This window comes from Ictalurus furcatus, chromosome 1, assembly GCF_023375685.1.
Source record: "Ictalurus furcatus strain D&B chromosome 1, Billie_1.0, whole genome shotgun sequence".
Classification (NCBI taxonomy): domain Eukaryota; kingdom Metazoa; phylum Chordata; class Actinopteri; order Siluriformes; family Ictaluridae; genus Ictalurus; species Ictalurus furcatus.
The window spans coordinates 11,761,120-11,868,840 of NC_071255.1; the positions used below are offsets into that span (position 1 = coordinate 11,761,120).

At 39.7% G+C, this 107,721-nt stretch overlaps 2 protein-coding genes across 9 annotated transcripts; both read left to right on the plus strand.

Annotated features, from left to right (window-relative positions):
• Positions 1–726: 726 nt before the first annotated feature.
• Positions 727–56,444, plus strand: LOC128608173 (natural killer cells antigen CD94). 5 transcript variants are annotated; one of them, XR_008386014.1, is made up of 16 exons: positions 728–904; positions 1,052–1,207; positions 1,418–1,633; positions 2,175–2,318; positions 3,758–3,895; positions 6,348–6,446; positions 10,272–10,352; positions 10,521–10,672; positions 10,800–10,897; positions 27,671–27,823; positions 39,524–39,652; positions 43,330–43,428; positions 48,643–48,723; positions 48,892–49,043; positions 49,175–49,272; positions 56,280–56,444. XR_008386014.1 is itself a non-coding variant. In XM_053625691.1 (11 exons), the coding sequence occupies exons 2-11, from the start codon at positions 1,105–1,107 to the stop codon at positions 36,185–36,187; spliced, it is 1,191 nt and encodes a 396-aa protein (XP_053481666.1). In that variant the 5' UTR covers positions 727–904; positions 1,052–1,104; the 3' UTR covers positions 36,188–36,298. The 5 variants fall into 5 exon arrangements, 4 of the variants coding, with proteins under 4 accessions (XP_053481666.1, XP_053481679.1, XP_053481689.1 ...); XM_053625691.1 differs by lacking the exons at positions 39,524–39,652; positions 43,330–43,428; positions 48,643–48,723; ... (1 more) ...; positions 49,175–49,272; positions 56,280–56,444 and adding an exon at positions 36,181–36,298 and having other exon boundaries at positions 727–904; XM_053625704.1 differs by lacking the exons at positions 39,524–39,652; positions 43,330–43,428; positions 48,643–48,723; ... (1 more) ...; positions 49,175–49,272; positions 56,280–56,444 and adding an exon at positions 36,181–36,298 and having other exon boundaries at positions 729–904; positions 1,421–1,633.
• Positions 56,445–61,800: 5,356 nt separating this feature from the next.
• LOC128608191 (killer cell lectin-like receptor subfamily B member 1B allele B) lies at positions 61,801–100,455 on the plus strand. 4 transcript variants are annotated; one of them, XM_053625754.1, is made up of 10 exons: positions 61,801–62,095; positions 76,154–76,279; positions 79,132–79,254; positions 80,156–80,281; positions 81,376–81,504; positions 86,193–86,291; positions 95,642–95,722; positions 95,891–96,042; positions 96,178–96,278; positions 99,601–100,455. In XM_053625754.1, the coding sequence occupies exons 1-10, from the start codon at positions 61,993–61,995 to the stop codon at positions 99,734–99,736; spliced, it is 1,176 nt and encodes a 391-aa protein (XP_053481729.1). In that variant the 5' UTR covers positions 61,801–61,992; the 3' UTR covers positions 99,737–100,455. The 4 variants fall into 4 exon arrangements, with proteins under 4 accessions (XP_053481729.1, XP_053481720.1, XP_053481739.1 ...); XM_053625745.1 differs by having other exon boundaries at positions 61,817–62,095; positions 76,151–76,279; positions 79,135–79,254; positions 99,601–100,139; XM_053625764.1 differs by having other exon boundaries at positions 61,819–62,095; positions 76,151–76,279; positions 79,132–79,214; positions 80,251–80,281; positions 99,601–100,137.
• The last annotated feature ends 7,266 nt before the right edge of the window (positions 100,456–107,721 follow it).

The following is a 107,721-nucleotide window of genomic DNA, read 5'->3' on the forward strand; positions in this document are numbered from 1 at the left end:
TATATTTTGAATTTTTAACAGTCAAATGCCGGTATTTACCAAATAACAGAAACTTCAAAGAATTGGCCTGCCATTCCAATAGTTTCAGAGGGGACTGCATGTCATGTTAAACTTTTGATAACTTTCTAAAAATTCTTTAAGAAATTATCCCAGAGGTGAAGATGCCTATACATTGATAATGCAAATCTAGCGCATGGAACAAAAGTACTGCTGCACTCTTTGTTCCTTACTACAGTGTGTGTGTGTGCATTTGTGTATGTGTGAATGTGTGCATGCGTGCGTGCGTGTGCGTGCGTGTGCGTGCGTGTGCGTGTGTACGTGTGTGTGCACGCATGAACATGTATTTGGTCTGGAGGAAGTCAGCAAGAACTGGAGAAGCTTTGTTCAGGTATTAGATGTTCTGTAAGGCAGTCTACTCAGAGGCTAACATATAAACACAGATGCTTATACATAGTCTGCTAATTAATCCCTGGAAGTGCATGTTTGTTGAAGGGTTGGAGGGAGGGTAAGGAGAAGAGAGATGAAGGAGTGTTGGTAGTTTGAGGGATAATGTGGCAGCTTGAAAGATTGAAAGATACTTAAAAGAGCCTATATACGCTGGTTATATTTCTGCCTCTTTAAGCTTTGAAAGCTTCTTGTTGTGGAGATTGTTTCTAATTGGACACTTGACAGTTCCTAGAATAAAAGTAAATTGTGCAATTGTGAACCTTTGGTTTCTTGAAGAAGGCGTGACTATAGCAGACAATAGTGGTGAAAGAAAGCGAGAAGTGGTCGTGTGGTGTTAATGATGTGTTAGGTTAAATGTGACGAGGAAGTATTAAGAAAGCAAGACACAGTATAAGTGTGAACTGGGGCAAATGCTTTGTGTATTTCTCTGAGCAGTGATCCTCCTGTTTTGACTGAAGTAAGCACACCCTTTGTTATAATCCCTATTACTGGCTAACATTGTAAATGTACATGGATCTAGTCTGAGCATGACAAGACTATTATAGTAGTTATATACACAAAAAGTACCTTTTGTCTAAGTCTCTTTTTTTCTGCCTTCTGACAGTAAGGGGTTTGGTCAAGAAAACAAAACAAGATCAGCACAGAACGTGAGAGACCATGGACGGAGAGAAAATGACTGAAGTGGAGATGAAAGAGCTCATTCCAGCAGAAGAACCAGACAATAAGGATGCAGAGAAAGGCAGCATGGAAGGAACAAAAGGTGAAAAACAAAAAGAACAAAACAAAAAGAAACCCTAAAACAAAATTTTTGCATTGATAGCATTGTGTACTCAACAAATGGTCATTTGGTAACTGATAAACTACTGATACATTTCAAAATAGCTTTCAGTTTGTATGTTCTTCTGCTTGTACTTTTCCGTACCCGACTTTTTGTCCAGATTTCTCATATTTACACCACTTGTTTTCCTAGTAGTTGAGAAAAAGGCAGAAGAAGAAGAAAAAAAAGTAGAAGAAAAAAAAGAAGAAAAAAAAGAAGAAAAAAAAAAAGAAGAAGAAAAAAAAGAAGAAGAAAAAAAAGGAAAAGAAATAAAAGAAGAAGAAACTAATGTGTACTGCAAACTGAAGAATCCAACAGAGGATATTTATAATGTTTCAAAGTCTACTTCCACTCCCAAAGGCAATGAAGGTAAAACCTTTACTTATTTAATCAAAAGCAAAAATACAAAAGTCAAATAAAGAGAACAGAGACTTCATGGATCAATAGTGTGACACAGATGTCTCTACACTTTGACACTCATAACACTTAAAGAATATAGATTAAATTATATATATATATATATATATATATATATATATATATATATATATATATATATATATATATATATATATATATAGCATGATAGTAAAATGGGCATGTTGGTATATAACTAGCACTAAAGTACAAAGCGTGATCAACTGCAGACTAAAGCAAGATGGAAGGAACAAAAGGTTTAAAAAAATTAAGGAAACCTAAAGAAGTAAAAAAAAGTTTGCATTGACAGCATTGTGTATTTTACAAATATTAATTTGGTAACTGATAAGCTGCTTAGAACAAAATCTCAGCAAATTTATACATAGCTCCCAGTTTGTATGTTTTCCTGCTTGTGCCTTTTTTTTGTGCCTGAGTTTTTCATCAAATTTTCTTATATTTAAACCACTTGGTTATCCACTTTTTCTTCCCCTAGAAGCTGAGAAAAAGGCAGACAAAAAAGAAAAAGAAATAAAAGAAGAAGAAGAAGAAGAAACTAATTTGTACTGCAAACTGAAGAATCCAACAGAGGATATTTATAATGCTTCAACGTCTACTTCCACTCAAAAACGCAGTGAAGGTAATCCCTTTACTTTTTTAAGGAAAAGCCTGAAAAGAACTAAGAAACTGGCACAGTTTAAATTTTGTCATATGAATTTAAGTTGTGTGATAAGGTCTAATGAACATATGAAGCTGGCTATATGTAGGTTGAATTGAAGAAAAATTAAAGAGCCTTGCAAATATCAAGTTGTCTCCGACATATAAATTGCAAAAAAAAAAAAAAAAGAAAAGTAAAAAGGTACGTCATGGGTCAGCAGTGCGACTGAGATGTCTCTGCCATTTGAGATGTATAGTGCTTCAAATACAGTATGCTATAATAAAATGGACAGGCTGGTATATAACTATTGCTAAACCAAAAAGTGTGCTCGTAGCATACACACAGAACTTGAGAAAAGCACTCTCCTCTTGTGCCTACACACTTTCATTTTTGCATTCAACATTTTTTCCCTATGTGTATGTTCCAAAAACACTAAACATCTTTGTAGGCATAAAATCTTGCTTTAAATTCATGTTAAATTCACACTGAAATCAAGATGAGTGGTGAATGTGTGACAAACTCTGCATTCAAGTGTTTGGTATACGGGAATGGAAGTGATCAAAAAGTAGGTTTAACTTAAAGTGTAATACACAGAGCATCATTTCCCAGGCATTGTGTTGAGGTTTCATATCTATTATATCTATATATTTAATCACTTTTAAATTATATCAACAACTAAAAAATGAGAGTATTTAAAATTGTAACTGGAGTAACAAGATTTTGAAAAAAAGTAGTTTTTTTTAATTACCATTTTGAAACTTTTGCATGACAGAAAATCAATATTTTTGAATTCCAATCGTGCTTTCTGAGCCTTACTGCTGATGAGTTGTTTGCGTCTTGTGGTATGGCCTCTATATTTCTGCTCTCAAAGTCTTCTTCAAACAGTGGATTGTAATACCTTCACCCCTGCCCTGTGGAGATTGTTGGTGATGTCAACTATTGTTTTTGGGCTTGCTTCACAACAAGAAAGAGAATCAGTTACAAGTTCCAATATTTTTGGTCACTTGAAAAAATTGGTAGGTTAAAAAAAAACATGCCATCTAAGTTGTTTAACACATCTAGATGTAAATATGAAGAAATAAAATGTGAAATTCAGATCTACTGTTGCATATTCATCTTTTGATCTCAAACCCAAATGTTTTCAGTGTGTTGAGAAAACAATAGAATTGGCCTTGCTGTTCCAATACTTTTGGAGGGGACTGTATAAGATTAGATTGTTCCTACTAACTGAAGTCTCTACATTTTGAACGAGAGTTTTAATAAATTTGAATCGTTTTTAAACTTTTGGTTGCAAGAAATAAGACAAAAATACAAATGGAATAAAATTAAGAAATAGAGAAATGTAAATAAATTAATCAGTTATTCTGAATCATTTTCTCATATTGAATCCACTTGGTCATTATGTCTTCTTCCCATAAAAGCTGAGAAAGAGGAAGTAAAAAAAAAAGAAGAAGAGGAAGACGAAGGAGAAGAAACTAGTGTGTACTGCAAACTGAAGGATCCATCAGAAAATATTTATATGACTACGATGTCCAGTTCCACTCCAAAACACAATAAAGGTAATGTAGGTCAAATACAAATGTACTTATTTCATTAAAATGTTGTAATTATCCAATGATGTGGCACAACTACACATTATAGTTCTTTGACATGGACTAATGCATGTAAGAAGGTGGTTATATGTAGGGTGAATGGGAGACGTGAAAAAAAATATGATCCATGCAAACATCGAACTTTCTCAAAAAGAGAACTAACATATAACATGAACCATGAGACAGACACTTCATGGGTCAATTGCAAAACTGAAAGTTGTCAATTCTTTTTTTAGGCTAAATGTGATGACACGGCAAAGCTTATTTCTCCTAAAACAAGTCTCATGTTTCAGGGAAAGATCTGAGGTTGAATGTGCAGTAATATTAGTCAGATGAAAGTGTTGCTCAATTATATATATATATATATATATATATATATATATATATATATATATATATATATATATATATATATATATTTATTTCCAATGAAGCTATTCACATGAAATTTTCACCAGACTTTGGTATTAACTCAGGAAATCCACACATATAAAGAAATTCAAACATTAAAGTCCACAAATGATGATATGTGTAATAAAGTGAAATGACACAGGAAAAAAAGTATTTCTAAGAAAAAGCAGTTCTCCAAGGCAAGGTAAGGCAAGGAACCAGTTGAAAATCCATTAGACCTAATGTAATTATACCTCCTATCTGTGCAAATTAATATCAGCTGGGTTAGTAAATTGATGGTGTATATAAAGGCTTTTCGTTACCAAGGTGTCACACAAGAAACATCTCATGATGAGTAAAAGCAAAGAGCTCTACCAAGACCTTCACAACCTTATTGTTGCGAAACATATTGATGGAATCGGATACAGACGTATTTCAAAACATCTGAATCTTCCAATAAGCACCATTATCCTCAAGTGGAAGCAACATCACTCCGTCATCAGCCGGCGACGCACAGGAGCTTCTCGCAAGATTTCTGACCAGGGAGTCAGAAGAATAGTCAGAAGAATAGCCCAAGAGCCAAGGACCACTCGGAAAGAGCTCCAGAAATACTTGGAGGCAGCAGGTGCCATCGTCACAGAGAAAACAATAGGCAATGCACTCCACTGCTCACGCTCACCCCACAAGACTCCATTACTAAAGAAAAGGCATGTCGAAGCTTGTTTAAAGTTTGCTACAACTCATTTGGACAAGCCTATGAAATACTGGGAGAGTTAGTCTGGTCAGACGAGAGCAAAATGGAACTTTTTGGCTGTCATACTGCACACCATGTTTGGAGAAGAAATGGCACTACACATCACCCTAAAAACACAATGCCAACTGTGAAGTTTGGAGGTAGAAGCATCATGGTGTGGGGCTGTTTTTCATCACAGTACTGGCAGACTTTCTTATAATTGAAAGAACGATGAATGGAGCCCTTTACCGGGAGATTCTTTAGAAGAATCTGCTGATATCCACCAGGATGATGAAGATGAGACGTGGGTGGACCTTCCAGCAGGACAACGATCCAAATCATACAGCAAAGGAAACTCTCAATTGGTTTTAGAGGAAAAAATCAAGGTGTTAGAATGGCCCAGTCAATCACCTGACTCAAATTCAATTCAACAAGATTTAAAGACAATATGTTTAGAAGAACGGGCCAAAATCACACCTGAATACTGCGGCCCCTTAATTTCTTCATACAGTAAGCATCTTGAAGCTGTCATTGCAAACAAAGACTTCTCCACTAAGTATTAAATAAATTACAATTAGCGTGTTCAATACTTTTTTCCTGTGTCATTCCTCTTTATTACAAATAACTTCATTTATAGACTTTAATGTTTGGATTTCTTTATATGTGTGGATTTCTTGAGTTAATACCAAAGTCTGGTGAAAATTTCATGTGAATAACCTCATTGAAAATGTATTTTTACTGAAAAATATGTTGATGTGTCCAATAGTTATTTCCCCCACAATCAAGCATTTGTCCATATTGTGTTATATCAAAAGATTCCTTTCTTTGGTTTGGTTTTTAAAAAATTGTAACCCTGATAGAACCCCCACCCCCGGTCCGCATGACAGCTTTCACATGACCAATTTTTCACGCAAACTGTGCTCTGTTACTGACTAAAGTGCCAGTGTGAAAACACCCAAGACAACTCACACTCACATTCACACCAGGCTGTGAGGCTTCCATGGAGATAAACACAGAACCATCCACATTCACTGACCTGCGTGCATAATATATTATATATATAGAGAACAATCAACAATCATGGTGTGAAGTTTACACATTAAACCCGACTGAGCTCCATTAAATCCCATCATGTACATCAAATTCTGTAATTTCGGACCCTATGCGGATGTGAAAGTGTCTGGGAAAGTGAAGGATGAGTCGAACACAGGTGAAGGATGAAAACTAATTACACACAGAGTTGTTTCTACACGCCATGGGTTGAACTAACTAACCGTTTATTTCTTCTGTGTTTAGATGTTTACCAGAAAGTTCGTCTGTACAAGAGGATTTCCGCTGTTTTCATCATCCTGACTTTGGTCTTACTGGCTGTGGTTCTTGCTCTGGCTATGAAGTGTGAGTAAAGCATTAGCGGTTAGCAGGTTACTGACTCGCTAACACTAAACTAGTGCTGCTGTAAACATCGACAACACCACATCGACAACACCACATCGACTTCCTGTCTTGACTCAGATACAGAAAGTATAACGGATGTTATAGCTTTCTAGAATAACTTTATTAACACTGGTGGGACAGCATCGACATTTTGGTGTATAAATATTTCTTATTTTGCACTACAGCTATGACACCTGTGTGTCTGTCGAGTTATAAACGCTTATGACTAACAAGTGGGATAATGCAAACCCCACCCCCCCCCAAAAAAAACCCTGTACAAAACAACAACAACAACAACAACAACCCATTTAATACATCATTCCATTAATGCAGAGGTTCTCAACCTTTTGCAGCCAAAGCCCCCCAAGCCTTCCCTATCATGTGGCATTTGTTTTTGATTGATAGATAGATAGATAGATAGATAGATAGATTTTTTTTTGCTTTTGTGTGTTTTTATTTTTATTTTTTAACTTTTTTTAATTACTTTTCATAACTTGTTATTTTTTAAAATAACTTTTATAAAACTATATAACGGACAGGTATGGAACATGAATGATATAAAATGTTTCTGAACACTAGAACTACTTTGAACAAGAGAACTAGGCTGTAATCATGTGTACTATTTAACATGTTGCATTCCATTCGTCTTGCGTCCTAAAAACATTCGCATAAGAATGATATAAACTGGGACGAAGAGTGCGTCTCGTTATCCATGACATAATCTCTGGCTCTCAGCCCCTCACTGAACAGAGCAGACACAGATCGAGGTGAGAGTGCAGCAGGAAAGCAAGACCTCGCGCTTGCAGGACAGTACTGGTGATATTTGGAAAGTTAATAAGGTTTGTCCAAAAAGTCGCTAGATTTGTCGCTAGGCGTTTGAAAAGTCGCTAAGTTGGCAACCCTGATCTGCACTGACAGCTCGATAAAAGGCAGACTAAGCTCCGCCTCTCCCCAGCGAAAAGAAAATACAGAGGAGAGAGACCCCAGAGTTTTTCCATTTATGCTCATTCTATTTGAAAAGAAAAGCAATAAAATACACCGAGTACCCAAATGATGTCCTGTCTATGTTTTTCTTGAGAAAAATTCGCAGCCCCCCTCCCGCCCCCTGGTGGAGAACCGCTGCATTAAAGGTAATGCTAAATATGCAGCAAAACTGAAGTTGAGCAAGAATCAGATGTCTACATGCATCAATTAACGAATAAATAAATAAAACAAAACAAGCAAAAAAAAATCTGATGCTTGTTGTCGAAACGTTCAACAATATTCTGCCAACACTTGGAATCCAGTTGCACTGCTACTGTTTTTCTTTAATTGCAATGTCTTCAGACTTTTCACCTTGCCCATCAGACACCAAGATTTGCACAGAAGTCATCTATGTGAATGCAGGAAGTGAATCATTAGTGATAAGAAGATTTGGGTATAACGCATTACAAAGTAATTCTAATGACTAATTAGTAATTGTATTCTAATAACATTTTCTGATAACGCAGTAATGTAACGCATTACATTTTAACTTTATGTAATTTGATTACAGTTACTGATGTCAATAAAATTATGTTACTTGCATTACAAATTTACTGTTAAGAAAACAATATTAAGTAAAATTCATTTTTAAAATAAATCATCTTTTGTACGGCTACCAGGGGCGTAACCTGACCTGGGCATTGCGGGCTGTAACCCTGAAGATTTTTTCTTTAGCCCCGATTAATTCTCCACTTGGAGCAGTTTGTCACTACGTAACTGAATGTCAGTAAATGAAGACGGTGGTGTTGTAATTTTATATCTCCAGTAAACACAGGCGAGACCAATCAGACAGCATTTACAGGAAAATACGTGGAAATACTCGTGTCTTATTGGCTGACAGTCTCTCAATTCTGACAAATGCTAGCTCAGAGTCAGTGTAAAGAAAAATGAATATATGCTGCTGTTTTTTTTTTTTTTTTAAACCAGTAAAGGGGTTGAAACAGAAACAGTAACATCCTCTAATGCTGAGCAGGAAAACAATATATTTAAATGTCTATATGAGTTCCAGTTTACGTGAACATGATATGAGCAGAGGATAAGGAAAGATAATGTGCTTTGCATCGCACTGTAGCAGCTAAACCCATACCGTGATAGCTTATCTGTGCCTCCCCTTGCCTAGCAACACCAAACTAGCCTAGTTAGAAATGTTTTATATTTTATCGGTCTGGTAGTTCTACAAACAGTGACAACACCCGAGGCAAGTTTTATGATAAATCCAACTTTTTGTAATGTATTTTTGTAGGTTTGATAGATTTTGAAAGTAACATGAAAGTAATTACTAAACTTATGACTTTTTACATACAGTAATCACTAATGTAATCAAATTGAGATTTTAAAGTAGTAGTTAATAATCTGTAGTGGATTTCTTTTTTTGAGTAACTTACTCAAAACTAGTGATATGCTGAACCCCATGTTCAACATGTGGTATGTTTTAAGCATTTCTGTCAACTAGCTGGACATAGTTTGGTGCGCTATAGTTTCCAAGAATGTTTTCAGAAACATTCTTGAATGCCTTCCATGCAATTCTCTCTGGCCCCACTAGACGTTCTTCAAACTGGCTGTCATTGATGACCTATTTGATTTCTATAACCAGCCCCCACCTAAACATCTGTCTCAAATATTGAAATTCTCTGCTTTTCTTGTTCATGGCTTTCATTAAATCATCTGCCCATGTTTTATAGGAAGAGAATGCAAAAATATCTTTGTTGGTTTCACATGTGCTTTATGCGCCACACTTATCAGTCCTATAATCATATATTTACTGTGTGGCCAGTCCTTTTTAATGTAATGTGATTCTTTAGCATGGCTGTCCTATTTGCAAATGAAATGTAATTGCTGGTGTATCCAAGCTGCATTTCTAGCATATGTCAGGGGCAGTGGTGGCTTGGCAGGTAAATCTCTGGGTTACTGATCAGAAGGTCGGAGGTTCAAGCCCCAGCACTGCCAAGCTGCACTGTTGGGCCCTTGAGCAAGGCCCTTAACTCTCTCTGCTCCAGGGGCGCTGTATCATGGCTGACCCCACCTTCCTGACGTGTGGGGTATGTGAAAAAAATAATTTCACTGTGCATATGTATATTTGACCAATAAAGACTCATTATTATGTGATCAAAAAAAAAAAAAAAAAAAGATAGGAAAATGTCAGGGTGATTTTCTGGCTCAGCAGCCCAAAGCTTTTCAGGTAGCAAAAGATTTGTTGACCAGTATTATTTGCCATTTTGCACCTCCTAATTCTGTTTTTTGTTCATTTTTGGTCTTGTCACTAGATGGCGCACAAATGAAACACCATTGTACAGCATTGAATATGATGGAGAAAATTTCTTCTGATTTTAAAAAGAAACCCAATAAGATTCCATTGGATAACGAATTCTTTTTTACTCTAGGGATGTTCTAAATTTAAACTAAAATAAAGCGCATTAAGATTTTTGTATTTGCAGTGCAAGATTTTCATTGGCCTGTCAGGTACAAAATAACTTCACTGTGAATATATCAGGGATGCATTTTGTATATTGGCTGTTGACTTCTCCACTGTTTGATGAACTGTGGTGTGGCAAAAACTAGCCATATATAAACTGTTTTTCTGTATTGACATCAAATATCTTGATAAACATAACATTTGTTAGGATTTTCTGTAATATCACTTGTTTCTGTAGCACGTAGACAGAAGCTGCCTTGGATATGTAGGTATAAATCATTAATTTTCTGTCTAAAATAGAAAATTGATATATTGTTGTACAATCTGTTCTCTTGATGCGAAAACCTCAGTAAATGAAGCTCAGTCCAGTCAGAAGTGTGCAGATCTCTCTGCTGAAGTGCAGACAATGCCCAATTACCCCCTAAACCAAGGTAAAACACAATCACTTCCTAACATTCACAATTACCCTAAATGCTCTTCACTTTTAGTCATTTCTTTATAATGATGCTCCCTTATCCTATTTTATTATTGGTGTGAATTCTTTATGTTTATTTTTGTAACTTGTGAGCTGCATATTTAAACCTGCTGTTTCTCTGTAGGGTATCGGTGCACTGTATGTGAGAAGGGCTGGTTGAAGTTTGAGAACTCCTGCTACTTCATAGCTAGGACTCGTCTAACCTGGCAGCAGAGCAGGGAGGACTGTCAGACACGAGGCGGAGACCTGGCTGTCATTGACAATGAAGGATTGCAGGTTAAGCAATCAATCAATCAATCAATCAATCAGGCAAACTGAAACAGACGTCACTATTAAAGCACTCTGCTGTGATAGGATAAAGGTGAATATCTTACTGCTACTAATTCTGTCTTTATTACTATAGAAACGGCTAACTGAGATAAGGAGCGTGTTATACTGGATTGGGCTCCGTTATTCAGAAAAGCAGTGGATGTGGATTAACAATACTGCACCAACCAAGAGGTGAGTCATCAGTGCTTAGTTTCTCATCACAGGATTGTTGTTTTCTGGATAGTTTTGGTGGGTGGAGTGTTTCTTAAATCAGCATTACATTATTCATTTACATTCATTACAAGCAAAGCTGCTTGCCCGTGCAACATCCACTACAGTCAGTGTGACTACTGTGCTGAGAATGATCCACCACCCAGAATAACACATGGTCATTGTTGGTCGTATAGTAGTCCCATTACACTGATGTAGGGAGTAGTTAGTAGGGGGTTCACAAAATGTGCATAGCAACAGATGGGCAGCACTGAGTATTGTATTTGTCTTTTCACTGATCTACTTATATCACAGTGATGCAATAACTCAATAATGATACAAAAATATCAACATAATAAATTACATTCAACAAACAGAACTATAATCTCGTACACAAACATTTCATAAACCTTTTTTTCAGAAACTTTCCTTTATTATATTAAAAAAATGCATGTCAAAATGCTTTCCATTTTAGATGGTTGGAAGTGTAAGGTCTAACACAGCCTCAGCCATCTTTTGTCTCTTCCTCTAACCTCTGAATGCAGTTCCCAATTTCTTTCTCTTTCTGTCTGTTTTTGGCATGATATACACTATATGACCAAAAGTTTGTGGACACCTGACCATGACCCCATATGTAGTTCTTCCCCAAACTTGCCACAAAATTGGAAAAACACAATTGTATAGAATGTATTTGTATGCTGTAGCATTACAGTTTCCCTTCATTGGAATTAAGAGGCCCAAACATGTACACCTATACATAAAGTGAGCTATATGAAGATATGGTTTGCCAAGGTTGGTGTGGACTTCAACCCCACTGAACACTTTTGAGATAAACTGGAATGCAAACTGCACCCCAAGCTTCCTCACTTGACATCAGTGCCTGACCTCACTAATGCTCTTGTGGCTGAATGAACACAAATCTCCGCTGCAAAATCTAGTGGAAAGCCTTCCCAGAAGAGCAGAGGTTATTATAACAGCAAAGGTGGACTAACTCTGGAATAGGATGATGTAACATGAGTGTGATGATCAGGTGTAACGTGGCTGTAGGAATGTGTGCTCATTCAGCAATAAAAGCATTAATGAAGTCAGGCACTAATGTCAAGTGAGGAGGCCTGGGGCACAGACCATGTTTCAGTGTTTCATCCCAAATTTCAATCCACAATTCATCCCAAAAGTGTTCAGTGAGTTTGAGGTCAGGGCCCTGAGCAAGCCACTTGAGTTCTTCCACACCAGCCTTGGCAATGTCTTCATGGATCTTGCTTTGTGCACAGGGGCATTGTCATGCTGGAACAGGTTTGGAGACCTTTAATTCCAGTATAGGGAAATCTTGGTGCTACACCAAACAGACATCCTGATTGTGTGTTTCCTATTTTGTGGCAACAGTTTGGGGAAGGCTCAAGTTTGGGTGTGATGTTCAGATGTTCACATGCGTTTGGCCATATATTGTCTATCACCCATGTGGAAAAGTCATTGCATCCTAAACTTAATATCTGGTTGTCCCACCTTTAGCAGTAGCAACTGCATCCAAACACTTCTGATAACTGGAGATCAGTCTTTCACATCACTGTGGAGGAATTTTGGCCCATTCTTCATTGTAGAATTGCTTTAATTCAGCCACATTTGAGGTGTTTCGAACATGTAGTGCGTGTTTAAGGTCCTCCCACAGCATCTCAATGGGACTCAAGTCAGGACATTGACTCGGCCACTCCTGTCGTGGTTTCCCCTCACGTTAGCGCTGTAGCACGCGTGCTTCCGGGTTTCAGTGACATTAACTTTGCTTACTTTTGACATGTGCATTTGTTATGATTTCTGTCCTGTCTCTGCCCCTGTATTGTCATTAGTTGTTCATCAGTAGTCTCACCTGTTTTGTGCTTCACCCTTGATTTCATTTGGTATTTAAACCTCTCGTGGTTCTTTGTTTGATGCGAAATATTTGGTGTCATCACCATGCCAAGCCTTTTGTATTTTGTTTCTGTGCCATATTTTTGATATGCCGATCACCTGACTATTTGCCTGTTTGATCACACCTATGTCTCACGGTTTGGATTTGTCTGCCTCTCTTCAATAAAGCTCTTATCTGCACTTGTAGCCGCCTCCACCTCCAAAACCTTAATTTTCTTTCATTTGAGCCAGTAAGGGATGGACTTGCTGTTGTGTATCCCCACACCATCACACTCCCACAACCTTGTTTGACTGTTAGTATGATGTTCTTATTGTGGAATGCTGTGCTAGCTTTAGGCCATGTAATGGGACCCATGTCTTGCAAAAGTTCCACATTTGACTCATCAGTTCACACATCATTATCCAAAAAGTCTTGGGGGTCAAGATGTTTTTTGGCACATGTGAGATGAGGCTTTATGTTCCTCTTACTTAGCAATGGATTTTACGATGCAACTCTCCCATGTATACCATTTCTCGCCCAGTCTTTTTGTAATGGTGGAAGTGTGAATGCAGATGCTATCTGAGGCGAGTGAGGCCTGCAGGTCCTTAAATATTTGTCTTGGTTTTTGTTGCTTCCTGGATGAGTCATTATTGCACTCTTGGGGGAATTTTGTAAGAATTTTTAGTACTTGCTAGTACTACTGGAAAGATTCAGCACTGTTCCAAATTTTTTTCATTCCATGATAATGGCTCTCACTGTGGTTTGCTGGAGTAACAGAGCCTTAGAAATGGCTTTGTAACCCTTTCCAGATTGACATATCACAAAAAACATTCATTTTGGAATCTCTTTTGTTCAATGCATTATGTGCTGTGTAAAGAAAAAGCCCTGGTCAGATATTTAGTGCAGTGTTAATGTGTTTGAGATATTGTTCTTTTTCAACATACTTTTAAAATGGTCTTTTCTTCTAGCAAGATACAAACATCAAGCTTTAGGGTCATTGAGCACTTCATTAGGAAAACTATAAATAATAGGTAGGGCCTCTCTTTGCTCTCAAAACCATGTTGACATGATTACATCATGCAATTTCTGCAGATTTTTCAGGTGCACTTTCAGGCTGCAAATCTCCTGTTCTACCACATCCCAAAGGTGTTCATTTGGATTCAGGCCACTGAAGAACATTGAGCTCATTGTCACATTGTGACATGGTGCATTATCATGCTGGAAGTAGCCGGTGCCCACTGCAGCCTCAGCTTTCTGTTCTTGGCTGACAAAAGTGGAACCCAACATGCTCTTCTGCTGTTGTGGCCTATCTGCCTCAAGGTTCAACATGTTTGTGCAATTTGAGAGATTTTTCTGCTCACCACAATTGTACAGAGTGCTTATCTGAGTTACTGTACCCTTTCTGTCAGTTCAAACCAGTCTGTCCATTTTCCGTTGATCTCTCTCATCAACAAGGCGTTTCTGTCCACAGAACTGCTGCTCACTGGATGTTTTTTCTTTATTGCACCATTCTGAGTAAACTCTAGAGACGGTTGTGCATGAAAATCCCAGGAGATGAGCAGTTATAGAAACCAGCCCATCTAGCACCAGCAATCAGTGAGATTACATTTCCCCCCCTATTCTGATGGTTGATGTGAACATTACCTGAAGCTGCTGACCCGTGTCTGCATGATTTTTTGCATTGCACTGCTCCCACATGATTGGCTGATTAGATAATTGCATCAATAAGTAGGTGTACAGGTGTTCCTAATAAAGTGTTCAGTGAGTGTAGTTAACCCGCTGCCTGTGACATGCAGTTTTGTCTTTGCCACTTAAAGGCAACTAGTTTAGTAAATACACCATTAATAAATCAATAGACTTGCCAATATGTTTTTTCATAGAATTGTACAAAATAAAGACCTGTATGTATGTATGTATGTATGTATATAAATCATGAATTAAGTATAAATATAGAAAGGGGAAGAAAATTCACTTCTGACATCTCTCATCAGCAAGGCGATTCTGCTGTCTCTGCTGCTCACTGGATTTTGTGTAAACTATAGTGACTGTTGTGTGTGAAAGTCCCAGAAGATCAGCAGTTTCTGACTTTTTGGACAGTTTAACTGAAGCTCTTTTCTTTTGTGCATTATGCATTGTGCTGCTGCCACATGATTGGGTCATTGGATAATTTTATAAAGAGGCAGGGTACAGGTATTCCTATTAAAGTGGCCAGTCAGTGTATGTGTAACTAAACAATTTTTTTTTTTTTTTTTTTTTATTGGCAGCTACTGGGCCCCTGGCCAGCCACAACCAAACTCTCAAGACTCCTGTGCACTGCTAAAGGCAGAGAGGTCACAAATGAACAACTGGATTTCAAACCGCTGTGGGGTGTTGTCACAGTACATCTGCCAGAGAGATTAAAAGTGGAGAATGATCAACCATAACCATCACATACATCTGTTACATTTGCCTTTAATATCATCATTTTACTCTTTTACTTAATTTTTACAAATGCAGTTCATAAATGGTAAGAAATACAGAATCAGTACATGAAACAATCCTGTTCTGTGATGCACAATCAAGTAGGCATGCTATGTATTTTACAAGACTGAGAAAATGAGAATACAAGTGTAGTCATTGAAAGTGACTCTGTGCTTATATTACTCTTAAGTTGTAATGCTTTTAAATGCACTGATACTTTGCACTATTTTTTAAAAATAACTTTGCAGAATGTATTTTAAAATATATATTATAAATATATACCGATATGTAGCTGATTTTAAAATAAGTAGCGAGATGATGGTTTTTTTTCAGTGATTCAATTTAAAAAAGAATAAAATTTCTAATTTTTCACCACAAAACATTCACTCAATAACATAATGACATGAAGTTGTACAGAATCAATATACTTCCAACATGTTTCATCTCTCAAACAGGTTTCATCTCTTGAGCATGTGAATGCTTGATGTTCTTTGTGTCTAAAATGAGAAGGCTGTGGTGTGTAATCTGCCAGCAAAGCACTTAAATATCTTGCATGCTTTTCATATCTGCTGGGTCTTGGGCCTTGGTCGTTTCTCTCACTTCCCTCTTTCTTGTCTGTGTCATCATATTTTGTGAACACAACATACTGTCTGATCTTTTGCATAATCTGGTCATTGCAGTTCTCCACTCTGAAATAAAAACAGTGTTAAATGAGGGTTTAAACTATGATTTATATGGTAATATCATGAAGGTGATCAATATGGTCATGATTATAATATTACTGGCCATCATACTTGTGTTCCTTACAGGAGATACCGGTGGTCTCCCAGGCCGTAGTGCAAACCACACATACCCAGCCTTGGTTATAAACACCACAGCAGCTGATGTTCCTGAATCAAAGAGGTGGCTAACACATACACAGAACCCACAGTAAACTAAACGATCATTCAAAATGACACAGTAAACTACATTCAGTGCCACAAATCGTTGTCTAAATTTACATTCGGTTTAGTTTAGCCATTTCTAGTTTTTTTTTACGTTTATACTTACCTGTTCATCTCCTGTGTCACCGTGTGTCACTCATCATGGCCCTAAGGAGGCAGAGGAGGAGGAGATGGGACACCACACTGAAGAAGACCACATGCACAATAGTGTGGTCCACAGACTAATCAGTCATTCCCACAGTCAGCTCAAACATGGTGAAGAGCATAATGGGCTACATTGCTGGTGTGGATAGATGGTCATGTATACAGTCCACTGATTTAGAGTTCAGATGGGGAAATTGCAGGTTAAGATGATGTTTTGCCTCTGCCACTAGGTGGTGGACAGGGTCAAATGTCTGAAATAGTTTGAAGTATATTTTATGGGTATTTGAGGCATAACAATTAGCAACAAGATCGACTAGACTTGGCAGTGAAGACATATTTTTGAAAATGTCATACAATTTCTGGATTCATTTACAGTGCTGTTTATTACAGAGTTTAGTTTATGTGTGGAAAATCCTAAGAGGGCAGTTTCACTCAACCACATGAACTTGAACTGATATAAATAGTTCATATGATCCAGTATCAACCATGTGAGAATTTTCAGGTTATAAACCTGGGGCTCTGTTCTGTTTGCTGTTCATATAAAACAGTGGTGGAGGAGCTCACAAGTGCTAAATAGTTATATCATACACTTTCTGTCAAACTGTCAATCAAAGTAGTGTGTTTGATAATTTATGACCCTCTGTGCATCCCTGACTGGCAGGTCTGTAGGGGTGGTGAGGGGGGTAACCCTATGGCGTGTATCAGTTGGTCGATCTGGCTCCTTTGTGTCTGGGGGTGTTGTGGAGAGGTGTGTGTGGGGGAAATAGCCCCCCTCCCAACAAAAGGTGTTTATGTTAATGAGTTTGGTTTTTGGTGGGGTGAAATACGTCTGAAAAGAAATAATGTTTTTAATATGGGGATGTGTTTGTGCTACTGTGTGGCCTTATTTCGTTTGTGTAAACACACTGTTAGAAAAGCATGATGTTTGAATGTGTACATATATGAGTAGAATATTTGTTTTGTGAAATAAATGAAAACAATTGTTGATTATGTTTTTAGGGATCCCGGTTTACATTTGAATAAAAAGTTTAGGAGTTAAAGCGTCTATTTTAAAAAAAAGAATCTGTTTAAAATAATCGTTTGTATTACATACATTCTAAACACAAACCTTTAGGATGTAAAAATGATTAAAAGAGCTGTTTAAAAAGAATCCGTATTACTAGGCTTCCAAAAAAACACATAAAACCTTTAGGAGGTAAAAATGGTTAAAAGAGCTGTTTAAAAAGAATAGCGCATATTACATGACTTCTAAACAAAGATCCTTACGAGGTAAAAATGTTAAAGTGCTGGTTAAAAGATGTTTAAACTAGGAGATAAGTTTTTTTCGAGAGATGTCTTCCAGTCGCTGTGTTAAGCAGTAATGAAGTTAAACTGAGACACCTCACTCTCGCTAAACCCCGCCCACACATACGTGTTTTCAGACACTTCTCTCTCTCTCTCTCTCTCTCTCTCTCTCTCTCTCTCTCTAAACACACCCATACACGTGTTTTCATCGTAGCCAGTACGTTCTGTCAAAATGTCAATCACAGCGGTAGAACTAGAGGGCTAATTTATGGCCTCGTCCTTGTCAGGCCTGCGTTTCTCTAGGAGTGCTTAATTTATGGCCCTTTGTTTCTTCCTGACCAAAGAGTTTTTTTTATGAGCGGGGGGGTCGTGTGTGATCCTACAGATTGTTTATGATAATGAGTGTCTGTCGGGTTGTTAATGGGTTTTTAAATAGCTTGTTAAGACATTATGGTTAAACACAGAAGACAGTCTGCAACTAACTGCTACAATGGCTACACCGAGAACTCCTAATATCTCTAGAAAACGGTTCTGCATCACGTCTATAGGAGGTGCTGATGAAAAGATTGAGGAGTTAACTTTTGCTCCAAGAAAAAAACAACAATGTATTAGTTTGTCAAAAATTCTTCGTGTGGGTGATGAGGTTGTAAAGGAGCTGTCGTTTAACCCCGAGCAGGGCGTTACCAACTCCGGAGATCCTCTCTTAAGACCGCCCTCATGCTGTGATGATTAAAAACGGGGTGGCCTGTGTCACAGTCAAACACATATTACGAAGATGTCTCAAGATTCTACATACGCCTGCTACAGCAACACCCCGGAGACAGCGCCAGCTCTGCCTGACGACAACGCGACAACGCTAGAGGCCACTTCGCAAACATAGGACAACAAGTGGTTGGATAATTTCTGCAAGGAATTAGGATATCATAATCTAAGTTTCGTCACAACTCCGTACGGAATCAGCGGTTCTTTAACTGGCGCCTCTGCGTACATAGGTGTTGGTGACACAGACGGCTGTATTCGATCTGACGCGTTCAAGATTATAAAAGCGACAGTCGTGGTCCTTCTGGAGCATGTTATCAATAAAAAACTGAAAGATCTCTGTTTGGGGTGCGAAGTGGATCATCCGAGTCAGTTTAGACACTCTTGTCTCTTCGAACCTGACGCGTATTTCTTTGACAAATACTTTGAGGAACTATCGTGATCTGCTCAAGCCTGGGCTTAAACATTTCATCGCTCAAGCCTTGAGTCGGTTTGATTTGAAGGTTAACCCTCAGAGAATTCAAGGATCGGTGGATGCCGTTCTACACGAGCTGTGGGACGAAGTGTACATCGTGCAAAGGCTTAACGAGGTCAGAGAGAAACTTGTGGATGTCAGCAGCGAGCAGATCGTCTACGACGCCGTGGACAGCTGGAAGGGGGTCATACCAACCGTTTGAGATGGGGAATGTGTGCAGCGCTACAGGATTAGCAAAGAGTCTGCTTAAACGCCGTATTAGGTGTGAGATGTCCAGTCTGTTGTACAAATGCCTTACGGACTGTGTTGGTGTATCCGTAGCTGTAAACGGATGCGATGTTGACCCGAGACGTCTAACAAATCTCGTGAATCAGATGTGTCTTGTGCGAGGTACGGTGTGTGATTGGACTGCTTTGGTACATATGTGTATTAACGCATGCAAACCGATTTTGGTTTCTATCACAAAACTACTAGATCTTGTGACTGAATGTTGCAGACATATTAGAATTGCAGTCATTTTATGTATGTGTACATATGTGTATGATGTGTGTGAAATTCTGCTGTAGAGAAATGACCAGACAGATGTCTGTGAAATAATCGACGCATTTATAGCGTATGTGGTTGACAAAAACACTGTGATGTGTATAAAATTCCTACACTCCCTCAATGATGATGTATGATAATGTTTATGATCTTTTACTGAAATAAATACCAAGACGTTTAAGACCATCTGTGTTATTCTTTTGTGATTGTTAAAGTGTGGACATGTCAGGAGACATGACAGCAGACCTGAAAAAAGTCTATTACACACCTTCAAATGTGGGGTCTTTTGGTGGTAAAAAACGTTTAAAAGACGGTGTTTTAAAAGAAACAGGGGTTCGTTTAACAGATAAACAAGTTTCGGATTGGCTTGCCGGCGAGGATGCTTACACGCTACACAGAACTGCACCGCTAAAATACAAAAGAAATCGTGTTTTTGTTTATGGTATTGATATGCAGTTTCAGGCAGATCTGGTCGATATGTCTGCATACGCCAAGGAAAACGACAACGTTCATTTTCTGTTGACGTGCATAGACATGTTTAATAAATATGCGTGGACTCGGGTTTTAAAAAATAAATCCGGCGTCGAGGTGTCTAAAGCTTTCCAATCTATACTGGATGAGGGCAGGGTGCCCCGTAAACTACAGACAGATAATGGGAAAGAATTTTTTAATAAACATTTTCAAAGCATGACAAAAAAGTACAACATACAACATTTTGCAACAGCCACCGATTTAAAAGCGTGCATCGTCGAGCGGTTTAACAGGACCTTAAAAGGGCGGATGTGGAGATATTTAACTGCTACAAACTCCAAACACTATATCGATATTCTACAAGACATCACGGACGGATACAATGCCAGCTATCACAGGAGCATTAAGATGAGACCTATTGATGTGTCCAAAGAAAATGAATCTGCCATGTATAAAAACCTATATGGATCTAAAGACGGCCCCCGTCGTAACCCCTAAATTTACATATAATGTTGGCGACATTGTTAGAATTTCTAAAGTAAGAGGTCCGTTCACAAAAGGTTATAAAGAAAACTACACGCACGAGTTTTTCACTATAACAGAATGCATATCACGCGAACGTCCCGTCTATAGGTTGTGTGATTATGACGGCGATCTCATCGATGGTGTTTTTTATGAAGAGGAATTACAAAAAATATTTGTGAACAAAAACAAAACATTTAAAGTGGAAAAAATTTTAGACAAGAAGAAACAAGGTCGAAAAACAATGGTTTTGGTTAGATGGCTCGGATGGCCCTCAAAATTCGCATCGTGGATAAGAAAGAATTGGTCGATGTACAGAATCCCATAAAAACAGACGAAACCTCGTAGATGGCACACATTCATGTAAAAAACCAATCATGACTGCGGGTGGTTTTTATGTAACGCTTCCCTGTAATGCCTCAAGGACTGTTTATCCGGAAAATAGTATATCGTGTTATACAACTCGATTATCGAAAACTATCAATCTAAAAGGAGAATGGCAAGTCGGGTTAATCGAATTTGAATATCCGCTGTCGTGGTACACATTTAACGAGGAAGATGCTACGTTCATTTTCAACTATGGTGAAACAACGAAGACTGAGAATCGGGTCACCGAATATAATATTGAAGGCAGTATATCAAACGCATCTTACAGGTTAAAGACTGGATATTATGACGACGTCGTTTTTTTTGATCAGGGAGACCAACGCGACTCTGACACAACGTGCGAGTCTCGGCTATGACCATGTTAAAAATAAAATTTTTCTCAAAGGCCCTCCGAAGACATTGCTGACATTTTATGGAAAGGTGGCCAATATTTTAGGATTAAAACCGGGAGTTGCTATTGAAACTACGGACCATGTTCTTGAAAGATCTGGCATGACTTATGCGCTTTTTCAGGCTGACATTAATGCCGGGTTTTACAGTATGTATATTTATACCGATGTCATAGAATACCAGACCGTGGGGGATTTCTACGTGCCGCTACTGAGATGTGTACATATAGAGGGGGAGAACCACAAGAATGTTAGTGTTAGATACGACACCCCACACTACGTATCGGTTAATAAATCGTCCGTCAGTGAGATAACCATACAGGTGAAAGACGATCAAAATCGAGACGTGCGCTTCAGTTACGGGAAGGTGTGTGCCAAGCTGCATTTTAGGCCTATGAAACAATTTGTTTAAAAAAATAATAATAATACTGTCATATTTCAACAATCACCACACAAACCCTCTGCGTTATGTCCAATATTACCAGAATCAAGCGGGGAATGGGCTCCCCGGTTATGCAGGGGGCGGAGTTATGTATGGAGCCGGGTTAGGGGGTGTGTTTAGAGGTCTCTTTAGAATGGCCATTCCTTTGCTAAAACGCGGTTTTAGCATAGCCACACCACATCTTAAATCAGCAGCAAAAAACATACTAAGCAATGTTGTTAGCAGTACATTATCGCATACGTTTAATAATAACAACAATAATAACACTCAAGATTCAGACTAATGGTGATGGCTCGCAGAAGAGCATCTAGATGGCTCGGAGGAGTGGCCAAACGATGAAGAAAAGAAAACATAACACCAAGAAATCGTCAGTTGTAAAACGCAAGCACAAGAAGACACCAACCAGCTCTACAGCAAAAAGACCAAAGACCTGTGTTACAACAATATTTTAGACCATGTCTTTACTACACAATATGTCAGAAGAATGCTTAAAAACCGAGCTGGACCTATTCACAGTACCATTAACACAAACCGTTACTGAAAAAAATACATATATAGAAGTACCACCGTTGTCAGCAATATCAGAAACATCGCCTCTGGAGTTTTTTATAGCGGGGACTGGAGAGGATTATGTGGACCTAAACAACACCCTGTTTTTTTGCGTGTCAAAATCACTAATGCAGACGGCACAGACATAGCAGACGGAGCCCCAGTGGGACTTATTAACTATGCCGGATCTACGATATTTTCACAAGTGGACGTGTCGCTTGGAGACCGTCTCATATCACAAAGTTCCAACACATATCCTTATCGATGCATAATAGAGGGTCTCACCAATTATGGTAAAGACGCTCTTGAAACGCTGTTCTCAGCGGGGCTCTTTTACAAAGACACTGCCGGTCACATGGACGTAACGGACCCCGCTAGTGGTAATAGAGGTTTGACCAAACAAGCTGCATTTATCAACGCCAGCAACGTTGTTGAACTACTGGCCCCCATTCACAGTGACATATTCTTTCAAGAAAAACTAATGCTTAACGGCGTGGACATTAAAATTCGCATGACGAGGGCAAAAGATGAATTCTGTTTGATGAGGAGCGACGCTGTGGCCTATAAACTAAACATCGTGTCAGCTTCACTGTTTGTGAAAAAAGTGTCGGTATCACCAGGTGTGAGATTGGGGCACGCGCAAGCATTGCTCTCGACGCCAGCCAAATACCCCATCGACAGGGTATGTGTGAAAAACTTCTCAATCCCTGTAGGCTCACGTGTTTGTAATCAAGAAAACTTGTTCTTAGGAACTCTACCAAAATCCGTTGTCCTGGCTATGGTTGATAATGATGCGTTTACTGGCTCGTATAATAAAAATCCGTTCGCCTTTAAAAACTATGACCTAGAATTTTTGGCAGTTTATCTGGACGGCCAACAGCACCCCGCTAAACCTCTGCAGCCTGAATATGGAAATGGCTCTGCGGTACGCGAATTTTACCAGTTAGCGCTGGCTTCTGGAAAGCATCTTAAAAATCAACCTCTAGCTATTGATAGGGAGGATTTTCTGCATGGGTATACCCTTTATGCGTTTAATCTCACGCCGGACGAAGACTGCAGTCAACACGTGTCGCTTATCAAGTCTGGGAACATTAGGCTAGGAGCACTTTTTAGACAACCTCTACCCCGAACGATCAACTTAATTGTTTATGCCATATTTGACAGCATCATCGAAGTGTCAAATCGCAGACAGATCCTGGTTGATTACTATTAATAGGCAAAATGGACACCATCCAGCTTACGGCTATAATGGATAAGATCTCTTGTAATACCCATTTTCTTGGCGTACTACCGTGTGACCACCTACCAAAAGCCCCCTTAAGAAAATTACCATCCATGGTGATAATCAACACGCATCCTTCAGGACTCCCGGGTGAACACTGGCTAGCCATCTACATAAACGAGGTCGGCGTGGGTTGTTTTTTTGACAGCTTTGGTAATAAACCAGATGACAATCGTTTTCCACAGAATATCAAAAACTTTCTAAACCGCAATTCTAGAGTGATTCAACATTCAGCAGTACAAGTCCAAGATTTTTCATCAGAGACCTGCGGGCAGCATTGTGTGTTTTTTCTCTATCACATGGTGAAGGGACATGGTTATGACCGTGTGTTGAAGATGTATACCGGCGATTTTATTAAAAATGACAAGATGGTGTCAGCATTTATGAAAAAACTAAAACTAAAAAAGGTCTTTGTAATGAAAATGTTTTCAGATGTATTCGTTGTGTTCAGACAGGTGAAATGTTTATGTCTAACACTACATTTTTCAATAAAAACAAAGAAAAGAGATTTCTTCTTTTTTTGACTCTTTATTATTATTATTATTATTATTATTATTATTATTATTATTATTATTATTGTTATACATACACCACATACAGCAATACAGATAATAACAAGGTCATAAACAATAGAAAACTCGTGGATTAAAAATGTAGCCACTGACTCGGGTCAAGAGTGGGTGATTTGAATACAGGGCCATCTGAATAATTTGATTGTGCTGATGGTGTGCTCGGAAGTATTTTCTGTTTTTTACGCTTCTTAGACGAGTTGGTTATAGGCGAAGTCGATTTGGTTTTGAAAGAGTTAATTGCGTGTCTGACGTAATGGTTTGGCACCGTTGAGTATGGTATGTTTAAAGTAGCAAAAGCCTCCAGAAATTCGAGCCAACCGACAGGTCTTCGGGCATCAGAAATCTTTTGCGGAGCCGTGATGCCTTTAACTAAATCGAGCATATGTGAGCCAGGAATAGTTCTACCGTTAAACACAAACTCTCCTGAATCGTCCCAAGATGTGACATCTTTCATTTTAGACATTTTATCTAAAATGTAGCGAGCGTTTTTTACACTCCTCTGCGGAATATTCTTCAAAGTATCAGCCGCTACGTTATCTAAACTGTCCTGGTTGTTTACGCCGGGCGGCGCAGATGGCTTTTCTTTTTCAGGATGCTCAGTCTGCATAGGTGTCAATGTTAATGTGCTGTTTTCACGGTCCCCTTGTTTAGCGACTGTTAAAAAGCGCTGTAAAACGTTTGTGTACAGCTTCGCTTTTTCATAACTGTCCAAGTCAGAGCGATGTAAGATATTTCTTATAGCTATGTCAAAATCATTCTCCACGATTTGCTGAATAGATTCGCGTGCTGTCCCGGTCTTTAGTTTGTCCAACTGGTGCTGCGGGACTAAAAACATTTTCTCTGCGTACTCCATTTCCTCTGTTATCTAGATGCAATCAGGCTGGAGATGAAAGGAATAGCCAAGCTTAAGAGCGGTAGAAGAAAGCCCCCCTGTTGATTTATTGCACGTCTCTTTCTTTTAACACCAACAGTCTTATCCGCTACAAATTTGATTACGCTTTTCCTTTTTCTGAGCTTCTGGTATTGTTGAGATGTGAGAGGTATATTACCGTAGAGAACATTAAGAGCTACTTCACACAATGTCGCAATGAGCTCGTCTGTGGCAGTTTGTAAAATAATCCGTCTTTGTTTGGGTGATGCTTTTAATAATATTTTTAAAAGCGGCAGGGTTCTACAAAGTCTGGCAGACATTTCGCTATCTTCTTTTCTGGAGATATACCACAGGGTGTGGCGCAAGTAAATCTGTTCTGAGCCGATAGTGTTCAGGTGTTTTTGTTTTATAATCAATCAGCAGATACCCGAAAGGCTTGCTGGTTGCGTCTTGATAACATTCCATAAAAAAAATTGTGTTGCCGGGATACATTTGTCTTCCTAGAACACTGACTTGATTAGCATCTCGGGGATTTTTAAACAACATTAGATAATTTGTGTTTAAGCTGATGGTCCTACTGACTTTCCCTTGGCAAAATAAATTCTGTACAATATAAATAGCGCTAAGATTTCTATGATGTACATATTGGGTAAAGACCTTCTCCACTTCGTTGCTCCCGCTGGCCTCTTTCCTTCAGATCATCGAGGATTAACAAATTAACCGTGTTGGCCGGAAACAGAGCATCATCATTCAGAGTCTGTGGTAATCCTTCAACAAATTTTATTTTGTACATTTTCAACAATTCATCATACAACGGTTGCCAACAATCATAAATATACACAATATTTTCAATTTTTTTTTAGAAATTAAATGTACAGCATTTTGCAACAACATTTTTACTCAGGACAGAGGGAGCCTACATATGTTGGTTATGTTTCTGCCTCTTTAAGCTTTGAAAGCTTCTTGTTATGGAGTTTGTGTCTAATTCGAAACTTGACATATATGGGATTGGACGAGTGGATACCAGCCAACTGGAGGCACCAGTTGATTAAGATAACGACTAGACCTTTAAAAATATTTGTGATATTTTCTCTATATATTATTTACTGGAAGAGATGTAAACATATTTTATATATATAATCGAGAGAGAGAGAGAGAGAGAGAGAGAGAAACACACACACACAGACTATAAAAATTAATATACTTTTTACAACTTTGAGGATTTTGTCACATATTTCACGTAATGAAGGCTAGGACGGATGCAAGTGCAGATGAGAGCTTTTAATAAAGAGAGACAGGTAGACAAATCCAAATCATAAGACAGTAACATGGTCAAAAACAGGCAGTGGGTCAGGCGATCAGCAAACAGGCATAAACAAGGCAAGGCAAGAATCGAGAACAAGAAATCAGAAATAAGATCAAAGAACATGAATCAAAACGAGGAACAGGGTACAAACGCTTGGTATGGTGATAATGCTTAACACTTGGCCAAGTGCAAAGAGACACGAAGGGTTTAAATGACAAACATAATTTGGGTGAAACACAAGACAGTTGAAAACAATGGTGACACATATGGGGAAACAACCAATGACAATACAGGACATAAACCATAACAAAAGCATGTGTCGAAAGTAAACAAAGTCAATGTCACTGAAGACCTAAAAGCGTGTGTTTGTAATGAGCTCGTGTTCGTAACGAGCTCGCGTTCTTAACGAAGGTCAACGAGGCATCCATGAGGCTCAGGCACATGGATGCCATCCACGAGCTCGCGCTTCGGGTTTCCGAGCACGCTGCATGCTACAGAACTAGCTCGAGGGGAAATTGAGACAGATTTAAGGATTTACGTCAAGTGTAAGGCTTATTTACCATTATTTCTGGGGCAGTGGTGGCTTGGCGGTTAAGGTTCTGGGTTACTGATTGGAAGGACGGGAGTTCAAGCCCCAGCACTGCCAAGCTGCCACTGTTGGGTCCTTGAGCAAGGCCCTTAACCCTCTCTGCTCCAGGGGCGCTGTATCATGGCTGACCCTGCGCTCTGACCCCAGCTTCCTGGCATGCTGGGGTATGCGAAGAAAAGAATTTCACTGTGCTCTAATGTATATGTGACCAATAAAGACTCATTAAATATATGACCCTGTTGACAAATTGATATTTAGGGCACCCTAGGACACCACATTGTGTTACAGTAATCCTTGCCAGACTAAACAGTGCAATTCGGACACTTGGGTTTTTAGAAGAAGTAGTGACAATAGCTGACAAAAGTCATGAAATAAAGAGAGAGGTGGCTGTGTTGTGTTAATGGCATGTTAGTAAGTGTGAAGACAGCAAGACATGGGATGAGCGTGAACTAATATAATATAATAAACTACCAGTCAAATGTTTGGAGACACTTGGAGAATTAAATGTTTCTCATGATCTTAAAAACCTTTTGATCTGAAGGTGTATGATTGAATGTTTGAAATCGGTGTTGTAGACAAAGATATAATTATGCCAACATATTCAATTCTTTCATTAGAAAACTATCATTTTATTTACAAAAAAATATTTTTAAAGGGATGACTTGGAGCAAAATATTCTGAAAAGCTGTCAAGTGTCCAGCGTAAGTGGGAGGTCCTTTAATACTGTTTAAAAAGCATCTCAGGGGGATTCCTCAAAAAATCGGTGAAAACATGCCAAGAATACATTTCAGGAAATTCTAGGTGCCTAGTGCCAATTCTGCCCCTGATTATATAAGTTATATAAGTCTCTGTTATGTAAGTCTTTTTTTTCTGCCTTCGGACAGTAAGGGGTTTGGTCAAGAAAACAAAACAAGATCAGCACAGAACGTGAGAGACCATGGACGGAGAGAAAATGACGGTAGAGATGAAAGAGCTCATTCCAGCAGAAGTACCAGACAATATGGATACAGAGAAAGGCAACATGGAAGGAACAAAAGGTAAAAAAAAAAATTAAGAAAACCTAAAAAAGAGTTTGCACTGATAGCATTGTGTCTTCTCCAAATGGGTATTTGGAAACTGATAAGCTACTTACACTTAAACCTTAGCAAATTTCCATATAAGTTCTTCTGCTTGTACCTTTGCCGTGCCTGACTTTTTGTCCAGGGGCATCACGCATTCAGCCCTGGCATTGCGCATTCAGGTCTATAGCCCTGAAGGTTTTTTTCTTTAACCCCACTGTTGTACCAAAATCTGATGCACAGACAAATCATACTCCCCTTTGATTTTTCACAGAACTAGCACCAAAAACATATACTGTACATGGAAGATGTCTAAATCTAAATTAATAAGTAGAAACTGAATTCGTTTGGATAAAAGGTGCAAAGAAACATGGCAGATCCATTCAACTTGAAACTGCCGAGGCTTTGAAAGCATTAGGGATAAAGATTCAAGTTGCCAAAGCAAAACTATTAGTTTCACATTGAAATGAATGTCCTGCTGCCTGACCTTCAGAGCCAAGACGTTTGTGCTGTTGATATTTCTTATTAGTTCATGCAGTGTTTTGTAGTAACGTGTTGTATTACTCTTCCCATTGCACTTATATATACATGTATTTTAAAAATACTAATATTTAATCACGTATAATCATAATGTTAAAAAACTATTTTTTCCTGAAAGTAGGCTTTATATAGAGTTTATCACACAATATATATTCCCCTACATTGTCTAATATACAAGGCAATTAAATGTTTGCAATGTAACCAGTGTTTGAAGTGGGAAAAAATGCCAGTTCTCCCCTTATTTACATGTTGGCGTGTGTGTCGGCCGGTAATGGCTAATCATTAAGTATTACTTTCTGAATTTCTTCAGTGAATAAAAGATACTAGGAGATATCGCTGAAGTTCACGACCACTTGCCAAACTATTAATTTTAAAATATAGAACAATAACAGATAATAATTTAAGAATGTAATAATATATGTATGTTACTGTAATAATGTAATAATATAATAATGCAATATCTGTATGATACTTGTATGATACTATATACCTATTAGTTTTGTTATTAATATGTTCTGTATGTGTGTGTGTGTTTATCATAATTTTGTTGCATGTAAATACCTTATTCAGAAAATCCAATTAAAGGAGATATATGCACATGCTCAGTTCGAATTGTGGGTGTTAACAGATGCTTAGCTGTAAGTTACCTATTTAATATTGGCAACTCAGGTATACTTACAACAAGCAAGAATACAGGAATATTTTGATGCCTGTACACATATAAACATCATATTCGGAATGTGGCTGCAACCAGAATGTAGCCTTTAAACGGAATTTGATGTGCATGTAAATGTACTCATTGTCTGACTCACGTGTTCACTTTGTGCTCTTTTGGAGCCAGGTCAACATTATTGGCATTAATGTTAATTAGCATTATTGTTAGGTTACTTAGATTAGCATTAACGTTATATTACATAACGATAGATGAACATTAACATTATTTATCTTGAATTTTAAAAAGAAACCTAAAAAAATTAATTGAGACTTGTGAGAGAACGGGAACAGGTGAGCATCACATAGTGCCCCCTGGGTAATGTAGTTTATGTAGGGTAATTATGAATTGCCCAGAACCTGTTATGGAGATAGGCAGAAAAGAGGACCGGCAGCTTTTGAGAAGTGCCGGTATGCAAGAAAAAGTCACGGTACGCCAAAGAGTAAAATGTATAAGTGCTAGTACTGTGTACCGGTGAGTACTGGCTCACTTTGAGCACTGAGTGTAACTGTAGGCCGGTAGATGGCATACTCTCACATTTTTTAAAGTTGTATGAAAGTTATATGTCAATGTTTCATTATATCTCAAAAAATAGAAGTAGGGCACATGGTGGCTTAGAGGTTAGCAAGTTCACCTCAGACCTCCAGGGTTGGGGGCTCGATTCCCGCTGCAGCCCTGTGTGGGCAGAGTTTGCATGTTCTCCACGTGCTGTGGGGGGTTTCCTCCCCCAGTCCAAAGACACGCATGGTAGGCTGATTGGTGTGTCCAAAGTGTCCATAGTGTGTGAATGTGTATGTGATTCTGCCCTGTGATGGATTGTCACCCTGTCCAGGGTGTACCCCACCTTTTGCCCTATGCTCCCTGGGATAGGCTCCAGGTTCCCCATGACCCTGTAGGATAAGCGGTATAGAAAATGGATGGATGGATGGAAAGTAAACCAAATTATTAGTCATATTAGTATATATGATTTAAATAATTAAATTGTTTCTAAACAATTTTCCAACATACAAAGGTCCAAAAAGCATTGTCATGTTTTTCATTAGATTTTTTTTCAGTGGTCTATTAGATGAGGAAGGCGAGGAGGGTGAAGACGATGTGATCCTCCTGATAAATTTCTATTGGCCAGTCAGTGCATTAAGGAAGGGGTCCCCCTCCCCAGTTCAGGCAGTGTTTGACCTTATTGAAATGTACTGGATGGCAGCGGCAAAACTATTGCTTGGCGGTCGCAGCAGGTGGGCCAGGGAATGGAGAGAAATCTTCCCCGGTCACAGCTCATTCCCACATTCCCTGTGTGCAATTCAGATATGAAACTTTTTTTGGGATAAACCTTTTTCACAAGCTTTTCTAAGCTGGACATCCACAATATGGAGGACTTAGGGATGTCAAATCCCCCTCCAGTTGAGCTGTCAGTGGCTCATCATCTGCACCCTAACCACAAGGCATCGTTTTCTTCCACCTCAGCTTCGTTGCCAGGACGTACTGAATGCTTAACAGCCTTGGTTTTACAGAAAATCTACTGATCTTCAGGCTTGGCAGTGAGGGCTCTTAATGCCATGTCTTTCCTCACTGCTTATCAAGCGGAGCTCATAGAGGAAATGGGGAGGCAAATGGATGCCGGGACACCAAACCTGGCTCTCTGGGAAGAAAGCTGTGTTATTGCAGATCTCAGCTTGAGAACATCTAGGGGTGTGTTCCAGAACTGTGGTCACAGCATTGGATTAGACTGGCAGTGATGGGCAAGTGGGCTCTGTGGCTGGGGCAGTCGGAGCTGTCAGACAGAGAGAAGGTGGATTTCCTTTTTGGGGCCTCAGTCACTGCCATGAGGTAGCAAAGTGATCTAAGGAGACAGGAGGGCGAGGCTTTCCCTCGTAAATTCACTGCTAGAGCTCATCACACCCCAGCATTGCAACCCCCCTGGAGTGGGCAATCAGGCTTTAGGATGTCACCTCTGGATGGATGCTACAGAGTATGGAATTAAATTTGTGTCAAAAATATTGAACGTAACTTTTCAAGAAACAAAAAAAATATGCACACTCAGTGACAAAAAAATTAACATGGTCTACAAATAAACAGCATTCTTTTTCATCAGTTTTCTAAGTTTTTTGCTAATCATGGTTCATGAATGCGCTGCCAGAATTTTTGTTTAAGCTTTAAAAGCTTTTGTTTATGCTCCACAAGTTTGCTTGGCTACCTGAGGACTGTAAGAAAACCTTGAGAGATCTTCCATTTGTTCCCGAGCATTAGGACCAACATTTGGTCCTAATGTTCTGGAACTGTTGGAAAAGAGGATAAAGCTGTCTGAGGTCACTTGTCAACTGATGCAGGTGCAGTGCTACCCTACCTTTAGGAAGCCAGCAGTTCAGACCTCATCTATCTATGACATCACTATGCCGCATCGGAGCAACGTTTCTACTGGCAAGCTACGCCTCAGTCACAGGCCCCTCAAAGACCTCATGTTACTGAAGATGTTAGAGCCTTTCAGCCACCTCATCGACCATTGCCAGAAGGACCCCGTCAGCGCCCCCCCACGACCACTAAAAGTCGCACACATAAAGCCTGAGACACTCAGGCCAGCAGTTTATCATTTTTCTATAGGACAGTTGGAATACTGGAGGACCAACACAGCAGACCCCTGGGTTTTGATGACTCCGATCAGGGGATACACTCCACAGATTCGATGCCGGCCTCCCAAATTTCCAAGAATTGTTCCTACGATTGTTAGAGAAGCAGTTCAGACTATGGCACTCTCTTGGGAAATTTGTTCACTGTAAGAGAAGGGAGCCATAGAAAAAGTTCATCCCCTTGTTCACAGAGACGGGTTCTATTCAACATATTTTCTTGTTCCAAAGAAGGATGGTGGTTTCCACCCAATTCTTGATTTGAGGCATCTGAATTTGTTCCTGAAGTCCCTTCCTTTTTGAATGCTGTGCACAGCTGATGTTCTCCAGTCTGTAGAAGCAGATGATTGGTTTGCAAGTGTCGACTTGAAAGATGCATACTTTCACGTCTGAATTGCCGTTCACCAGAAAGTTTCTGCGTTTCAGTTTCCTGAATCAAGCCTACCAATTCAAGGTTCTACCTTTCTGTTTTCCCCTTGCTCCTCGTGTCTTCACAAGTTGTGTGAGCGTGGCTCTATCTCCTCTTTGGATGAAAGGTATGCGTATTCTGCCTTATTTGGATGACTGGCTTCTTTGTACCCCCATGAATTGGCAGTCTGCGCAAGACTCCAGACTGCTTTTGAGATATGTGCAGAAGTTGGGTTTTTTTTTTTGTGAATGGGAAAAAGAGCTGTCTGATTTCAAAACAGACCACCACATTCATAGGAATGACCCTGAATTCCTACCTGATGTCTGCCACCCTGTCTCAGGAGCAGTGTTGGGTAAGTTACTCAAAAAAAGTAATCCACTACAGATTACTAATTACTACTATAAAATTGTAATCTGATTACTTTAATGATTACTGCATGTAAAAAGTAACCAGATTACTAATTACTTTATTTTCATGTTACTTTCAAAACCTATCAAACCTACAAAAATACACTACAAAGTGAAAGTCAACTTTTTCTGATCATGTCATACATGATCAGAAAAAGTTGGATTTATCATAACACTTACCTTGGGTGTTGTCACTGTTTGTAGAACTACCAAACCAATAAAAAATAAAACTTTTCTAACTGGGCTAGTTTGGTGTTGCTAGCCAAGGGGAGGCACAGCTAAGCTATCATTGTATAAGTTGCAAAGTACATTATCTTTCCTTATGCTCGGCTCATATCATGTTCACATAAACTGGAAGTCATATAGACATTTACACACCTTGTTTTCCTGCTCAGCGTCAGAGGATGTTACTGTTTCAGTTTCCCCTTTAATGGTTAAAAAAAAATCGGTGTTTATCCATTTTCCCTCACACTGACTAATATGGATGTTCACAGTAGCTGCAATGGTGATTCCTCTGGGTTTACTCCTCCTCAGACCACTCTAGATCGCACCAGACATTACCATCGACTGATTGGAATTTCTCACCGTTGCATATGTGAGTTGAGATGGTGGAGACAGGTAGATTTTCTGAGGGCAGGAGTGCCTCTGGGTGTTGTTCCCTCTCATCAGGAGTTGGTTATAACAGATGCTTCCCTCACAGGGTGGGGGGCAACATGGAATCAGAGGGGTATTTGCGGGCGCTGGACACCGACCCAGGCCACAGAACATATCAACCTGCTGGAACTATGTGCAGTTTTCTTAGATCTCTCTATTTCCTGTCGGTCCAGACAGGCTGCCATGTTCTCGTTCGGTCCAACAATACCTCCACAGTGTTCCATCTGAACCATCAGGGTGGCACAAAGTCCTGCAGGTCTCTACAGCTTGCTCACAAGATCCTGACATGGTGTCAGCCATGACTTGCTTCATTGAGGGCAGGTCATATTCCAAGAGTGTGCAACCAGACTGCGGATGCTCTTTCCAGGGACAAAGTACATCCAGGCAAATGGAGGCTTCATCCAGATGTAGTGCAGGAGATCTGGCTACGATTTGGAAGAGTGGAGATGCACTGTCTCATGAATGGCACCACGATGGCCAGCCAGACCATGATTTCCTTTATTCCTTTGAGACTGAGACTACTGACAGGCAATCCATGGTAACTTCCCCTCAAGAAGGACCTCCTCTCCCAGCTGGCACCCGGATCCAACTTGTCTACAGCTTTAGGTCTGGCCATTGGGTTAAATCCTTCTCTGTAGCATTGTGACCCTGCGGTTATTCACACCATCTCTAATGCTAGGGCTTTTCCACATGACAGATTTATGCTTCCCATTGGAAGATTTTTTCTGCATGGTGTGAGGAGCGAGGGCTTGATCCTGCAACATATGACATACCGAGCATTTTAAGCTTTCTTCAACATTTACTGGAGGTGGGCAAGGTGGCTTCCATGTTGAAAGTGTATGTTGCCGTGATTTCTGCATGTTCCAGTTCATGGATCTTCTCTGGGATCTCACAGTCTTGTCTGCAGTTTTCTGAAGGGTGCACACCGTCTGAACCTGTCATATCACAGCAAACCAGTGACTACATTTCCCATCCTGCACTGCGGCCTACAAATATGGCCACCATGGACTGCAATTCCCAGAACACTCATTCATTCTAATCACGCACACCTGCATCCAATCTTACACACAACTACACCACAGTTTAAAAGGACTTTTGAGGCATTCACTTTTTGCGAAGAATTGAGTGTTATCACTATACCAAGTGTTTGTACCCTGTTCCTCATTTTGATTCTGTCACAGCTCAGTCAGATCAGAACTCAAATTCCCAAGATGCAACACTCACTTCTCATGCACGCATGCGCTCACCATCCCCGGAGTTCTGATCAGACACACCTGGCACCAATCTACACACACTCTCACCGCTAGTACTTAGGGATGTCATTCACCCAGAATCTATGCGAAGTATACGTTCAGTCAACTCGTTTCTCTGCGTTACCAAGCCGTTCTAGTTAGTTTGTCTTCTTGTGATCCTCGACCCTTGTTTCCGGTTTTGACTACACTCTCTGCCTGACCCCGTTTGTGTTGTTCATCTGATCGCTTGACCTTTGCCTATCTTACGACTACGTTTCTTGTACTTCCCGATACGACACTCTACACCTGCTGCCCGCTCCTGCTTCCGTGTCGATTCGAGGTTCGTGACAGATTCATGTTCTTTGATCTTGTTTCTCATTCTCAATTCTTGCCTTGCCTCATTTATGCCTATTTGCAGATCGCTTGACCCATTGCCTGTTTTTGACCACACTATTGTCTCATGATTTGGATTTGTCTGCCTGCCTCTCTTTATTAAAAGCTCTTATCTGCACTTGCATCCGTCCTAACCTCCATTACGTCCAATACGTGACAGAACCCTGCTCAGAATCCTCACTTTCCTGTGTGGGATTTGCCACTCATGCTTGCATTCCTTTGCTCATCCCAGTTTGAGCCCTTGCGAAACATTGTAAAACAGTCCTTGAAGACTGCTTTTTTGTTGGTTACTGCTTCTGCAAAACGAGTCAATGAGTTGCACCTGCTGTTTGTTAGTGAGTTGTTCTTGCATTGGTTGCCAGATGACTCCAGGGTGGTCCTATGTCCCAATCCTTCTTTTCCTCCCATAGTCCTTCTTCCTCAGTTCATAAACCAGCACATTGAATTGGCCTCTTTTCATACTTCTTCATACAGGGCCTGACCCAAGTGCCCAACTTTTGTGTCCTGTTCATGCCTTGAAGTGTTATGTAAGCTTTACTGCTCAATTTAGACAGAAAGGTGCTCCAGTGTCGAAGCAGAGGTTGTCGCACTGGATAATGGAGACAATTGCGTTGGCTTACAAGGCAGCAGGGAGATCATTGCCCTGGAGACTAACTTGCCATTCCACTAGGGATATCTCATCTTCTCAGGTTGTTTTTAGACTAGTTTCCTTGGCGGATATCTGAACTGCCGCTACCTGGGCTTCTCCATGCATATTTGCTCGGTTTTATAAGGTCAACATTGTTCCTCATCATGCCGTTAGTTCTTCGTTTCTTCAGGAGCGGCATTAAATTTTCATCAGGTGGGTGGCATTCCTCGTGACTATGTTGGCATATGTCATCTAATAGTGTTACACTGCCTCTGGAGGTCAGTAGAAAGGAAACAGAATTCTAATTACACATGTAACTGTGGTTCTGTGAATTCCGGATGAACTCCAGTTCTTAGTTATTCCTTAGTTATTACTTCTGTTATTAGAGAACCGGGGTTACGTAAGTAACCTAAGGATATGTCATGTTTTTTGCACCCTTTATCCGAATGAATTTCTGCTTATTAATTTAAGTTTAGACATAGCTTTAATGTATGTTCTTTGTGCACCTGTGTGAAAAATTGATTGATGACCGGCTATAATAAAGAGAGGAGCGTTCAAACTTGCTGCACCGCGTATCAACTGTGTGACATGCATGCACACGAAGTGGAGTATGATTTGTCTGGGCGTTAGATTTCGGTACAACACACTGGATGATTTAACAGTTCAGCTAACACCCCTGTCTTTGTCAAACTTTCTCATTTAAAAAAACATTTGTTCATCCCCTTTTTTTGTTGTTTCCCTAGAAGCTGATAAAAAGGCAGAAGAAAAATAAAAAAAGAAGAAGAAACTAATGTATACTGCAAACTGAACAATCCAACAGAAGATATTTATAATGCTTCAATGTCTACTTCCACTGCCAAATGCAAGGAAGCGACTACCTTTACTTTTTTAAGCAAAAGCAAAAAATACAAGTCAATAAAGAGAACAGAGACTTCATCAGTCAATAGTGTGACACAGATGTCTCTGCATTTTTACACTCATAGCACTTAAAAAATATAGCTAAAAATATATAAATATAAATATGTTACATAAAAATATAGGATGATATAGTAAAATGGGCATGTTGTTATATAATCAGGAATATGGAATGGAAGTGATCAAAAAGTAGATTTAACTTACAGTGCATCCGGAAAATATTCACTGTGCTTCACTTTTTCCATATTTTTTTATGTTACAGCCTTATTCCAAAATATATTAAATTCATTATTTTCCTCAAAATTCTACAAACAACACCCCATAATGACAACATGAAAGAAGTTTGTTTGAAATCTTTGCAAATTTATTAAAAATAAAAAGCAAAAAAAGCACATTTACATAAGTATTCATAACCTTTGCTCAAAACTTTGTTGAAGCACCTTTGGCACCAATTACACAAGTCTTTTTGAGAATGATGCTACAAGCTTGGCACGCATATTTTTGGGCAGTTTCTCCCATTCTTCTTTGCAGGAACTCTCAAGCTCCATCAGGTTGGATGGGGAGTGTCGGTGCACAGCCATTTTCAGATCTCTCCAGAGATGTTCAATCGGGTTCAAGTCTGGGCTCTGGCTGGGCCACTCAAGGACATTCACAGAGTTGTCCTGTAGCCACTCCTTTGTTATCTTGGCTGTGTGCTTAGGGTCGTTGTCCTGTTGGAAGATGAACCTTCGCCCCAGTCTGAGGTCCAGAGCACTCTGGAGCAGGTTTTCATTAAGGATGTCTCTGTACATTGCTGCATTCATCTTTTCCTCGATCCTGACTAGTCTCCCAGTTCCTGCTGCTGAAAAACATCCCCACACCATGATGCTGCCACCACCATGCTTCGCTGTAGGGATGGTATTGGCCAGGTGATGAGTGGTGCCTGGTTCCCTCTAGCCATGACGCTTGCCATTCAGGCCAAAGAGTTCAATCTTTGTTCAATCTTTGGTCTGAGAGTCCTTCAGGTGCCTTTTGGCAAACTCCAGGCGGGCTGTCATGTGCGTTTTACTGAGGAATGGCTTCCATCTGGCCACTCTACCATTCAGGCCTGATTGATGGAGTTCTGCAGAGATGGTTGTTCTTCTGGAAGGTTCTCCTCTCTCCACAGAGACATGCTGGAGCTCTGTCAGAGTGACCATTGGGTTTTTGGTCACCTCCCTGACTAAGGCCCTTCTCCACCGATCTCTCAGTTTGGCCATGCGGCCAGCTCTAGGAAGAGTCCTGCTGGTTCCAGACTTCTTCCATTTATGGATGATGGAGGCCACTGTTCTCATTGGGACCTTCAATGCTGCAGAAATGTTTTTGTACCCTTCCCCAGATCTGTGCCTTGATACAATCCTGTCTCGGAGGTCTCCAGACAATTCCTTGGACATGGCTTGGTTTGTGCTCTGACATGCATTGTTAACTGTGAGAGCTTATATAGACAGGTGTGTGCCTTTCCAAATCATGTCCAATCAACTGAATTTACCACAGGTGGACTCCAATCAAGTTGTAGAAACATCTCAAGGATGATCAGTGGAAACAGGATGCACCTGAGCTCAATTTTGAGTGTCATGGCAAAGGCTGTGAATATTTATGTAAATGTGCTTTTTTTGTTTTTTATTTTTAATAAATTTGCAAAGATTTCAAACAAACTTCTTTCATGTTGTCATTATGGGGTATTGTTTGTAGAATTTTGAGGAACATAATGAATTTAATCCATTTTGGAATAAGGCTGTAACATAACAAAATGTGGGAAAAGTGAAGCGCTGTGAATACTTTCCGGATGCACTGTAAAGTGTAATGCACAGAGCATTATTTTCCAAGCATTGTGTTGAGGTTTAGCTATATATTTTATCACATTTATATTCTAACAACTATTGCAGAAATATTTAAGAGTAGTTGAAATTGTTACTGTAGTAACAAGAGTTTGAAAAAAAAGTTTTTTTTTTTTTTTTAATTACAGTTTTGGATGTTTTGAATGACAGACTGTAGGAGTTGCACATGTAAAACAAAATGTTTCATATAACATTAGCTTGTTCCTATACACTGAAGTGTATAGATGTTAAACGAGAGTTAACCTTTTTTGGTTGCAATAAATGACCAAAATTAAAATGTAATAAATAATAAGTCATAGATAAATGTCCCTTATATGCTATGAATATGTTTTTTAAACTTCACTGATTTTATTAAATTTAATATAAAAAGAAATTTATTAACCATTGAATGATTAAATTTATTAACCAATGGTCTCTAACCATTGGATTTAACAATGTCAAACTATTAATATAAATAGTACATTTCTTTTTTTTTTTTGTCTAATTTATTTATTCATTTTCATATGGTTCATTTACATGTGATTCATTTACATGTGATTCATTTTCATGAGATTCATATTCATGAAATTCATATTCAAGTGATACATTTTCATGTGATTCATTTACGTATGATTCCTTTACATGTGATTCATTTTCATGTGATTCATATTCAAGTGATACATTTTCATGTGATTCATTTACATGTGATTCATTTACTAATTTGCTTCTCTTTAAATCCAGTTTTAGACTGTGATATTACAAAGGTCTTTCCAGATTATTACTTGCTACACTGTATGAGAAAACCCCAGTAAAATTGCCTGAATTCTATAATATAATTTGTTCACCATGTTAGGTTTAAATCCTCTAAAAACAGATTTGCAATTAAATAACATTACATCCTTCAAAGCATTGGCATATTCTGCTTACTCTCACAATCCTCCAAACACCCACACCCAAAGTCTCCATAAACAAATGAGACAGCAGTGTATCCTACAAAAACCAAATGTTGTCCACAATGTGAAAACAACTCGGAGAGCAAACTGGACTAACCAACAAAATTACCAAGACTGATAAACAGTCTGCACACAATAATAAATATAATGTCCTTACCTTTTGAAGACTTGTAACAAATACAACAGTGTAGCACGTAAAGCCAAGGAGTTAACACTAATAAAATTAAATAAACAGAAACTCTAACCCAGTCAGAGCATCAATAAATAAATAGTACATTTCATCATTTTAAAGAAGCAAAATGTATGAAAATAATTTGATAAATTAGTCGAATTATTTTCTCATATTGAATCAACTTTGTCATTATTTCTTCTTCCCATGAAAGCTAAAAAAGTGAAAGAAAAAGAAAAAGACGAAGAAGGAGAAGAAACTAGTGTGTACTGCAAACTGAAGGATCCACCAGAAAATGTTTATATGGCTGCGATGTCCAGTTCCACTCCAAAACACAATGACGGTAATATAGATCAAATACAAATGTACTTGTTTCAGCAAAAGGTTAAATGAAGTAAGAATGTGGCACAACTACACATTACAGTTATGTGATAAGGTCTAATGCATGTAAAAAGGTGGTAACACAGTGCCCTCAACTAATATTGGCACCCTTGGTAAATATGAGCAAAGAAGGCTGTGAAAATTTGTCTTTATTGTTTAACATTTTGAACTTTTGTTTAAAAAAAAAATCACAAAATACTCTGCTCTCATGGATATCAAACATGTAAAATATATGGCACCCTTTTCGTCAATACTATGTGCTACCTCCCTTTGCCATGATAACAGATTCTGAGTATTCTCCTATAATGCCTTATGAGGTTGGAGAATACATGGCAAGGGATCTGAGACCATTCCTTCATACAGAATCTCTCCAGATCTTTCAAATCTATGCTGATGGACTCTCCTCTTCAGTTCACTGCACAAGTTTTCTATAGATTTCAAGTCAGGGGACTGGGATGGCCATGGCAGGACCTTGATTTTGTGGTCAGTAATAAATTTTTTTGTTGATTTTGATGTATGTTTTGGATCACTGTCCTGCTGGATATGTCCAACCATATCCCATTTGAAGCTTTCTGCCAGAGGCAGTCAGGTTTTCATTTAATATCTGTTGATATTTGATAGAGTCCATGATGCCATCATGTATCCTTACATCATTGTGCTGTATCCTTACAAAATGTCCAGCTCCTCTGACAGAAAAACAGCCCCAAAACATTAAAGAGCCACCACCATTTTTAACTGTGGGCATGAGGTACTTTTCCATATGGCAACCTCTCTGTGTGCACCAAAACCACGCCTGGTGTTTATTGCCAAAAGGCTCTATTTTCGTTTCATCTTACCATAGAACCCTATCCCATTTGAAGTTCCAGTAGTGTCTGGCAAACTGAAGATGCTTGAGTTTGTTTTTGGATGAGAGTAGAGCCTTTTTTTTCTTGAAACCCTTCCAAACAACTTGTGGTGATGTGGGTGACTTTTGATTGTAGTTTTGAAGACTTTCTGACCCCAGGAAATGTTTTGTTCACTCAAACCATCGTCTTCACTGTGTGTTGAGGCGATATAGACATACGTCCTCTTCCAGGTTGATTCATAACATTTCCAGTTGACTGGAACTTCTTAATTATTGTCCTGATGCTGGAAATGGGTATTTTCAATGCTTTTGCTATTTTCGTATAGCCACTATCCATTTTGTGAAGCTCAGCAACCTTTTTCCGCACATCACAGGTATATTCCTTGGTCTTACCCATTGTTATGAATGTCTAAGGGAATTTGGCCTATGTGTTACCTCATATTTATACCCCTGTGAAACAGGAAGTCAAGCTTGAACAATTTCCTGTTCCTAGTCATCCAGGTGTACCAAAAATTTAAAATATCAGTGGGAATATACTTCAAATATATTTTTCTCATAGGAATTCATGGGGTGCCAATAATTGTGGCATACATATATTTAACAAAGCAATTTTTTAATAAACCTGTGTTTTATTTGCAGAGTATTTTTGTGAATTTTTTTTAACAAAAGATCATAAGGTTAAACAATAAAGACAAATTTTCACAGCCTTCTTTGCTCATATTTACCAAGGGTGCCACAATTAGTGGAGGGCACTGTATGTTGGGTGAATGGGAGACATAAAAAAAAATTATGATCCTTGCAAATGTCCAGTTGTCTTGGATATCTAATTTAAATGATCTAAATCTAATTCATCTAAATCTACATTATCTATAAATCTACTTTAAATGTATCTAGTTTGTGGGCCTCCTCATTGAGACACACTTTTTCAGTTCAGTCCACATTTTGTTACAACTTTGGTAGTATGCTTAGGATCATGGTCCTGCTAGAAGACCCAGTTGTGACCAAGTTTCTGGCTGATGTCTTGAGGTGTTTTTTCAGTATTTCTAGATAATCCTCATCTCTTATGATGCCATCTATTCTCTGAAGTGCACCAGTCGCTTTCCAGTAAAACACTACCACAACATGATGCAGCCACTCCCATGTTTCACAGTTGGGATGGTGTTGATTAAAAGCCTCACCCATTTTCCTCCATACATTGTGCTCATCATTATGGCCAAACAGTTCAATATTTGTTTCATCTGACCAGAAAATATTCTTCCAAAAGGTTGGTTATCACTTGGAGTATGGACTTCTTCCTTGTATGCCTTTCAGGCCATGGTGATGTAGAACTTTCTTAATGATGGATGTACATATTTGATACCTGATGCCTCCTTCACCAGTTCCTTTGTTGTTGCCTTGGGGTTCAGGCGATCCTTTTGGGCCAAAGTTTATTTATGCCTGGGAGTTCCTTTTGCCTCTTTCCTGCACAATGCAGTGTCTTTGGGTTACATGAATTTTGCATTTGTATACAGTTGTTTGTACAGATGCTTGAGGTACCTTCAGTAGCTTGGAAATGGCTCCTAAGGAGGAACTTGACTTGTGGAGTTCCACTTTTTTTTCTGAGGTCTTGGCTGAGTTGCTTAGATTATTTTCAGTTAAATCCCAGTTAACTCGTAATTATGGCAACTGGCCAATCAGAAACTGCTACAGTCATTACATCAATTTCTTATATTATGTTGTTTCAAATATACAGTCAACATCATGTTATTCCTAGCAAGCGGTTCCAGTGCAAGGGCTTAGCAATATACATTTTGACTTTCACTTATCAGGCTAGAAAATAATACATTTTTTTTTGTCTTTAATTTATTTATTCATTTTCATATGGTTCATTTACTTGTGATTCATTTACATGTGATTCATTTACGTATGATTCATTTACAGGTGATTCATTTTCATGTGATTCATATTCATGAGATTCATATTCAAGTGATACATTTTCATGTGATTCATTTACGTATGATTCATTTACATGTGATTCATTTTCATGAGATTCATTTTCATGAGATTCATATTCAAGTGATACATTTTAATGTGATTCATTTATGTATGATTCATTTACATGTGATTCATTTACTAATTTGCTTCTCTTTAAATCCAGTTTTAGACTGTGATATTACAAAGGTCTTTCCAGATTATTACTTGCCATACTGTATGAGATAACCCCAGTAAAATTGCCTGAATTCTATAATATAATTTGTTCACCATGTTAGGTTTAAATCCTCTAAAAACAGATTCGCAATTAAATAACATTACATCCTTCAAAGCATTGGCATGTTCTGCTTACTCCCACAATCCTCCAAACTCCCACACCCAAAGTCTCCATAAACAAATGAGACAGTTTTTGTATCCTACAAAAACCGAACATTGTCCACAATGTGAAAACAACTCGGAGAGTAAGCTGAACTAACCAACAAAATTACCAAGACTGATAAACAGTCTGCACACAATAATAAATAATACATTCTAATACATTTTGACAACTTCATTAAATCAATCAAAGAAGCCCAATTTCACAGAAAAAATGAACTCTGGCAATAATCTTAAGATACAGGCTCATTCTTATAAAACTAGAGAATATGCTAAAATTGTGCACCATTCTAAATGGACTGTTACTTTTTGACAATCATAAAGCAAAGTGTGAAGATCAGAGGGAGTGTGAAGTAACTACTGATATTAATTCCACACAAACACATACTGGCTTAAGTTGTTTCTACATGCCATGGGTTGAGCTAACTGTTTATTTCTTCTATGCTTAGATGTTTGCAGGAAAGTTCATCTGTACAAGAGGATTTGTGCTGGTTTCATCATTCTCTCTTTGCTCTTACTGGCTGTGATTCTTGCTCTGGCTGTGAAATGTAAGTAAAGCGTTTGCAGAGGCCTGTTGCATGAAACAAGTTCAAACTCAGAGTTGCAGAGTAAGTTTTCAGTTGACAAAACCAAACAAATCCAACCTGAGATAATAGGTTTCATGGCTCTGGTTATCAACTTTGTCAATCAACCACGTCAAAGCCAAACATTTACAGTGCATGCAGTGCTGTTTTGTGTATATCTCATACTAAATAGTTTTAGATCTTCCAACAAAATACAACATAAAACAATGGCAACCTGAGTAAACACACAATACAGCTTTTATTTTTATTTTATTATATGTTTTTTTTATAATTAAGCAAAAAAAAAAAAGTTATCCAACACCTGTCTCCAATGTGAAAAACTAATTGCCCCATTAAACTTAAAATCTGGTTGTGCCACCTTTAGCAGCAATAACTGCAACCAAACGCTTCTGATAACTGGAGATCAGTCTTCCACTTACTTCTAGGACTAGAATTTACTCCTATGCTTTGGATCATTGTCTTGCTGCATAATGCAGTTGCGCTTGAGTTTCAACTTACAGACTGAAGACCGGACATTCTCCTTTAGGATTTTTTGGTAGAGAGGAGAATTCATGTTTCCCTCAATTATTGCGAGTTGCCCAGGAACTGAAGCAGCAAAGCATCCCCACACCATCACACTGCCACCACCATGCTTGACCGTAGGTATGATGTTCTGTTTTGATGAATTCGTGTTTCTCTCAATTATTGCATGTTGCCCACACCATCACACTTCCACCACCATGCTTGGATGATGTTCATTTTGTGGAATTCTGTGTTTGGTATATACCAGATGTAATGGGACCCCTGTCGTCCAAACATTTTCACTTTCGACTCATCAGTCCACAGAACATTCTCCCAAAGGGGGTGCATGGTGGCTTAGTGGTTAGCACGTTTGCCTCACACCTCCAGGGTTGGGGGTTTGATTCCCACCGTGGCCCTGTGTGTGCGCGTAGTTTGCATGTTCTCCCAGTGATGTGGGGGTTTCCTCCCCCAGTCCAAAGACATGCATGGTAGGCTGATTGGCACCCTATAGTGTATGAATGAGTGTGTATGTGATTGTGCGCTGATGGATTGGCACCCTGTCCAGGGTGTACCCTGACTTGTGCAGGATACTCCCTGGGATAGGCTCCAGGTTCCCCGTGACCCCCCCCCATGATGAAGTAGTATAGAAGATGGATGGATTCTCCCAAAGGTTTGAGGATCATCAACATGTGTTTTGGCAAGATTCAGACATGCCTTAATGTTCCACTGCTAATGTTAGCAGTGGTTTTCACCTCGCCACTCTTCCATGGATGCCATTTTTGCTCAATGTCTTTCTCATAGTGGAGTCATGAACAGTTACCTTTATTGATGCAAGAGAGGCCTGTAGTTCCTTTGATGTTGTCCTTGGCTCTTTTGTGACTTCCTGGATGAGTAGTTGCTGTGCTCTTGGAGGAATTTTGGAAGGTCGGCCACTTCTGGGAAGGTTCACTACTGTGTCGAGTTTTTCCATTTGGAGATAATGGCTCTCACTGTGGTTCTGTGGAGTCCCAGAGACTTTGATATAGCTTTGTAACCCTTCCCAGACGGATGTATTTCAATCACCTTCTTCCTCATAATCTCTGAAATTTCTTTCAACTTTGGCATAGTGTGTTACTGGGTAAGACCTTTTAACCAACTTCATGCTCTTGAAAAAGTTCTATTTAAGTGTTGATTTGATTGAACAGGGTTTGCAGTGAACAGGCCTGGTTGTATCTAGTCCAGCTGAGCCCCATTGTGAATGTAGTTTCATAGATTTGGGGAATTAGTAACTATGGGGGCAAATACATTTTCACACAGGCCCAGTTGGTATTGGATACATTTTTTGCTTCAATAAATATCATTAAAAACAGTATTTTGTGTTTACTCAGGTTGCCTTGGTTTTTCTTAGATTTGTTTTCATTTCTGAAACAATTGAGTATGATGCACACAAAAACAGAATAAATCAGGATGGTGCAAATACTTTTTCACAGCACTGTACTTTTTGGTTGAAGAGCAAGAAATTATTATGCGGAAATATGATGAATATAAACCTATACTACCCACAAAAAGCAACAGCACTGCAGCCTCCAAAGCTAGGGAGAATTGCTGGCTGACCATTGCTGATTGTGTGAATGCTAAAAATGAGTAAAATTAGCCTCAGTCAGAGTGGAAACATTGTGTGGAAACAGTCACTGTTGACAGGATATGGTATAACAATGGAGAAGGAAGTTCTAGTGCTAAAGTAAAGCAGTTAGATCTACTTCTAAATGGGCCAGCAGACATCAAAAATATTGATCCAGACTTGAGAAATTGAGCAGACCGGTGGCTGTGTGAAAGAAAGAGTGAGAAAGAAAAGAACAAACAAATAAGAAACACAGTATAAACTATAACGTAGTATAGTTTATAGAAGTACAAGCACCTGACTCACAACAGCAAACTAACATGAAAAAACATAGTTAAACGTATTGTAATAAGCAGAATATGTTTTTAAATTATATACTCTATTAATGAGAGAAAGACTTAATAATGAGAGAAAAACTCACCCATAGTAGAGTAATTAAAAATATCCAGAGAGACAGCGCATTTAGATCCACACAGCTCGGTGTCCTACAGAGAAATGCCAAACTTGGCCAAGGGCCAAGGGCCAAGGGAATTGTTTTTTATGCTGGATGGAATAATGAGATGGGAAATAATGGGAATTCAAGCAACTGAAAACTGAATGTAATGGATATTTAAAAAAGCTAGTACAGAATATAAGGGAAATTCAGAAAAAAACATAAAGAGAATGTAACAGAAATCTCCAGAAAGGAAAAAGGGAAAAAATTAGAAAGGATGCCTCGGCAGACTATATAAAGAGGGAAGAGTGCTGAATTAGATCAGATCATTCTGGGACGTCTCAATGAATTGATCTCATCTTGGCTTCTGTTATTGGGCAATAACCATCATTTTTGCTTCTTTCATCCACAGTGTTCTTGAGTATTATTCTGTCAAGACTTTTTGTTGAATTGAACAATTTTTGAGAAAGTGACCGTGCACCCAGTGTTGCTGAAATGCAACACCAACTCAAAGACTTAACAATGCTTGACAGACAAAAACTTTGCTGTGAAATAATTCACAAATCATACAGGTAAAGGTGATAGTTGTTTCAGTCTTCTATGTGTTTCACTTTTTGAGTTATACATGTAATAAAATAGTTATAATTATTTATTTATTTAAATAAATATATAAAAAATGCAGATCCCCTGAAATCACAAATCATGAAAAATAACATGCCATAACGTTTAGATGTCTACTGTACAGTACAGTACCGAATTTCAACTGCAAACTATCTTTACTGTGGCCCGATTTTTAAAGTGCAGCTCAAAAAGGTGGCATAGATAAATTATACCATCTGACAAAAATCGTTATCTTAAATACAGATGGTCATCGGGAAAAGCCAGGGGATTGTGTCTGCCCCTAAATATTCTTTCCCTTCGATGTGCCCTTTTTATCCTTTGCACTCCATGCTCCACAGGATTCACCACAAATGGTGAAGCCATCACTACAAACACTAAATCATTCGTCACCAACCCTGTTCCTAGATATCTTCCTGCATGTTTCATCTCCATTCACAATCATTAAAGGAAATGGAAAATATGAATCAGACATTATATACCCCCCCAAAACCCCAAACTAAACAAAACAAAAAGGAGACACAGCATATCCATCAACAAATGTTGGGGATTTGTTTATTATTATAAAACAACCCAGTGTAAAGTACAAGCATTAACCATCCCAACTTGTTGAATTACACTGGATATTTTTTTCTTTCTTTCTTCTTTAAAGTGTGGCTACCACAGAAATTTTTGCAGATCATGAACAGAAATTTTTACTGATCATCTGCAAACACAAATATAATTTCAGATTGTATCTCATAGACTTTATTGAAATAATGTGTTAGCACTTGATGGTGCTAACACAATGAACTAGTCCCACTGACAAACAATGGTTTGTTGCCGATTCTTCTTGTCAACACTTGTCAACACCAACACTTTTGGATTCCCGTTGCACTGCTACTGTTTTTCCTTAATCGCAATGTCTTGAGACCTTTCACCATGTCAGTTACTGACTACACCAAGAATTACACAGAAGAAGTCTATATGTGAATGCAAAAAATTAATCATTAGTGATATGTTGAACCCCATGGTTTTGTAGACTTGAAACATTTTGTCAACCAGCTGCTTGTTCCTGGCTTTTATTAAAAAAAAAAAAAAATCAGCCCAAGTTTTATAGGGAGAGGATGGAAATGTATTTTGTTAGGTTGACAAGTGCTTTATGTGCCACATGTATCAGTCCTGGAACCCTGTACTTACAGCATGGCCAGTCTTTTTTAATGTAACGTGACCCTTTAGCATGGCTGTGCTATTTGCAAATAAAACATAGTAGTTGGTGTATCCAAGCTGCATTTCTAGCATGTATCATGTGATCTACAAGCCCAGTCAGCATGGAAAGTATTTTTGTAACTTGCATTGTGCACAACATTGAAATTAAAGATTGAAACCACTAAAAAAGATATGTGACAGGAAAATGATTTTTGAGCTCAGTAGCTCAAAAATCACAAGATACACCCAAGGCTTTTCACATAGCAAAAGTTGTCCAGTGTTATTTGCCATTTTGCACCACCTTTGATGCTGATTTTTGTAAATTTTTTGGTCTTGTCCCTAGATAGCACACAAATGAAACACACTCGGTACATTGTACCAATTTCTCCTGATACTAAGAAGAAACATAAAATTGCATTGGATAACAAACGCTTTTTACTCTAGGGATGTTCTAATTTTAAACTAAATTAAAGAACGTTAAGTTGATAATTTTACATTTTGTATTTGCAGTCCAAGATTTTCATTGGCCTGTCAGGTACAAAATAACTTCACTGTGAATATAATAGGGATGCATTTTGTATATTGGCTGTTGACTTCTCCATTGTTTGATGAACTGTGGTGTGGCAAAAACTAGCCACATATAAACTGTTCTTCTGTATTGACATCAAATATCTCGACAAACATAACATTTGTTAGGATTTTCTGTAATATTACTTGTTTCTGTAGCACGTAGACAGAAGCTGCCGTGGATATGTAAGTATAAATCATTAATTTTCTGTCTAAAATAGAAAATTGATAAATTGTTGTACAATCTGTTCTCTTGATGCGAAAACCTCAGTAAATGAAGCTCAGTCCAGTCAGAAGTGTGCAGATCTCTCTGCTGAAGTGCAGACAACGCCCAATTACCCCCTAAACCAAGGTAAAACACAATCACTTCCTAACATTCACAATTACCCTAAATGCTCTTCACTTTTAGTCATTTCTTTATAATGATGCTCCCTTATCCTATTTTATTATTGGTGTGAATTCTTTATGTTTATTTTTGTAACTTGTAAGCTGCATATTTAAACCTGCTGTTTCTCTGTAGGGTATCGGTGCAGTGTGTGCGAGAAGGGCTGGTTGAAGTTTGAGAACTCCTGCTACTTCATAGCTAGGACTCGTCTAACCTGGCAGCAGAGCAGGGAGGACTGTCAGACACGAGGCGGAGACCTGGCTGTCATTGACAATGAAGGATTGCAGGTTAAGCAATCAATCAATCAATCAATCAATCAACCAGGCAAACTGAAACAGACATCACTATTAAAGCACTCTGCTGTGATAGGATAAAGATGAATATCTTACTGTTACTAATTCTGTCTTTATTACTATAGAAACGTCTAACTGCGATAAGGAGCGTGCTATACTGGATTGGGCTCCGTTATTCAGAAAAGCAGTGGATGTGGATTAACAATACTGCACCAACCCAGAGGTGAGTCATCAGTGCTTAGTTTCTCATCACAGGATTGTTGTTTTCTGGATAGTTTTGGTGGGTGGAGTGTTTCTTAAATCAGCATTACATTATTCATTTACATTCATTACAAGCAAAGCTGCTTGCCTGTGCAACATCCACTACAGTCAGTGTGACTGCTGTGCCGAGAATGATCCACCACCCAAAATAACGCATGCTCATTGTTGGTCGTATAGTAGTCCCATTACACTGATGTAGGTGGGGGGTTCACAAAATGTACATAGCAACAGATGGGCAGCACTGAGTATTGTATTTGTCTTTTCACTGATCTACTTATATCACAGTGATGCAATAACTCAATAATGATACAAAAATATCAACATAATAAATTACATTCAACAAACAGAACTATAATCTCGTACACAAACATTTCATAAACTTTCTTTTTTCAGAAACTTTCCTTTATTATATTTAAAAAAAAATACATGTTAAAATGCTTTCTATTTTAGATGGTTGGAAGTGTAAGGTCTAACACAGCCTCAGCCATCTTTTGTCTCTTCCTCTAACCTCTGAATGCAGGTCCCAATTTCTTTCTCTTTCTTTCTGTCTGTTTTTGGCATGATATACACTATATGATCAAAAGTTTGTGGACACCTGACCATGACCCCCATATGTAGTTCTTCCCCAAACTTGCCACAAAATTGGAAAAACACAATTGTATAGATTTAAATTTAAATTTAAATTTTATTTTATTTGTATAGCGCTTTTTACAATAGACATTGTCTCAAAGCAGCTTTACAGAAATATCAACATGGTATACAGATATTAAAGGTGCGAATTTATCCCAACTGAGCAAGCCACTGAGTGGCGACGGTGGCAAGGAAAAACTCCCTAAGATGTTTTAAGAGGAAGAAACCTTGAGAGGAACCCGACTCAGAAGGGAACCCATCCTCATCTGGGTAACAACAGATAGTGTGAAAAAGTTCATTATGGATTTATATGAAGTCTGTATGGCCTTAGGAGCAGCCGTAGTCCCAGCAGTCTGGAATTAGAGAAGATTTGAGCTCCATCCAGAGGCAGAAAGGATCTGGATCTCTAGTATCTCCATAAATTCATGTGGGGCTCGGCGAAAGGAGAGAGGGAGAAAAAAGATTATTATGACTGCGAAGTAGTAGAACAGAATCTAGTCAGGGTAGGCTTGAGTAAACAAATACGTTTTAAGCCTAGACTTAAACACTGAGACTGTGTCTGAGTCCCGAACACTAATAGGAAGACTGTTCCATAACTGTGGGGCTCTATAAGAGAAAGCTCTTCCCCCTGCTGTAGCCTTCACTATTCGAGGTACCGTCAAATAGCCTGCATCTTTTGATCTAAGTAGGCGTGGCGGATCATATAAAACCAAAAGGTCGCTTAGATATTGTGGCGCGAGACCATTTAGTGCTTTATAGGTTAATAAAAGTATTTTATAGTTAATGCGAGATTTTACTGGGAGCCAATGCAGTATTGATAATATCGGTGTGATATGGTCGTACCTTCTAGTTCTAGTTAGGACTCTAGCAGCTGCATTCTGGACTAACTGGAGCTTATTTATATTCCTACTGGAACATCCAGACAGTAAGGCATTACAGTAATCTAATCTAGAGGTGACGAATGCATGAACTAGTATTTCCGCATCATGTAGTGACAATATGTTTCTTATTTTAGAAATATTTCTGAGATGAAAGAAGGCTATCCTAGTAATATTATCTACATGAGCATCAAATGATAGGCTGGAGTCAATAATCACTCCAAGGTCTTTAACTGCTGCACATGATGAAACAGAAAGACCATCCAGAGAAACCATGTGATCAGAAAGATTACTTCTAGCTACACGTGGGCCTAATAAAAGTATTTCTGTTTTATCAGAATTAAGTAGAAGGAAGTTAGTTAACATCCAATGTCTAATGTCCTTTACACAATCCTCAGCTTTACTAAGCTTCTGTCTGTCCTCTGGCTTCGCTGAAACATACAACTGTGTATCATCAGCATAACAGTGGAAGCTAATTCCATGTTTACGAATAATTTGACCTAGGGGTAGCATATATAAAGTAAAGAGCAGTGGGCCTAAAACAGAACCCTGTGGAACTCCAAAAGTAACCTCAGTACGCATGGAGAATTCACCATTTACATCTACGAACTGATAACGATCGGTCAGATAAGACCTGAGCCAGGAGAGGACTGTTCCCTTAATACCAACAACATTTTCTAATCTATCAAGGAGAATAGTGTGATCTATAGTATCAAAAGCTGCACTAAGGTCGAGTAACACAAGCAGAGAGACACAACCCTGATCGTAGGTCAGTAGAAGGTCATTTACTACTTTAACTAATGCTGTCTCTGTGCTATGATGAGGTCTAAACCCTGACTGATACATTTCATGAATGTTATTCCTATCTAAGTATGAGCATAACTGCTTTGCTACAACCTTTTCTAAAATCTTAGAGATGAAGGGGAGATTTGATATTGGTCTATAGCTGGACAATTGAGACGGGTCAAGATCAGGTTTTTTAATCAAGGGTTTAATAACTGCTAATTTAAGTGATTTAGGTACATAGCCAGTGCTTAGGGAAGAATTGATTATATTTAGAAGTGGTTCAATTACTCCTGGACAAATCTGTTTAAACAAACATGTAGGTACGGGATATAGTATGCAAGTTGATGAATTGGCTGAAGAGATTAATGTAGCTAGTTCGGTCTCTCTAAGCGAAGCAAAATACTCTAAACATTGATCTGATAGCATGTATTTGTATATAGAATGTATTTGTATGCTGTAGCATTACAGTTTCCCTTCATCGGAACTAAAAGGCCCAAACCTGTTCCTGCATGACAACACACAAAATGTACACCTATACATAAAGTGAGCTATATGAAGATATGGTTTGCTAAGGTTGGTGTGGACTTCAACCCCACTGAACACTTTTGAGATAAACTGGAATGCAAACTGCACCCCAAGCTTCCTCACTTGACATCAGTGCCTGACCTCACTAATGCTCTTGTGGCTGAATGAACACAAATCTCCGCTGCAAAATCTAGTGGAAAGCCTTCCCAGAAGAGCAGAGATTATTATAACAGCAAAGGTGGACTAACACTGGAACAGGATGTTCAAACACACATGAGTGTGATGATCAGGTGTAACGTGGCTGTGGGAATGTGTGCTCATTCAGCAATAAAAGCATTAATGAAGTCAGGCACTAATGTCAGGTGAGGAGACCTGGGGCACAGTCCATGTTTCAATGTTTCATCCCAAATTTCAATTCACAATTCATCCCAAAAGTGTTCAGTGAGTTTGAGGTCAGGGCTCTGAGCAAGCCACTTGAGTTCTTCCACACCAGCCTTGGCAAGCAATGTCTTCATGGATCTTGCTTTGTGCACAGGGGCATTGTCATGCTGGAACAGGTTTGGAGACCTTTAATTCCAGTATAGGAAAATCTTGGTGCTACACCAAACAAAGACATCCTGATTGTGTGTTTCCTATTTTGTGGCAACAGTTTGGGGAAGGCTCAAGTTTGGGTGTGATGTTCAGATGTTCACATGCGTTTGGCCATATATTGTCTATCACCCATGTGAAAAAGTCATTGCCTCCTAAACTTAATATCTGGTTGTGCCACCTTTAGCAGTAGCAACTGCATCCAAACACTTCTGATAACTGGAGATCAGTCTTTCACATCACTGTGGAGGAATTTTGGCCCATTCTTCATTGTAGAATTGCTTTAATTCAGCCACATTTGAGGTGTTTCGAACATGTAGTGCGTGTTTAAGGTCCTCCCACAGCATCTCAATGGGACTCAAGTCAGGACATTGACTCTGCCACTCCTGTCATGATTTCCCCTCACGTTAGTGCTGTAGCACGCGTGCTTCCGGGTTTCAGTGACATTGACTTTGCTTACTTTTGACATGTGCATTTGTTATGATTTCTGTCCTGTCTCCACCCCTGTATTGCCATTGGTTGTTCCCTTATGTGTCATCATTAGTCTCACCTGTTTTGTGCTTCACCCTTGATTTCGTTCGGTATTTAAACCCCTTGTGGTTTTTTGTTCGCTGCGAAGTATTAGGTATCACCATGCCAAGCCTTTTGTTCTTTGTTTCTGTGCCGTAGTTTTGATCCTGTTCTCGTCCTTGTTTTTTGATTCTATTTTGCCTTGTTCATACCTGTTTGCCGATCGCCTGACTATTTGCTTGTTTGATCATGCCTATGTCTCACATTTTGGATTTGCCTGCCTCTCTTCAATAAAGCTCTTATCTGCACTTGTAGCCACCTCCACCTCCAAAACCTTAATTTTCTTTCATTTGAGCCAGTAAGGGATGGACTTGCTTGTTTGACTGTTAGTATGATGTTAGCTACATACATAGCTTTAGGCCATGTAATGGGCCCATGTCTTGCAACAGTTCCACATTTGACTCATCAGTTCACACAACATTATCCAAAAAGTCTTGGGGGTCAAGATGTTTTTTGGCACATGTGAGATGAGGCTTTATGTTCCTCTTACTTAGCAGAGGATTTTACCATGCAACTCTCCCATGTATACCATTTCTTGCCCAGTCTTTTTCTAATGGTGGAAGTGTGAATGCAGATGCTATCTGAGGCGAGTGAGGCCTGCAGGTCCTTAAATATTTGTTTGGGTTTTTGTTGCTTCTTGGATGAGTCGTTATTGCACTCTTGGAGGAATTTTGTAAGAATTTTTAGTACTTGCTAGTACTACTGGAAAGATTCAGCACTGTTCCAAATTTTTTTCATTCCATGATAATGGCTCTCACTGTGGTTTGCTGGAGTAACAGAGCATTAAAAATGGCTTTGTAACCCTTTCCAGATTGACATATCACAAAAACATTCATTTTGGAATCTCTTTTCTTCAATGCGTTATGTGCTGTGTAAAGAAAAAGCCCTGGTCAGTTAATTAGTGCAGTGTTAATGTGTTGGAGATATTGTTCTTTTTCAACATACTTTTAAATGGTCATTTCTTCTAGCAAGATACAAACATCTAGCTGTAGGGTCATTGAGCACTTCATTAGGAACACCATAAATAATAGATAGAGCCTCTCTTTACTCTCAAAACCATGTTGTCCGATTACATCATGCAATTTCTGCAGATTTTTCAGGTGCACTTTCATGCTGCGAATCTCCTGCTCTACCACATCCTAAAGGTGTTCGATTGGATTCAGGCCACTGAAGAACATTGAGCTCATTGTCACATTGTGACATGGTGCATTATCATGCTGGAAGTAGCCGGTGCCCACTGCAGCCTCAGCTTTCTGTTCTTGGTTGACAAAAGTGGAACCCGACATGCTCTTCTGCTGTTGTGGCCTATCCGCCTCAAGGTTCAACGTGTTTGTGCAATTTGAGAGGTTTTTCTGCTCATCACAATTGTACAGTGTGCTTATCTGAGTTACTGTACCCTTTCTGTCAGTTCAAACTAGTCTGTCCATTCTCCGTTGATCTCTCTCATCAACAAGGCATTTCCGTCCACAGAACTGCTGCTCACTGGATGTTTTTTCTTTATTGCACCATTCTGAGTAAACTCTAGAGACTGTTGTGCATGAAAATCCCAGGAGATAAGCAGTTATAGAAACCAGCCCGTCTAGCACCAGTGTTATGCTACCGCCGGCAGATGGCGCTGTGGTGACTACATGCACGGGCAGCTTGAGAACGCTCACGTGCACGTGATTGAAGTGCATGGACGCTAAAGCTGGGTTAAGTGTTGCCAGCTGTCGGCAATCAAGGGACTGTCTACTTAAACCCCTTGCGTTGCTGCGTACATCGTGCGGCATTAAATAAAGTAAAGTAAAGTAAAGTAAAGTAAAGTAAAGTAAAGTAAAGTAAAGTAAAGTAAAGTAAAGTACAGGACAGGACAGGACAGGACCGGACCGGACCATCAAGCCAAGTAAAATAAGGAGGAGAAAGGACTAACAGAGAAGACGATGGTATGTATAATGGTGCCAGGTTGTGATGTTGCCATGCTCTGTTTGTTTTCCTGTTCCTTAGTTTATACCCTGTCATAGTTGAGTGTTGTTATGCTGTCCTAGTTACATGAGATGTTCCTGTCCTAGTTACATGAGATGCTCCTGTTCTAGTTACATGCTCCTGTTCTAGTTACATGAGATGTTCCTGCTTTAGTTAAAGGAGATGTTCATGCTTTAGTTATGTGTTTCTGCCATTTGTTAAGATTGTTTCCTTTTTGTTTATAGTTGGAGGGGAACTGCTTGAGTTAGAGTTTTATGTTTAGATCTGGTTTCCTGCCTCCTCGTGTGTTTATTTTAGTGGCACAATAAAGACTGCTTTCCTGCACGCACTTCCTGTCTCCAAGCCCTGTTTCGTAACAACCAGCAATCAGTGAGATTACATTTCCCCGAATTCTGATGGTTGATATGAACATTACCTGAAGCTGCTGACCCGTGTCTGCATGATTTTATGCATTGCACGGCTGCCACATGATTGGCTGATTAGATAATTGCATGAATATGTAGGTGTACAGGTGTTCCTAATAAAGTGTTCAGTGAGTGTAGTTAACCCACTGCCTGTGACATGCAGTTTTGTCTTTGCTACGTAAACGCAACTAGTTTAATAAATACAGTTAATAAATCAATAGACTTGCCAATATGTTTTTTCATAGAATTGTACAAAATTAAGAGCTGTATGTATATAAATCATGAATTAAGTATAAATATCATAGGAAGGGGAAGAAAATTCACTTCTGACATCTCTCATCAGCAAGGCGATTCTGCCGTCTCTGCTGCTCACTGGATTTTGTGTAAACTCTAGTGACTGTTGTGTGTGAAAGTCCCAGAAGATCATCAGTTTCTGACTTTTTTTGACAGTTTAACTGAAGGTCTTCACATGATTTTATGCATTGTTCTGCTGCCACATGATTGGGTCACTGGATAATTTTATAAAGAGGCAGGGTACTCCTATTAGGTAATAGGTATTCCTATTAAAGTGGCCAGTCAGTGTATGTGTAACTAAACAAGTTTTTTATTTTTATTTTTATTGGCAGCTACTGGGCCCCTGGCCACCCACAACCAAACTCTCAAGGCTCCTGTGCACTGTTAAAGGCAGAGCGGTCACAAATGAACAACTGGATTTCAAACCGCTGTGGGGTGTTGTCACAGTACATCTGCCAGAGAGATTAAAAGTGGAGAATGATCAACTATAACCATCACATACATCTGCTACATTTGCCTTTAATATCATCATTTTATTCTTTTACTTAATTTTTACAAATGCAGTTCGAAAATGGTAAAAACAGAATCAGTACATGAAACAATCCTGTTCTGTGATACACAATCAAGATTGAGAAAATGAGAATAGAAAGTATATTCATTGAAAGTGACTCTGTGCTTATATTACATGTAAATTGTAATGTTTTTAACTGCACTGATACTTTGCATTATTTTTAAAAAATAATTTTGCAGAATGTATTTTAAAATATATATTATAAATATATACCTATAGCTGACTATAAATTAAGTAGCGAGGAGATTGTTTTTTCAGTGATTCAATTTAAAAAATAATAAAATTTCTAATTTTTCACCACAAAGTAGTATTCACTCAATAAAATAATGACATGAAGTTGTACAGAATCAGTATACTTCCAACACGTTTCATCTCTCAAACAGGTTTCATCTCTTGAGCATGTTAATGCTCTGTTCTTTGTGTCTAAAATGAGAAGGCTGTGGTGTGTAATCTGCCAGCAAAGCCCTTCAGTATCTTGCATGCTTTTCATGCCTGCTGGGTCTTGGGCCTGGGTCGTTTCTCTCACTTCCCTCTTTCTTGTCTGAGTCATCATATTTTGTGAACACAAAATACTGTCTGATCTTCTGCATAATCTGGTCATTGCAGTCCTCCACTCTGAAATAATAACAGTGTTAAATGAGGGTTTAAACTATGATTTATATGGTAATATCATGATGGTGATAAATATGGTCATGATTATAATATTATTGGCCATCATACTTGTGTTCCTTACCAGAGATACCAGCGGTCTCCCAGGCCATAGTGCAAACCACACATACCCAGCCTTGGTTACAAACACCGCAGCAGCTGATGTTCCATTAATCAAAGAGGTGGCTAACACATACACAGAATACAAAGTAAACGATATACTAAACGATCATTCAAAATGACACAGTAAACTACAATCAGTGCCACAAATTGCTGTCTAAATTTACATTCGGTTTAGTTTTGCCATTTCTAGTTTTTTTTTTTTACTTTTATACTTACCTGTTCATCTCCTGTGCAACCGTGTGTCACTCATCATGGCCCTAAGGAGGCAGAGGAGGAGGAGATGGGACACCACAATGAAGAAGACCACATGCACAATAGTGTGGTCCACAGACTAATCAGTCATTCCCACAGTCAGCTCAAACATGGTGAAGAGCGTAATGGGGTACATCGCTGGTGTGGATAGATGGTCATGTATACAGTCCACTGATTTAGAGTTCAGATGGGGAAATTGCAGGTTAAGATGATGTTTTGCCTCTGCCACTAGGTGGTGGACAGGGTCAAATGTCTGAAATAGTTTGAAGTATATTTTATGAGTATTTGAGGCATAACAATTAGCAACAAGATCGACTAGACTTGGCATTGAAGGCATATTTTTTGAAAATGTCATACAATTTCTGGATTCATTTACAGTGCTGTTTATTACAGAGTTTAGTTTATGTGTGTAAAATCCTAAGAGGGCAGTTTCACTCAACCACATGAACTTGAACTGATATAAATAGTTCATATGATCCAGTATCAACCTTCTGAGAATTTTCAGGTTATAAACCTGGGGCTCTGTTCTGTTTGCTGTTCATATAAAACAATGGTGGAGGAGCTCACAAGTGCTATACCACTAAAGATTGGTTGCATCTGAGTGATGTAATATTTCGATATACTGGAGAACCCTACATAACATTACAAATAACACATTAATGCCACACTATATAGCCAAAAGTTTGTGGATACCTGACCATGAATCCAACCTTCCCCACAAAGTTGGAGCTACAGAGTTGTATAGGATATCTTTGTATGCTGTAGCATTACAATTTCTCTTCACTGGGACTAAAGGGTCCAAACCTGCTCCATTGGGATAAATTGATATGCTGAGTACAACCCAGGTCCCCTCACCCAACATCAGTGCCTGACCTCACTATTTCTCTAGTGGCTGAATGAGCAACTTCACACAGCATGTTCCAAAACCTACAGGAAAGCCTTCCCAGAAGAGTGGAGGTTGTTATTATTATTATTATTATTATTATTATTATTATTATTATTATTATTATAGAAATCAAACCATGAATAAATTTACTTGAGCTTACTGCTGAAGTAAAAAGGACATTCAAATCACAAACCCACTTACATCAGTTCACAGTGAGCTCCTCTATGTATAAATTGTTTTACTGTAGCATTTTAACATAATTGCAATTCAAAACCACATGGTCAATATAATTGACTGTCAATATAATTGATCAAAATCACTGTCAGTATAAGTGAACCAGGCTATTTGGATGCATTATAAAAGGGACAATGGATTAAAAAGTGCCTCCATGGCACAATTATATTGATAGATCCTCTGACTTTAAAGAGCCGTTACTTTAAAATTCTATAGTAAAATGAATTAATCTCTATTGTGGGCATAGAGGAGCTCACTGTGAACTGATGTGAGTGGATTTGAGATTTGTTCATGTCTAGCAGTAAATTGAAGTAAAATATTAGTATGATATTATACAAATACTGTGAATTGTTGTGTGTTTGTGTGTTTATTACTTTCATATTCTTATTTATTTTTCTTCTTCCTCTTCATCTTCTGATTATTATTATTTTAAATGATCGTTTTGTTGAAAGTTAAGTTGCTTTGGTTGGGTAGAAGCTCGAGGCCGCTCGCTTTATGCTTTCAGCGCTATTACCGCAAAGCGTCTAAAAGCCGCGCCCCTGAAAAATTATGTGCCTCTAGAGTCTAGATTAACCGTGCTTTCAGATAGAGCGGCTGCGTATTCCCGTCAGTGCTGACATCCTCGCGAGATTTCATAATGTGTTTGGTTTAGGCTACGGTAATACTATATGAATTGATCACGATTACTCTACACAATTCAATCTAGTAATTAGAAACTTGTTTAAAGTTTAGTATAAACAATGAAATGACGTTTTGATGAGAAACTTATATTTTATGTAAACTATTATTTATTTCCTAAATCTGACCACATATTCCATTGTTTCCAGTGTACTCTCTCATTTGTTTTCCAATAACAGCATGCCAAATGAACAACACAGTCTGTTTTTAACTGTTTATAGTTACAGCTGATGTTATGGAATGTCAAGTTTATTCCATACATTATAGCAGCTTTACATAAATTACAACCAACACAGCTGTTTAGGGAGGGCACGTTCGCCTCACAACTCTAGGGTTGGGGTTCGAGTCCCACTGTGGCCCTGTGTTTGTGGAGTTTGCATGTTCTCCCCGTGCTGCTTTCCTCTGGGTACTCCAGTTTCCTCCCCCAGTCCAAAAACATGCTTGGTAGGCTGATCCAAAGTGTATGAATGTGTGTGATTGTATGCCGCCTTGTGCCCGATGCTCCCTGGCATAGGCTCCAGGTTTCCCGTGACCCTGAAAAGGATAAGCGGTATAGAAGATGAATGGATGGACAGCTGTTTAGGGCTGCTGTTATGGAAAATAAATCAATGCCTTCTGACCAATCAGATTTGAGAATTTAACAGTGCTGTGGTATAAATTTAGCTTTGTTTATTGGTCTCAGAACACAGCAGAAAATGTGGATTAGCAATACTACATCACAAAGATCTATATTTGTGCATAAATTATGCTGATTAATGGGTATTTGCATATTTATTCTTTGACATATCATCAAATTCTTAAAGAGAATCTATGATAATTGGGAACTTATCTCATTTTTGTTTTGTAAAAATGATGCAACATCTGTTCCTGTCAAAATGGGGAATTTGCTCATTGTACAATGTATTCTTTAGCAATGACTGAACCTGCTGTACTGACCTTTACAATGATTAGCGCTTATTAGTTCAAAAACTGCCTTTTTGTTAACACAAAACAAATCTCAACTAAGCGAGACATAGAAATTAAGTAACTGATATATGTGTTAAAGGAAGATTTAAATAATCTTGCTTTAATGGTACTAAATTTAGCTGCCTGAAAAAAAATCCAGGATGTCATGTTAAAACTTTGATAACTAGATGAAAACATTTTAGGAAAATATCATAGAGGTGAAGACATCTATAAATTACGAAAATCTTGCACATGGAACAAAAGTTCTGCTGCTATTTGTTCCTGCATGAACTGATTGGAGTAGCTTTGTTCAGTTATAAGATGTTCTGTAAGGCTAACATATAAACACATAAGTCTACTCAGAGGCTAACATATAAACACAGACGCTTATACATAGACTGCTAATTAATCCCCTGAAGTGCTTGTTTGTTGAAGGGTTGGCAGGAGGGTAAGGAGAAGAGAGATGATGGAGTGTTGGTAGTTTGAGAGAGAATATGGCACCTTAAAAGATAGCTCAGGATTCCAGGATGCTCAGGACAGAGGGAGTCTACATACGTTGGTTATGTTTCTGCCTCTTTAAGTGTTGAAAGCTTCTTGTTATGGAGTTTGTGTCTAATTCGAAACTTGACAATTCCAAGAATCGAATAAAGACATTCATGCGATTGGATGAGTGGACACCAGCCAACTGGGGGCACCAATTGATTAAGATAAAGACTAGACCATTAAAAATATTTGCGATGTTTTCTATATATATATAATTTACTGGAAGAGATGCAAACAGATATTTTATATATACAATAGAGAGTGATAGATAGATAGATAGAGAGAGAGAGAGAGAGAGAGAGAGAGAGAGAGAGAGACTATAATAATTAATATATTTTTTTCAACTTTGAGGATTTAAGGATTTAGGTCAAGAAAGAAGATTCTTTCTACATTCTGCTAAATGTAAGGCTTATTTACCATTATTTCTGGCCAAATATATGACCCTGTTGACAAATTGATATTTAGGGCACCCTAGGACACCACATTGTGTTACAGTAATCCTGGCCTGACTAAACAGTACAATTCTGAAACTCGGGTTCTTAGAAGAAGGAGTGACAATAGCGGACAAAAGTCATGAAATAAAAAGAGAAGTGGCGGTGTTGTGTTAATGGTGTGTTATTATAAAAGTATGATGAGGAAGTGTGAAGACAGCAAGACATGGGATGAGCGTGAACTAATATAATATAATAAACTACCAGTCAAATGTTTGGAGACACTTGGAGAATAAAGTGTTTCTCATGATCTTAAAAACCTTTTGATCTGAAGGTGTTTGATTGAATGTTTGAAATCGGTGTTGTGGACAAAAATATAATTGTGCCAACATATTCATTTCTTTCATTAGAAAACTATCATTTTATTTACAAATATATATATATTTTTAAAGGGATGACTTGGAGCAAAATATTCCAAGAAGCAGCCAATAAAAGTCCAGCATAGGTGGGAAGGCCTTTAATACTGTTTAAAAAGCATCTCAGGGAGATTGCTCAAGAAATTGGTTGAGAAAATGCCAATAATACATTTCTGGAAATTCTAGGTGCCTAGTGCTAAGTCCGCCCCTGATTACAGTAGTTATATAAGTCCCCATATAAGTCTTTTTGTCTGCCTTCGGACAGTAAGGGGTTTGGTCAAGAAAACGAAACAATATCAGCAGAGAAAGTGAGAGACCATGGACGGAGAGAAAATGGCTGAGGTAGAGATGAAAGAGATCATTCCAGCAGAAGTACCAGACAATAAGGATGCAGAGAAAGGCAACATGGAAGGAACAAAAGGTAACATTTTTTTTTAAACTTTAAATGTCAAAACCTAAAAAAAAGCATTGATAGCATTGTGTCTCTACAAGTGGGTATTTGGATACTGATAAGCTACTTACACTGAAACCTTTTAGCAAATTTCAAAATATTTTCTTCTGCTTACCTTTCCCGTGCCTGACTTTTTGTCCAGGGGCATCATGCATTGAGGCCTGGCATTGGGCATTCAGGGCAGTAGCCCTGAAGATATTTTTCTTTAACCCCACTGTTGTACAAAAATCTGATGCCCAGACAAATCATACTCCCCTTTGATTTTTCACAGAACTAGCACCAAGAACATACTGTATATGGAAGATGTCTAAACCTAAATTAATAAGTAGAAATTGAATTAGTTTGTATAAAAGGTGCAAAGAAACATGGCAGATCCATTCAACTTGAAACTGCCAAAGCTTTGAAAGCATTAGAAACTTGCACTTGCATATACATGTATTTTAAAAATACTAATATTTAATCACATATAATCATAATCTTAAAAAATATTTTTTCATGAAAGTAGGCTTTATATAGCGTTCATCACACAATATATTTCCCTACATTGTCTAATATACAAGTAAATTAAATGTTTGTAATGTAACCAGTGTTTGAAGTGGGAAAAAATGCCAGTTCTCCCCTTATTCACATGTTGGCGTGTGTATCGGCCGGTATCGGCTAATTATTAAGTACTACTTTCTGAATTTCTTCAGTGAATAAAAGCTACTAGGAGATATTGCTGAAGTTCACAACATTCATTTATTTACTCCAAGGGACAACCACTTACCAAACAATTAATTTTATAATATAGAACTACAACATATTATAATTTAATAATGTAATAACATATGTATGTTACTGTAATAATGTAATAATATAATAATGCAATATTTGTATGATACCTGTATGAGACTATATACTATTAGTTTTGTTATTAATATGTTATGTACGTGGGTGTGCATGTTTATCATAATTTTGTTGCATGTAAATACCTTATACAGAAAATCCAATGAAAGGATATATGCTCAGTTCGAATTGTGGATGCTAACAGATGCTTAGCTGTGGGTTACCTATTTAGGAATGGCAACTCAGGCATACTTACAACAACCATGTATACAGGAATATTCTGAACATCATATTCGGAATGTGGCTGCAACCCGAATATAGACTTTAAACGGAATTTAATGTGCATGTAAACGTGCTCATTGTCTGACTCACGTGTTCACTTTGTGCCCTTTTGTAGCCAGGTCAACATTATTGGCATTAATGTTACTTAGCATTATTGTTAGGTTACTTAGATTAGCATTAATGTTATGTTACATAACGATAGACGAGCATTAACATTATTTATCTTTGAATTTAAAAAAAAAAACAACATAAAAAAATTAATTGAGACTTGTCAAGAGAATGGAAGCAGGTGAGCGTCACATAGTGACCCCTGGGTAATGTAGTTTATGAAGGGTAATTATGAATAACCTGTTATGGAGATAGGCAGAAAAGAGGACCGGCAGCTTTTGAGAAGTGCCGGTATGCAAGAAAAAGTCACGGTACGCCAAAGAGTCAAATGTATAAGTGCTAGTACAGTGTACCGGTGAGTACTGGCTCACTTTGAGCACTGAGTGTAACCGTAGGCCAGTAGATTCCCACATTTTTTTAAGTTGTATGAAAGTTATATATCAATGTTTCAATATATCTCAAAAAATAGAAGTAGGGCGCATGGTGGCTTAGAGGTTACTACGTTTGCCTCAGACCGCCAAGGTTGGTGGTTTGATTCTCACTGCAGCCCTGTGTGTGCAGAGTTTGCATACTCTCCACATGCTGTGGGGGTTTCCTCCCCCAGTCCAAAGACACGCATGGTAGGCTGATTGGTGTGTCCAAAGTGTCCATAGTGTGTGAATGTGTATGTGATTGTGCCCTGCGATGGACTGTCACCCTGTCCAGGGTGTACCCCACCTTTTGCTCCCTGGGATAGGCTTCAGGTTCCCCATGACCCTGTAGGATAAGCGGTATAGAAAATGTTAATATTAGTCACATCAGTGATGATTAACCCTTGAAAAGACAATGATTTAAATCTAAACTCATCACAATTTTCCAACATACAAAGGTCCAAAAACTGTTGTCATGTTTTTCTTTTTTCAATTTTAAGTCTTGTATAGCTAATAAACCTACATTTGAAATAACAGGAACAACTGTTTTGAGGTCAGCTGCTGTTTCTTAAAGCTATAAAGATTAATGAGTTCATTCCAGGGTTTAATACAAAGCCACATGACTTCAGTATGTGCCTATTCAATATTTTTTTCACGGACACATCATTTATACTGCTGACACATCTTGTTATGGAGACTGTGTCCTCAAAAGCATTGGACTCTTGCTTCAATAGATGGGTTTACCAGAGGGGAAGTATAATTTCCACAGTGTTAACATTACACCTGTTGAAATTATACTCCTGTTCCCAACACAGGTTTACAAGATCAAAAACACACCCCATTTATAGTGCTAACAAAATTTTGACAGCGGGTGTTTTAGTTACATTTGTCTTGCTGATAAACCTTTATGTGTCTTACTGTTAATTATGTTTTGTGTCTGCAGTGTTTCGATTTCATACACATTATGACAAATTCCTTTAATATAGATTATGAAAATATAAAATATAAATATCTAAATAAAGATATGGGGTAAGCGCTCATTAGTATTAAACAAATTTGTTCACCTCTTATTTGTGAAGGATCTAAGGGTCTAATCTGAGTTCTTAATAGCAACCTATGTGTGTGTTCAGCTTGAAGAGAACAAACAAACCTCTGTGTTGTACCTCATTTATTATATTTCTTATTCTTTTAAAAATTATTTTATTTATTAATTTAACCTTTTATATATACATGAATAACTTGGCAATTTATATTATTTTTCTGTTACTGTTTAATATTATGTTGTGTGCTGCACTGCCATCACAAGTAAGTTGTGGGGACAGAAAATTTACACTGTTATACAAGCTGTACACTCACTACTTTACATTGTAGCAAAGTGTAATTTCTTCAGTGTTGTCACATTTAATATATATAATCAAATATTTACAAAAATGTGAGGGGTGTACTCACTTTTGTGAGATACTGTATATTAGACAATGTATGGGAATACATATTGTGTGATGAACACAATATAAAGGCTACTTTCATGAAAAAAACGATTATGATTATATACGATTAAATATTAGTATTTTTAAAATACATGTATATGCAAGTACAATGGGAAGAGTAACACAGTACTTTACTACAAAACACTGCATGAACTAATAAGAAAGGTCAATAGCACAAACGTCTTGGCTCTGAAGTTCAGGCAGCCGGACATTCATGTCAGTGTGAAATTAACAGTTTTGCTTTGGCAACTGGTAACTTGATTCCTAATGCTTTCAAAGCCTTGGCAGTTTCAAGTTGAATGGGTCTCGTTCAAACATTCTTTCAGTATCTCACTATGGGAAACGCCTCAGGTGTGACCGATCCTGGAATAACACCACGTCTGTCAGTTGACTGACCAATCACGCCCGCGATGAAGGAGTCCTGCTTCCTTAACATATAAGATGTTGCCGAAGGTCCCTTCGTCATTCTCGTTCTCTTTCCCGATCAAACTGGAAGCTATCGTCAGCAAAACCTGCTAAAGATAGTTGCTCAGAAGTTCACCAACAAGCTGTAAAGGTATGTCACTGAACATGGCTGTTTTTGCTATCGGGTTTATTCACTGTTGTGGTGAATAGCCTATTATTTGCTTGGGATACATTAAGAGAATTAATGTGTTACAGCAAATTCTCTCCTTGTTCTTTTCCTAAATGGCACATTGTGGTGAGTTTAGGTTTTTGCATTATGGGACCACTGGTTCTGCAGGTGGTGGAGCAAAGGTGAAAGAAATCATGTCCGTGCGATTGTGGCTTGATGGTTTCATGCAAGGATTCCCATCCCTGGAGCATCTCATGTCTGGGGGTGAAACATGCTCAGATCGGCACCCATGAACCTCGAGTGTTGTCCCCACTGTACTCTATTCCTATCAAGGGTGTTGGAGAGAAAAGTGCAAGTCATAGCCACTAATAAAGGAGACCCCTGCCTTTCTCCATCACCCTGTGTCATGCAGTTGGGGTGAATTAATGGATGGGGTCTCCCTTGAGCTGCCTCCCTTCTTCATATTGGACACCTTAGCTGGTGAAGGCGAGGAGGATGACAACAGGGTTATCACTCGTCTATTAGATGAGGAAGGAGAGGAGGATGAAGACGATGTGATCCTCCCACCAAATTTCTTTTTCGGCCAGGCAGCGCATTAAGGGAGAGGACCCCCTCCCCAGTTCAGGTTGTGCTCGACCTTATTGAAATGTACTGGATGGCAGAGGCAAAACTATTAATTGGCCGTCACAGCAGGTGGGCCAGGGAATGGAGAGAGATCTTCTGCGGTCACAGCTCATTCCCCCAGCCCCTGTGTGCGATTCAGATTTGAAACTTTTTTGGGATAATTTTCATACAGGGTTCATGTTAAAGGATTTTCTAAGCTGGACATCCACAATATGGAGGACGTAGGGATGTCAAATCCCCCCCCGCCCCAAGTTGAGCTGTCAGTGGCTCATCATCTCCACTCTAACCACAGGTCATCGTTTTCTTCCACCTCAAGTTCGTTGCCAGGACGTACTGAGTGCTTAACAGCCTTGGTTATGCAGAAAATCTACTGATCTTCAGCCTTGGCAGTGAGGGCTCTTAATGCCATGTCTTTCCTCACTGCTTATCAAGCAGAGCTCATGGAGGAGATGGGGAGGCAAATGGATACCGGGACACCAAACCTCGCTCTCTGGGAAGAAAGCTGCATCATTGCAGATCTCAGCCTGAGAACATCTAGGGGTGTTGTACAGAGCTGTGGTCGCAGCATTGGACTGTCAGTGGTGGGCGAGCGGGCTCTGTGGCTGGGGCAATCGGGGCTGTCAGACAGACAGAAGGTGGATTTCCTTTTCGGGGCTTCAGTCACTGCCATGAGGTAGCAATGTGATCTAAGGAAACAGGAGGGCGAGGCTTTCCAAACCTGCCTCCCTCATAAATTCACTGCTAGAGCTCCTCATGCCCCAGATTTGCAACTCCCCTGTAGTGGGCACTCAGGCTTTAGGACATCACTTCAATTTTTTAGGCTGGATACTACAGAGTATGGAATTAAATTTGTGTCAAAAGTATTGAACGTAACTTTTCAAGAAATAAACAAAAATATGAAATGAGAAAGAAGAAAAACACTTAAAAAATTTACATGGTCTACAGATAAACAGCATTCTTTTTCAACAGTTTTCTAAGCTTTGTTTTCGTTAATCATGGTTTATTAATGTGCTGCCAGAGTTTTTGTTTACGCTTTAAAAGTTTTTGTTTATGCTCCACAAGTTTGTGTTCGCCATTAGGGCACAAATCTCGTGTGGGTGGGGCTTAATGTCACGGTATGAAGTTGAGACAGATGCAGGTGCAGAATTTTAAATGTTTTAATAAATAACCCAACAAAATACAAAAGACACTATGACTAAAGCAAAACAGTGTGGAAAAGACTAAACATAAACTAAAGAAACAAAACACGATAACATAGACAAAGGTAAAGCAAGAAAAACGTGAGACAAAGAGTGCAGTGCAAACTGTGGCTATATACATGAGTGCTCGTTAACAGAAACGTGATTCAGGTGCAGGTGGTCATGTGACTATGGTGCCGTGGCTGCTGGGAACTGTAGTTCCGAGTTCCCTCTCTGATTTCATGACACTTAACAGCGGTTTATTCTCATTCCACTCTCACACCTCGTATGCCCTGTATTTATTTTTGGAGGAATAGATTGTGATTTGTCTGTGTATATAGACTTATACATGTAACAGGGTCAGTTAGCTGGTCTGCTTCAGACACATCTGCAGTACGAGAGTTGTCCATATCCCATAGTGAGGTACTGAACGAATGTTTGAAAGAAAACTTTGTTTACGTAACCCCAGTTCTCTAAAAACAGGACTGAGGTATCTCACTCACTACACTCCCCTACTTACAGTTGTACAGAGAAGAGATATGCTAAGAATGACGAAGGGACCTTCGGCAGCGTCACATATGTTCAGTGGGCGGGACTTCCTCATCATGGCTGTGATTGGTCTGTAAGTTGACAGACGTGATGTTACTGGTGCTTCCAGGATCGATCACTCCCGAGGCATTTCCCATAGAGAGTTCTGTTTCATTCCTACTGATAGCCAGAGGCAGTGTAACACTATTTGATGATGGCAGCACCAGCCAGATAGGTCGAGAGAATACACCAACAAAGTCATGTAGTGACATATGCAGAGCCCTGGGGGTTATAAACCACAGTAGCTCAGCACTCTGCCTCTTTCACTTTCTCGCTTGGTTGAGCTAGGTTGTTTTTGGTTGAGTGATATATTCGCGCTGTCAAGTGCAGCTTACCAGAGCAGTGAGATATCATCCTTACAAGCTGTGTCAGTGCGCATCAACACCATTTCAACAGATTCGGAGTATTTTAGCAGCATTTTCGTGAGTTTATATTGTTTGCATCGGTAACACTCTGTGCCTCTTGGTGCAATCCGGTGGCTGGTGTTTTCCACACTGAGTTAATGGTCCCCCGTTGACTCATCATCTATTCAGCTGGTCTGAGTGTTCTTTCCTTGAATTTCGTTATTCTCTGTGCCCCTCGGTTCAATCCATAGGTCATTTTAGATATTTTACCTGTCGGTCCATACGAGGGAGTGTTTTTTTTTTTTTTTTTTTTAATAGTTTTTCCTGTCTGCCTTTGTTGCTTCATTACCATCATCCTGCTTAACTTTAAACCTTATGGTGCTATCCGAGGGTGTTATTAGCGAGTAACTATGGCTCACAGCTTGATTGCCACTGACCTATAAGCTGTGCCCTAATACTCTGCTCCCAGACGACAGTCATGACATCTGCTCATCGTGTTTGGGTGTTCAACATCTGAGAGAGGCTCTCACGGACCCATGTCTACACTGCAGCCTTCTACCTATGTATCCTAATTCAGCAGTGGGACTCGGGCAGCTGGATATAGCCCCTTCGCGCACTCTGAAGCGCACGGCGTCTGTGGCAGCTGGCACTCTCCTTCCATCTAAGCAGAGGGTCGCATTGCGAAGTGATGAATATTCGCGTGTTGAGGAAAATTTAATTTCTAAGACGGTTTCTGTGCTTTCTTCAGAAATGGTGGCACTGAAATGCCTGCTTCACTCACTTCAGCTGGTCACATTTACACCTGTGGTGGTGACACAGGAGGATGAGAATGTTCAGAATCAAGGAGCTGGGGAAGAGTCTCTTGATTCCCCTTGTTTTGCACATTCTGATTTGGACGTGCTTTCTATGAGTACTTCGGATTCTTTTTTTCACGATTATGGGAATGCGATGGATGTTGCAGGATGTTTTCACTGGTTATCCAGCAGAGAGGTCTAGTGGGGGATCATTCAGTCATCTGGCCAGGCCAAGGCCTCCCCCGATGATACATTGGCTGTGCTTCAAATGGCTATTGCTCATCCAGGACTTGACCAGTCACCTGTCCAATCTGCCCAAATGAAAGTTTTTTTCAGACAGGCCACAGCTACGACTTCTTTTGCCATGCCACCATGTAAAGATTTTATGGCTGAATATTCAAATTCCCTCAGTGGTTCTGGTCCGCCTAGGTGGCACTCAAGGATTGCTTGGATGCTAAATAGAGCACCCTGTTGCAGCCTTGATGGTATCTCCTAACGAGGCTCTGTGAGGGAATGTATGATGACCCAGTGCACAATGTGGTTGTACAGACCCCTTGCTAAAAAATGATACAAGTCTGTTGTCTACAATACTTGTACAGAAAACACAATCTGTCAGTTACTTCTTGCTGCTACCAGTAAGCTAGAACCAGCGAATGTTGATCCTTCTATTTTGCAGTTTCTACAAACTGCGTGACCCACGAGCTGGGTAGTCGTAGAGCCACGTGTCTGGCAGCCCACCGCCAAGTGTGGCTTGCCCATGCATGGCTACCTGAGGACTATAAGAAAACCTTGACAAATCTTCCATTTGTTCCCAGGCATCTTTTTTTCCTAATGTTATGTAACTGTTGGAAAAGAGGGTAAAGCAGTCTGAGGCCACTTGTCAACTGATGCAGGTGCAGCACAACCCTACTTTTAGGATGCTAGCAGTTCAGACCTGACATCACTATGCCACATCGGAGCAACGTTTCCGCCGGCAAGCTACGCCTCAGTCACAGCCCCCTCGAAGACCTTGTGTTACTGAAGATGTTAGAGCCTTTCAGCCGCCTCATCGACCACTGCCAGGAGGACCCCGTCAGCGACCCCCCACGACCACTAAAAGTCACACACATAAAGCCTGAGACACTCAGGCCAGCTGTCGATCGTTTTTCTATAGGACAGTTGGAATACTGGAGGACCAACACAGCAGACACCTAGGTTTTGATGACTCTGATCAGGGGATACACTCCACAGTTTCGATGCCGGCCTCCCAAATTTCCAAGAATTGTTCCTACGATTGTCAGAGATTCAGTTCAGACTATGGCTCTCTCTTGGGAAATTTGTTTACTGTTAGAGAAGAGAGCCATAGAAAAAGTTAATCCCCATGTTCACAGGAAGCCAATAGGTTCTATTTGATATATTTTCTTGTTCCGAAGAAGGATGGTGGTTTCTGCCCAATTGTCGATTTGAGGCATCTGAATTTGTTCCTGAAGATCCTTCCTTTTCGAATGCTGTGCACAGCCGGTGTTCTTCATTCTGTAGAAGCAGACGATTGGTTTGTAAGTGTCGACTTGAAAGATTACTGATCTGATTACTGGCTTCATCTGATTACTTTAGTGAATACTGCTGTCACGATCTCGCCAGCAGATGGCGCTGTGGCGTCGACGTGCACGAACAGTTACAGAGCGTGCGCGTGCAGGAGATTACGTAATGAGGACTGTTTCCTATGGATAAGTGCCTTTGTTTTGGTTTTGTTCTCTTCCTGTTCAGGTATTGGTTGATGTTCGAGGGTGTCTCATTATTGGTCCCAGCTGTCTCTGTTCAAGCTTGATTATGTTTGTTATTTAAAGCCCTTGTGTTGCTGTGTACTTCGCGCAATATTAACTGAATAAATGAATGTATTGGTGAATACGTTAAGTATGCCTAGCGGTCGTGTTTTCGTATCCTGTTCTTGTTCCATGCCTCGAATATAGTTTCATGTTTAACCTCGATTATCTCTTCCACTCTAGACCGTGTCTCCTGTTTATTGACTTCAGTTTGCGAATAAAGACCTTGATCTGCGATTGCTTCTGCTTATAGACTCATTCCGTAACAACTGCATGTTAAAATTAACCAGATTACTAATTACTTTACTTTCATGTTACTATCAAAACCTAACAAACCTACAAAAATACACTATAAAGTGAAACTCAACTTTTTCTGGTCATGTCATACATGACCAGAAAAAGTTGGCTTTATCATAAAACTTACCTTGGCTGTTGTCACTGTTTGTAGAACTACCAGACTGATGAAATATAAAACTTTTCTAACTAGACTTGTTTGGTGTTGCTAGGCAAGTGGAGGCACAGTTAAGCTATTATTGTATAAGTTGCAAAGTACATTATCTTTCCTTATGCTCTGTTCATATCATGTTCACGTAAACTGGAAGTCATATAGACATTTACACACCTTGCTCAGCTCCTGTTCAGCATCAGAGGATGTTATTGTTTCAGTTTTCCCTTTACTGGTTAAAAAAAAATTGGCGTACATCCATTTTTCCTCACACTGACTGTGAGCTAGTGTTTGGCAGAACTGAAAGCTGTCAGCCAATAAGACACAAGTGTTTCCACATATTTTCCTGTAAACCCTGTCTGATTGGTCTCGCCTCCGTTCACTGAAGATATAAAATTACAGACAGTCTTCTTTTATTGATGTTCAGTTCTGCAGTGACAAACCGCTCCAAGTGGAGAATTATTCAGAGCTAAAGAAAAAATCTTCGGAGCAAAACGGGATTTATTTTAAAAATGAATTTTACATAATATTGTTTTCTTAACAATAAATTTGTAACGCAAGTAACGTAATTTTATTGACATCAGTAACTGTAATAAAATTACATACATTTTAAATGTAATGCGTTACATTACTGCATTATCAGAAAAAAAATATTAGATTATAGTGTAGTTACACCCAGCTTTACACGCTCAGGAGCATGTGGGGAACATTTTGCAACTTTTGACTCAATTTTGCCCGGGTGTCTCTTCGCAGTATGAGGTGGTCCTATGACTAATAGGGATGTTAACAGTGGCTGCAATGGTGTTTCCTCTGGGTTTATTCCACCTCAGACCACTCTAGACCCCACCAGACATCGCCTCAACTGATTGTAATTTCTCAGAATTGCATATGAGGCGGTGGAGACAGGTAAAGTTTCTGAGGGCAGGAGTGCCCCTAGGTGTTGTTCTCTCTCGTCAGGAGTTGGTCACAACAGATGTTTCCCTCACAGGGTGGGCGGCAACATGGAAACGGAGGGGTATTTTCGGGCACTGGACACCGACCCAGGCCACAGATCATATCAACCTGCTGGAACTATGGCAAGTTTTCTTAGATCTAAAATATTTCCTGCCGGTTCTGACAGGCTGCCATGTTCTCGTTTGGTCCGACAATACCTCCACAGTGTTCCAGGTCTCTACAACTTGCTCATAAGATCCTGCAGGTCTCTACAGCTTATTCACAAGATCCTGACAACCATGACTCGCTTCACTCGCCCACATTCCAGGAATGTGCAACCAGTCAGCGGATGCTCTTGCCAGGGATAAAGTACATCCAGGCAAATGGAGGCATCATCCAGATGTAGTGCAGGAGATCTGGCTACGACTTGCAAGAGCGGAGGTGGATCTGTTTGCTTCAGAGACGACCTCACACTGTCGCTTATGGTTTGCAAGGATGGAAGTGTCCAGTCCCTAGGGCCAGGATGCACTGTCTCATGAATGGCCGACCTGCCTACTATATGTGTTCCCACCTATCCCAATGTTATGGGAGACATTACACTGGATCTCCCTGTGCAAGCACAGTGTGCTACTCGTGGCACCACAATGGCCAGCCAGACCATGGTTTCCTTTATTCCTTTGAGACTGAGACTACTGACAGGCAATCCATGGGAGCTGCCCCTCAGGAAGGACCTCCTCTCCCAGCTGGCACCCGAATCCATCTTGTCTTCAGCTTTAGGTCTGGCCATTGGGTTAAATCCTTCTCTGTAGCATTGTGACCCTGTGGTTATTCACACCATCTCTAATGCTAGGGCTTTTCCACCTGACAGATTTATGCTTCCCGTTGGAAGCTTTTTTCTGCATGGTGTGAGGAGCGAGGGCTTGATCCTGCAACATGTGATATTCCAAGCGTCTTAAGCTTTCTTCAACATTTACTGGGGGTGGGCAAGGTGGCTTCCATGTTGAAAGTGTATGTTGCTGTGATTTCTGCATATCATATTCCAGTTCATGGATCTTCTCTGGGATCTCACAGTGTTGTCTGCAGTTTTCTGAAAGGTGCTTGCCATCTGAACCTGTCATATCACAGCAAACCAGTGACTACAATTCCCATCCTGCACTGCGGCCTACAAACATGGCCGCCATGGACCACAAATTCCCAGAACACTCATTAATTTTAATCAGGCACACCAGCATCCAATCTCACACACAATCACACCACAGTTTAAAAAAGTCTTTTGAGGCATTCACTCTTTGTGAAGTATTGCATGTAACCTTCATTACGTCCAATACCTTACAGAACCCTGCTCAGAATCCTCACTTTCCTGTGTGGGATTTGCCACTTGTGCTTGCATTCCTTTGCTCATCTCAGTTTGAGCCTTTGCAAAACAGTCCTTGAAGACTGCTTTTTTTGTTGGCTATTGGTTCTGCAAAACGAGTCAGTGAGTTGCACATGCTGTCTGTTTGTGAGTTGTGACTCCAGGGTGGTCCTACGACCCAAAACTTCTTTTCTTCCCAAAGTCCTTCTTCCTCAGTTCATAAACCAGCACATTGAATTGGCCTCTTTTCATGATTCTTCAGGGCCTGACCCAAGTGCCCAACTTTTATGTCCTGTTTGTGCCTTGAAGTGCTATGTAGGCTCTGCTGCTCAATTTAGACAGTCAGACCAGTTATTTGTCTGCTATGGTGGTGTGAAGAAAGGTGCTCCAGTGTTGAAGCAGAGGTTGTCACAATGGATAACGTAGACCATTGCGCTGACTTACAAGGCAGCAAGGAGACCACTGCCCACTGGACTAACTGGACCACTGGAGACTAACTTGCCATTCCACGAGGGCCATCTGATCTTCTTGAGTTGTTTTTAGAGGAGTTTCCTTGAAGGATATCTGCACTGCTGCTAGCTGGGCTTCTCCATGCACGTTTGCTCAGTTTTATAAGGTCAACATTCCTGCTCATCATGCCGTTAGTTCTGCGGTTCTTTAGGAGTGGCCTTAATTTTCATCATGTGGGTGGCATTCCTTGTGACTATAATGATAATGAGTCTTTATTGGTCACACATGCACTACAGCACAGTGAAATTCTTTCCTTCGCATATCCCAGCACGTTAGGAGGTTGGGGCCAGAACACAGGGTCAGCCATGATACAGCTGGAGCAGAAAGGGTTAAGGGCCTTGCTCAAGGACCCAACAATGGCAGCTTGGCAGTGCTGAGGCTTGAACCCCCAACCATCCGATCAGTAACCCAGAGCCTTAACCGCCAAGCCACCACTGCCCCTATGTTGACTATGTTGGTATGTGTCATCCAATAGTGTTACACTGCCTCTGGCGGTCAGTCGGAACGAAACAGAATGCTAATTACACATGTAACTGTGGTTCTGTGAATTCCGGATGAATTCCAGTTCTTAGTTATTACTTAGTTATTGTTGCACACATTAAAACGAGTAATGCATGTTTGGGGTAATGTAGCCTCTTTATTTGCTCACCGTTGTCGTTATGTTCTGCAATTAATTACAAGACATATTAATTGCTAGATAGCATAAAACACACTGTTACAGTGCAGCTCAACACCCTGAGCAGTGATGTTCTTGCTCTGTTACAAAATCAACCAGAACAGTATGTACACAGATTAATACAGAAACAAAACAATACCGTTGTTTTTATGCTTTGTAACCATGCAACGTTTCAACACAGAATACAAAACCAAACAGTCTGAGCCGTACTTCTAACGCTTTTAGCTTTGCATACTTCACACATGCTAACCTTAGCCTATATAGCTCCGTGGCTAAATAGTGAATGCTACAACCAAAAATCTCTTATTACTGGGGCTTACGGCCAACGTTCCCCACGTAACCCATGACTCAGCTAACACACAAAACTCACTATTCCATACGGTTCATATTCAGTTGCTTACCTGCAATTAATTACAAGACATATTAATGGTTAGATAACATAACACACGCTGCGACAGTGCAGCTCAACAAACCGAGCAGTTATGTTAGTGCTCTGTACGTTCGCAGGTGTTTTTTCCCTACCACTGGTCATCAGCGCCCTCTAATGGTATAAGTACCAAATATTCTTTCTGTCTTTCATCACGACTAATATTTCAACGGTAATTGTTCAATATTTATAACAACAAAAATTACAGGCCTCCAGTCTTACTGATTACTGTCAATGCCAATAACCAAAATAATATGGGGGGCTGTCTTCTTATTAACAGTTTCCTCACATTATTACTTCTGTTATTAGAGAACCGGGGTTACGTAAGTAACCTAAGGATCTGCCATGTTTTTGCATCCTTTATCCAAATGAATTTCTGCTTATTAATTTAAGTTTAGACATAGCTTTAATGTATGTTCTTGGTGCTACCTGTGTGAAAAATTGATTGATGACCAGCTTTAGTAAACAGAGGAGTATTCAAACTCGCTGCACCGCGTATCAACTGTGTGACACACATGCACACGAAGTGAAGTATGATTTGTCTGGGCGTTAGATTTCGGTACAACACACTGGACGATTTAAGAGTTCAGCTAACGCAACTTGTTTTTGTCAAACTTTCTCATATTTAAAACATTTGTTCATCCCCTTTTTGTTGTTTCCCTAGAAGCTGATAAAAAGGCAGAAGAAAAAGAAAAAAAAGAAGAAGAAACTAATGTATACTGCAAACTGAACAATCCAACAGAAGATATTTATAATGCTTCAACGTCTACTTCCACTCCTAAACGCAATGAAGGTAATACTTTTACTTATTTAAGCAAAAGCAAAAATACAAGTCAATAAAGAGAACAGAGACTTCATGGGTCAACAGTGCGACACAGATGTCTCTGCCTCTATTTCCGGAGCACGACTCCCCCAAATGAATCTGCTTCAGTCATAGATACTAGCATCCGAGCAATCCTTGAGCACCACCTAGGCAGACCAGAACCAGTGAGGGCATTTGACTATTCAGCCACAAAATCTTTACACTTTGGCATGGCAAAAGAAGTTGCAGCTGTGGCCTGTCTGAAAAACGTTCATTTGGGCTGATTGGACAGGTGACTCGTCAAGTCCTGGATGAGCAATAGCCATTTGAAGCACAGCCAAAGTATCATCGGGGGAGGCCGGGGGAGGCCTGGCCAGATCTAAAGTATTTCCTGCTGGTCCTGACAGGCCGTCATGTTCTTTTTGGTCCGACAATACTAGTTCATATTCCAGGAGTGTGCAACCAGACTGCCGATGCTCTTTTTCCAGGGATAAAGTACATCCAAGCAAATGGAGGCTTCATCCAGATGTAGTGCAGGAGATCTGGCTACGATTTGGAAGCGCGGAGGTGGATCTGTTTTCTTCAAAGACGACCTCTCACTGTCGCGTATGGTTTGCAAGGACAGAAGTGTCCAGTCCCTAGGAGGAGGATGCACTTTCTCATGAATGGCCGACCTACCTACTATATGTGTTCCCACCTATCCCTCTGTTATGGGAGATGTTACACTGGATCTCCCTGTGCAAGCACAGTGTGCTACTCATGGCACCACGATGGCCAGCCAGACCATGGTTTCCTTTATTCCTTTGAGACTGAGACTACTGACAGGCAATCCATGGTAGCTTCCCCTCAAGAAGGACCTCCTCTCCCAGCTGGCACCCAGATCCATCTTGTTTACAAGTTTAGGTCTGGCCATTGGCTTAAATCCTTCTCTGTAGCATTGTGACCCTGTGGTTATTCACACCATCTCTAATGCTAGGGCTTTTCCACACGACAGATTTATGCTTCCCATTGGAAGTTTTTTTCTGCATGGTGTGAGGAGCGAGGGCTTGATCCTGCAACATGTGACATTCCGAGCGTCTTAAGCTTTCTTCAACATTTACTGGAGGTGGGCAAGGTGGCTTCCATGTTGAAAGTGTATGTTGCTGTGATTTCTGCATATCATGTTCCAGTTCATGGATCTTCTCTGGGATCTCACAGTGTTGTCTGCAGTTTTCTGAAGGGTGCATGCCATCTGAACCTGTCATATCACAGCAAACCAGTGACTACATTTCCCATCCTGCACTGCGGCCTACAAACATGGCCGCCATGGACCACAAATTCCCAGAACACTCATTAATTTTAATCAGGCACACCAGCATCCAATCTCACACACAATCACACCACAGTTTAAAAAAGACTTTTGAGGCATTCACTCTTTGCAAAGTATTGAGTGTTATCACCATACCAAGTGTTTGTGCCCTGTTCCTCATTTTGATTCATGTTCTTTGATCTTGTTTCTCGTTCTCAAGTCTTGCCTTGCCTCATTTAAGCCTGTTTGCAGATCGTCTGATCCATTGCCTGTTTTTGACCATGGTATTGTCTCATGATTTGGATTTGTCTGCCTGTCTCTCTTTATTAAAAGCTCTTATCTGCACTTGCATCCGTCCTAACCTCCATTACGTCCAATACGTGACAGAACCCTGCTCAGAATCCTCACTTTCCTGTGTGGGATTTGCCACTTGTGCTTGCATTCCTTTGCTCATCTCAGTTTGAGCCCTTGCAAAACATTGCAAAACAGTCCTTGAAGACTGCTTTTTTTTGTTGGTTACTGGTTCTGCAAAATGAGTCAGTGAGTTGCACGTGCTGTATGTTAGTGAGTTGTGCTTGCATTGGTTGACTCCGAGGTGGTCCTATGACCCAATCCTTCTTTTCTTCCCAAAGTCCTTCTTCCTCAGTTCATAAACAGCATATTAAATTGGCCTCTTTTCATACTTCTTCAGGGCCTGACCCAAGTGCCCAACTTTTGTGTACTGTTCGTGCCTTGAAGTGTTATGTAAGCTCTACAGCTCAATTTAGACAGAAAGGTGCTCCAGTGTCGAAACAGAGGTTGTCACACTGGATAATGGAGACCATTGCTTTGGCTTACAAAGCAGCAGGGAGACCATTGCCCTGGAGACTAACTTGCCATTCCACTAGGGCCATCTCATCTTCTTGGGTTGTTTTTAGATGAGTTTCCTTGGCAGATATCTGCACTGCCGCTACCTGGGCTTCTCCATGCACGTTTGCTCGGTTTTATAAGCTCACCATTCCTGCTTATCATGCCGTTAGTTCTGCGGTTCTTTAGGAGTGGTTCTTTAGGAGGAATTTTCATCAGGTGGGTGGCATTCCTCGTGACTTTGTTGGTATGTGTCATCCAATAGTGTTACACTGCCTCTATCGGTCAGTAGGAAGGAAACAGCATTCTAATTACACATGTAACTGTGGTTCTGTGAATTCTGGATGAATTCCAGTTCTTAGTTATTACTTAGTTATTACTTCTCTTATTAGAGAACTGGGGTTACGTAAATAACCTAAGGAACTGCCATGTTTTTGCACAATTTATCCAAATGAATTTCTGCTTATTAATTTAAGTTTAGACATAGCTTTGATGTATGTTCTTGGTGCTACCTGTGTGAAAAATTGATTGATGACCGGCTATATATATAAACAGAGGAGTGTTCAAACTCGCTGCACCGTGTATCGACTGTGTGACACGCATGCACATGAAGTAGAGTATGATTTGTCTGGAGTTCAGCTAACACCACTGTTTTTGTCAAACTTTCTCATATTTAAGACATTTGTTCATCCCCTTTTTGTTTCCCTAGAAGCTGATAAAAAAGAAAAAGAAAAAAAAGAAGAAGAAACTAATGTATACTGCAAACTGAACAATCCAACAGAAGATATTTATAATGCTTCAACATCTACTTTCACTCCCAAATGCAATGAAGGTAATACCTTTACTTATTTAAGCAAAAGCAAAAATACAAGTCAATAAAGAGACCAGAGACTTCATGGGTCAATAGTGCGACACAGATGTCTCTGCACTTTGACACTCATAGCACTTTAAAAATATAGCTAAAAATATATTAATAGGCTACATAAAAATATAGCATGATATAGTAAAATGGGCATGTTGTTATATAATCAGTCCCTCCAGGATTTTGCGATCGCAGAAATTAACGCAAATTCAAGAAAACTCTGCAATATTCAGAGGACTTTGCAATTTTTCAAAATTACTGTATATTTTCGCAGATTTGGGCCAATACTCCTCATGTGATGTCATCACTAAACACATTCAGCCAAAGCACACGTCAATTCATGTGCGTTGAACATGATTACAGCTAAAAGGTTCCAAAAAACATTACTGCGAAAGGATGTACAAAACAATTTTGTGCAATTGCATTTTCACCACTTCAGGTAGTTTTCTACAAAAAAAAAACAACAATTTTTTTTTTAAAGCCGCAGCAAAATCAAGTGTTTTTGGCCTCAGCAATAACAATCACACTCCGCAAAATCCTGTACAGACTATATATGTACCACTAAAGTACAAAGTGTGATCAACTGCAGAAGATAATGATGCAGAGAAATACAAAATTGAATAAACAAAAGGTTTTAAAAAAAATTAAGGAAACCTAAATAAGTAAAAAAAAAAAAAAAAAAGTTTACAGCATTTTGTATTCTACAAATGTTAATTTGGTAACTGATAAGCTGCTTAGAACAAAATCTCAGCAAATTTCAAAATAGCTCCCAGTTTGTATGTTTTCCTGCTTGTGCCTTTCTTGTGCCTGACTTTTTCATAAAATTTTCTTATATTTAAACCACCTGGTTATCCACTTTTTGTTCCCCTAGAAGCTGAGAAAAAGGCAGAAAAAAAAGAAAAAAAAGAAGAAGGTAATGTGTACTGCAAACTGAAGAATCCAACAGAAGATATTTATAATGCTTCAACGGGTACTTCCACTCCCAAACGCAGTGAAGGTAATTCCTTTACTTTTTTAAGCAAAAACCCTAAAATATCTAAAAAAAGTGGCACAGTTGAAATTTTGTGATATGCATTTAAGTTGTGTATTAAGGTCTAATGAACATGTGAAGCTGGCTATATGTAGGCTGAACTGAAGAAAAATTCAAGAGCCTTGCAAATATCAATTTGTCTCCGACATATAAATTGCAAATTGCAACAAAAAATCTGTATATAAAAACAGTGCGACTGAGATGTCTCTGCCATTTGAAATGTATAGTGCTTCAAATACAGCATGTTATGTGGTGGTATATAAATATTGCTAAACCAAAAAGTGTGATCGTAGCATACACACAGAACTTGAGAAAAGCACTCTCCTCTTCTGCCTACACACTTTTGTTTTGCTGTCAACATTTTATCCCTATGTGTATGTTCCAAAAACACTAAACATCTTTGTAGGCATAAAATCTGCCTTTAAATTCATGTTAAATTCACACTGAAAACAAGATGTGTGACAAACTCTGCAAAAAGTAGGGTTAACTTAAAATGGAATGCACAGAGCATTGTGTTGAGGTTTAGCTATATATTTTTTCACATATAAATTCTAACAACTATTGCAGAAAAATTTAAGAGTAGTTGTAACTGTAGTAACAAGAGTTTGAAAAAAAAGTTGTTTTTTTTAAATGACAGTTTCGGATGTTTTGAATGACAGACTGTAGGATTTGCACATGTAAAACAAAATGTTTCATATAACATTAGCTTGTTCCTATGCACTGAAATGTATAGATTTTGAATGAGAGTTTTAATATATTTCAACCTTTTTTGGTTGCAATAAATGACCAAAATTAAATTTTAATAAATAATAAGTCATAGATAAATGTCCCTTACATGCTATGAATATGTTTTTTAAACTTCACTGATTTTATTAAATGTAATATTAAAAGAAATTTATTAAAGTCTCTAACCATTGGATCTAACAATGTCAAACTATTAATATAAATTTTACATTTCGTTATTTTAAAGAAGCAAAATGTATGAAAATAATTTGATAAATTAGTTGAATTATTTTCTCATATTGAATCAACTTTGTCATTATTTCTTCTTCCCATAAAAGCTAAAAAAGTGAAAGAAAAAGAAAAAGACGAAGAAGGAGAAGAAACTAGTGTGTACTGCAAACTGAAGGATCCATCAGAAAATGTTTATATGGCTGCGATGTCCAGTTCCACTCCAAAACACAATGACGGTAATATAGATCAAATACAAATGTACTTGTTACAGCGAAAGGTTAAATGAAGTAAGAATGTGGCACAACTACACATTATAGTTATGTGATAAGGTCTAATGCATGTAAAAAGGTGGTAACACAGTGCCCTCAACTAATATTGGCACCCTTGGTAAATATGAGCAAAGAAGGCTGTGAAAATTTGTCTTTATTGTTTAACATTTTGAAGTTTTGTTAAATAAATTCACAAAATACTCTGCTCTCATGGATATCAAACATGTAAAATATATGGCACAATTTTCGTCAATACTATGTGCTACCGCCCTTTGCCATCTTAACAGTTTTGGAGTATTCTCCTATAATGCCTTATGAGGTTGGAGAATACATGGCAAGGGATCTGAGACCATTCCTCCATACAGAATCTCTCCAGATCTTTCAAATCCTTGCTGGTGGACTCTCCTCTTCAGTGCACTGCACAAGTTTTCTATGCGTTTCAAGTCAGGGGACTGGGATGGCCATGGCAGGACCTTGATTTTGTGGTCAGTAATCAATTTTTGTGTTGATTTTGATGTATGTTTTGGATCACTGTCCTGCTGGAAGGTCCAACCATGGCCCATTTGAAGCTTTCTGGCAGATGCAGTCAGGTTTTCATTTAATATCTGTTGATATTTGATAGAGCCCATGATGCCATGTATCCTTACAAAATGTCCATGTCCTCTGACAGAAAAACAGCCCCAAAACATTAAAGAGCCACCACCATTTTTAACTATGGGCATGAGGTCCTTTTCCATATGGCAACCTCTCTGTGTGCGCCAAAACCACCTCTGGTGTTTATTGCCAAAAGGCTCTATTTTGGTTTCATCTTACCATAGAACCCTATCCCATTTGAAGTTCCAGTAGTGTCTGGCCAACTGAAGATGCATGAGTTTGTTTTTGGATGAGAGTAGAGCCTTTTTTCTTGAAACCCTTCCAAACAACTTGTGGTGATGTGGGTGACTTTTGATTGTAGTTTTGGAGACTTTCTGACCCCAGGAAATGTTTTGTTCACTCAAACCATCGTCTTCACTGTGTGTTGAGATGATATAGACACACATCCTCTTCCAGGTTGATTCATAACATTTCCAGTTGACTGGAACTTCTTAATTATTGCTCTGATACTGGAAATGGGTATTTTTCTATGTTTTTGTTATTTTCTTATAGCGACTATCCATTTTGTGAAGCTCAAGAACCTTTTGCCGGACATCAGTGGTATATTCATTGATCTTACCCATTGTTATGAATGTCTAAGGGAATTTGGCCTATGTGTTACCTCATATTTATACCCCTGTGAAACAGGAAGTCAAGCTTGAACAATTTCTTGTTCCTAGTCATCCAGGCGTACTAAAAATGTAAAATATATATGGGAATATACTTCAAATATATTTTTCTCATATGAATTCATGGGGGTGCCAGTAATTGTGGCATACATATATTTAACAAAGCAATTTTTTTTTGTATAAACCTGTGTTGTGTTTGCAATTGTTTGTTATCCATGAGAGCAGAGTATTTTTGTCAATTTTTTTTTAACAAAAGATCAAAAGGTTAAACAATAAAGACACATTCTCACAGCCATCTTTGCTCATAGTTACCAAGGGTGCCACTGTTAGTGGAGGTCATAGTATGTAGGATGAATGGGAGACATAAAAAAAAATTATGATCCTTGCAAATGTCCAGTTGTCTCGGATATCTAATTTAAATGATCTAAATCTAATTTAATGTGTCTAGTTTGTGGGCCTCCTCATTCAGACACACTTTTTCAGTTCAGTCCACATTTTGTTACAACTTTGGCAGTATGCTTAGGATCAATGTCCTGCTAGAAGACCCAGTTGTGGCGAAGTTTCTGGCTGATGTCTTGATGTGTTGTTTCAGTATTTCTAGGTAATCCTCCTCTCTTCTTATGCCATCTATTCTCTGAAGCGCACCAGTCTCTTTCCAATAAAACACCCCCTGTACATGATGCAGCCACTCCCATGTTTCACAGCTGGGATGGTGTTGAATAAAAACCTCACCCTTTTTCCTCCTTACATTGTGCTGTTCATTATGGCCAAACAGTTCAATATTTGTTTCATATGACTAGAGACTATTCCTCCAAAATGCTGGTTTTCACTTGGAGTATGGACTTCTTCCTTGTATGCCTTTCAGGCCATGGTAATGTAGAACTTTCTTAATGATGGATGTGGTACCTGATGCCTCCTGTCACGGAACGGGACTGGAGGCGGATGCAGGTGCAGATACATGTAACTCAACAAAACACAGGAAACGCGGTCTTCACAGGAAAACGAGAAACTGGAATCGTAGCATGAAACGAGAGCAGGACATGAAACCAAGACCGCTTAGCATGCTACCTGCATTCATTACATAAACGAAAACACATGAGAACTGAGGTTAATACTCACTCAACATAACTCACATTACAAACAATACAAACTATACAAACTATAATACTGCGCCACGTGCGCAGTAACCGAGGGGTTTAAATAGCCAACATAATCAAACCAAAGCATGGGCACCTGGGGCAAATCAAAGACATACTCAAACTTAACCAAATGCTGAAGCAGGAAGCGAGCGAACCAAAACAAAGTCACGTGTCCAGTCCAAGGCTGTGCCGCAGTGCCATCTGCTGGCGATGGCGTAACAGAACCCCCTGTCAAAGGCACTCCTCCTGGAGTGCCAAACCGCCCCCCCCCCCCAACACCACCCCCTGCAGCATTGGAACGCTGGACACCGCCCCCGGCGTTGCTGGAACACAGGACAGCCAGCTTGGCTGGACAGGGCAGCAGGACAGCCTCCTCGGCCGGGCGGGGCGGCGGGACGGCCTCCTCGGCCAGGCAGGGCGGTGAGATGGCCTCCTCGGCCGAGCAGGGCAGGAGGGCGGCCTCCTCGGCCGGGCAGGGCGGCGGGACGGCCTCCTCGGCCAGACAGCTTCTTCGGTGTACAGGAGCTCTACAGCCAAGACCTCCCCGTAGGCCTCAAGCTGTAGCTCTGAGGTCGCCATGTTGACCTCAGGTGGGAGCTCCACAGCTGAGGCCTCCCTGTAGGCCTCTGGCTGGAGATCTGCTGTCGTCGTTGCCCCCCCCCCAAAAAGTTCTAGGTCAGCCTTCAGTTCCAGGCTGGGCAGCGTGGTGCAATTCCCCTGCAGTGGGAGGCTCCAGGAGTTCGGGTAGCTTTGCTGGCTGCATGGTGTAGTATAATTCCCCTGCAGTGGGAGGCTTCAGGAATGCGGGTAGCTTTGTTGCCTGCGCAGCGCGGCATGGCTCTCCGGCAGCGGGGGCGTGGGAAATTGCGCTGGTGGCAACGTTGCGCATGGGCCGGCTTGCTGCAGCAGCTCCCGTTGTGCTAGCTGGCGATCAGTCTGAGCCAGTGTTTCGTCGATGCACCTACTCCTTTCCCAGAACGCTTGGCCCAACTCGGTGCTCATGTTGATCTGCTGCTTCCGCGTTTGAAGCGCAGTATTCTGTCACAGAACGGGACTGGAGGCGGATGCAGGTGCAGATCAAAGTCTTTATTGTACACGTAACTCAACAAAACACAGGAAACGCGGTCTTCACAGGAAAACAAGAAACTGGAATCGTGGCATGAAACGAGAGCAGGACATGAAATCAAGATCACTTAGTATGCTACCTGCATTCACTACATAAATGAAAACACATGAGACCCGAGGTTAATACTCACTCAACATAACTCACGTTACAAACAATACAAACTATACAAACTATAATACTGCACCACGTGCACAGTAACCGAGGGGTTTAAATAGCCAACATAATCAAACCAAAGCATGGGCACCTGGGGCAAATCAAAGACATACTCAAACTTAACCAAATGCTGAAGCAGGAAGCGAGCGAACCAAAACAAAGTCACGTGTCCAGTCCAAGGCTGTGCCGCGGTGCCATCTGCTGGCGATGGCGTAACACCTCCTTCACCAGTTCCTTTGTGTTTCTTTGTCTTGGGGTTCAGGTGAAGCTTTTGGACCAAAGTTTATTTATCCCTGGGAGTTAATTTTTGCCTCTTTCTGGAACAATGCAGTGTCTTTGTGTCAGAAGATTTTTATATGTGCATACAATTGTTTGTACAGATGCTTGAGGTATCTTCAGTTGCTTGGAAATGGCTCCAAAGGAGGAACTTGACTTGTGGAGGTCCACTTTTTTTTTTCTGAGATCTTGGCTGAGTTGCTTTGATTTTTTTCAGTTAACTCCCAGTTAACTCCTAATTATGACAACTGGCCAATCAGAAACTTCTACAGTCATTACATCAATTTCTTATATTATGTTGTTTCAAATATACAGTCAACATCATGTTATTCTCATCAAGCAGTTTCAGTGCAAGGGCACTGGACATACATTCTAATACATTTTGACAACTCACACGGTATGGATAAACTTCATTAAATCAATCAAAGAAGCCCAATTTCACAGAAAAAATGCACTCAAGCAATAATCTTAAGACTCAGGCTCAGTCTTATAAAACTGTGAATTATCATACTAGCGAATATGCTAAAATTGTGCACCATTCTAAATGGCTTGTTACTTTTTGACAATCATAAAGCAAAGTGTGAAGATCAGAGGGAGTGTGAAGTAACTACTGATATTAATTACACACAAAGACATACTGGCTTAAGTTGTTTCTACACACCATGGGTTGAGCTAACTGTTTACTTCTTCTATGTTTAGATGTTTGCAGGAAAGTTCATCTGTACAAGAGGATTTGTGCTGGTTTCATCATTCTCTCTTCGCTCTTACTGGCTGTGATTTTTGCTCTGGCTGTGAAATGTAAGTAAAGCGTTTGCAGAGGCCTGTTGCATGAAACAAGTTCAAACTCAGAGTTGCAGAGTAAGTTTTCGGTTGACAAAACCAAACAAATTCAACCTGGGTTAATAGGTTTCATGACTCTGGTTATCAACTTTCTCAATCAACCACGTAAAAGCCAGGCATTTACAGCAAACATCCAGTAGCGTTCAACATGGTAAAAAGCAGGTGTGCATGAAGTGCTGTGAAAAAAGTATTTGCTCCATCCTGATTTCTTCTGTTTTTGTGTATAACTCATACTAAATAGTTTTAGATCTTCCAATGAATACAACATAAAACAAAGGCAACCTGAGTTGCAACCATACAATACAGCTTTTATTTTTATTTAATTTTTTTTATTATTATTTTTATAATTAAGCAAAAAAAGTTATCCAACACCTGTCCATCCATCCATCCATCCATCCATCCATCCATCTTCTACCGCTTACTCCTTCTCAGGGTCACGGGGAACCTGGAGCCTATCCCAGGAAGCATCGGGCACAAGGCGGGGTACACCCTGGACAGGGTGCCAGTCCATCGCAGGGCACAATCACATACACATTCACACACCCATTCACACACTATGGACACTTTGGACATGCCAATCAGCCTACCATGCACGTCTTTGGACTGGGGGAGGAAACCGGAGTACCCGGAGGAAACCCCCGCAGCACGGGGAGAACATGCAAACTCCGCACACACATGGCCCTGGCGGGACTCGAACCCCGGATCCTTGAGGTGTGAGGCGGACGTGCTAATCACTAAGCCACCGTGCGCCCCCCAACACCTGTCACCAATGTGAAAAACTAATTGCCCCCTTAAACTTAAAATCTGGTCATGTCACCGTTAGCAAAAATAACTGCAACCAAATGCTTCCGGTAACTGGAGATCAGTCTTTCACTTACTTCTAGGACTAGGATTTACTCCTATGCTTTGGATCATTGTCTTGCTGCATAATCCAGTTGCGCTTGAGTTTCAACTTACAGACTGAAGACCGGACATTGTTGCTTCAGGGTTTTTTGGTAGAGAGGAGAATTTGTGTCCCTCAATTACTGCAAGTTCCCGAGGCCCTGAAGCAGCAAAGCATCCCCACACCATCACATTGTCACCACCATGCTTGACCATAGGTATGATGTTCTTTTTTGATGTTTTGATGAATTGATATTTCTCTCAATTATTGCATGTTGCCAACACCATCACACTTCCAATACCATGCTTGTATGATGTTCATTTTGTGGAATTCTGTGTTTGGTATATACCAGATGTAATGGGACCCATGTCAGCCAAACAGTTCTACTTTAGACTCATCAATCCACAGAACCTTCTCCCAAAGGTTTGAGGATCATCAAGGTATGTTTTGGCAAAATTCAGACAAGCCTTAATGTTCTTCTGGGTTAACAGTGGTTTTCACCTCACCACTCTTCCATGGATGGCATTTTTGCCCGTGTCACCTTTATTGATGCAAGAGAGGCCTGTAGTTCCTTTGATGTTGTCCTTGGCTCTTTTGTGACTTCCTGGATGAGTAGTTGCTGTGCTCTTGGAGGAATTTTGGAAGGTCGGCCACTTCTGGGAAGGTTCACTACTGTGTCGAGTTTTTCCATTTGGAGATAATGGCTCTCACTGTGGTTCTTTGGAGTCCCAGAGATTTTGAAATAGCTTTGTAACCCTTCCCAGACTGGTGTATTTCAATCACCTTCTTCCTCATAATTTCTGAAATTTCTTTCAACTTTGCTGTAGTGTGTTACTGGGTAAGACCTTTTAGCCAACGCCATGCTGTTGAAAAACCCCTATTTAAGTGTTGATTTGATTGAACAGGGTTTGCAGTAATCAGGCCTTGTTGCGTCTACTCCAGCTGAACAACATTATGGATGCAGTTTCATAGATTTGGGGAATTAGTAACTATGTGGGCAAATACATTTTCATACAGGCCCAGTTGGTATTGGATCAATTTTTTGCTTCAATAAATATCATTAAAAACAGTATTTTGTGTTTACTCAGGTTGCCTTTGTTTTTCTTAGATTTTTTTCATTTCTGAAAAAATCAGTATGATACACACAAAAACAGAAGAAATCAGGATGGTGCAAATACTTTTTCATAGCACTGTACTTTTTGGTTGAAGAGCAAGAAATTATTATGTGGAAATATGATGAATATAAACCTATACTACCCACAAAAAGCAACACCACTGCAACCTCCAAAGCTAGGGAGAATTGCTGGTTGAACATTGCTGATTGTGTAAATGCTAAAAATTAGTAAAATTAGTCTCAGTCAGACTGGAAACATGATAAACAGTCACTATCAGCAGGATACGACATAACAATGGAGAAGGAAATTCTAGTGCTCCAGTAAGGCAGTTAGATCTACTGCTAAATGGGCCAGCTGATAACAAAAATATTGATCCAGACTTGAGAAATTGAGCAGACCGGTGGCTGTGTGAAAGAAAGAGAGAGTGTGTGTGTGAGAGAGAAAAGAACAAACAAGTAAGGAACACAGTATAAAGTATAAAGTATAAAGGACACGCACCCAACTCACAATAGCAAACAAACATGAACAAACATGGTTAAACATATTGTAATAAGCAGAATATGCTTTTAATTATACACTCTATTAATGAGAGAAAGACTTAATAATGAGAGAAAAACTCACCCATAGTAGAGTAATTAAAAATATCCAGAGAGACAGTGCATTTAGATCCACACAGCTCGGTGTTATACAGAGAAATGCCAAACTTGGCCAAGGAAATTTTTTTTCATGCTGAATGGAATAATGAGAAGGGAAATAATGGGAATTCAAGCAGATGAAAACTGAACATAATAGGAATTTAAAACAGCTAGAACAGAATATAACGGAAATTCAGGAAAACCATAAACAGAATATAACGGGAATCTCCAGAAAGGAAAAAGGGGGAAAAAATTAGAAAGGGTGCCTCGGCAGACTATATAAAGAGGGAAGAGTGCTGAATTAGACCAGATCATTCTGGGAAGTCTCAATGAATTGATCTCATGTTGGCTGCTGTTCCCTTTCAAAGGGAACTCCATGTTGCGTTTAGCATAACACTGTGGGAGTGCCCTTGTGCGCGACCGGCATCTGAAGCTTGTGCAAAATCATACCTATTTATAGGCCTGCCGTGATCAGGTGATGTGGCAATTAAGCGCGTTGCGTGATATATATATGGCACCTGTGAACCGCGCCGTCAGCCTTATTATCTTCAGCGAGACTGCATGTCAGTGGTTTGTGTAAAGAAACAAAAAGATGCTTCATTTCCTCTCTGTCTTTTATCAAAATCTCTGGACTTTTCTATCCCTTTAAAAAAAGAAAAGCAAAAAAAGGAATGAGCGAGAGAGAAAAATATTCAGGAAGTGTATTACTTCTTGCTCCTGTTTCATCACGGGGAGTAGTGCACACTTTCTGTGTGAAGTGTCTAGTGATGGAGCATGTGACGGCAGCCCTCGAGAGGTCTGACCGTGCATTGTAACGCCTATATTTGGCAGCTCCGCTCGCGACTCGCTATCTTCTCGGAAGTCGAAGCGAGTTGGGTTTCAGAGCCTCGTGGATCTAGGCCAGCCACTGCCGAGGCAGCTAGCCATCTCAGGTCTGGGGGATCTCTTATGGATCCGGAAGAGGAGCCAGAGACGAGCGCTGTTCTATCTGTTGCTCTGTCTTCTGGGACTGGCTCTCCACTGGATTTTGGAGATCACGTCATGACTCCTCCTTCTGCTATGGAAAGCCAAAGAGAAAAAAAAAACACAAAAACACACACACACACAAATATAATAGTAATAATTTCTCTCTGACTCCGAGGAGCCAGAAGGGTGTACTAAAAACTGAGACTATCATATAAAGAGCTGCTTGACGTGATTACTAAGGCTGGATGAGCTTTTTTCTCCCCAGTGAAAATAAATCCCTCACACTGCAGAAAACTCCCCTTTGTTCCAGAAGTGCATGACAAAATATCAGGCTTCTCGGGGAAAATCATGCATAAGCCGTATTTATAACCCCATTATGTTCAATTATTCAGCCATTTTGGGGAATGAACGGCATGGCTATTTAGCTATGCTGAAGGTGGAGGAGGTGCTTGTGAGCTACCTCTCTCCATCGATGGCAGGTAATTTAGGGGGGCTGGCTTTGCCATCCGAGCCACCGTGTAAGGCCACCGTGGCATTGGTAGGCAAGGTCTATGCAGTAGTAGTCTTGCTTGTGGGTCACTGCAGACAATGACAGTGTTGCAGGTCTACCAAGCAGACCTGCTGAGTGAGCTCGACATATGGCGGCATTCAGCCAGTTCCTTCCCTGTTGTGTCGAGTTCACCCGGGCATCCACAAGTGGAGCCCGGGCCAGCACTACTGCGAGGGAGTCACAGAAGGTGAGTATGGCAGCCGGCCTACCCCCGCAGACAGCCAGGGGAACTGGGCGGGCACAGTCCCGGCCTGCTACTAGGCCTGAACTGAGAATGGTCATAAAGGCCAAGCAGACAAAGAAGAGGGACGTATCAGGCCATGGCCGTGGAGGGACGTATCAGGGGACATGAGGTTGTTAGGGCAGTTAGCCCCCAGTGGTACTGTAGGGCTTCCCCTAGCCAAGGCTGTCCCAAGTTTTCAGTGTTCAATGGTCAGCGAGCTGTCACAGGGCAAAGAAAATCTGATGCTTTCCCTGCAATAGAATGTGGAATAGTTAACGTCACTAAAAGACCGTCTGGCAGAGTGGAAACTACTGCCAAATGTGTATCCATGGGTACTGTCTACCGTAGAAAAGGGTTACCAAGTCCAGTTTAGAGCTTGACCCCCACCGGTACAGAGCTGTGCTCAGCACAGTAGTCAGCACAGACCAGAGCCCGACGTTAGCTCAGGAAGTAAGGTCCCTCTTGGACAAAGGGGCCATAGAACATGTACCCCGTTCCCTGAGGGAGGGAGGTTTTTACAGCCATTATTTCCTGGTCCACAAAAAATAGATGTGTATGTATGCAGCAAATTTTAGATCTGTGTCATCTGCACTGTACTCTTCGGACATACAGGTTCAAGATGCGGACGCCCAAATTTATTGTTCCACAGATTCAGTTTGAGGACTGGTTTGTGATGATAGATCTAAAATGTGTATATTTCCACATAGCCAAGATCGGGTTCTTCCCTTCGGGCTAGCTTTATCCCCTCACACCTTCACAAAGTGCATGGATGTCATTCTGGCTCCACTGTGACTCCAGGGCATCCGTGTACTAAACTACCTGGACGACTGGTTAATTCTAGCACGATCCATTGAACTGGCGGTATTCTCGCGCACATGAAGAGGTTGGGGCTCAGGTTGAACCTCAGAAAAGTATGCGTTCTCCAGTGCAGTGGACAACTTTTCTAGGGGTTATAAGGATTCTGCTATGATGAGGGCGTTTCTATCCCCAACATGCGTAGGGTCAATCCTATCAACATTGAGCAAGATAAAGCTGGATCTTGGAATCCCCTCCAGTCTCTATGGAAGACTATTGGAGCTTATGGCAGCAGCAGCCAACATCAATTGAGAGGTCACCATGTGTTTACAGACAACACAGCGGTGGTCTCATATACTGACCACCATTGAGGATTATGTCTGCGCTCCCTGCTCAGGCAGGCGCAACTAATTCTTCTCTGGGCAAAGGGAAAGTGTTGGCATTGAGTGCAACGTACATTCTGGACAACTGGAATGTGGGGGCAGACATCCTGTTGAGGCAGGGGCTGAGGCCCAGGGATTGGTGGCTCCATCCACAAGGGTGGAGTCCATATGGCAGAGGTTTGGCCAAGCTGGACTGCATGTGTTCGCCTCCGAGGAGACAACACAATGCCTGCTGTGGTTCGCCCTCACTCCTCCTGCACAATTAGGGCTGGACACCATGGTGCACATGTGGCCGATGTCACATCTGTATGCTTTTTCCCCGATCACTCTGCTCCCACAAGTTCTAGCGAGAGTTTGCCAAGACAGTCTACGTCTGCTGCTAGTAGCACCTTATTGGCCAGCTCGAATATGTTACTCAAAGATAATATCCCTGCTAGATGGCACTGCTTGGGATATTCCCATCTGCAAGTATCTACTGTCTCAAGTAGGAGGGCTGATTTATCACCCTCGGCCAGAACTATGGAAACTGTGGGTCTGGCCCCTGAGGGGCACCAGCTCATAGATTCTGGTCTCACAACTGAGGTTGTAGAGACCATGTTGAACCCTAGAGCACCATCCACGAGGAAATTGTATGCGCTCAAGTGGCGACTTTTTGTCTTGTGGTGTGAGGAACGCCAGCTAGACCCAGTTAACTGCGCAACAGCTACAGTCCTGAAGTTCATACAAGGACGTTTCTCAGCGGGGTGGGCTCCTTCTACAATCAGGGTTTACGTGGCCACCATTTCGGCCAGCCACGCCCCTGTTGATGGAGCTTCTGTGGGGCAACAGCCTCTAACTTCGAGGTTTATGCGTGGTGTTAGGTGGCTGAGGCCCATCTGCAGGCTGCGCATACCTTCCTGGGGCCTTTCTGTGGTCCTGGAAGGTCTGTCAGGGGCCCCACTTGAGCCTTTAGAGTCAGCCTCTGAGAAGCTTCTGACTCTAAAGGTAGCTCTTCTGCTGGCCCTGACATCTCTCAAGCGAGTAGGAGATCTACAAGCTCTCTCTGTTGCCCCTTCCTGCCTTGACTTTAACCCTGGATTAGCTAAGGCCTTCCTGTATCCTTACATTCTTAAGGTGCCTACAGCTGCTGCCCAGCCTGTGGTGTTGCAGGCTTTCTGCCCTCCTCTGTTCCTCACACTGGAAGAAGAGATAATGCACCTGCTGTGTCCAGTAAGGGCTCTCTGTACTTAGGTCCACCACTCCGGCCAGTGGTGTAAGTTGGAGCAGCTGCTGGTCTTCTTGGTGGTGACAGTAGAGGTGATGCTGGGTCAAAGCAGTGAATCTCTAATTGGATAGTGGAAGCAATCTCTATCGCTTATGAGGCTTGCTGTCTCGCTACACCTCTGGGCGTAAGGGCTCATTCCACTAGGGGGGTCGCCCCCTCAAAGGCTTTGTCCAACGGGGTATCCTTACAGGATATGTGTGCAGCTGCAGGGTGGTCTACGCCACACACATTCATTCAATATTACAGCCTGAATATTCATTCCGCAGTGTCTTGCAGTGACCCTTGCCCACCAGTGAACCTCGGGCTTAGGTCTTTTTGAACAGGCCGTACCCTCGGTATGACGGAGTGGGTATTCTCGTTCCCATAGTGTTATGCTAAACGCAATGTGGAGTTCCCTTTGAAAGGGAATGTCTGGGTTACGTATGTATCCCTGTTCCCTGAAAAGGGAAGGAGACGTCGCGTAGCTTTGTCATAGCGGGATAGGCCTGTGAATTGCATCTTTGCTTCAGATAATAAGGCTGACGGTGCGATTCACAGGTGCGATATATATATCACGCAACGCGCTTAATTGCCACGTCACCTGATCACGGCAGGCCTATAAATAGGCATGATTTTACACAAGCTTCAGATGCTGGTCACGCGCAAGGGTGCTCCCATAGTGTTATGCTAAACGCAACGTCTCGTTCCCTTCTCAGGGAACAGGGTTACATGCGTAACCCAGACGTTATTGGGCAATAACCGTGATTTTTGCTTCTCTCATTTACAATGTTCTTGACTATTATTCTGTCAAGACTTTTTGTTGAATTGAACAATTTTTGAGAAAGTGACCGTACACCCAGTGTTGCTGAAATGCGACACCAACTCACAGACTTAACAAGGCTTGACCGAAAAAAACTTTGCTGTGAAAAAATTCACAAATCAAATTGGTAAAGATGATAGTTGTTTCAGTTCTAACTTTTTGAGTTAGACACGTAATAAAATAAATAAATAAAAAATCCGGATCACCTGAAATCACAAATCATGAAGAATAACATAAAATTATACCATCTGACGAAAATCGTTATCTTTCATACAGATGGTCATCGGGAAAAGCCAGGGGATTGTGTCTGTCCCTAAATATTCTTTCCCTTCAAAGTGCCTTTTCATTATTTGTGCTATGTGCTCCACAGGATTCTTGTCAAATGGTGAAGCCATCACTACAAACACTAAATCAGTGGTCACCAACCCTGTTCCTAGAGATCTTCCTGCATGTTTCATCTCCATTCACAATCATTAAAGGAAATGGAAAATATGCACCAAGACTGAAGTTTAGCAAGAATCAGATGTGTACATATATTAAACACCCCCCCCCCCCCCCGCCCCCAAACAAACAAAACAAAAAGGCAACACAGCATACCCATCAACAAATGTTGGGGATTTGTTTATTATTATAAAACAGCCCAGTCTAAAGTACAAGCATTAACCATAACAACTTGTTGAATTACACTGAATATTTTCTTTCTTTCTTTCTTTTTTAAAGTGTAGATACCACAGAAATTTTTGCAGATCATGAACAGAAATTTTTACTGCTCATCTGCAAACACAAATATAATTTCAGATTGTATCTCATAGGAATTTGGAGAAACACAAATTTGACTTTATAAAGAATTCATTTAATCACTTGATGGTACTAACACATTGAACTAGTTCCACTGACAAACAATGGTTTGTTGCTGATTCTTCTAGTCAATACTTGTCAACACCAACACTTTTGGATTCCAGTTGCACTGCTACTGTTTTTCCTTAATCGCAATGTCTTGAGACCTTTCACCATGTCAGTTACTGACTACACCAAGAATTACACAGAAGAAGTCTATATGTGAATGCAGAAAATTAATCATTAGTGATATGTTGAACCCCATGGTTTTGTAGGTTTGAAATATTTTGTCAACCAGCTGCTCAGTAGCCCCCAAAATCACCACCTTTGATGCTGATTTTTGTTAATTTTTTTGGTCTTGTCCCTAGATAGCACACGAATGAAACACACGGTGCACTTGGTACAATTTCTCCTGATACTAAGATGAAACCCGTGTCAACATAAAATTGCATTGGATAACAATTGCTTTTTACTCTAGGGATGTTCTAATTTTAAACTAAAATTACGAAAGTTATGTTGATAATTTTAAATTTTGTATTTGCAGTCCAAGATTTTCTTTGGCCTGTCAGGTACAAAATAACTTCACGGTGAATATATCAGGAATGCATTTTGTATATTGGCTGTTGACTTCTCCATTGTTTGGTGAATTGTGGTGTGGCAAAAACTAGTCATACATGGTCTGTTCTTATGTATTGACATCAAATATCTTGATAAACATAACATTTGTTAGGATTTTCTGTAATATTACTCTTTTTAGAGTCTGCCTTGGATATGTAAGTATAAATCATTAATTTTCTGTCTAAAATAGAAAATTGATATATTGTTGTACAATCTGTTCTCTTGATGTGAAAACCTCAGTAAATGAAGTTCAGTCCAGCCAGAAGTGTGCAGATCTCTCTGCTGAAGTGCAGACAATGCCCAATTACCCCCTAAACCAAGGTAAAACACAATCACTTCCTAACATTCACAATTACCCTAAATGCTCTTCACTTTTAGTCATTTCTTTATAATGATGCTCCCTTATCCTATTTTATTATTGGTGTGAATTCTTTATGTTTATTTTTGTAACTTGTGAGCTGCATATTTAAACCTGCTGTTTCTCTGTAGGGTATCGGTGCCCTGCGTGTGAGAAGGGCTGGTTGAAGTTTGAGAACTCCTGCTACTTCATAGCTAGGACTCGTCTAACCTGGCAGCAGAGCAGGGAGGACTGTCAGACACGAGGCGGAGACCTGGCTGTCATTGACAATGAAGGATTGCAGGTTAAGCAATCAATCAATCAATCAATCAATCAATCAACCAGGCAAACTGAAACAGACATCACTATTAAAGCACTCTGCTGTGATAGGATAAACGTGAATATCTTACTGCTACTAATTCTGTCTTTATTACTATAGAAACGTCTAACTGAGATAAGGAGCGTGCTATACTGGATTGGGCTCCATTATTCAGAAAAGCAACAATGGATGTGGATTAACAATACTGCACCAACCCAGAGGTGAGTCATCAGTGATTAGTTTCTCATCACAGGATTGCTGTTTGCTGGATAGTTTTGGTGGGTGGAGTGGTTCTTATATCAGCAAAGCTTCTTGCCCGTGCAACATCCACTACAGTCAGTTTGGCTGCTGTGCTGAGAATGATCCACCACCCAAAATAACACATGGTCATTGGTGGTTGTATAGTAGTCCCATTACAGTGATGTAGGGAGTAGTTAGTGGGGGGATCACAAAATGTGCATAGTAACAGATGGGCAGCATTGAGTATTGCTGTATTTGTCTTTTCACTGATCTACTTATATCACAGTGATTACTGAGCTTACAGTCTTAATGCAATAACTCAATAATGATACAAAAATATCAACATAATAAATTACATACAACAAACAGAACTATAGACAAATAATCTCATAGGCAAACATTTAACAAACCTTCCTTTTTCAGAAACTTTCCTTTATAATATAATAAAATGCATGTTAAAATGCTTTCTATTTTACATGGTTGGAGGTGTAAGGTCTAACACAGCCTCAGCCATCTTTTATCTCTTCCTCTAACCTCTGAAAAGTGTTCAGTGAGTTTAAGGTCAGGGTTCTGAGCAAGTCACTTGAGTTCTTCCACACCAACCTTGGCAAGAAATGTCTTCATGGATCTTGCTTTGTGCACAGGGGCATTGTCATGCTGGAACAGGTTTGGAGACCTTTAGTTCCAGTATAGCGAAATCTTGGTGCTACACCAAACAAAGGCATCCTCTATGATTGTGTGGTTCCTACTTTGTGGCAACAGTTTGGGGAAGGCTCAAGTATGGGTGTGGTGGTCAGATGTTCACATGGATTTGGCCATATATTGTATATCACCCATTTTAAAATGTCATTGCCTCCTAAACTTAGTATCTGGTTGTGCCACCTTTAGCAGTAGCAACTGCATCCAAACACTTCTGATAACTGGAGATCAGTCTTTCACATCACTGAGGAGGTATTTTGGCCCATTATTCATTGTAGAATTGCTTTAATTCAGCCACATTTGAAGTGTTTTGCACATGTACTGCATGTTTAAGGGCCTGCCACAGCATCTCAATGGGGCTCAAGTCAGGAGATTGACTAAGCCACTCCAGAACCTTAATTTTCTTTCTTTTGAGCCAGCCAGGGATGGACTTGCTGTTGTGTTTTGAATTGTTCTCTTGTTGCATAACCCAATTGAGCTTGAGCTTCTGGTCCCGGACTGAGATTCACCTTCAGGATTTTCTGGTAGAGAGCAGAATTCATGGTTCCATTGATTAGTTGCCTAGCCAATGAAGCAGCAAACTATCCCCATACCATCACACTCCCACTACCTTGTTTGACTGTTAGTATGATGTTCTTATTGTGGAATGCTGTGCTAGCTTTATGCCATGTAATGGAACCCATGTCTTGCAAAAGTTCCACATTTGACTCATCAGTTCACCCAACATTATCCCAAAAGTCTTGGGTGTCAAGATGTTTTTTGGCAAATGTGAGATGAGGCTTTATGTTCCTCTTGTTTAGCAGTGGATTTCACCATGCAACTCTCCACTGTATACCATTTTTGCCCAGTCTCTTTCTAATGGTTGAAGTATGAACGTGGACGTTATCTGAGGAAAGTGAGGCCTGCAGGTCCTTAAATATTTGTTTGGGTTTTTGTTGCTTCCTGGATGAGTCGTCATTGCACTCTTGGAGGAATTTTGGAGGAGTACTTCTGGAAATATTCACCACTGTTCCAAATTTTCTTCATTCTGAGATAATGGCTCTCACTGTGGTTTGCTGGAGTAACAGAGCCTTAGAAATGGCTTTGTAACCCTTTCCAGATTGACATATCATAAAAAACATTCATTCTGGAATCTCTTTTCTTCAATGCGTTTTGTGCTGTGTAAAGAAAAAGCCCTGGTCAGTTATTTAGTGCAGTGTTAATATGTTGGTAATATTGTTCTTTTTCAACATACTTCAAAACTGTCTTTACTTTTACAAAATACAAACATCAAGCTTTAGGGTCATTGAGCACTTCATTAGGAAAACTATAAAAAATAGGTAGGGCCTCTCTTTGCTCTCAAAACCATGTTGGCATGATTACATCATGCAATTTCTGCAGATTTTTCAGGTGCTCTTTCATGCCGCGAATCTCCTGTTCTACCACATCCTAAAGGTGTTCGATTGGATATAGGCCACTGAAGAACATTGAGCTTATTATCACATTGTGACATGGTGCATTATCATGCTGGAAGTAGCCGGTGCCCACTGCAGCCTCAGCTTTCTGTTCTTGGCTGACAAAAGTGGAACCCGACATGCTCTTCTGCTGTTGTGGCCCATCCGCCTCAAGGTTCAACGTGTTTGTGCAGTTTGAGATGTTTTTCTGCTCACCACAATTGTACAGAGTGCTTATCTGAGCTACTGTAGCCTTTCTGTCAGTTCAAACCAGTCTGTCCATTGTCCGTTGATCTCTCTCATCAACAAGGTGTTCCGTCCACAGAACTGCTGCTCACTGGATGTTTTTTCTTTATTGCACCATTCTGAGTAAACTCTAGAGACTGTTGTGCATGAAAATCCCAGGAGATGAGCAGTTATAGAAATACTCAAACCAGCCTGTCTACCATCAACAGTCAGTGAGATCACATTTTTTTCAGCATTCTGATGGTTGATGGGAACATTACCTGAAGCTTCTAATCCATGTCTGCATGAATTTATGCATTGCACAGCTGCCATATGATTGGCTGATTAGATAGTTGCATCAATATGTAGGTGTACAGGTGTTCCTAATAAAGTGTTCAGTGAGTGTAGTTAACCCACTGCCTGTGACATGCAGTTTTGTCTTTGCTACGTAAAGGCAACTAGTTTAATAAATACACTATATATGCAATAGACTTGCCAATATGTTTTCTCACGGAATTGTACAAAATATGAACAAAATGTTCACTCTCAAATATTGAAATAGCAGGAAAATACATTGGTGAGAAATAATCTGTTCTAAATTAAACTGTAATAAAGACCTGTGTGTATATAAATCATGAATTAAATATAAGTAGCATAGAAAGGGGAGGAAAATTCACTTCTGACATCTCTCATCAGCAAGGCGATTCTGCCGTCTCTGCTGCTCACTGGATTTTGTGTAAACTCTAGTGACTGTTGTGTGGGAAGTCCGAGAAGATCAGAAGTTTCTGACTTTTTTGACAGTTTAACTGAAGCTCTTCACATGATTTTATACATTGTGCTGCTGCCACATGATTGGGTTACTGGATAATTTTATAAAGAAGCAGGGGTAAAGGTATTCCTTTTAAAGTGTATGTGTAACTAAACAAGTTATTTTTTTTATTGGCAGCTACTGGGCCCATGGCCAGCCACGACTAAACTCTCAAGGCTCCTGTGCACTGCTAAAGGCAGAGAGGTCACAAACGAACAACTGGATTTCAAACCGCTGTGGGGTGTTGTCACAGTACATCTGCCAGAGAGATTAAAAGTGGAGAATAAAATCATATTTTTACTCTTTTACAAATGCAGTTCATAAATGGTAAAAAATACAGAATCAGTACATGAAACAATCCTGTTCTGTGATGCACAATCAAGTAGACATGCTATGTATTTTACAAAATTGAGAAAATGACAAAAGTGACTCTGTGCTTATATTACTTGTAAATTGTAATGCTTTTAACTGCACTGATACTTTGCACTATTTAAATAACTTTGCAGAATGTATTTTAAAATATATATTATAAATATATACCTATACCTATACTTTAAAGTAAGTAGCGAGATGATGTTTTTATAGTGATTCAATTAAAAAAATTCCATTTAGAAAACTTTCACCATAAAGTAGTATTCACTCAATAAAATAATGAATTGAAGTTGTACAGAACCACGTTTCATCTCTCAAACAGGTTTCATCTCTTGAGCATCTGAATGCTCTATGTTCTTTGTGTCTAAAATGAGAAGGCTGTGGCATGTAATCTGCCAGTAAAGCACTTCAGCATCTTGCATGCTTTTCATATCTGCTGGGTCTTGGGCCTTGGGCCTTGGTCGCTTCTCTCACTTCCCTCTTTCTTGTCGGAGTCAACATATTTTGTGAACACAGCATACTGTCTGATCTTCTGCATAAACTGGTCATTGCAGTCCTCCACTATGAAATAAATAGAGTGTGTTAAATGAGGGTTAAAACTATGATTATGATTAAATATTGTAATATCATGATGGTGATCAATTTGGTCATGATTATAATATTATTGGCCATCATGCTTGTGTTCCTTACCAGAGATACCAGCGGTCTCCCAGGCCATAGTGCAAACCACACATACCCAGCCTTGGTTACAAACGGGGCGGCGGGGGCGCATCAGTTAGGGGACGACGACGACGACGACTGACTCCTATTGGTCAGTGGTGTAATTGCAGGGGTTTCCAAAATGTTTAAATAATTATATATATATATGTATGTATGTTAAATGTATCAAAACATATTCAAATGAGATGTTTTAAAATTAATCAATTTGGTTATTCACAAAATCACGTTAGCTGAGCTGACGATCATTCATTAATGGATTTATTTTAAATTTATTTACAAATGATAATTTGCAAAAAGCTATGAGTGGTAGAGAAGTTCAAGTGTTGCATTGATGGATAAAATAAACAAAGGATAATTCAGAGAGTCAAATTAAATGTCACACTAACAATAAAATGTAAAAAAATAAACTCTTGAAATGTTTTAATTCAATTTTAAATCTTCAATGTTAATATTATTAATGTTAAATATTAATAAAATAACATAACACATATAGAAATGACTCTTTAATATATAGCCTATAATTGTTGTGGAGTGAGGGGGTCCTTTGGATGGTTCGAAATATTCTAGGGGTCCAAAGCTCACAAAAGGTTGAGAACCACTGGTCTAGTGTATGAATTTTAGAAAGGTAATATCGTCTCAAATGGAACACGTTCGTTTTTTACTAACCTGAACGTTTGCCCCATCCGATTAATCGAAAAAATAAATAAATAAATAAATAAAATAAAAATAAAATAAAAATAATCGGCAAACTAATCGATTATGAAAATAATCGTTAGTTGCCTATACGTAATGTGGGTTAGGACTTATGCAAATGCAGATCAGAGCTTTTAATAAAGAGAGGCAGGCAGACAAATCCAAATCATGAGACAATAGCGTGGTCAAAAACAGGCAATGGGTCAGGCAATCTGCAAACAGGCATAAACAATGCAAGGCAAGAATCGAGAACAAGAAACAAGATCAATGAACATGGAACAAAACGAGGAACTGGGTACAAACGCTTGGTAATAACACTCAATACTTCGCAAGGTCATTGAGTTCAAACAGTCTCTTTATACTGTGGTTGTAAGTGCTGTGAATTTGATGCTGGTGTGCGTGATTAGAATGAATGTGAGTGTTCTGGGAATTGCAGTCCATGGCGGCCATGTTTGTAGGCTGCAGTGCAGGATGGGAAAGGTAGTCACTGGTTTGCTGTGACATGACATTCTCATTATTACAAGATATTAAGCATGTAATAATGTTATTTATTTATGTTACATCATGACCACGCATGACATGAATGTTTTATGAATTTGCTGCATGTTGCACCTGCATGTTTAGCTAACTCGGTGCTTTGGGCGTATGAAACTGTCAGGTTATGAAGAAGTTCAGGGAACATTTAGTAAAATGTTGTTTGACTGATTAGTAAACATGGCCTGGGGTTCAATGATAGGTGAGAGCCAGCTGGTATTAGGGTGCTTACATTAAAAATAAAAGAATACAATAAATAAACAGTGAGTCGTGCAATCGGTTGCACACTGCAAAATCTCACCTGAAGCAGTACGTCAGTATTTCTCGCCTACTGAGAATTCGAACATACTACCCCTCTGGCGTACAGCTTTTCCCATACTGTGTAGCGGGGTAGTATGCAATTTCAGATGCAACCCCTAGCACTTCTTAACTTGAACCTCAAAAATGATGTCACCATAAACAGACATTCCCACTTTCCACTTCCTAGTTCCCACTTCCAAGTTCCCACTTCCCATTTCCCAGGTAAGTCGAATGCAGAAATATTATTGACCTGAACACGACAGTGACATAACCTACCGAGTGCACATGTGAAAGTCACGGGCATTTAGCATTCTGGGATACAGTGACACAGGTATTTGGAGGTACAGGTTATTATAACAGCAATTTTATTAAACAGAAACATTAAGGTGGCGTTGCAGTTGTAAAACGCAAAGTACAGATTTCAGAAACGGTCCAAATAAACAACAACAACAACAACAACAATGAGGCAACTTAAGAAACCATATGTGTAGTCATTATTACAAGAAAGTTTCTCATTATTATGAGATGTTAAGTCATTACTATGAGAAAGGTTCTTGTTATAATGACAAAGAGTATAATATTTTTTACTCAACTGTGGTGGAAACGGGCTTCCATAGAATAGTTCAGTAACGTTTCATCTGTTTTTAAACACACATCTTATTTGTTTACAAGGGCCACTGTCTTGAATTGCCGATCCTGCTACATGCTCTTCAAATAATATTTCACTATATTTAGGATATTATTGTGGGTGGCCAGGGAGGTGATATCTAATGCATAATTATTGAATAAGCTAAGTTCAGTTTTGTCGCTGGACGAATAGTTGATCAGAAATACTAAATTAACCAAATTTCCCCTTTCAAGCTGATCCGCTAGTCTTTCCTGCATTTTTGGTGGAGAATACAATAGTTCAATTTAAACAGCTAATTTTCGTTGCATATAATGGTGGAGAATGCAACAATTTAACCCAAACATTTTCCCTACACCACATATGGTATAAGATAATCTGCTGAATACTATGTCATAGTATGTTATGTTTATATTCACAGCATTTGTTTATTTATGTATTTATATTATATTGTTATTCTTTTGCACTACCTGTTATATCGGACACTGGAACTGTGTACTGGTCAGCACTACACTGTCACTTACTGTGCCCATTGACCTATTTTAGTAGTTACTGTACTGTCTTGTGATGTTTGCATGCACACTTTATGTAGAAATGTGTAGGTCTTTTTATAGTTCTGTGTCATCACATGTGGTTAGTGTGTTGTTTTATGAAGCACCATGTTCCTGAAGGAACGTTGTTTTGTTTCACTGTGTACTGTACCGGCTGTATATGGTTGAAATTAGGGATGCACCGAAATGAAAATTCTTGGCCGAAGCCGAAACCGAATATAATGAAAAACTTGGCCGAAACCGAACACGTTTTTTCGCGTTTTTTTCCATTTATTTTGCCATTTTTTTCACCATTGCATAAATTAAATAGTCAAAATGTACTTTTTACTATTTTGTCTTGCTTTTCAAAGAAAAAAATCAATTACAACGACAATTTCAAAATATTTATTTAACACTGAACATTTTTTTTTTCATTCCAACAGGCATAGGCTACCAACAAGGCACAATATAACTTTAAATAAATAAACGAGTAAAATAAAAATATTTTGATGTGGTCATCTTTGAGCCCCCCTTGAATAGTCTATGTTAGGCGTATAACTGAATGCTGAAAGAATGTAACACTCTGTAGCCTACAACTAAAAAGTGCATTAAAAAGTGCATTGACAAGAGTGCAAAAAATGGTTCTATAGGGTTCTATATGGCTGATTATATTGGGGATATATACCGCTCGCGTCCCTGTACACCTCGCGGAGTATTATAGTAGATATAGTATAGTTAGATACATTGTTAATGTTATGTTCCTTGATAGATTTAGTTAGTTTAAACTATAGATTAGTTCATTTAGTCCCCGCTGGTTTTTCCACTCCCAGTCCATAGTACTAGTTCATGTTTCTTGTTTTGAGCCTGTTTTCTGTGACCGCGACTTTGATTCCATTTGCCTGTCTTGACTATGTTTTTTAGATTACGATTTAGATTTGTCTGCCTGCCCTTAAATAAATACGTCTTTACCTGCTTCGGTACTCTACTCCCTTACGTCTCGCGACATGACAGAATACTCCGGAAGAGAAACAATACAAACGCACGTGTCCACAGTAAACAATGTTACGGTTGTCAACATCCGAAGAGCACTCATGCACGTGCGCGCCCCCTCATCTCGCGGAGCGCGCTGCTGGAAGTGGAGGTCGTGACATTCGCACGTCTCACTCTGTTTGCTAGGCTACTTGGTCGTGTCATCAAACACGTCATTGTTCGGTCAAATTTATTCGGCCTTTTTCGCTATTTTCGGCCACCGAACATTCGGTGCATCCCTAGTTGAAATGACAATAAAAAGCCACCTGACTTGACACTTAACTGACATATAGCAGTAAGAAATAGATGAAATAAGACCTTTGTGTGATTTATTGAGAATAAAAATAATCTTCGGAATTATTGAAAATTAAAATCACACAGGTCTTCAACAGTAAAACCAGTATAAAATCTGTAAATATTTTTATTTGTAAAATTTAATTTTAATATTGACCTGGATAAATAAGTACTGCACGACTGAAAATAGGATTAATGTACAGTACAATGTATATATATACTATATCTATCTATCTATCTATATATATATATATATATATATATATATATATATATATATATATATATTTATATACTCATATAGACGTATGAGTGCTGCCAGCATTGCTGCAGAGGTTGAAGGGGTGGGGGGTCAGCCTGTCAGTGCTCAGACCATATGCCACACACTGCATCAAATTGGTCTGTCTTCCCAGAAGGCTGTCGTCCCAGAAGGAACCTCTTCTAAAGATGATGCACAAGAAAGCCCGCAAACAATTTGCTGAAGACTAAGGACCTGGATTACTGGAACCATGACCTGTGCTCTGAGGAGACCAAGATAAACTTATTTGGTTCAGATGGTGTCAAGCATGTGTGGCGGCAACCAGGTGAGGAATACAAAGACAAGTGTGTCTTGCCTACAGTCAAGCATGGTGGTGGGAGTGTCATGGTCTGGGGCTGCATGAGTGCTGCTGGCACTGGGGAGCTACAGTTCATTGAGGGAACCATGAATGCCAACATGTACTGTGACATACTGAAGCAGAGCATGATCAGTATGCAGAATTCCAGCATGATAACGACCCCAAACACACCTCCAAGATGACCACTGCCTTGCTAAAGAAGCTGAGGGTGAAGGTGATGGACTGGCCAAGCATGTCTCAAGACCTAAACCCTCTTGAGCATCTGTGGGGCATCCTCAAATGGAAGGTGGAGGAGCACAAGGTCTCTAACATCCATCAGCTCCGTGATGTCATCATGGAGGAGTGGAAGAGGACTCCAGTGGCAACCTGTGAAGCTCTGGTGAACTCCATGCCCAAGAGGGTTCAGGGTTCAGGGTTCAGCACATTCAGTGCTGGAAAATAATGGTAGCCACAAAAAATATTGACACTTTGGGCCAAATTTGGACATTTTCACTTAGGGGTGTACTCACTTTTGTTGCCAGCAGTTTAGACATTAATGGCCGTGTTTGAGTTATTTTGAGGGGACAGCAAATTTACACTGTTATACAAGCTGTACACTCACCACTTTACATTGTAGCAAAGTGTCATTTCTTCAGTGTTGTCACATGAAAAGATATAATCAAATATTGACAAAAATGTGAGGGGTGTACTCAGGGGTGTTTATTTATTTTAGTTTATATTATATATAAGTATTTATGCATTTTTTTATGGATGCACAAAAAGCACAGAATTAAACTACATTCCTAAATTAATATTATATATTCTGGTGTGTGTCTGTGTGTATTGGGTTCTTTTCTGTTTTCTTTTCTGTTCTTTTCTGACAAACAGTTGTGTAATGTAGTCTGAAGTTTACATTTGTAACACTCAGTTTGTGGATTTTATTTTAAATAAACAATAAAAATGGCACTGAAAGTTTGACCCCCCCCGCCCCCCCCATCCGATCGAGAATCGAAAAGAAAAAAAAAAAACACCACCACCACCACCACCACCAAAAAAAATTGGCCAACTAATCGATTCTGAAAATAATCGTTAGTTGCAGCCCTACTCCAAAGTAGATCTGGCTTAACAAAGTAGTCAAAGGAGTTTCAAGAAAATGCCAGAGGTTTTGGCTGCCCAAAGAAAGGTAACACATCTGTGCTGCAGAGGATGGCTATTGAACATTTCACAGGAGACAGTTCATTCATGTATTTTATGACCGTTTCATTTGTAGCAGTGTTGTTTATCATTCATATAATAACACAACTCTTAAAAAGAGAAATGATTCTGTTGTACAGTTAAGTGATGGAACATTGTATGAAATTTTGACCATGGTGGCTTTCACCTCTGAGGATAGGGCCTCTTCTGTATCCACCACAATCAGATTCTGTGTTTTAGTAAAATAGCTTGCAAAGAGTGGAGGAAAGGTTTGTAGTGATGTTCAGCTAAATATATCCTCTACATTTATAAATGAAGTGTCTCACACCAATAAGGTATTTGCTGTGCATCCTCAATCACTCAAACATAAATGTGTAATGGTTAGGCCCAAGGACAAAATGTATGTCATTCCACTTCCAAACAACGTTGAAAGGGACTAAAAACTGATTCCTGGGGAGCTACTTCTATAGCTTTACAGATATCAAGGCCAAACTAACTTCCACATGTCTGTCCTATACCTGTGAAGTGCTGACAACAATTTTTTTTAACTGTACATATGTTCTCCAGTTATTGTTTTTCAGTAAGTCTGCTTTATTTCTCCCTAAAAAAACTGAAATGTTACAGTTTTTTGAACACTGATTATGATTCTAATGTGTTAATGCAGTGTGAGTGAACTTAATTTTTTTTGCATGCAATATAGCCAGTGTATACTTGTCTGTTGTGCCCCTTGTGAAATCATAATCTAATAGCTGCCACTTTCTATTCAGTAGAACACTCACATTTTCTTGTGTACCTATAGTTTTTAAGGGTGCTGTTGCTGTATTGTTTAGTCTCTGCCAGTATAAACTTATTACACATACTTACACTTAAATCAAAATTAAGTGTAGCCATTTGTACACTGCGTACACTTTATTTAAAAATATGTTTAAAAAATGGGCTTTTAACGAATTAGTCATACATTATGTAAACAGATTATGGGCATGCACTGCAATAATATAGCATGAATGCTGTAGTTTGTAGTGTTTCAGTCAGAAGACAAAAATATTAATGTGCTTATTTTATTTTAATCAAAGTGGACTTTACTTTGGACACTGGCAACACACATAACAGCAGGCTGGACTGCGTTCTGGTGTAAAATGGGCTAAAAAATTCTGCTTAAGAGGGGCTCCAGATTGAATGATAGCTAATAAAAAGTTTATTATTATTATTATAATAATAATTATTATTATTATAACAACAACAATAATAAAAAAACACGACATAACAATAATTATAATAGCCTAATAATAATAATAAAGCTTTAATTGCCTATTATATTCCATAAATCAAGTTTCCATGCAGAGACTCCAATCCACATCTCAGGTGAATCCCA

Bases quoted from the DNA above. Each gene is read 5' to 3' on its own strand.
- LOC128608191 (XM_053625736.1), top strand. From the start codon at position 61,993: ATGGACGGAGAGAAAATGGCTGAGGTAGAGATGAAAGAGATCATTCCA. The intron at 62,096-76,150 runs GTAACATTTTTT...TTGTTTCCCTAG, and splicing joins CAACATGGAAGGAACAAAAG to AAGCTGATAAAAAGGCAGAA. The intron at 95,723-95,890 runs GTAAAACACAAT...GTTTCTCTGTAG, and splicing joins CAATTACCCCCTAAACCAAG to GGTATCGGTGCCCTGCGTGT.
- LOC128608173 (XM_053625691.1), top strand. From the start codon at position 1,105: ATGGACGGAGAGAAAATGACTGAAGTGGAGATGAAAGAGCTCATTCCA. The intron at 6,447-10,271 runs GTGAGTAAAGCA...CGAAAACCTCAG, and splicing joins TCTTGCTCTGGCTATGAAGT to TAAATGAAGCTCAGTCCAGT. The intron at 10,898-27,670 runs GTGAGTCATCAG...GCCTTCGGACAG, and splicing joins AATACTGCACCAACCAAGAG to TAAGGGGTTTGGTCAAGAAA.